Source organism: Electrophorus electricus, chromosome 3 (genome assembly GCF_041902795.1).
Source record: "Electrophorus electricus isolate QZ-2024a chromosome 3, ASM4190279v1, whole genome shotgun sequence".
NCBI classification, from domain to species: Eukaryota; Metazoa; Chordata; class Actinopteri; order Gymnotiformes; family Gymnotidae; genus Electrophorus; species Electrophorus electricus.
The window spans coordinates 26,043,469-26,169,490 of record NC_137499.1 but is presented as its reverse complement, the minus strand read 5'-3'; the positions used below and the strand labels follow the sequence as shown (position 1 = coordinate 26,169,490).

The 126,022-nt window shown below is 45.3% G+C and overlaps 7 protein-coding genes across 9 annotated transcripts; 5 read left to right on the top strand and 2 right to left on the bottom strand.

Annotated features, from left to right (window-relative positions):
* The first annotated feature begins 47,468 nt into the window (after nt 1-47,468).
* cpxm1b (carboxypeptidase X (M14 family), member 1b) lies at nt 47,469-62,748 on the top strand. Its single transcript, XM_027026903.3, has 13 exons — nt 47,469-47,961; nt 52,602-52,711; nt 53,298-53,437; nt 53,695-53,779; nt 54,273-54,423; nt 54,719-54,804; nt 56,068-56,191; nt 59,657-59,853; nt 60,118-60,297; nt 60,625-60,919; nt 61,418-61,557; nt 61,852-61,954; nt 62,056-62,748. The coding sequence occupies exons 1-13, from the start codon at nt 47,601-47,603 to the stop codon at nt 62,373-62,375; spliced, it is 2,292 nt and encodes a 763-aa protein (XP_026882704.2). The 5' UTR covers nt 47,469-47,600; the 3' UTR covers nt 62,376-62,748.
* A 2,192-nt stretch (nt 62,749-64,940) lies between these two features.
* On the top strand, nt 64,941-71,094 carry cox18 (cytochrome c oxidase assembly factor COX18). Of its 3 annotated transcripts, XR_014122706.1 has the most exons (8): nt 64,941-65,142; nt 66,080-66,494; nt 67,836-67,936; nt 68,138-68,409; nt 68,812-68,927; nt 69,229-69,376; nt 69,636-69,743; nt 70,710-70,728. XR_014122706.1 is itself a non-coding variant. In XM_081710829.1 (7 exons), exons 1-7 carry the CDS (start codon nt 65,138-65,140, stop codon nt 70,875-70,877), a joined length of 1,185 nt encoding a protein of 394 aa, XP_081566955.1. In that variant the 5' UTR covers nt 64,973-65,137; the 3' UTR covers nt 70,878-71,094. The 3 variants fall into 3 exon arrangements, 2 of the variants coding, with proteins under 2 accessions (XP_081566955.1, XP_026882707.2); XM_081710829.1 differs by lacking the exon at nt 69,229-69,376 and having other exon boundaries at nt 64,973-65,142; nt 70,710-71,094; XM_027026906.3 differs by lacking the exon at nt 69,229-69,376 and having other exon boundaries at nt 64,974-65,142; nt 68,138-68,304; nt 70,710-71,094.
* Nucleotides 70,755-78,806, top strand: igfbp7 (insulin-like growth factor binding protein 7). The gene is made up of 6 exons (XM_081710830.1): nt 70,755-70,864; nt 71,376-71,878; nt 73,364-73,473; nt 75,244-75,351; nt 76,091-76,217; nt 77,062-78,806. The coding sequence occupies exons 1-6, from the start codon at nt 70,857-70,859 to the stop codon at nt 77,082-77,084; spliced, it is 879 nt and encodes a 292-aa protein (XP_081566956.1). The 5' UTR covers nt 70,755-70,856; the 3' UTR covers nt 77,085-78,806.
* Nucleotides 78,807-79,395: 589 nt separating this feature from the next.
* On the bottom strand, nt 79,396-90,327 carry polr2b (RNA polymerase II subunit B). The gene is made up of 25 exons (XM_027026905.3): nt 90,203-90,327; nt 89,779-89,851; nt 89,542-89,692; nt 89,242-89,354; nt 88,793-89,012; nt 88,430-88,588; nt 88,007-88,171; nt 87,533-87,729; nt 87,197-87,316; nt 86,805-86,991; nt 86,453-86,596; nt 86,080-86,219; nt 85,658-85,769; nt 85,093-85,247; nt 84,548-84,746; nt 84,270-84,438; nt 83,674-83,770; nt 83,392-83,486; nt 82,693-82,943; nt 82,232-82,321; nt 80,860-80,967; nt 80,649-80,762; nt 80,320-80,480; nt 79,838-80,033; nt 79,396-79,705 (listed from the first exon to the last, which is right to left on the bottom strand). The coding sequence occupies exons 1-25, from the start codon at nt 90,219-90,221 to the stop codon at nt 79,616-79,618; spliced, it is 3,525 nt and encodes a 1,174-aa protein (XP_026882706.1). The 5' UTR covers nt 90,222-90,327; the 3' UTR covers nt 79,396-79,615.
* Nucleotides 90,328-90,560: 233 nt separating this feature from the next.
* noa1 (nitric oxide associated 1) lies at nt 90,561-94,514 on the top strand. The gene is made up of 7 exons (XM_027026900.3): nt 90,561-91,881; nt 92,079-92,243; nt 92,446-92,654; nt 92,741-92,872; nt 93,145-93,261; nt 93,545-93,662; nt 94,066-94,514. The coding sequence occupies exons 1-7, from the start codon at nt 90,654-90,656 to the stop codon at nt 94,281-94,283; spliced, it is 2,187 nt and encodes a 728-aa protein (XP_026882701.3). The 5' UTR covers nt 90,561-90,653; the 3' UTR covers nt 94,284-94,514.
* Nucleotides 94,515-94,567: 53 nt separating this feature from the next.
* On the bottom strand, nt 94,568-102,797 carry rest (RE1-silencing transcription factor). Its single transcript, XM_027026899.3, has 4 exons — nt 102,677-102,797; nt 99,245-100,218; nt 98,857-98,940; nt 94,568-98,435 (listed from the first exon to the last, which is right to left on the bottom strand). Exons 2-4 carry the CDS (start codon nt 100,206-100,208, stop codon nt 96,283-96,285), a joined length of 3,201 nt encoding a protein of 1,066 aa, XP_026882700.2. The 5' UTR covers nt 100,209-100,218; nt 102,677-102,797; the 3' UTR covers nt 94,568-96,282.
* A 2,338-nt stretch (nt 102,798-105,135) lies between these two features.
* On the top strand, nt 105,136-119,473 carry b4galt1l (DP-Gal:betaGlcNAc beta 1,4- galactosyltransferase, polypeptide 1, like). The gene is made up of 6 exons (XM_027026901.3): nt 105,136-106,362; nt 107,211-107,446; nt 111,907-112,094; nt 115,320-115,442; nt 116,109-116,213; nt 117,407-119,473. Exons 1-6 carry the CDS (start codon nt 106,089-106,091, stop codon nt 117,540-117,542), a joined length of 1,062 nt encoding a protein of 353 aa, XP_026882702.1. The 5' UTR covers nt 105,136-106,088; the 3' UTR covers nt 117,543-119,473.
* Nucleotides 119,474-126,022: the final 6,549 nt, after the last annotated feature.

Genomic DNA, 126,022 nt, shown 5'->3' with positions numbered 1-126,022 from the left:
ATATTGTTCTGCTAGAGACACTGCGCAGCATGCAGATCACACTCAGGGCGCTCGGCAGGGAGGGGTCAGCTGAAACGCAGCCCAAAAAAGAGCCCTGTGAGTGGTCTCTCTCCAGCAGGGAGGGCCATAGTCTGTCAGCAAAATAGGAGCGGTGCATGCCGCTCTAATGCTCTCCCAGAGGGGGTGGGGGTGGGGTTTGGGGGGGGGGGGATCGGGCTGTCGGCATGACCAGCGTTATGACAGAGAGCCGGAAATCCTGCGCTTCCTGTATGACACAGTCTCCATTTCCTGCCCCGGGGCCTATTTCTCACCCACTGGGAGAGGCTAGGGTAAGGGGGGTGCCGTATGGAAAACATTGCCGGTGCACTAAAGGAGCTAAAACAACATCCTGGAGCAGGAGGCTCCTGGGCCCCTGTGGCCCCTGTGGCCCCTGGTCCCCACGGGCTGGCAGGGTCGAGAGGGCAGGGGCAAGCAGCCATCGAAACCCACGTTAGCAACAGTACAGTGTGAGACCAGAGGCAGCTATCATTTCTGACAGCTCTTGTAGCCTTTCTGCAAACAGGTGAACACACGAAGGACAGGCGGGGCGTCCACTTTAGGGCAGGGAGTCATCGAGGAGCGGACGAGCATGTTCCAGGTACAGCGTTCCCGGGGGAGACTGCAGCCCTGCACGGTGCTAATGTCATCGCCGAACTACCGCGCCGTTCCCCGGGAGCAAACTGGGACAGAGTAGACATGCTGCAGGGCCCACAAATGACATTCCCATCTAGCCCGTTTGATTGCGACTGTGTCAGCTGCAGACGCAGGTTTCACCGTGGATCACGACAGCTTTGTTCCCATCTCCTCCGCTGCTACCTCTCCCTCTAGCCCCCTCTCTGTAAGGAGCTTTGAGGAGGAATAATCCATTTTGATGCTGTCTTGTTGTATCAGTCAGGGGGTCGAGTCTCAGGGGGCGCTCATGATCATTAATATCCCCTCCGTGAAGTCCCTGCTCCTGGGCACAGTAATAAGAGTGTCCTCCTCGATAAAAGCACACACTTGACTGTGTATTTCTGCATGCCCAACATTAGCAGAGGTTAATCTATATAAATACTGCTACACTTAATGCTTGTACACGCAGTTACTAAGAATAACGCGTTATTAGCCCCGTAACATTCCCCTGTAATAACACTGGCTGGCCGTCAATCACTGGCACAATTAAATTGTTTAATGAATAAATTTACATTGATAATTGCGTGACTGTAGGAAACATCTGGTTCCAGCCGTTTTAATGGCGTGGCGCACGTCAGACCCCCATATGGAATGTTAAAGGCAATGCTGTTTTGATGCCAACTAAACGAAAAGTATCACTCGGATTAATTTGGCCTGTTTGACGGCGAGGAAATCACTTAGTAAGAGTGATTCTGGCGTGGCACGAACGCCGAGTGGCTAATTGCTTGAGGAGAAGCCCGCTTCTTTTTGCTCTTCCTGCGACTGTTCGACTCCAGAAACTAACAGCTCTTTTCCTCGCTGAATACTGAATAGTGCAAAGACGTCAGGATTTCCCGACAGCGCCAAATGACATGCAAATTGGGCTTGCTGATGCTATCGCATCTGCCCGAGCTGTTCCTTAAAACTCTTTATGCTCTGTTTTTTACAATTAAAATGAACAATCGCCACTCCATTGCTAATTTCTTCTGCATGAACGTGAAGCAGTGCCAAGACATACATTTCAAACTGTTGGGTTAAGGGCAGTGCTGGGTTTTAATCATACTGGAGGAGCAGGAGAAATCAGCATCATTACCGCAAGCAGAATCTTCTCCCGACAAATTTCCGAGAACTACACAACATAGTAATTTACTTCGCATTTATGAATATTCATATGTCGGAGGAGTGATTTTAACCAAAACTTCTGTTTTAGTCGGGTTTTTTTTCTACCTCTCTCTCTTTCCATCTCTCTAAGAACTATCGCTTTTGGTTTTCATCGACTGCGAATGTGTTTGAGAGCAAAACCATCCAAGGACAACGCAGACTTATGTTTCTGCAAACACAGAGGGTTTTCAGCAAGTTTTCATGGTCATAACAGAGTGTTGCTGGACATTCATAATTCATTCTGAAGAGCTAGATTGCCTAAATCCATGACACACAAATCTTTACACCTGTCAAAAAAAATACAGCTTATATGAGAAGACCTGACTATACACACCAAAAGATTCAAAACACAGACTTCCTGATAATGGCGGAAGATGACCTTGAAGTATGAGCTTTGAATAAGGACCATTACAGACATGATATCTATTTGGTATTAAGACATTATTTATAAATATTCAATAGTATGTCTATAAAACATGTCAGCCATTGTTTAAAACCTTTTAATTGTAAAATACAACTATAAAATATTTTAATAGTGAATTTTTTTTGTTTTTATTTTCTGGAAAAGAAGAAAACAAAAAATGAATTGATTTTTATTTGTGACTTTATTCACATGTCTGAGCACATTAAATACACACACACACACACACACACACACACATATATATATATATATATATATATATATATATATATATATATATAGATATAGATATAGATATAGATATAGATATATATATATATAAACTTATGTATACATGCATTTACTGCTTTGTGAGTAGTGTTCTCACGACTGCCCTTGGAGCGTGGCACTGGGCAGCCTGGTGTCGTGCAGAGCCTAGAGACTGGTGACACATGCCTCCTCATGGGAGTTCGGTCAGAGAAAAAAAACAACCCCCCCGCCCCCACCGCAATGGAGTGCGTGCCGAAAATACAAACACAGTGTGGTCATAATAACGAGAGAACTCTTGTTTGTGAGGTGATTAAGACAGGGAGATGGAGGGAGATGGAGGGAGAGAGAGAGAGAGAGAGAGAGAGAGAGAGAGAGAGAGAGAGATGAGAATGAATACAAACCTTGCCCCACTATCATACACATAACTGTGTCCTTTGAAAGCAGGCTCTGTGCTGAGGCTGGGTGGGTGGAGGTCGGGAGGTGGTGTGTGTGGGGAGCAGGCTGGGCTGGGCTGGGCTGGGCTGGGCTGGGCTGGGGAGGCTCACAGATGTGCAGCGTGCAGTTTGTTGGCACATGCTTGCGTGCTTTGTGCCAGCATCCTGGAACGCGTGTCTGCGGGGAACGTTTTCTGCACACTGCTCGCTCAAAGCTGCATTGTAGCTTTCTTGGGCTGAGCGGCGACGCAGGGTAGCGATGCCCCGCTCCGTTGCCCTGTGTTCTGCCCAGGATCTCCAGGGGAGAACTATGCGCTCGCCTTCTTAATGCAAAAGAGGCCTTCTGTTTGGCGGAATCGGGACGGAGAGCGTGAGTCAGGGCTGGCGTGTCAGTCCGTGTTTGCATCAGCAGATTTCCCAAGATCCGACCCGTGCCCTCGGACCTTTGCCCCTGACCCCTAACGTTGCAAGAGCGGGCTGTTCCTTTTCCGTAACGTACGCCTATCGCGGCTGTGAATGATGAGAAGCGATCAGCGCGTGAGATCCTCAGCCATAGTTTTGATCACAAAGCCGAAGCCGCTCCCCCTGGAAAACCCGCCTCCCCCCAAGGACAGTCTCAGGCTGCCTTCTCAACGGAGATAATTCCCATGACGGAGTGAACGAAATCGGGATGGAAGGCATCAGAGGAAAAACTCTTCTGGCTCCAAGAGAGAAGGGAAAGGGCAATAAAAAAGGGAGGTTTGGTGGGTTAAGAAGTATTATTGGAATTGGAGAGGGGGCTTTTCCCAAACACACAGAAGGCTGGGTGCCAGGATCAGGGAGCGGCAGGAATGCGCCTGTTATTTTAGCGTAGGCTGCAGAGAGAGAGAGAGAGAGAAACACTCATCTGGCTAGCATCCACTGAACCCACACATTCTCCTCTGGGTCTCTACAAACTCTCTCTCTCATTTACACACACACACACATACACACAGATAACCCACGCTCAGACACACCTCAATAGTCCTGGCCCAGCCTCGCTCCAACACCTCCACTAAAACAACACACAGACTCAATCAATATAGTCATTTAACACTCTCTACTCATGTTCATCTACTTCAGTTTACCTTCTGATGTGTACCAGATGTCTAGATCTATATAGATTGATCAGCAGATACATATCAATGTTATATGAACAAGTGTATCAGCACCATATCGCATCACCATATCATACCGTATATCACAGACCATTTATAATATTATCGAAAACTAACTCAGATAACGTTAACCACAAATATTTTAAAGCCATAATTGGAAGTCAGTGCAACTGGTTGTCACTTTTGTTAAATCCTTGTTTACGTGTCCTTTTCTTTAATAAAGACCAAAAAATATGTTTTTAAATCAGTCTTGAGTGATGGGCGGAGTCAGCAGTTTTGTATTTGGAAGCTCCGCCTTGGCACCTGACATCACAAGAGCTGACGTGTCCTTGGCTGGAACTAGCCTCATTTGCATAAATTAACAAGGAGAAAGGTGAGATCCGAATATCATGCACCTGCACAGAATCCGTCATTGACGCATTTTAATTTCAGACTGTGCCTGAGTGTGCCTGAGTGTGTTTTCTGTTCTGAGTGTGTCTGGGTGTGTTTTCTGTTCTAAGCGTGCCTGAGTGTGTTTTCTGTTCTGAGCGTGTCTGAGTGTGTTTTCTGTTCTGAGCATGACTGAGTGTGTTTTCTGTTCTGAGCGTGCCTAAGTGTGTTTTATGTTCTGATCAAGCCGTGAGTGTGTTTTCTGTTCTGAGCGTGCCTGAGTGTGTTTTCTGTTCTGAACGTGCCCGAGTGTGTTTTCTGTTCTGAGTATGCCTTAGTGTGTATTCTGTTCTGAGCGTGCCTGAGTGTGTTTTCTGTTCTGAGTGTGCCTAGGTTTGTTTTCTGTTCTGAGCATGTGTGTGTGTTTTCTGTTCTGAATGTGCCTGAGTGTGTTTTCTGTTCTGAGTGTACCTGAGTGTGTTTTCTGTTCTGAGCGTGCCCGAATGTGTTTTCTGTTCTGAGTGTGCCCGAGTGTGTTTTCTGTTCTGAGTGTGCCTGAATGTGTATTCTGTTCTGAGTGTGCCTGGGTGTGTTTTCTGTTCTGAGTATGCCTTAGTGTGTATTCTGTTCTGAGCGTGCCTGAGTGTGTTTTCTGTTCTGAGTGTGCCTGAGTGTATTTTCTGTTCTGAGTGTGTTTTCTGTTCTGAGTGTGCCTAGGTGTGTTTTCTGTTCTGAGCATGTGAGTGTGTTTTCTGTTCTGAGTGTGCCTGAGTGTATTTTTTGTTCTGAGTGTGTTTTCTGTTCTGAGCGTACCTGAGTTTGTTTTCTCTTCTTCAAATATTGTGTGTTTATTTTCATGACAGATTAAGGCCAATAAATGCGAATAATCCCATCACTTGTGTTTCAAATTGCAAAATTATTTGAGAAGACAACATGCTATTTCTAAGCCTTGAAAGGCTTATTGTTAGGTGGGAGCAACACTGAGATTTATTGTCCGATCCCTCAGATATCAGTGAGCATACTCTCATTTTGTGCCAGGACGCGAACTGCATGCTTGCGTACTAAATAAACGTGTCATCCACCGCGACAGACAGAGCGTGGCATTTTCGCTCGGCTCTGTCTGTTAATACAGGAATATAGCAAATTCCGTAAGACAATCCGGAGGAGGGCTGTCAGTCAAATGGATTTGGATGCTACCGATAGGTCGGAAAGCAATAATTTACACAGAATCAAGAAACAGTGGAGATCCGACAAAGGCTGCGAGTTTTAGCGCCGCTTGGCCGAGACGCGGCCTTGGCAAGAACAGCGCGTCTTTGCGCCGGCAGAGGCGGCGGCAGCTGAGCAACGGAAGCACGACAGGAGGAAGCGGAGCAAGCTGTCTTCCCCTCTACCGCAAGCGCTTTTTTTTCGCACCCGGCGAATGCAGAGCGGCTCGCCGGCCCGTTAATCTGTTTGCACATTTGCGGCGCTAACAATGTGTTGACAACACGCTGACATCACACAGATGTCAGACGCATCTGCCTCCTTCGCCCGCTGAATATTAATGGGAGAGAATAAGCGCGGGCGCTCCATCTCCTCGCATTCACGCCAAGACGCTCCCTCTTTTCGCCTCTGTCAGTGCTGTATATTTCCTTTCTCGTTCTTTGCCCCGTTCCGTTTCTTTCGTTTTCTGCCCCGGGTCTTTCAGTCTTTATTTTTCAGTTACTATCTGCGCTCCTGCGGTCAGGTTGTGCCGTTGTTGGAAGCGTCGGCGCTTCTTAACCTTTGAGCCGCCATAACTGACATAGTCGGATCGCAGAGCGGTTACATTAACAGATTCTTGTCGATCTCGGAGGACCGAGCTACTTCCTCTCCATCCCACACAAGGCCTCATCTTTAAACTGCCAGTGCGAAACCCCCACATGCTTGTTCAGGTCGTGATAGTTCTTGAAAATATATGAGCGGATATTTGTAGACCGCAGTCCGCCCAGCCATTACAAAGCGTTTGTTTCCCGCTGCTAATATCTCTCTCAGGCGTTTTGGCTCGTTATACAGGGTCGTGTCACCAGTGCTTTCCTCTGCTAGTAACTGCTGTCAAAAACATCTCTGTTCTTACCGAAAGGTCTGCCAGGTTGTGGGAGAAACCCAGAAATCTGGCAATAATGCTTTCATGTAGTTCTGACTAGTACTGTTCATGCTCACACCGTTTAGGGAACAAGCGGCTAAACCACCGGAGCAGTACAATCCCATATTCATGGATATGCATGAATAGTGGATGCAATACAACACATTGTATTGCATCCACTGTTAAGTGGATTCTCACGTCTTCCTAGGTAGCACGCCCAAGTACTCAGGGTTTATACTAAACTGCTTAATTTTTTTACAGAGATAAACCACATGAAAATGAAAGTGTTATTAATGCTTTGGCAATGCGGATCTAAAAATATAGCACAAATATCAAAACAGGAGAAAAAAACCCATCAGGTTTAAATATTTCTTTTCACACATCACCTTTAGCTACTGCATAAAATTTGGTGTGAGTATACACCTTTTTTATGATTATAATAAATATCCCATGCCAAATCATAATTCAGTAACATTGGCTGAAATAACATTAGCATGACCAGCTATTTTAAACTTGTATTATTTTGTTTAGGTACCGATTCAGTCTGGCCATTGAGTGATTTACAGTTTCATAAGGTGGTCTAGATCATCCATTCATTCCATGAACATTACTCCATTTATAATTGATCTAATCCTGGCTGTTAACACATGGGCCTATCTTCCAGGTGCTGTTTGAGCTTAGCACTGAATTAAGTAGTACTTTTAACAGAGCCCAAAGCTCCCAGTGAGATACTAGTGATATTACCACTATAAGAACGTTATCTAAGATCTATGGGGATATACCCTGCTGTGCTGTTGGAGGAGCTGATTGGTCAGTCACCAAGCCCTGTCCCTGCCCCTCTGTCCCTGGCACTAGGGTTTAATCCACCCAAAACGGCCGCCTCTCCCTCCCTAGAGCATGGTGGGCTCCAGACGGAGAGCTCTCACAACTCGAGCGTGTTACCCCGGTTGTGGCATTAGGCGTAAAGCGGGGGAGATAATTGCCCTAATCAAGAGAGGTTAATTAGGCCGTCTGTGTCAGCAAGAGCGCAGGAGTGCTATCAAAGCAGCGCCGCTGGCATGGCGGGGGTGACACGGGCTTCACCTCTTTTGCAATTAGGGGTGTCGGTGCCGAGGCGATGATGCTGGGTTAAATATGCACACTGGGTGCCGTGGCGACAGCACTGCGAGTGGGAGGAGCTCCTGGGAGGAAGAGGGAGGAAAGGCAATGAGTCATGTGACTGCCAGATAGAACCACTGGTTGTTCGGGATGCTAGAAAGCCAAGGGGGGGTCGGAGAGGAAGGCTGTTCCATTTTGCCAAAGCACAAACCATTCCATACAGTGGCGATGCCTGGAAACCACAGCCTGCTTCCAAGTGGCAAATGCTCCCAAATAATGATGAGAGACAGACCTGTGTGGGCCACACACACACACACACACACACACACACCTTGCACGAAGACACGCTGCCCCTTCATTCCGTTACTTTACGAGGGTGGCGCGCCATCGAGAGCAGGCGTGAATGCAAAAAGTAAATCCCCGCTAATCCACATCTCAGGGAGTATTCAGGAAGGACGTGGAGTGTGCGCTGCGGCTGATGGTGAGCAATGTGTGGAGGAGAGGAACTGGGGTCCTCCCAGGCCCCCCGGTGGAGGCAGGCTGCCATCACAAACACTCACTTGGTGAATGGCTCTCCAGGAACACACACACCGTCACACTCGGCTGGGGCTGCGCTATTTCACCATGATTCATCGTAATCTTAAATAAAAATCTGAGGAAATCTCCATCCAAGCACTGCAATCCGTGGGAGACGCGTCTCAGCAATAACTCATCCAGTCTTACATGACCAATCACGCTTCAGTCTTCATTTCAAAGCACTCTGCAAAATAGGGAGGGGATTTGGGGGGGGGCGGATACCATGCCTGAGCATGAAACTACAGGTATGGAGGAAGGTAATCTGGTTCGGTGGGTTTGTATAGAAGGTGGGGAGATAAAGGATTATGGACAGAACAAATTAAAGCTCGGTCTGTGACTTTGGAGAAGGGTGTCTTACTAATTGAAGCCTGCTCTTCAGAAGTTCGGTTTTAGCTGCTAATTTGAATACTGGCTAGGACACGATATGCTGACCTGGCTCCAGGGGGCGCCAGGGAGTCGCAGGGAACAGCACATGTGTGCCCTTCCCCTTGGCTGCAGCTGATATGCCTTTGTGCAAGCCGACTCGGTGGTTAAGATGAGCCAGGCCGTGCCGTCCCAGTACGGTGGCTGTGCCGATGTACTGAACTGCCCTGTGGTCTTCTGTCTGTGATTAACCAGAGGTTCCAACTACCGGAATAAAAACAGAGGAGTGTCAGCAGGATCTGGCACAGTGCTGTGTTCTTAGCTGAGCATGTGCTTCGGCTGTGAACATCGACTCATGATGATAAAGAGGATTTTTTTTAAAGGTCCAGTAATTCTGACTCAGGTTAACAATGTCATACTAGTTTCAGTTTTCAAATGTTTGCTTGTTTCTTTTTAGCCTAAAAAACATTCATATTATTGGTCCCTAAAGGCAATAGACTCATGTAAGTCAAACTCTGGTCTGTGAAGTTTTTTTCTTGTCTACCCCAACAGTTCTGTGGTCTCTCCCAGAAAGAAGGGTGGTCACATCACAAAGGTCACTTTGGACCTACCTGCCCCACCACAAATGATCAATTGTTAATTGAGATTACCAGGATAATTCAGTGTCCTACCAGGTGTGAGTACCAGGTGTGAGTTCCTGGTTGTTGTCTTATGGTGGACGATCTTGCTTGTATGTGGTGACTTTTGATTGGTCAGTGGTGGCAGAATCTGTTCTTAATCAAGATAAGACTGAAGGAATTCTAACCTGTGTGTGTGTGTGGGGGGGGGGGGGGGGTCTCTCTCCATTGGCCTGACTATCACGGTGTCCCTCTGTCATAACTGGAACCATCAGTCACTGGTCCTAAGAAGTGCCTTGATATTAGAGATTTTTCAATCAAAACTGAAAAACTACCTACTTGATCTAGCTCTGAGTGAGTGTTAAGACTCTGTTTTAGCTCTGAAGTACAATACTGCACTGCTGTCTTTTTGAAAATCATTTTCATTCTAGTCTTTACTTGATTTTATGCACTTCATACTTTTATATTTGATTTTTATTTATTTCAATGTAACCTTTAGACATAAATTATCTTTATTTTTTTAATTATAGTATTTTTATGTCTTTATTTATAAAGCACACTGAATTGCTTTGTGTACGAAATGTGCTCTCTCTCTCTCGCTCTCGCTCTCTCTCTCTCTCTCTCTCTCTCTCTCTCTCTCTCTCTCTCTCTCTCTCTCTCTCTCTGTGTGTGTGTGTGTGTGTGTGTGTTTCAGGTAACATTCAGTTTGTAGATTCCTTGTTGTACTTCTGTTATTTACAATATAATTTTTATAACCTCATTATAATCGTCTATCCATTTGTAATGTAATTTACTTGAACTCATGTAAAGTTTAGCTTTTAGAAACTATCAGAGTGAATTGTCTAAGAGACAGTTAGTGTTATAGCAGTTGTTTTCTTTAATAGAGTTTTAAAGATTATTTATTTTATAGAGTTCGCTGTAAAGTATGCATTCTCTGCATCTAGGGTAAACCTTAAATTATAGTTTAGCTGGACGTTAAACCTTCCCAAGAAGACGATTACGCGATAAGGATCTTGCGATAAGTTGGTTACGCATTCCCATCATTTTCAGTGGTTCTACAACATGACGTGGTCCCCCCAACCTAATTTGTAATTATAATTTGTTGTCAGATACGTTTATTGAGGTCTACACGCCTTTGCCTTCACGGCGTCCGGTGATGGTTGTCAGCATACAGTACAGCACTCAAATTTCATTTTTGAAAATGGTGAAACTGATAAATCTGCAGGAAGAATGAACTGTCCCTTTTTTCTGCCCATTGCCCCTTCTCGGTGCACGACGTCAATAAATCATGTCAGCGGTGACCGCAAAAATAAATGTGAATTATGCAGACGCTGTTTTTTCTTAACTTCTCTTTGTTCTCCTCAATCGTCTTACGCTGTTGAACCCGGGAGGCGTTTCAAATTAAACAACACGTTTTCCAGCGCGTAAGAGAGACAACGTGCCACGGTCGGCCTGTGCTTTGTTATGAACGTGAAATGATCAGCCCTGCGTCTCCGAGTCCTCGCGGGACCGGCGCGCGGAATCGAAGGAAAAGGGGAGATAAAAGCGCCCCGGGTGATTCCGCGCGCCCCCCGGGACGGTCGGGCGGGGGAGAAAATACGGCGCGGTGACAACCGTCGCCGCTCTGACCGCCAGCGAAATGCGGGACGCTCCAAATATGGTTTCTTTCTGTCTTTTGAAGAAAAACAAAGAGTGAGACGGAGTTTAATAAGATGCTACACACGGTCTGGAAAAATTAAAGTCCGTTCTGGCAGATAGTCACCAGCAGCGGAATGTACCGGGTTTGGTGCTATTCATATTTTTATGATTTGGAACTCGGTTAAACGTATAAATCTCGGATTTAATCTAGAACCTAGTTCATATCTGATAATGATTTTCAAACGAGAATCCAATGCAACAGTTAAATGTGGTCCTCTCTTTGGCCCCTAATTAAAAAATACATATAGGCTTCAGTTTAGTCCCAGATTAGCACTTTTTAGTCCTTCATCTCCAACCACAAAACCACTAAGTGATAGCATGTGTAAACAGGAAGATAAATGAGTTATTTAAAGTACACACAGTAGAATAGTAACCCATTAAAACAAGCTCCATCCTAATGCACATGCATGTATGTTCAAGCCTCTTCAGCTAAGATGCTGTCAGACAGGCAAAGGAAGGCCTGCGTTCAGATACACAATAGTGCGTTTGTGTCTGAACAGTGGGTCTGAACTGCCTGAGTGCTGAAGTAATTACTACCTCTAGCCCCCGGCTCTTTCCAGAGTGTGTGTTCAGACTTTGTTCAACTCCCTCACCGTCTGCGGTGTGTGTGTGTGTGTCAGTAGTTACATGTTCTCACCTCGCTCAGACTCTTCACCTACACTGGCAGAGTTCTTGTGAATCTGATACCTGACAGAGACTCGTTAAAACAAAGAGAACTGAGAGAGTGATGCTGTAAAATGGATCTGAATCACAACAGTGTCTGTGTGACTAAGGACACACATCTACATACGTTACACAACAGCGTCTGTGTGACTAAGGACACGCATCTACATACGTTACACAACAGCGTCTGTGTGACTAAGGACACGCATCTACATACGTTACACAACAGCGTCTGTGTGACTAAGGACACGCATCTACATACGTTACACAAGAAAACACATTTTGGATTGATATAGAAAATGATTTTCTAGTCAGGACAGATTTATACTGTGTGTGTGTGTGTGTGGCTCTGGAGACTACTGCATATTATGCAAAAAAAAATCGAAGCAGGCATTTTCTTTTTGTTAAAAAAAGCATTCACAATATTATGAAGATATGCTCACTTGATATGAATCCCTTGAATAATATTCTGCAACACCAACTAGGAAAAACTTTTTTTTACTTTTACCATAAAAGGATAAACAGCACTGGGGGGGGGGGGGGTAATCAAAGGGGAAAAGATGAAGACAACAGTGTGTGTTCGCCAAGTCCAGTTCCCTCCTCCACCAGCCAATTTCCCCATCATGCACCACACTACAGAGCCGCTCTCGGGGGCTCCTGATAGAGCCAATGTGGAGCGTCTCTTAATTTGTCCCCTTCTGCCTCCTACAGAGCTGCACTCTGATTGTCCTAGTAGAGCATCCACTCGGGTCTGCATCTAGACGTCTCTGATGCAGCGTCTGCTGTATTCACCCTGTGCAGCATCTACCATTCAGGAGATCATCTTCCTAAATGATAATAAAAAAAAGAGTCCAAGGTAGAATCAAAGTTTGAACTGCGCAAGGGGGCTTCAGATAGAGTGTCTGCTACAGCCTTTTTTCTTTACTACTTAAACATTCAGTCAAAAACAGTAAATGCTCCAGAGCTATTGGGCATCATATAACAAGCTATAGTACTTATGGAAAAAGAAGCAACGTAGCAAACAAGCATAAATAACATCCAAGATTAGAGAACAGCGTAAATAAGCCAAATATAAAAGCGTCTAGATAGATTTAAGACGCCGTAGCAGCTAGTGGGCTTTAAGGACATTTCAGATTTCAAGTTAAGTTCCTCTGCCAGTTGCGCCAAGTTGCAACACTGAAATGGCACACCAAAGTGGCCTCTGGAGTGCTGACTGTGAATAAGAGCATCTATTCAAGTAATTTTCATCCAGTGGCTTCTTCACCCCAGAGCCTCTGCAACCAATCGGAGGCCAGTTCGAGCTCATCACATAGCTACGGTGAGTTATAGCCCAGCTATGGACAACAGCGCATTTCCTGGGTTCATGCAAATGACAAAAACATGCTCTCCCCTCATCCACCCCCTCCCCACACAGACCCCCACCCACACTACTTTGGGGATTTTGAAGAGGACCCCGACTCTCCGTATGAATCTAATTTTTTGGCAGGGACCTGTGGAAAAATGTCAGCTGGTAGAAAAAAGATCTCTGGACTCAGGAAGTTCATCATGTTTAATGACAGACTTAGAATGAGCAGTTAGGGGATGTCATGCAGGTTTGCACCCCCATTAAAAAGTGGGATATGGCTCTGGTGCTGTTTCCTCTCAATGGTATGGAACAGCTAAAACAACAGTATTGTAGGGTGGGGGGGTTCCAAGTGTAGTCACAGCGAGACGAGTGTTTACAACCACAAATTAACCAGTCAGTGGATCATGGGAAAATGATTTTTCATCTTTAATTTAGCACATCCAGACATTTCCTTCTAATTTCATCCCAAAATGACTCCACAAGTTTGGTAGTCAGACTAGAACAGAGTAGTACGCTGTGAACCTTCTCAGAGTACTGCTCCAGATTCAGTCTTGGTGTTTCACTTCCTACCGAATACAGTTCCTCAGACTGGAGGGACCGCTTCCTAAATCACAACCTTCTCTCGCAACCACCTGAGGAAATAGGCCAGTTTTCCTGGGGGAACCTACCCTAAATGGTGGCCCCCCACCACAGTTTGGCTGAAGCTTCCATTTGTTTTAGTTCACACCTGTTGGCCAGACCAATCATGACGAAGGTCTTGTGTCTGCATCAACACGCACACTAAATAAACTGTACTAGACACACTAGTAAATCACACACATCAGTCCAGCCTGTCGGAGCTGAGAATTTTCTCATAACAAAAGGCAGGAGGGAAGGAGCCCCAGTGTCCATTCCGGCCAGCTCACAGGCACCGCAACGGCATAAAAGCGTATGTCTCGCGTCGGCTTGGGCGGCCTAAGAAGCATCTCACGGGCCCAGGCAACTGTGAGAAAAGCAAAGCGCATGTGGGATGCTGGCTTTATCCACTTAAAATGTGCAAGTGCTGCGGATCTCATCCGTGGGCTCCATGTGGAAGACATTCATCTGCATATAATCTATCTGGAGTTTGAACGCGGAGGCGGCAGGAAGACCTGAAATGGATCTGGCGTCTCACCGACAAGGGCTAAAGATAATGTATTTGAGTTGAGAAATGTGTGCATTTGAGATTAAGAGCTTTTCTTTTCATTATAAATCAAACAACTATTCATTTGTTTTTTCTCTCTCTCTCTCTCTCTCTCTCTCTGTCTGTCTGTCTCTCTCTCTCTCTCTTGCTCTCTTGCTGCCTTTTTACCTCCCACAGACACACAGGCTGGAGAACATGTAAAGAGACTTCAGTTTTAGTGTTTAGCCAGCAGAGGTTGCTGTATTGCTCCGTGTGGCGGACATTCATTCACACAAGCTCGCATACACATGCACACACGTGCACACACACTCTTGCACACATGCATGCACCCACCCTCATTCACACATACGTGCACACACACACACACTCAAATTAGTTCTCATGGCACACACACGCACACACACAGATACAAATTAGTTCTTATGGTGCATATGAACACACACACGCGCACACACACACACACACACACACACACACACACACACACACACACACACACACACACACACACACACACACATATTGTTGGCTCAGTCCAGAACCCTGCCCAAAAGGATAAAAGCCATGTGAAGTTAGCGCCAAAGCCCGAGTGCAGACTACGCTGATGCTCTGCTAGTGCCCGAGCCAGGGCCCATTACGCCATAGCAGGAACAATACGAGAGGCTAACGACCTGTGAAAAGACTGAGTCGCTGCATTTGGTGCTAATAACCCAACACGGGCCCAACCCCTGCAGGCACCAAACACCACTTCGCTTCTTAAGACGGAGACGAACGGTGCTTGTCATGGTTTTCTGTATGTCCTACCCCTGGGGGCGTTCGCGTGCAAGCCAGAACCCGCGCTCAACCCGAGCGGAATGGATTGGATTTCGTTTCCTCCACAACACTCGAGTGTCATCTGTTGATTTGGGAACTGTTGATTCGACAGCATAAGCGACTCGAGTCTCTTCGGGCTGGCGGATGTGACACGCACCGCTGGGGCGTTTGCAAACTGGCTGGGGGAGGGGTGGGGGTGGGGGGGGTTAGGGGGTGGAGAGAGAGAGAGACAAGGGCAGAGCTGCGCCTTTCCGAGCAAAGCCGCCAGGATGTGTCCACGTTCCGAGCGCCGTCAGCGACGACTCCCGTTCACAACGCCAACGAAGTTGCCTCTCCTGCTGTCTCCCCCTCCATTACCAGGATGTTATGGCTGGCCAGGTGGCTGGCAGGTCCTGACGGATTCCAAAAGGCCCGGCCGTGGCCCTGCCGATTGGATGGAGACTCGGGGGAGGCTCAGGGAGATGCAGATGCAGCAGCAGGGTGGAAACGTTGAACATTTGGCACCTCTGACACACCCCCTTACCTGCCCCTCAATGCCATGACACAAGGCCCCCAAAAGCACAGACCCCAGCAATACGCTTTTTACTATGCCATAACACAGCTGCACAAACTCCCTTTTTATTTCCATGCTTGCGTCTGTTATCTCTTTGTTTTGGTGATCTTTTTTGGATCAGATGGAATTTTACTGGGTGTTACAGTCATAGCAGACCTGGGTCATTTTACTGAATACGTGCTGGGATGTTTCTCACAGCACAATCCATGTTGCTTCACTAGTACACACACCAGTCACTGTGTTATGTCACATTCTCATTGATCCCATTCAACAAAAAGTCTAAATTTGCTAACTGTCATATAGAATAATACTCACATGAGCAGCTAAAAAAAACCAACCCAAAAAACAAAATGAATTAGTGCTTTGATCAAGGATGTAGTATGTTGACATATTGGTGCACGCAAACCAATGTCACTCCTCACATTTATGTAAAGCACACTGCTTTTGATCTGTCAAAATGTTTATCACACCAACATGAAATCTAGTTTTCAAAAATAATACACCTAATCCCGAACTGCTGCTGACAATGGATCTCTGAACAGCTGCATTGTGACTACCCAGAGAGGAGCTGCAGTCAGGGTCCTGAACAGAGTACTGAACATCCAGGGAACTGAACAGCCAGAGTACTGAACAATAAAAGTCCTGAACATCAAGAGCACTGAACATCCAGGGCGCTGAACTCATGATATTTATCCAAAAAACAAAACGGGACAGATGTGCGTGATGTGTCTCTCTCTCTCTCCCACCCCCGGCTGCTCTAAACTTCTCGCAGGGTCACCACCTGCTCGAACGGCTTCCCGGTCGCGTCCCCTCTGATCCCCCACCGTTCGAAGGAGAAGGAGAAGGGGCGAATGGTGCCCGTGGAAGACAGTGCTGCGCCGATCGTATCAATTAATACCAATAAAGACCTTAAGTGACAACACGGAGAGGCATTAGGCCCGACAACTAGTCACAGTTTCGTTCCAGCGAGGAGCCAGCTGCCCGCCGCCAGCCCCGAGGAGCGTGCAGGGAGCCGGCTGGGAGCCGGTGGTTCCGCGCCGGCGGGCCGCAGGGCTGGGGAGCGTGAGGGGGCGGTGGGGGGGTGGCGGCGGGGGAAGAGGAGGATGGCGGGCGTGGGCCGGCCCGGCTCCCCGCGCGAGTGCAGTATTAATGAGGCGACAGCTCGGCCCTGCTTCCGTATTCATTAGGCATCTGGGCCAGCAGATGTGAAGTGCCGCCTCAAGACGAATAAAAAATGACTTCCCATCTGGACTCCCTAAACTGGAAAAGACAAGAGCGGGCGGGCGGGCGGGCGGGACTCTCTGTGCTCCGCTCATTCCACTCTTTCCCTCTTGTGTTCTGTGTCTTTTAACGGCTAGACCTTGGAAGTAGCGCCGTAGTGAAAAGTTGTGTGGAGTGATCAGGTTCCGAAGTGAGACTGAAAGCCTTGAGGCAATATGGACCTGGGTTTAAAGTATGCTCTATAGACCTGGGTTTAAAGTATGCAATATAGACCTGGGTTTAAAGTATGCTCTATAGACCTGGGTTTAAAGTATGCAATATAGACCTGGGTTTAAAGTATGCTCTATAGACCTGGGTTTAAAGTATGCAATATAGACCTGGGTTTAAAGTATGCAATATAGACCTGGGTTTAAAGTATGCTCTATAGACCTGGGTTTAAAGTATGCAATATAGACCTGGGTTTAAAGTATGCTCTATAGACCTGGGTTTAAAGTATGCAATATAGACCTGGGTTTAAAGTATGCTCTATAGACCTGGGTTTAAAGTCTGCAATATAGACCTGGGTTTAAAGTATGTAATATGGACCTGGGTTTAAAGTATGCAATATAGACCTGGGTTTAAAGTATGCTCTATAGACCTGGGTTTAAAATATGCTTTACCATTCCATTCAAAATACAATCCAAAGCCAATCCCAAGTTTTTTTTTATGTACATTTAACATTATGTACAGCTCTTTCCAGGCAAAAAACTGCAACCTCAAACTTTAAATTTTAAAGAAGAAGAGGACAAAATGGAGAAAGACATATTAGTGAGGTTGCTGTCACATCCTACCCAAGTTCTCAAAGCCTTGCGACACCAGAACGCATCGATATCCTCTGTCAAAAATGCGGAAAACGTCATAAAACACGGCATCGGCGATGCAGACAGATGGAAGGAACTAAACTGTTTGCTCTACCCACCACATATTCGCGCTCCAAATTACATTGTAAAAAAAGTCACATGCAAAGCCCTTCAAACGATGATGCACAAACTGAAATGGCAGCGTGTGTTTCCCACACTCTCAGCTCTGGTCACCCCGGGGACTGCTGAGATGCTGTTCGGGGTCTACGAGTCTGGATCTTTCACCTGTACCTGAACTTTCTGTTTTACTGCGTCAGATCTTTTTTTTGCGTCCTGAAACTGGACGATTTTAATGTAGTTCAGATAACAGTTTAATTAGTGTAAAATATGTGCTTTTCACACCATTAGAAATTGAAATGGAGGTGCGAATTTCCTCTGAAGCAGAGCAAATGAGACTTTGGCTGATGTGGATTATGGTTCTCTTGCCTCTCTCTCATTGGCCTTTTTCCTTTTTTAATAGGGGCTTCAATTAAAAGGCTCATTTCCTTTCATCTGCTTCCTGTGTCATTCCATCGGCACATGCTTGAACTTCCCGGCTCTGCTCTCTGCTCCTGGCGGGACTCTGCAGAACAGTGAAGGTCAGTAGCAGACTGAATCTAACTGCTGCTCTCCACACACACACACACACACACACACACACACACACACACACACACACACACACACACACACACACACACACACACACACACACACGCATGTGACCGTGTTCCCTCACCCCAGCCTGGGCTCGATGATAAGGGTCATTAGCAGTGGTGAAACCACAGACCGTATTGCAGTGAGCGATAGAGCTCCAGAACCTCAACCTTGTGGGTCACCTAGTTCCAGTATCCAGTTCGATCGGACGGTCAAGTGCATTTGGCAAAAACAAATGGCACACTTAACACAGTAGCAGACCCTGTAACCACTATTATAAAAAGAATAAAAAGGGAATACCTTTTAATTTTTTGGCACAGGGTCACATTGGTGCCATTACTGTGTTCTGCATTTATCATCCACACGTCCCCACGAGGTTCAGTTAAACCATGTCCGGTGAGCGCCACACAAAAGAGACCGTGTTGGAGCCAGTAAAAACAGTCATTGCGGCTGATAACACAGTATGTGGGTTGGAGGGTGGGGTGGGTTGAGAGGGGTGGGCGCTCCATGCTACCGGGTCGGCAGGGCTGCACGGAGCTGATCAGGGCCGCATGTCACGGTTGGAGGGAGGGACAGTTGGCGTGCCATGGCTGGCATCATTGCACATCTCGCGGGTGATGCCCGACTCCCCCCGCCCCAGCTCTCTCGGGTGGGCAGCTCCACCTCGCCCTCCGTAGATGAAGAGTGATGAAGTGTCAGATCAGCTGGAGTCTGTGGACCCACGCCGGCCAGTGTGGCGACGTCGCAGCCGCTCTGGGCCGAGAGCCGCGCTGCCAGAAGCAAGCAGCAGAGGAGGCGTGAGAGCTGACTCAGCACGTGCGTCTGCGGCGATGACGCAAATCTAGTGGATTAAGAAAGAACCTGAAGTGGACTGGAAGTGGAGATACTAAAAACAAATAACTTCCGGTGTTGTAGTTAAAAATCAGATTGTTTGTATTTCATTAATAAGACTAAAAGCAGTTTAAATCAAAGATTAATAAAGCAGAACCCCCCCACCCCAACCATCTATTAATCTTGGTCTACATTACACTGTCAGCAAAAATGATTCACCGAAAATCCCTAATAATCTACAGTCATAGCACACCCCAGTCAGTGTAGCGGAAGGCAGTTCATGGGCTGTGCTGGACACAAGAAGGACACGAACGTGTCTATGACATTACGCATGAACAAACACAGCTCAGCACTGTACTCACAAAGCAAACATGCACAGATCTGAGATCAGGGTGTTACCCTGGTCACACCGTTTATTGGCTATAAAGACTGATCCTGTGCCTGCACCCCTGATTGGGGGAGGGTTAATGAATGCCAGATGAACCAGATGAATACCTGATCAGCAGTCGCCGAAGAAAAATAGACTTCAATATAGCTGTGTTGACAAGCGCACCTCCCTTGGTATGCGCACTAAGATATCACCCATCAAACAGCAGGAGCTGGATAATCCAGAATCATAAACTGTTGAAATGTAAAACTTTGGAGAGAGAGAGAGAGAGAGAGAGAGAGAGAGAGAGAGAGAGAGAGAGAGAGAGACCCTTTCACCAGGAACATCTGGACATCCCGGCCACTCCAGATAGAGACAGGCACCATTTTGAGGAAATGAAAGCTGTCACATCTTTTATACGGCTGCACACTCATTACAGACAGAGAGGGCGCGCGCAGCAGTAATTGTTTTAATTTATTTGTTTATGAGAGAAGACAGAGGGGACGGGCACATGGCACTCGCCTTTTTTATTGAGAACATATGGAACGCATTTATCACCATTTGCAGCGATCGGCCTAAATGATTTTATTAACTAATTTGTAACTTTACACTTTTTTAATCAAACACATGCTGTGCGCCGTAATGTTTTGCTAATGCTCGCGGGCTTTGTAAAGGGAGCGCGCGCAGCCAAAGGGAAATAAAACGCGAAGCGAAAGTAAAAAATGAAATGAGAACGCGGAGAACCAGCGCGAGAGAACGAAGCGGTGAAGCCCGGGGGGGGGGGGGGGGGGGGAGGAGGAGAGAGAGAGAGAGAGAGAGAGAGAGAGAGAGAGAGAGAGAGAGAGAGAGAGAGAGAGAGAAAGTCGCGTTGGCTTGCAGACATTAGCGTCTGATATTGTAATATATGGCCGTGATGATGAAGATTATTACAGTGTTCTGCATGGAATGGGGAGGCACAGGGGGCCCAGAGGTATTTAGGGTGTCAGAGAGCGGGGTTGTTTACCTAAAGTAAGTGAAGCGACACGGGCGCACTGGAAAAAAAGAACAAAAAAAAAACAAAACGCAGGCATTGTTTTGAGTTAGAGCGCGTTACCGGGTACCGGGTAGATGTCTCGTTGCTGTGGTAACACGTGTCCCACCGGGAACAGCTGCTACTGTAGTAAGTTATGTTGGGAGTTGAAGTAATGTTATTTAGTAGTATGCTTGGAGGGGGTACGAGTCGATGTTGTTTGCAGGTCCTGGTATGAGCAGTGAGACCGCGCGGCAAAGCCTCTGTAACAACACTGCTCTTAAAGCGCATGGGAAAACACGGGAAACCAGCACAGGACTTAACGCCTTGTCCATCTTTACGATAACCGTGAGTAAGTCTGTCCTGGACAACTTGTTCAAAAAGTGACACTGGGCCAGTTTACTTGTGCAGGATCTGCGTTCAAACGTTTATGCTAAGAACGGTTAGAATCAGCTGCACATTGCAGAATGTGATCTGTCTCCCTAATTTGTATGGAACAATAGCAGATACTTGGGAGCTCGAGAAGACTAAGAAAACAAAGAATTACCAAAGTTTTCAATATCTCTTAGGCTAGGCTATGCGTTACAATTCATTTGAGTATACTCACACTAATTGCCAGGGCAACTAATAAGTCTTGGCTAGTTATCTGGCAATTTCAGGCTCGTATAAAATCAGCCTACATGGTACAGAGGCTGACACGTGCCACAACCTCTCTCATTAATAAAACATACTGGAACTTGCTCATGTCCGCTTGTGTATTGCCCACGCGATTCCGCCAGCAGCTCCATTAAGGGGGCGGCGGAGCCGTCATAGCGATACGTGTAGCCCCAAAGTGCCTGGCGTTCAGAACAGTGATACCGCAACGCGCTGGGTTAGGGAGGGGAGCCCAAACAGTGTCGGTACCGATGATGTCACCCATCGTACATATAGAAGCTTGACCAAGACCGACAGAAACGACTCTGACTCACTTTGTTCAACAATTAAGGCCAGGAGGCGTGCACAAAAGAGACAGAGAGGGAGAGAGACGGGCGCACCCTTGCGCGCATGTTGCTGCCGGTGCCGACGTAATTGAGCTCCATTTGTAGACCGACAGCTGGACAGAATTCACTATTGCAATTTGGACGCAAGACAACGGCAAAGGAGCCACATGTTCTATTAAAATATGATGATGTGTGGCCCTCCCGAGGTCCGCCTCGCTCCCCGGGCCGTTTGAAGTCCTCGTCTTTAGGGTCCTAATGGGAAGTGCTCGCGCATGTCAGTCTGTGAGCGGCGGCGCATCGCGGGCGCGATAAGTAACGCGCCGTGGCAGTTGGCACCCTTTAGCAGCCGCTGGGTGGGATTTGATGTACTTGTTTGTGGCCAGATGTCGCTGGAACGGAGAGAATGTCACCGACTTCTTTACTCTGGAGCTGACACAGATGACAGCGCGCGCACAGCAACAGAGGTGGCGGAGACGGATTTTAGAAACGAGGCCTTGCAGAGAATATCTAATAGGGCAAAGTGCACTTCGCAAAGTTAATTCATCTCTGGCAGACAAAAAGTGCTTCCTAAACTTGAGAATGTAGTCTCCCTGGGTATCACTACAGACCCTTTTTGTAATTAAAATGGCAAACCGTTTAGAAAGGCAAACTTTAAAATGTCCAGTACATCAGAACTTTGTATAATAGTGCTAATAATATATCTCTGGAAAGATGTGCTGTTCCGAGATTTTGTTTGTACTTGTCCTTTGCATAATAACCAATCGAAGTGACCCTGTCTGAATATCCACGTTATCTTGTGTGTTCATTTTATTTGAGGAAAAAAGATGCAATAAGTACAACTTCTGATCATTATGACTGCGATAATCAACATCATGGTGATGGCGACAACCATCATAATCATAATCATCATCGCCATCATCGTTGAAGACGGCCTCGTCTCCTCCGTAGCTGCTGCAGTGAGATTATGGGAATAAGAAGCTTTTGGGTGATGGGCGGATCTGTGTCCCAGGCGTCCGGTGCGGATACGGTTTCCAGGGCGACACCTGGCCGCGGTGTTGTGATGAGAGAGTCCATGTGTTAATTAAAGCCCCATCTGTGAGGAGGAGTCCGTCTTCACACACACACACACACACACCCACACACAAATACATGCGCGCACAAACATACACATACACCAGGGACCGAGAGCATACAAAACACTCCTCACACATACAATGCCTCTCACACGCTTTCAGTTTACCGACCATGCTGTGAGAACACAATGATGAAGAACCAAATCCTCTGTGTACCTGCCATTAAAAATAACGAGGCATACAAACAGCATGAGTGATAGAGATCCCTCTGTTTGTTTTCACATCACTGTTAAATGTGAGAACTTGTGGTCACCAGACGAAAGCACCACTGACCTGATGATAAACAAAGAACAGCGTAGACTCCCAAACACTGAATTTCCTTTCCTGACACACCGTATACACACTTGTATTTCACATAAGCACAAAATGAGAAATTACTTTCTGAGTGCTTTCACACGACTTGCAAAACTGTGGAAATACCATTTTTGACAAAATCGTGAACACGTATTTCCTGTATGGCGGCATGGCAGGGATGAAGCGGGGGCCGCGTCCGAGTGTCCTGCCAGGATGTGCCGGCTTGCGAGGTGATTGGAGTGCGTGCCGTAACCAACGGGGCCGCATCCAAGAATGGCGACAGGGAGATTTTAAAGCTTTCCCGACACGCTCTTGGACCAGGCCTCGCAAACTGTCAGCCCCGCATTACAGAGAAAGAGTTACGCTTCCGAACATATGACAGGCCATTTGGTCCAAGTTGATTGTGCAATCAAATCTAATTAGATGAGAGAGAACTGGTATAGTGCCAACGCCGGGTAATATGGCGATTTTTCAGTCGTTTTACAACGAAAAGCTTCCTAGATGCATGTGACTAAAAGTCACCATATGGTATTAGGTGATGTATTCTTCCTTCCTATATCAGACAAAACCCCCCCCACAATACCACCACCATTTCTCTCGGAATATGAACAGAATGTGTTTTAAGAAAGATCAACCTCCTCACAATGAGAAAAACTTTATATGGTGGTTAGTGTTGTGGAGCAGGGTGTCGGTCTCTGAGCCTGGGTCGGCCATGCTGTGACCTCTGCAGGGGGGGGGCAGTCCAGCTCTCCTGTCGTTCCCACCATCTGCTTCCCATTACAGGCCACACCACCTCCAGTCCCCATCCTGGTTTTTTTTTAAATGGATCTATTAATCGCTTTTCATATGGTACACATTGGAGAGGCCACAGGAGCAGTTGCCATGGCTCCTGCTCCTCTGGGGTTGGGGCAGGGGTCGAGACAGGTGTCTACCTCGCGCTGGGCCCAGATGGAGGTCTGAAATACTTCCTCTCTCTCTCTCTCTCTCTCTCTCTCTCTCTCTCCCTCTCTCTCTGGACTTACAGCCAACTTCCACACTGCTCGAACAGAAGGAGAAGACCCCTGGGAATCACCGTTACAAATCTTTACATTTGGGAGGGGGTCATTCAGGTGTGCAGGTGTGTGTATGGGAAAACCGAAGCAAAGTAGAGACAAGGCGGATGGGGGGGTTGGGTAGAAGGACAGTGAGAGAACAAAATGAGAGAGAGAGCACAGCTCTGCACTAATGAAAAGTTCACATTGCACAATCAGCTTCATCTGCCTTTCAGGGAAGTGTCCCAAATCCAGTTTTAAGCAAACCTAGTGTCATCTATATCAGACAGAGCTGCGTTATGAAAGGGCAGAATGTAGAGAACACAGATATGTCTATTTCAGTACAGAGAATGAAGGCCTCACCTTTGAAAAGTTGCCTCTAGAAAGCCAAATAGAGCTGCCCCCCCCCCCCTTTCTGATTTTAAACAGTGTAGAGCTTGTTTTCCTAATTTAGTTGTCCATCACTGGTAGAGGCAGGCGTGTTTGCTGCTGAGGGAGGGTAGCTTTAATATTATCTCAGGGTCCCCCGGGGGACCGGCGCGGCTAATAGCTGATCCACTCTAATTTGTTTTGCCACACTGCCACTGCGTTTCTGTATCCGTGCTCTTAGTAAATGAGTCAGGGCCATCACTAATATCAAGGAGTCAGAGAACAAAGATGGCCGAAGAAATAAAGCATGCAAGCAGTGTGTTTTGGGTTCCGAGAGGTTAAGGGACTTGTTCACTGACTTGAGGTGTATGTGTGTGTGTGTGTGTGTGTGTGTGTGTGTGTGTGCGTGCGTGCAAGTGTGTGCGTGCGTGCCTGCATGTGTGTGTGTGTGAGAGTGTGAGTGTGTGTGTGTGTGTGAGAGAAAATGTGTGTGTGTGTGTGTGTGTGTGAGTGTGTGTGTGTCTGTGTGAGTGTGTGGGTGTGTATGTGTGTGTGAGTGTGAGAGAAAATGTGTGTGTGTGTGTGTGTGTGAGTGCGTGTGTGTCTGTGTGAGTGTGTGGGTGTGTATGTGTGTGTGTGTATGTGTATGTATGAGTGTTTGTGTGTGTATGTGTGTGTGAGTGTGTGTGTGAGAGAGAGAATGTGTGTGTGTGTGTATGTGTGTGTGTGAGCATGTGTGTGTGTGTGTCTGTGTGTGTGTGTGTGTATGTGTATGTATGTTTGTGTGTGTATGTGTGTGTGTGAGTGTGTGTGTACGTGTATGTATGAGTGTGTGTGTATGTATGTGTATGTGTATGTATGTGTGTATTTATGTATGTGTATGTGTGTGTGTGTGTATGTATGTATGTGTGCGTATTTGTGTGTGTGTGTATGTATGTGCATGTGTGTGTGTGTGTGTGTGTATGTATGTGTATGTGTGTTTGTGTGTGTGTGTGTGTGTATGTATGTGTATGTGTGTATTTATGTATGTGTATGTGTGTGTGTGTATGTATGTATGTGTGTATTTGTGTGTGTGTGTGTATGTATGTATGTATGTATGTGTATGTGTGTGTGTGTGTGTGTGTATGTATGTGTGTGTGTATGTATATGTGTATGTATGTGTGTGTATGTGTGTGTATGTATGTGTGTGTGTATTTGTGTGTGTGTGTATGTATGTATGTGTATGTGTGTGTGTGTGTGTGTGTGTGTATGTATGTGTGTGTGTCTGTATGTGTATGTGTGTATGTATGTATATGTATGTGTGTATGTATGTGTGTATGTATGTATGTGTGTGTGTGTGTGTGTGTGTATGAGTGTGTATAAGTATGTATGAGTGTGTGTAGGTGTGTATGTGTGTGTATGTGTATGTGTATGTATGAGTGTGTGTGTGTATGAGTGTGTATGTGTATGTGTATGTATGAGTGTGTGTGTGTGTGTTGATCTTTTCCTTTTTGCCCTACTCATCCCCTCTTCACCCGTCGTGATTCTCTGCCTTCTGGAGTTCTCAGCAGCCCATACAGATGCACCGAGCAAGTTCCTATATTTTCTTCGTTCCTGATTATTAATAAACAGATTTTTGTTTTTAGTATTAAACATGCCATTGCGTCCCGTGTTGATGTTGCGACCTTTGAACAAGTCGGGGCGTAGCGCCTGAGACAGAAACCTCCAGTGTTTGATAAGACCTTTGTCTATCTGCACTCTTGAGAATAGCTGGCAACAAAAGAATATGAAGGATGAAGTTATAGTGACGAGAGCGTGAGAGTGTGGCTCAGGGGAGGGGAGGGCTGGAACAGGGAGTGTGGGTGTGCTTGTGTTTGTGAGAAGGGGAGAGAGAGTGAGAGACAGAGAGGGAGAACGATGTTGATGATGGCAGTTCTGCAGGTCCAGACTTGTTCTGTACTTCATTTTCAATGTATCAATTATGTTTGTGTTCAAAATTACATTAGCAAAGAAAGTTTTAAGAGAATTATTTTGCGAACAAAACCATCGTAATTAATTATCGGTGTTGAATACAAAAACGCCCCAAAACCAAACAAGAAGCTGCAGCAGGCTGTTTGAGGTCTGACCGCTCTAGCCGCTGTTCAGAGAGCTTCGTCTGCCTGCAGATGAACGGAGGGCAGAGGTCGCGACCCTGATTAGCATTCAGCTCAGCCCGGCCTCGGGGGGGCGGAGCCTGGGAGCTCCGCGATGACTGTAGACCGTTGCCTCCTCTCTGTCTCCTCCAGCTACATGAACAAATGCCCCGCCCACTCCTCCAAACGGCAGATAAATAAATAAATACAATTTTATTTATTTATTTAGAATGAGGCAGAGGCACATTCACCTTATGCACATACGCACACACACACACACACACACACACACACACACACACACACACACACACACACACACACACACACACACACACAAATACACAAAGTCATCTAGAAGTGCTGTCGGCACACGCAGAGAAGCAATATTTCCATGGTACTGCTATGCAAATGAAGTGGTTTCTCTTCTTACTCTGTTTGTCTGTTTGTCTCTCTTCCTCCATCCCTCCCTCTCCATGTTTTCCAAAAAAATGATGACCCCTGATAATTATTAGTGAGTGAGAGACCAAAGTGGAGAGAGCTATTGTTCCTGGACTGGTTTGTGCATTAAACATAGACATGCGAGCACATTTTGTGTGTGTGTGTGTGTTCGTGTGGGTGTGGGTGAGTGTGTGTGGGTGTGGGTGTGTGTGTGTGGGTGAGTGTGTGTGGGATGATGATGTGGATGGTGGATATTAGCGTGTGTGTGTCGGGGGGGGGTGAGAGAGAGAGAGAGCTACAATTGGCTCACTCATGTAGTCTACGTTATTGTGGCTCGATTATATACAGGCAATATACAGTTGCTGCTGTAACCACACGCCACACCATTTTAAGTGTGCGCGCTAATGTCAGCCACACTCAAATCCAGCACTCTCTTAGAGATCTAGCACTCTCTGGGATCTCTGAGAGATCCAGCACTCTCGAACATATCCAGCCCTCTCCAGAGAGATCACTCTCCTGTCCTTTCTGACTAGCAGGACATGTTACAACAAGGCTCACACTGTTTTAACCCTTCATTATTAGCCTGCTAGCGTGCAAGTAAACCAAGTAAATCTACATTGTCCCTCCCAACACTCCAATAACATGCTGAGGTTCAGAGCCACCCCTGTATCACATCCTGTTAGCAGTGTTGAGAAGTACTGAGTAATCCTAAATAACTGACTAAATCAAGGGAACGGATCCTGACACTGCCTCTTGTGTACAAATCATTCCCAGCGTCGATTTGCAGGTAGCGGAATGGCCTGGAGAAACAGATGTACAGCCAGAGGGCCCCGTGCGCAGAAGCGGCGGGTGTGTCGAACACAAGCCAGCGCTTTCCTCCTGGTGAAGCAAGCAACCGCACAGACGCGACGAAGCCGCGTTGCTCACGGCTTTCTTTGGTCCCGCATGGCGTACAGCGGCAGTTGGAACTTGGAGCGGGACTGGCCCAGATTGTGCCAACTTGGGACGGCTGGGAAGGGGCCAGGCCAAGGCACATGGCCCATGCAGTGAGACAGGTTAGAGTGCTCGGCCCAGGTTTCAGGTCACACGCGTGGCTATACAGTGTGGTGGTGGGGTGGGGGGGGGGGGATATTGGCAGGTCTCGGCTGATTGGATGGCAGGATTTAATGGGAGGCAGAAAGGCACCAGGCTGATGACAATGAGGAGTCAGTCTGTAAACTGCGGACCCATCTGCTCTCCTTTAACGACCTTTACATGCCTACTTTAATTAAAGGGGCCCCTTTAATGGCTGTGTGTGTGTGTGTGTGTGTGTGTGTGTGTGTGCGCACGCGCACGCTTGCGTATTTGTGTGTATGTGTATGTGTGCGTGCGTGCGTATTTGTGCATGCGTGCGTGTGCGGGCGCGTGCGTGTGTGTGTGTGTGCGCGCGGGCGCTTCATGCTCACAGCTGGTGGATGATGTCGTTTAATGCCCAGTATCAAATCAATGGCCCAGCCGTGAGCTATAGCAGAGACGTGACAGCGAGACAGTCAGAGAAGAGAGAGAGAAAGAGAGGGAGAGGGAGAGGGAGAGAGAGAGGGGGGAGAAAAGATGAGCGAGAGGGAGAGAAGAGAGCCGAGACAAAAGAACAGAGGTTGGTGAAGACTCAAACTTTCAAGGTTGACGCATCTAAAGCAGGTTGTGGGCAGAGGCCAGACAGCGTGAAATTCAAAAACGCATGCTGATAGGATTCGGTCCCTCTCTCTCTGTGTCTCTCTCTCCTTCTCGCTCTCTTTCTCTCTCTCACTCTCTATCTCTGTCTGTCTCTCGCCCTGGACGCACAGTTCAGATGGGACTAGCCAACAAAATCACATTCAAAATAATTGAGCCCGGGGCCTCAGGTCTACTATCCTCACAGAGAACTTGGCTAAGGTCATTTACATGCTCATTAATAAGAAATGGGATAGACTGGCATGAAATCTGAGGATTGGAGGGTGTGTGTGGGCCCTGCATACACCCCGTTAAACTTCCTACTTCCTGCTTTCTGCTCATGTGGATGTGTGTATGGTTGTCTTGTGGCTGATAAGTTAAAGGTCAAACAGCTTGCAAGGTAATAGGTGGAAGGTCAAACAGCTGGCATGACTGGTGTGGTAAAAGGCCAACCCAGTCAGGCCAGGAAACACGACAAGGGACAATGTGGAATAAAGCAAGGGGCAATGGAACAGTGTGTGTGTGTGTATGCGTGCGTGCGTGTGTAAAAGAGAAAGATTTTTTTGCAGTATTGTTAATTAATGACTGTTAATAATTTATTTTGTAGATAATGTACTTTTGTTATTTTCCTTTATATTTCCCCTTTCTTATGTTAATTTGCTTTGGCAATATTGTACCCCGTTAGATTCATGCCAATAAAGCATTGTTGAATAGAGAGAGAGAATTAATACTTGTGCAGCTTCTCAGATCCTAATAGTAAATGGGAGGGACTAGTAATAGGTCAATAACTACATATATCAGGAGTATAAGGATCTCATTTGCACTCTCGATCTTCCTGCAAATCCTGAAAGAAACCTGGGATTGGATGTTCCAGCCTGTTTGTATTCTGACATCTGGCCTGTGAGAAATCCCAGAAACAGCCAACTAAGTAGCAAAGTCGATCCAGAAACCAAAATCCACCAGACCGATCTTCAAAAAAAACGGCTTCAGGTAAATTCACACGTCTGTCTGAAATTCATGCTGGCATACAAATTTTCTATAGTTTATTTATGGTTTTTAATTGTGTTTTTAATCAGTGTTTTGGGTTCTCTATTTGTTTTAGCAACAATAACGTCTCAAGTGAGAAACTGGACCTTTTAATAGCAAACGCTAGCACTTTGTGGTCTAACAGTATTGTGAATAATCTATGAGCTCAAATACTTCATATAAGCAATTACGCTGCACCTGCAGTGGAAGCTGGCACCAGAGCTCCGCCCTCTCACTTAACGTAATTACACACACATAATCGAATGAGGCACATTGTGCTCTCATTAAAAAGTGTCTGATGGTGGCTACACCCGCTGCACCTTCCTGTCGTTTAATTCAGTCGGACATGCCGGGCAGCCGCTGAAAGAGCCAGCTATTTTTAGAACCAACTTCCAAGCGTTCCCAGCCCCCCGCCCACCAGATTTTCTGGCAAAGGCATGCGATGCGCTCTCCGCACGTTTGATAGGAAAGCATATCTTGAGGAAATTAGAACGGATCCTGTGATCCGGTGGACCAGCGGGTTGAGAAGGAGACCAGTTGTGGCACTCGGAGGGTGCTTGTGGCCAGGGTGGGCTTTAGATGATGGGGTCACCTGTACTTGACCCAGAAATGCGGCTGCGGGCAGGGCGGATGGTCACGTGGTAGTCGCCCTCGACCGAGCATAAGGGACGCTCTCCCTCGAGCGGGTGATTGATGCGCTGGACGCCTGTCAGGGCGTGAGATTACAGAAGCATCGGCCCTCGCCGGGGGACCCTTTCTGGTCCGCGCACAGAAACATCCGGAAGCTTCTGTGCCAGCCCTCCTCACGCGGATACTCCCAACGCCACTCCACCCCCCACCCCCGCCCTGCCGGAATTCCAGACTGCAGGGAAATTAACTGCTGCTCGAGCAGGGAGGTGGGCAAAGTGAACCACTGCCAACTCATCTGAGGTCGTCGGCTTTTTTTTCTTTTTTTGTTTGTGCCGTCCGTGAAATGCAGCCGATTCCCAGCTCCGAGTTTTCGGCTCTCAGTCAAATCCCAGCAGTCTTTATGGATTCTCCAGATCTCATTACAGTCAATGAGCCTAGCAAAGACTCCCAGATCAAAGTGAAAGACTTTTAGTGCTAGTAGAGAGAGGGAAGCAGAGAGAGAGAGAGGGAGAGAGAGAGAGAGCGCCAAATCAAGCAATTAATGTCAAGGAAATTCAAACCAGGAATGGCCTGTAAGTAGGAAGTGGCCAACAAAGTAAAAAAACAAAACAAATAAACACAGCAAAACTCCATCAACAAAAAGAACAGAGTCCTTTTAAATCTGCAGGACCTTCTTTAAACCAGCATCTATTATTCACAGCCACAGCTTACGTCATCCACGTCAGAGTGGGAGATGCCTGCAAGCCATAATGGGCAGATATAAAAGATCTTCAGCAACACGTGCGCCTGACTGGCTAGGGAGGAAGGCCAAGACAGCCTGGCTGGGCAAGCACCTCTCTGGTGCCACATCACCCCATCAGGGCCGACGCGAGGGCTTGGACAGAATGATGAGTCATTGTCCTTCACACTGGTCTCTGGTTTAAAAAGCATGGGCGCAACAAGAGTGAGGAGAGGAGAGGTCAGGTGAGGAGAGGAGAGGAGAGATTTCAATCCCAAGATGGAAACAAAACGTTAAACAGTGAACAGTATTTCACAACTGGAATACTTGATAAGTGTGATGGTCATGTGTAAAATATTTGCTCTCTTGGCTTCGCTGCTGAACAACTGTCAGAGACAAATGTTGTAGCACTCTGTTGTCAAATCCTTGGACATAGAATGAGAATAATTTTTTTTATTCTATGTCAGACAAACAATAAATTAGCTTAAAGAGCTCACTCAGACAGACCTGGTGATTTTTACAAGCCAAAACAAACCAAAGACAGGGTGTGTGAAATACTGGACAATCATTCAAAGTAATAGAGATTTGGCTTTCTGCATCAGGAATGTTTTTTCTTTACCATTTACAATGTCATATCATTTATTGCGTTAAAGGTGTGCGTGTGTGTGCGTGCGTGCGTGCGTGTGTGTGCAGAGGGCTTTATGGTGCAACATAACTGTAACTGGACTGGAGTCTTTTCTCCAGTCTCATTTATGCCATAGTGAACTAGAGGAGTCTGAAGCCGCTCGAACTCAGAGAGCTGAGCTGTGTTTGAGTTTTACACACACGGCTGCCGAGGGCCGAGAAGGTCCCCGGCAGCAGGGCAGGGACACAGCCAGGCTGCGTGCATCGCTCCTGACTCGACCCGCCGTGATAACTCTCTCCCTGCTTTGAAGCAAAACTTCTGCAACTGCATGGCAATGTATACACACACATTCACCACACACGCACACACACTTCACTTCCCCTCCAGGTCTCCATGCTTTGCTCCATCCCCTGGATCCCTCTACCAAAACCCCCACTGCTTCTAACATCTGCTAGGAGGATGAATAAATCAGAGGTCCTCCGCGGCACCGCCTCGCTCCCCTGACTGACACAGGCCCGTCTTAATTGTAGCTGAAAGCCGGCTTTCTCCGCGCTAATTAGCGGATCGCGCTGTTAAATGATTTAAAAAGTCGGGGCTTATACGGGCCTTGCCGATCATCACTTATTCACACACAGCGCGCCATTTTGTGAGAACACGCCGCCCGAGGTAAATTAATTTACTCCAATTAGCAGCCGCTGTCAGCGCGCATCATTGTCTCTACGCCATTTGCGACGTTGGATGGGGGAAAAAAACAGAAACAGGAGTGCGGTTTCTTCAGCTTTGGTCTGATTCGATAGGCGGCGGAGAGGCGCGAGATAAACACTCGGTCCGCGCGCGCCCACTGCCTACCGGCCGGCCGCTCCAGCACGAGACAGGGCGTGTGAAGGAGAATGTATTAAGTACGCTCATCACGCGATACAGAGCGCTAAGTGCCCCGATGTAAATAATATTTTAACAAAACTATTAGGCTTATTTGAATATTGACTACAAAAAACTAACCTTAATTAATTTCCATTAAAAAAATCTATAAAGCCGGCCCGAATAATACATGTTAAAAAATGATTAAGTTACAAAACCAAATAAAGAGTAGTTTCCCATTACGTGAATTCATTTCAACCTATGTGGAGACATAACTCCTGAAAAGCAGAAGAAAAAATTCATTCTTAGGGGCCCAAAGAGAATGTAAACTCTTTTTTAACTTAAGACTAGGATACGAATTTAGATTCTACAACCTACTGTGATAATTTAACAAGTGATACGTAGCACCTCTCTGAAGAGCTAGACGCGCCAGCCATGCAATGCGCAAGCAGCACGGCATTGCTAGTTATACAGCCAAAGCCAAGAATTAATGTTAAACATGAAGTCCCTTACCTCTTATAATAATGCAGATGTAAGATACTAACGAACAAAGGCAGCATACGTACAAATCACTCAATGCTTATGAGCCGACGTTACCTACACTGAAATGTGAGTAATGTTAGATAACTAGCTAGCTGACCACAAGTCATGCATTCATGCTAGTTAACTACGTGACAGCCCAGATGAAGAGGCTGTATCTAGCTACGGCTACAAACACATTCAAGACAGTGCATCCTTACACCCCTTCTTTTAACTTATTAAAAATATATCTTAAGACACAGCCACATGAACTGACATGGGTTTGGCTAACCTACATCTCGTCTCTGTGCCTATTCCAAAGTAACATAGAGTCGGGCTTGTTTGCCCATGTACAGTTCAGTGATGGGGATTCGGCTCAGTCAGTTAGTCAGCAAAAATCTAGGCCAATCAGCAAGCAGGCACAAAAAACCCTGCTCTCCTGCTCTCTCTCTCTCTATCAATTTGTCTTGTCATAGTCTTTTTGTTAAAACTATGACATAAGAGTTAGACTGTTGACATAAGAGTTAGCAACAATTGGAAACTCACATCCTGTGCCTTTCTAGTCCTGATTGCTCCGGTAATTACATGGCCAAAACACTGGAAATGTATTTCTACTGGTATACCCCTATCAGTTTATTAGAGAGGAGACACAAAGACAAAGTGTCTTTCCAGAAGTTTGTCCTGCGAGTAGAGTCCAACAACTCAGTCTTGCTTCAGCTACTGACAAAAACAAGAAGACAGCAGTAGCCTTGACACTGCTGTAAACGCAGTCAGAGCCTGAGCCCTGTGGATACGGCCCACCCTCAGACTGGGGATTTATTAGATATTTCTTTACCACCTTAAGTAGCAGCTGTTAATGTTATAGCAGCAGGCATTCAGCGGCTGGATCTGCTTGCTAATGACCGAGTGCTTTACAGGTAGAGAGAGAGAGAGAGAGAGAGAGAGAGAGAGAGAGAGAGAGAGAGAGAGAATTGAGAACGGGTCAGTTCTATTGCATTCTGCACTCTGAAGAGGAGAGCTGGGAAACTGCTTGGAGCAAAAAGGCTGCACCTCCTCCTCTTCATCCTCCAGATCCAAAGCTGTGACAAAGCTGGTGAGATAGGGAAGCCCTGCGCACCTTCCGAGTGATGTCAGGCTTGAGCCACAGCAAACATACAAATCTGGCCCCAGTGCCTCCCAATTATTCACAGTGTCGGCGCAATGAGTCACATGGACACAGCAATTATTTACATGGCCCTTGGGATCCAGGAAGTGCTACAGGAACCCCACACGTTACGCAGTATAGGAGGCAACTTTGTCTAAACTAAAATAGCATAGCTCTTTTACCCATGGGTTATATATTAAATAGCACAATGCCTTTTGTCCACCACTGTTAGACGTTATGAGTGGTGCCAGCAGTGTGAAATGGGGCGTGGCTACCTTCCATGGTGGCGCTGTCCTCGTTAGACATCACCTGACACACCTGTTGGTGATTTATCAGAAAGTGTAAGGAGTGTGTCTTTGGAGAGCTGTGCTGGCCGATGTGAACTGAGTGAATGAGAACCAGTTATGCTCTGGTTCTCTTGACAAGAAAGCGATAGTTTTATTCAGTGTGTGTGTGTGTGTGTGTGTGTGTGAGAGAGAGAGAAAGAAATGTACACCTGAGGAAGAGCGAATAGAAAGCTAAAAAATAATAATAATAAAAATTGTGTGTAAAGAAAAGTGAAGAAAAAAGAAGAAAAGTAAAAACTAGACAAATTAAAAGAGAGTTTAAGATGAAGCAGAAATGAGACACAGCTCTTCTGGGGTGAGATCTGGGCCTCTCGGCCTCCTGCTGTCTGTAATAGCTTCGGTGGTGGGCCTTAGTGAGTTTAGGTTGAATTCCCTAATTATACTAGTGGGAGCATCTCAGCAGAGTGTCTCCAGTAAAAACCTTTTAGTGAGGTTCCCAAATCCACCTCACTGCATCTGTGCTGAAGTGCAGGTATATACCGAACCTTAAGGAGAGAAACCAACACTGAGTAAACAAGCAGAGAGTAACCCCTGCAGAGCCAGTACAGGCTTTACCTCAATATCAAGCACACTGCCTGGACCATAAGGGGCAGTTCTGCCTAAGGCACTTGTGCTAGAATGTTCCATTAAGACTTTCTACCTTACGCAAATGCCAACCACCTCTCTATGAGGACAAGCATGCTACGTTCTTTCACTCACATACATACATACATACATACATACACACACACGCGATTAACTACTGAACCGAGGTTAAATTACCTCCTGATTCCTCTCTAGCACAGAACATATATTTTAGACCTGGAAACTCAGTCAGTGGCGTTCCACACTGACCCACCACCAACCCCTGAAATCTGTATTAGCATTCCATAAACCTGCCATTGTTGCCGCAGTCCTGGCGTTTCCATCGTAACCCAGGTGCCTCTGGCTTGCAGACGGTTCGGCTGAGCTCATCCCGAGGACGTGGCGGCCAGTACAGCACTGCTTGGCCCGGGCTCCGGGATGCCGGCTCAGCCAAAGCTCTGCGCTGATTAGGGAAATGATGGAGACAGAGATATGACCTCATGTGTGGAAACTGCAGCTGGACAGAGGCTCGGGTTACAGTGAGCGGGAGGACTTGGATGTAAATTAGAGCGACACCAACACCTGGGAGGGAAACGAGGCAAACCAGCCTCAATGGACCAAGGATCCCAGCTGATCGGCCCCGCATAATTTAGCTGATCACATCCATGGAATTTAGGTGGTTACCATTGGGGAATTTAACTGATGGCATTCACAAAATGATCCCTGATCCCTGATACTTCTCCTGAGTGTCTTTGTGGGACAAAGCTCTTGGGAAGCTCGCTCTACAAACCACAAATTCATTCGGACTGATTCCAGTGCTCTCCACAGTGGCAGTGAATTAATAGACTCTACATGAATACTGAAATCTTTGTAAAACAAACATAAGCGTCATTTGTGCAGATGCTAGAAGATTGTAGGGAAGCATTTAAATCTTGTAGCACAGTTGAAGACTGTATAGTGTTTTCTCTGCCCCTAACAATTTACATTTGGTAGCTGACTGTCAAACCCCTCGAGAGCTGCCTCAGGTGTGCTAGAGCAGTCAGAACACTCAGCAGCATAGACCTGCAACTTCAACTGTGAAACCAATCGCCCTGCACAAACATAGTGCCCTACATACATGGAGCTGCTTTGGACGGAGTCCATCACTCACTCCACATGTCAAAGAAGAGGCCCTGCCCAGTCATTCATCCAGAGCTCTCCGAGGTGCTGAAACTCTGCAGCCTACCAGAGAAGGCTGCTGCGCCAATCCCTCAGCCGCCCTGTGCAACACCCTCCGCCCCCTAGCCTGGTACAGAGCAGACCAGTCTACAGGCTTTGGAATAATGTTCATCCATGCTTTTTCCACCTGTGTCCATGTTGAACAAAGGAGAATGACCGAGGCAGAGAGAGAGCGAGAGGGAAAGAGAGAAATAAGAATGCTCTGGGGTGTCTTTGTTTAGATTAATGACTTTTGAAAATGCAGTCAGCAGTGTCCCAGGCTCACGGCTGGAGCCTTCCACTGAGCTCTCTTAAGGGGCCCGTGGGTGTGTGTGTGTGTGTGTGTTGGGGGGGGGGGGGGGTGCACGCATTGAGGGGGTTCGGAGACTGACACTGTCAGCATCATTATGTGACTCGAGTCCCACCATTAAGGCTGCATAGATCTGAGAGGTGTCACCCCCTGAAGCAGAGATTTAGCCAAAAGTCCTCTTTGGCGCAGACAGCGTCCGCGCTGCCCTCTCCCGGGCAGGAGTCTGGAAGCTAATTTCATTAGCCCCCTGCCCAGGAGCAGAATCGACCTGTTAGTAACCTCACAGCGACGGCAGTGGGTGTGCTAGTCAGCGGCATGGACTCTGCCGCCTGCACTAAGACAGGTCCCCACAAGGTCGTGGGGAAAGCGCGGAGACACAAATAAATAAACATCAACTGCAATAAATAAATCACTTAAATGTTTACTACTTGTTTTTGTTTGTATCATTTGAAAAAAAAATCACATTTTCATACAATTTACTAAGAACAATTGTGAATATCAGTGTCTACACAAAATTGACAATGTCCCCAATATAAAAACACAACCAATAAAAAACAATAACATAATGACACATAATGTAACTTTCTTCCTTGTAGATAATCTTAACACCGCTTTAGGTCTATGAGTAAATGAGTGGCACGTGAGATCCATGAGGTACTTCACATTTAATAACATTAACATCAGTGCCAGGCAGACTAGAGGGAATTTTTTTTCTGTAGTCGACCTGTAAAGCAGTAAATGATGTGTGAAGTAATTAAGTAGCCCATTGGCTTTTGAGTCAAGTATTAATTTTACCGACAGAAAAGCATAGTTAATAAACATTTTACATTTCGGTGTGTGCAGTCTTTTATCACTGTTGTGGTTGTGTAGTGGCTCTAAAACACTATGCTCAAGACAAGGACGACACTAAAGTCTCGGGGGTTGTAGGTAGCCTATATTTTTCGCAGTCTCGCTTTATTACCTTTGAGCTCATACTGGGGCAACGCTTATACAGTTTCGGTAATTGCCAGCTCCTAATTTGGGATTTAACGAGTAACACGTTTTAACCTTTTAACAGGTGAGTCAGACGAGCAGAGCGTGTGAAATATCTACCGGTAATGTCAAACCCTCAGTGTAACAACCGTCGTCTGGCCCGCGCGCGCGCTCCCGCGGTCACCGTTTCCACGGACGGATCCGCTCTGATGTTTGCCACATGTCAGGATGGATGTGCTGAAATCCACGCACCGTCGTGCACTCTATAAAACAGTCACTTGGAATTAGGCTGCTCCGTCCCGACACCGGGGTACGTTTATAGTGCTGTAAACTGTGTCTCGTTGTGTGCTGCAACCAGGTTTTGGGAGAATCGAAGGGCACAAGTTCATCGCGCGTGTACATCGTGGGGTCTGCGGTTTTTTGCTAAAGCCTAGACGAAGGGTACCGAGTACGAGTTTGCAGATGGAAGCATTACGAGCAGTCTCCGTGAACGTCTCCTGAAAACACTCGAGATTAAGCGTAGAAAATGAGCGAAGGTATTAGCTTTTGCACAAACCCACTCCACATATGGCTCCGATACGAGTTCTCACCATTCTAATGGTCGCCCGTGCAGAGCGGCTGTCTCTCGCACCTTTACGGTAAACGGCATATCCAGAGCAGCTGGGCCGCAGTGTGAAGATTAATAAACCCAACGTGAAAGCCATTGCGCGCTAGCTCTTGACCATGCCAACTCCACGGAGGACCATAATGGTTTTGATATTACTGGGGCCTGTATGAGAGAAACCTTACATTCATTCGTTTAAACAGCAATTTACGTCCCGTGGAGCGGCACTGCAGCATTAGCAGAGAGATGCGAGGGGATGTATCTCGCTGTCAGTAGCCTATAATAGGGTCACTGACACCGGGTTCCGGTTAGCTCGCTTGATTAAAACCTCTTGATTGAGCACAATTACAGTATGCGTCCGTAGGCTTAGCTTGGGGAGCAGCCTTATTGCTTCTAAAATGCCCAGCAGTAGACGCTTTAACTGTTGCTACACTCTACCCGTCTATATTAACATTTAACTGACTAGACTGTCGTAGATAAAATGAAAAAGAGATAAAATAGATAATATCTGAAAGGATATTTAATGTGTTTTATCTGTTATGTGCTGTAAAACACTTTGTGAAATAAATCATTTAAAGGTTTTTTGTTGTCACGGAGAACTTTTTGAATGAAGCCTAAGTGGCTACTTGGAAGTCTCCCAAAATCAAAATGTGGATTCACATCTGAGCAGGTACGAAAAGACCACCAGCTGCTGAATATTCACGAGCGCCTGTGTTCTCCAAGAGTCTGCGAGTTTAAACAGTTTGGTGGGGGCGCGTTCAAAGCGCGGGGGTGAAGGCATGCCCGCGGAGAGACAGACGCGCAGACTGCAAGAGAAACAGGTTGCAAGACAAAACTTGAACTACGCGGCTTAATTTTTCAGACGATCGCGTTTTTTTTAAACACCCGCAAAATCACTGAAGCGTCGTGCTTCGAGGCGCCGTCCGCGAGCTTTCGACTCGTCTGTCGTCGCAGGTGAAACTTCCGCGACGCCCTTCGGTGACGATCAGTGCGCAGGCACAGGCTGCAGCCTGCTCGTGAGCTCCGAGATGATATGAGTGCGGCCCACCGCGCCATCTATCACGATGAAACAAATGCAGCTCATTACTGGGGAAATACACCACCGTTCCAGCAAGGGCAATTTTGCCTTCCCCCAAAACGTGGGGGAGTTTTTAATACAGTGGAGTGGAGCGCGTTGTCACCCAGGGACCCACTTCAGTTTCTCATCAATCTGCTTCTACTCTCTCTCTCTCACACACACACACACATACACACCCTATGGACCACAGCAGAGATGAATGCAGGAAACCAACTGTGGAGTAGCAGAGTATCTGAACAACGCACCCCTCACCTCACAAGACAAATGTCCTATTTTATTTAATCAGAAGCAAAATTATATTTAATCTTCCTAAGTCTTATTTCAGAGATAATAAAGTACTTTTAAAAAATCCCTTCAGTTTACATTAATTTTACAGGTGTTGAAGTCAGTTCAGGCTGCAGAGAGGAAGGTGCCACACAGCGAAAAGGCGAGAGTGAAGAGTAATGAGAGTTCTGGACTCCCTCGCTATTAGGCGACGCTGGAACTCGAGCCGCGCCGCTCTGACCCCTGAACTGCTCCTGAACAGCTGTTGCTGTGTTACAGTATCTTTTTCCTTATTATGGAAGGCTGTAGCTACGGTCCAGGTACACTGATTTAGCTTAGCGCCGATCTGCGCCGTGCTCCCTCAGGGGGCTTCGGGATCTGAGCCATCTGGTTAGCGTTCTCACAGTCCGCTTGCCTCAGCTCTAAGGGGGGTGGGGGTGTGGTGGTGCTGGTGGGGGTTACGCGGGTGGGGGGGGTTGGGGACTGTGAGAAAGAGTGTTTGAGAGTGAGGGCTAGAAAAAGAGCACTATCGTGGAGCAAAAAATTCATTATGTATCCATATGGCTGGAAATTTTTTCACCAGGTCACATACACACACACACACACACACACACACACACACAATTTTTGCTGGAAACAAGATGTATGTGGGCTTTGTTAGGAGCCAGAGGAAGGGATTGTTTCCCATTGACAAGGGTTGGCCTCATCCCGGTACTTTTCTCCTCAAACTCATCATAAGTTTCCTATCAGGGCACAGTGGAAACGGCCCAGCAAAAAGAAGGATTACACAGGCCCATAAAAAATGATCTCCATCTGGACAGAAGGAGGTAGGGAGAGTTAGGGAGGGAGAGAGGGAGGGAGGGGAGAGAGGGAGGGGAGGGATAGAGGGAGGGGAAGAGAGAAGGAGGGGTGTGTGAAGGGTTTCTTCCCAAAAAAACATCTGGAGAAGCAATCTGGCATAAATAAGCAGGCAGCCTTTCACTGCCCACCCAATAAATAACAGAGAGAGAGAGAGAGAGAGAGAGACAAAGACTGGGAGCTGGTGACTGGGATTTCTTTATTTTCTTATTAGGAGTCTTAAATCTGCGTGCGTGTTTGGATATTTTCACTTTGTATTTGACATCTCTACATGGCCTCTATGCATATTATATATACACGTGTGAGAGTGTATACATGTACAAAGGACATGAGTGTATGTGTGTGTATGTGTATGTGAATGTACACTGACACTGTGGGTGGGTGGGTGGTGTGTGTGGCGTGGGTGTGTGTGTGGTGTGTGTGTGTGTGTGTGTGTGTGTGTGTGTGTGTGTGTGTGTGATTCCCCATTGCTTTTGTCTGCTGGCTGGCTGTGCCTTTTGGCAGGTACACACTCTCCTCTTGTCCATACAACAAACTACCTTTCTGGATGACTCCACTAGCCAGCATATATGAAGTACACACACACACACACACACACACACACACTGGGCTATATACTCATGTTGCCCATTTCTCTGGGGACTCCCCCCTGCCTCTGCTCTCCACTGGAACTGTTTGTTTCTGTGCTCTGATAGCAGTTCAGGTAAACAGCATATTGCCTGCTCTAGGTTGGCACGCACTCATTTTGTTAATTGTATTTTCTTTGCCAAGCAAAAGGCAAAAAGAGCCTGTTCACTTTTACGTGTTTTGCTTTTTTTGTTTGTTTTTGACAGTTCATCACAGGGAGCGCATATTCTCATATTACATCAGCGGAGTAGCGTGTTGTTTAATGTGCTGCTGGCCACGGCATGGCTGTTAATATTAATTGCCTCTGAATAAATTCCACTTGTTTCAAAACTTTAAATGCGCCAAGCCCATCAACACCTGTGCAAATGTAATGTGTCCTGATTAACAGTCCCCTATGTAGAACAGACGAACATCAGACTAATGCACTCAGCCCGGCTAGCTAAAAACTTTGGTCTGAGCCAAAACAGCCACACTGCTACTGTGGGCTCTTAAAGTGGAGTGTTGCAGGAGTCAGCACAGTTTTTCCGGTGGGTTGTAGGGGGTGTGGGGTGGGTGGGGCTTTGTGTATGCGGGGGGGGGGGGGGGGGGGGGGGTTGAAGCCTGACAGAGGGAGTGACACAGGCAGATGGCACCTACCCAGGTCTGAGGAGCGGCTCGCGGGAGGCCAGGACGGCGGCGGTCTGGGCCCACGAGAGCTGACGAAGGAGCGGCAGGTTTCGCCCCCCCACCCCCCACGTCTCCCTGAGTAGGAGTGCTAATGAGAGAACCGGAGAAAGGGGAGTCAGGGGAGAAGATGGGAGGAGAGAGAGAGAGAGAGAGAGAGAGAGAGAGAGAGAGAGAGCATCACTAACAGTGGCAAATGAACAAAGTGTATATGAACAGGTGTGGAGAGAAAGCTGAGAGACTGGGAAAGAAAGAGAGAAAAACAAAAAGAAAAAAGCGGAGAAGAGACAGACAAGCGTCAAACGGGAAGAAGAAGAAACGGAAAGGTGGCGCACCGACATTCTAGAAGATCGTGAGCTTCAGCTGGGAGGTCCAGGGACCCCAACAAATGAGCATTTTTCACTTTCTGAGGACGGTGTGAATCTACTGCTGAAGCAGATGTGAGGACTACCAGAAAAAAAGTCCTTTCCTTTCTTTGTATTAATACCAAGGTCCATACGTAGACAAGAACCTTTATTCTACATAGAGCTACAACAGAGAAGACTTCCCATTACACGCTGCACCCATAGCCAGGTGTGTGTGTGTCTATGTACCCGCGTGTGTGTGTGTGGCATGCTTGCAGACCATTACACATGCATTATGGGATGAAGAGGGGTGGGGGGTGTCTCAGGAAACGGACGGGGATCATGAATACTTTATAGAACATGAGAGAGACCAAACGGGGGGCACCAGGAGATATCCGAGCCCATCAATATTACAGCACCCCTCCACACGCACCTTCTGTAGAGGGCGAAACGTCTTGGGCTTTTGCCCGATGACTGCACTCGGGAGGATCGGAAGAAGTTATAGAAAGTTTCGAGGCGAGGTTCAACTTTCCTCAGCAAACCATGTCCTTTATCTGACCGGCAAATGGGAGGTTTACTTAACACAGCACAGAAACGCAATAAAACTCTACAGCTAGAAATGTTGATTATTTGTGTTGCTGCTGTTGTTGTTTATCAACAACATATATATAATATTATGTCAGAATTAAATATTACTATGCTTTATTGTAATTGTTACTATAATTAATAATTATTATTTTTAGAATTAAATATCATTAGTTTTGTACTACGTTTATCGTTTCCCAATCAGAATTTAAGGCTCCAAACCCTTCTTTCATTGCTAACCTTTGTTTACTTTAACACAGAAATTAGACAATCTTTTAAAAATGAATTATTAACTAATCGACTAAAAATTGCCTTCTATCATCCCCATAATGTTAATTATAACAAAACCACAATTTCACCCAGCACTTCATGAGGATGCTTTATTAGACCAACATTAATATGAGAATTGTTGCTGGAAGATGAAATGAATTAAGGGCTTTTTGGGGCTTTGGAAAATTGTGCGGTTCGCTCACTTGTATCACATCGGAGGTAAATATCTTCAGCTGGGCTGCAGCTTTGTGTTGGGCTGGTTTAACTCGCACTCTTCAAATTCATCCAAACGACTGTCTTATTGACGCTCTCGTGACTGTTAGAGGTCAATAATTCATCAGTGAAGCGTAACAACGCTGCTCGACTTTGCAGTGGTGGTAAGGATTAATATTAATATCTCTGGAGTCCTATTGGGTCGAAACAGCACACTGCACTAATGAGCAGAACAAACTTCCAAAAAAGACAGAAAGAAATACAACATGGATATTTTGAAGATGCATTCATTGCACCTTTAAAAAAAATGGCATGTTGAAGGGATATTTCATCAGAGGTTCATTTCAGCTACTGTGGGAGCTATGTTGTTGCTTGGGGAGGTGGGGTGTTCACCGTGCTACCTGCCCAGGGTCCTGCAGTTTTTCTGGGAGGGAGGGGGCGGCTCTTAGGGAAGGTCAGAGTGGCAAGGCTGTTAGATCACTGTGGACCAATAAGTGATCTGCTCGGAAAACCCTCCATCCTGCTGACGGGGACGATGCATTCTCATATAACACACACACACACACACACACACACACACACACACACACACACACACACACACACACACACATATACCAGGAACCACCAACAATCCTGCATCCACTCAATATACGAAATGAAAGTGTGTGCTACTGCTTTGGCATTAAGATATAGGACTATAGGAAATGTACTTGTGCACTCAAAATATTTAAAAAATTTTTTTATCTCTCTCTCTCATGCACACACACATGCACACACCTTCTCTCTCTGTCTTCCCTATGCTTCTCTTTGTAACAGGTTCGAGTGGGGCCCCTCACCTGGCTTAGATGAACAGAAGTTACCCAGCAGGGTGTGCAGGTAGCCTGGGTCTGGCCTGAGCCTACAGCCCTCACAGCTCATTAAAGAAGACTCATGCTGTTCACTCTCATACCAGCACTGCTGGGTCACCCACTACTGCCACACACACACACACACATGCCTGCACACACACATGATCATATGCACACATGCATACACTCATGTACACAGACAAATATACACACGTGTGCACAGAAATATACACATATGCACAGACATGCACACACATGTAAACAGACAAATATGCACATACAAACATGCAAACAAAAATATACATAGAAATATATATACACACATGCACATGTGGATACACACATGCACAGACACACACTAATCCACATATACACACATACTAGCTAATACACACACACATGCATGTATACACACACACACATACACACACATGCATGTGCACACACCCACACGCACACATACACTCACACACACGCATGTACCCAAACAAATATACACATACATGTACACACCTATGCACCGACATATACACACATGTGAACACACAAATATACACATGCACACACGTAAACATATACACAGAAACATAAGCACACACATATGTAGATACACGCACGCACATACAAATATACATGCATATGTACACATATGCACACACAAACCCCCACACACATGCTAGCTAACACACACACAGACACACACACACACACACACAGCCATACACACATCCACATATACACGTACAGACACACATGGCTATTTAGACCCTGGTGAGTGAACATGGCATCAGAACAGAGAGGAGCAGAGCAGATCTGGAGAAGTGCCAAACATGCCTCACCACAAGAAAAATAAGATGTACAGCGATGAAATGATTTACCTTGCAGATTTATAATGCTCTGCTTTAACTATATTCTCAATCACGTTTAAATATCTATAACTACAGTGGTAAATGTAAGATAAACATTTATGATACTTTTTTGTAGTTACACCAATACATACCACATTCTAGGTTGAAATGACATTTTTTCCCAGTGGACAAAAATATAACATCGTGCTGTATTATTTATTTTTTTTGAGAGAGAGAGAGAGAGAGAGAGAGAGAGAGAGAGAGAGAGAGAGAGAGAGAGAGAGAGAGAGAGAGAAATATTTTTTTCTAGATTGATGACACACTGATGATCCGTCTGCTCATGTAAACAGCAAGATTCTTTTACAGTGTGACAATAAAAGCATGAATTTGTCTTTAATAGCATCTTATTTGTCTTTAATAGCAAATTATAATTAACTGTGGAATTTATGCGACCGCTCGCTAGAGGACCCGGGACCCGGGGCCGGACGGAGCAATAACGGCGGGCAAGTTTTCTGCACGTTGCATTGTGGACGAGCGAAACCTTCATCTCCTGACTGGCATTCGGCCAGTGAGCTAACACACGAGTGATGGAACAAAGCTTCGTATTGAAGCAAAAACTGCGCATGATACGTGACACAGAACCTTACACACTCATTTCTACTTCTGCTACCTATAGAATAGAGAACCCGTGCGTTATGTGTGCTAGATCCTAGAACAAAAGTTTCTCACCAAAGTCCGGAGCATTTCTTTGCCAACGCTAATGCTTATTTAACATATTAATATAGTACACTTTCTTTCATCAATAAGAGCAGGCACTTTCGGTTGCTCTGTTTTCTGGAGAAGCCTCTGAGAACATTGCATCTTCCCAGTCTCGTCCGTGTCTCTCCCACAGGCACCACGGGGTGTCTGAGGGTTTACCACTACTGCCACGTCAGAAGGCCGAGACAGACAGCTCCGAGTTAATTTAATCCGTCCCGGATTTGCTGCTGCTCTTAGCTAAACTCGTTGTTAGGGAGCCTTTGTGAAATCTGCGACTTAACCGTGTAATCAGACAGATATAAGACAGTAAAATGAAATAAGTGTGCGGTAAGGGCTTGTACCTGCGCGTCCATGGTTTTGGCGCTTTCTCAGCAGACCTGAACTGGAGGGTAATTCAAACGAGAACCTCCCTCTGCGGCTGATTTGAAAGCTACATACAAAGCTTTATTAGCAGCTGTTTGTTCGCAAGAATATTTCTCTCATCTAAACTTCAAGGTGCAACAATAACATCAATTCATATGCATACCCCGCGTCGGATAAATTCGGGGCAATGAGAAAGAACAAACAAACAATAACAAAACTTGGACAACGTTATTAACAAGTGTTACGTAGCAAAAAGACAGAAAGCGACAGACAAACCAATAACTGGCAGCATACAAAAGGATTAAAGGCCTTTTAAATTTTTTAGAATTCGTTTATATTTCCCCTTAAAAAAAAGTCCATTAAAAAAAAATGCAAAAATGCAATGTGAGGCATGTCAGAGTCAGGGACAGTATCTCTGTTACTATAGTAGTGCAGAAGATAACATAAACATTTAAATCATTCTGCAACTACCTGTTAAAAAGCTAACATTTAAAATGGCTGGATTATTGTTTTAATCTTGTTGGTGGGTTGTTTTTTTTTTGTTTTTTTTTTATAACACAAGCGCTAGTTTCCGTATAGTTTAGTTATATACTAGACAGCCACTTTATTCCAAACACCTGCTGAGCTCCAGCACTCACTGCCTAATTCATTACAGTACACATTATAGGTGCTTTCATAGCTGCACGACTACAGACTGTAGTCCATCTGTTAGTCATTTTCTGACCCCAGAAACACTACTGGTGGGATATTATTCGTCTGGAAAACGATCGCTGACGTGGTAGGCCCACGGTAATGGGTGCGGAGCTGGTACACAGTTTTTTAGACACTGTGTACCAGTGTCTGAGGTTTTGTTCTTTCCCCCCAAACATTACTGTCACTGCTGGGTTGAGAGTAGCCCACTCGCCAAAATTTTAAGCCAACAGCGATCCTGTGGTAAGAAACTATATGTTGGCGAAAGGAGAGAGTGTGGCTATCACAAAACGTGAATGGCGACAGGTGGGCTTGAACTAGCGCGCATAAATTCACTGTGGCATTATGCGCATGCTCAGTATCAAAAGTATTGGTTAAAAGCGGGGTTTTGTTGTTGTTTTGTCTAATGTAACTTTGGCACACAAACGTCACTGTTTTAAATATCGTAGGTTAATAAATATAGAGCTTTGGCGCCATCTAGTGTCCACATTTTCTTTAGCCTACCCTGGATCTGGACTCAAAAGAATTATTACACTGCTGTTCAGCAAATCTTGTATTCACCAAAGTCCAAAGTGGTCATCATAACGAAAGCATACGAGCAGCCTATAGCAAATCAACAAAGCACTGCAGATACACATTTGTACATCAAACACGCCCACTACATGATCTTAGATGTTTGCATTTGTTAAGCCACCCCAGGTCATATCTACTGACTGAGAATATTCCTCCGTAGCAGGGTGAAACAACGAGATAAGGTGGAAATACATTGCCGAGATGTCCAATGAAATATTCGCCACCGCTAGGTGCTGCTCTACTCAAACCAAAAACGGGGAAAGGCGCGCAATTTTCAACTGTAGCGTAAAAAGTGCAGATTTGTCTGTGAGAGCTGGCAGCGTGGAGTGGAACCGCTCCTAAGTCTATTCACAGATGGATGGTGTTACACACTTTGCCTAAGAGATGCATTTCTCATCAGTGAGAGAGAGAGAGAGAGAGAGAGAAAAAAAAAATTGTACGTGATACACAAATAATTTCCAATGAACATGCAAGTGTAAGCATTCTGTACTCTCTCTATTACAAGTTATGTTGCCACGTAATCGCCTTGCAAACTCTGGCGCCTAGTTTTGCAACATTACGGGGTTAATGCGACTGATTAGGTCCGAAAGTAGCTTTGAAGACAAATTCTGCAGAACTGTCCGGCAGGCTAAACATGGCATCGTTTCAGCAGCTTATATGTCTTGCGACTTTATTCGTTGAAATGAAATTTGAAACGACTGCTATTAACAAACTGATTTCAACTGTGCCATATGATTTTACATCTAATCTAACATCCGCTGCAACGTTCCGTGCAAGATCGACTCCACCGACTACGCGCACTTCCAGTAACAAGGACAGAAAAGTCGCTCCAACAAAGATTGCCCTTTTCTCGACGACTGCAAAGCCAACGAAGAGAGCTACCACGAAAGCCACGCCGGTCATCTTCAAAGCTGAAGACCTTAATGAGAAAATTGATAAACATTTAGAAAGATGGATATGGAGTAAAGTAGAAGACAACGAACCGCCTAAATTAGGTAAAAACTGTCAAATTCACAACGAGTTACCAACGAAATATTTTATTTACATAAAAAGTATATCACATTTCCATATCATGCATGCGCCTCTTGGGCAGGGGAGGTTTTTCTTTTGGCAGTCTTTCGGGTTTATTTGTAAAATGCCGTTCTTTCTATTTATCTTTGGTTATATAAAAAAATGTATTAAGTGCAAATATGTGCATTCACGTATTCACTGAACCTGAGAGGAAGCTTAGTGAGCTGTGTGCTTGCATAATTCTGGTCTTATTCAAACATGACGTCAGGTCGCCTCTTCCCGTATTTAACGCCAGCTGGGTCAGAGTAACCTGCCTATCTGGATTCTGAAAAGGGGCCATCTGACGACTGCAAGGGCTGTAAATGCGGAGGAGGGGCCCAGAAATGAGCTCGAGCAGCTGGGGGCAAACAGTTCCCTGCGCGTACAGTTATAATACTATCGAGTGTGTGTGTGAGTGAGGTATAAGATTTACTAGCAAAAACAATTATGGAAATATTTTGTCCAGAATACCTAACTGAGAGGACAGCTAAGGCCTCTGTGTGTGTGTGTGTGTGTGTGTGTGTGTGTGTGTGTGTGTGTGTGTGTGTGCGTGTGTGTGTGCATGTGTACAGTACAGGAAGCTCTCACGCTGTGTCTCAGTCACAGTAACTGGGTCATGTAAACATTGGTTCCAGATGCATAATAAGTCTGTGCTGACTCAGTGCAGGCCCTTACTGCCTCACCCAGCCGTCACCTCCGTATAACAGACCACGGCATCATGTGACACTGATCAGGTATTTGGTCTGGAATACCTAAGGCATAAGACACAATACAGAAGTGGAGCAGTAAATGCTGGCTTGGCAGGACGTGTCTGTGGGGGATGTTACTTGGATGGTTTCAGTTACAGTGAGGAAAGAATATGAAACCTCTTTATTTAATGTTTGATATTGTTTTATGTATCCCTTTAACAGGTGACAGAATTGTATTTTGTTTATACATTTCGTAACTGTCATTAAGTTTTGGGACACCAGAAACACTTCTCATAACAAGCCTTTTCTTTCATTTTGCATTGTATATGTATATGTGTGTATGCTTTGATGTGAACTGCTGAATGGGTGCGCATACACACACGCACGTGCACACACACGCACGCACGCACACACACACACACACACACACACACCTATTCCCTCTCTGATGCGGTGTGGTATCTCTCACACACACACACACACGCACATACACACACTCACACGCACACACACGTGCGCACACACACACGTGCGCACACACACGCACGCATGCACACACACACACACACACACATACACACACACACACACACACACACACCTATTCCCTCTCTGATGCGGTGTGGTATCTCACACACACACACGCGCACACACACACGCACACTCACACACTCACACGCACACACACGCACACACAGGCGCGCACACGCACACGTGCGCACACACGCACGTGTGCGCGCACGCACACACACACACACACACACCTATTCCCTCTCTGATGCGGTGTGGTATCTCACACACACACACACACACAAACACACGCGCACACACACACGTACGCACGCGCGCGTACACGCACACACACACATACACACACACACACCTATTCCCTCTCTGATGTGGTGTGGTATCTCACTCACACACACACGCACACACACACACATACACACACACACACACCTATTCCCTCTCTGATGCGGTGTGGTATCTCACACACACACACACGCACACACACACACATACGCACACACCTATTCCCTCTCTGATGCGGTGTGGTACCTCTCCTTTCCCTGCATCTTGCTCTCATGGCCAGAGGGGGTCGGATCCCCTTTTCCAGTATGTCCTTCATGACTTCCCTCTATGTACCCCCTCACTCTCTCTCTCTCCACTGTTTCTTCATTGTGCACTTTTAATTCCTCTCTGCTGTTTGCCTCTTGCAACACACTGCCCTTTGCAAGTCCCATCACTTTTTCTCAATCTCCCCCTGTCTGTTCTCTCTCTCTCTTTCTCTCTCACTCACACAAACACACCATTCCCCTCCCAGTCCCTTTGGGAGATTTCCTCCGAGAGTGCCCCTGGGCCTGTACTCGGGGTTTGGAAGGAGCTTAAAGCCGTGTTGTGGTGGGGGACTGGAGGGGTTAAGAGGGGGAGAGGGTCCACCAGAGGAAGACGTCTTCCACGTTAAAACGGAGAAGAAGGGGGAAAGTTGACTTCTGCTCATGTCCCTGAGGCAGCTGCAGGGAGTTCACGTGGTCATGTCTTTTTCTGCACAGTTCGACATTTCAGCTTCAGAAAGGCTCCGGTCCAAACAGCACTTTAAGTGTCAGATTACAGTCTGCATCTGCCCTACCAAACAATAGCTGAGGGAATGTTAGTTTTACTGAACTGGCTTGGTGACTTTTCTTCATAGGAGTGAATACCGTTATGTGGACCTGGTGTCTGGGGCTGTGTGCGTGTGTGTACACGTGTGTGTGCGTGCGTGTGTGTGTGTACTAGATATGGCACACAACTGTCCTGTTTTGTGCAACTTATTGATGCCAAGTTTAGTGTGAAGCGCTGTGTGGGTTACAGAGCTGCTAGGCAGATACTGGAGGGATGAATCAGCTTGGTTATTTGAAGGAAATAGCTAAGAGAACAGTTCACCAATGATAAATGTTAGCAGTCTGCAGAGGTGGGGGTTGGTCGAGGGGGGTGCTAGGACCTTGGAGAATGCTGGCCGCATGGAGACAGGGTAGTGCTTGTGCAGGAGAAGGACTGAACTGAGCTCACACCACATCTGCCTGTCTGCTCTACAGATACAGTAGCGATCAAACCCACTGGGTCGGTCTCTGTAGTCCTTCTCAAAATCACCTCCAGTTTCACCTTCAAAATCACGTCCCCCGCCTGTGGGCTAACTAGTCAGTTCACTGAGGGTGGGCTACTGGGTCCGTTCCCCAAGTGTGGGCTACCTGGGCACGTCCCCTGAATTTGGGCTACCTGGTCATGTCCCCTGAGTGTGGGCTACCTGGTCATGATCCCTGAGTGTGGGCTACCTGGTCATGATCCCTGAGTGTGGGCTACCTGGTCGTGAGCCCTGAGTGTGGGCTACCTGGTCGTGATTCCTGAGTGTGGGCTACCTGGTCGTGATCCCTGAGTGTGGGCTACCTGGTCGTGATCCCTGAGTGTGGGCTACCTGGTCGTGATCCCTGAGTATGGGCTACCTGGTCGTGAGCCCTGAGTGTGGGCTACCTGGTCATGATCCCTGAGTGTGGGCTACCTGGTCATGATCCCTGAGTGTGGGCTACCTGGTCATGATCCCTGAGTGTGCTACCTGATCGTGATCCCTGAGTGTGGGCTACCTGGTCATGATCCCTGAGTGTGGGCTACCTGGTCATGATCCCTGAGTGTGGGCTACCTGGTCATGATCCCTGAGTATGGGCTACCTGATCGTGAGCCCTGAGTGTGGGCTACCTGGTCATGATCCCTGAGTGTGGGCTACCTGGTCATGATCCCTGAGTGTGGGCTACCTGGTCGTGATCCCTGAGTGTGGGCTACCTGGTCGTGATCCCTGAGTGTGGGCTACCTGGTCATGATCCCTGAGTATGGGCTACCTGATCGTGAGCCCTGAGTGTGGGCTACCTGGTCATGATCCCTGAGTATGGGCTACCTGATCGTGAGCCCTGAGTGTGGGCTACCTGGTCATGATCCCTGAGTGTGGGCTACCTGGTCGTGATCCCTGAGTGTGGGCTACCTGGTCATGATCCCTGAGTGTGGGCTACCTGGTCGTGATCCCTGAGTATGGGCTACCTGGTCATGATCCCTGAGTGTGGGCTACCTGGTCATGATCCCTGAGTATGGGCTACCTGATCGTGAGCCCTGAGTGTGGGCTACCTGATCGTGAGCCCTGAGTATGGGCTACCTGGTCGTGATCCCTGAGTGTGGGCTACCTGGTCGTGATCCCTGAGTGTGGGCTACCTGGTCATGATCCCTGAGTGTGGGCTACCTGGTCGTGATCCCTGAGTGTGGGCTACCTGGTCATGATCCCTGAGTGTGGGCTACCTGATCGTGAGCCCTGAGTGTGGGCTACCTGGTCGTGATCCCTGAGTGTGGGCTACCTGGTCATGATCCCTGAGTGTGGGCTACCTGGTCATGATCCCTGAGTGTGGGCTACCTGATCGTGAGCCCTGAGTGTGGGCTACCTGATCGTGAGCCCTGAGTATGGGCTACCTGGTCGTGATCCCTGAGTGTGGGCTACCTGGTCGTGATCCCTGAGTGTGGGCTACCTGGTCGTGATCCCTGAGTGTGGGCTACCTGGTCACTTCCCTTGCCTGCCCAGTCTTCACTGGGGTGCCAGAAGAAGCTTGCATCTCTGTAATTGTCCTGCAAGCGTTTTGAATATGCCTATAATGTGTTTATTGTGTGTATATCTGCACTCCATCTTTTGACCTTTTCTCTCTCTCGTTCACCTTCCATCTAACTGCCTCTGTCTCTCTCTTTTTCCATCCTACCTTCACTGACCCTCACTCTCTGTTTCACCTCATCTTTCCATCCATTTGGTGTAAATGTATGCTGTAAGTTGGTTGAGGTCATGTGTGTAACACATCCTGAGTGGGTGTTTGTGCATGTTCCTGTGTCAGAGTGTCCTCCTTTGGGACTGGAAAGTTTGCGAGTTAGAGACACCCAACTTCAGGCTTCCTCCTACAAGCGCCAGGGCCTGGGACCCCACCGCGGCCGACTCAACATACAGGTAAGATTCACCCAGGTCCTGCCGCGGTCCTCTAACCCTCGTTGCCACCCTGTTGCCCCGCCCACCTCACCCAGCCGCTGCCCCTCCCCACTAACGCCCACCTAGAGTGACACACCAGTATATGTTACATATATGCAGCAGCAATAGTGACTGACAATAATAATAATAATTACTCACTATTACCATCGTAAATGCTCAGTTCTGTGAAAGTACATCACAAAGGTGTTTACAATTTTGGATGCCACTGACTTTTTTTTTCTCCTTTTTTGATTGTGTGATTATTTGAGCTTAATTAAAATATCCTGTTCCTTTCAGCTAACTAATTACTGTTTCTGTGTGTGTATGTGTGTGTGTGCATGAGTGCATGTGTGTGTGTGTGTCTGTGTGTGTATGTGTGTGTGTGTGTGTGTGTGTATCTGTGTGCGTGCGTGTGTGTGTGTGTGTGTGTGTCTGTGTGTGTGTGTCTGTGTGTGTGTGTCTGTGTGTGTGTGTGTGTGTGTGTGTGTATCTGTGTGCGTGCGTGTGTGTGTGTGTGTGTGTGTCTGTGTGTGTGTGTGTGTGTGTCTGTGTGTGTGTGCTCATGCAGTCTGGTATTGAGGATGGGGATATCTATGATGGAGCCTGGTGTGCGCTGTATGAGGACAGAGAGCAGTGGCTGCAGGTGGATGCCATGACAACTACACGCTTTACAGGAGTTATCACACAAGGCCGCAGCTCCATCTGGAGGTAGCCCCCTCCCCCCACACACACACACACACACACCACCACCACACATGACTATGCATATCAATTAATACCACCCTCAAATACACACCATTAAATACATACATATCAATTAATTAATTAACAATCATACACCTATACACTACAATTAGCTGCAAATCTTGCTGTATATCAGATAAAGCCAAATGGGAATGTCTTAAAATAATTTTTAAAACCACAACCAACTGTGTCCTGCAAGTTTGCATGTGTTTCCCTTATAGCTGGAACTGGGTAGAAACCTTCAAGGTACAATTCAGCAATGACTCCCTGAGCTGGATGCCCTGCATGAACGGGACCCAGGAGGCGGTAAGGGTTATTTACTCCCCAGTCCCTGACGGATTGCAGCTTCATTCAGTCGTGATATTAGCCAGATGCTTCTGAAGGTAATCAAACAAGTCCTCAACGTGAGGCTAAAATCACTGCCATCCCTGCCTGTGCCGGAGGCATGTGCTGGACGCTGCTGCTGGCGTTGACTGTTAGCTTTTGCATCCCCCGGTGCTGTTTGATCGCTTTACCTTGGCTAGCCCAGCACCCAGACCTCCCTGCCAGTGCATTTACAGCTAAAGCAGAGGTATCTATTGGCAGTAGCTGGCAGCAGCTGGCAACAGCTGGTGGGGTTAAGTGGCTCTTTTGAAAAGAAAGACCTGCCTGCTGATGCCCACTTAATGCAAGTGTTTGGTAGGGCCATCCTTGGGCACTTGCTAACTGAGAAACCCCTGTGCCAGGGCGACGAACACCATTTGGGTTGGTTGGTGAGAAAGGGGCATCGTTGAGCATCTCTGGTCTTCCTTGCCTGCAGGTGTTTGAGGGCAACCGGGACACTGACAGCCCAGTCCTGGCTGTCCTGCCCGAGTCCACTGTGGCGCGCTACATTCGGATCAACCCGCAGACCTGGTTCAAGAATGGTACCATCTGCCTCCGGGCTGAGGTGCTGGGCTGCCCCCTGTCAGGTACAGTGTGGCAAACACGGGCCCACAGATTCATTCTACATCAGTATCTCTGCCACCATCAATGCATGTATTTAATACTCTAAACTGCAGGGGGTAGCGGGTTGGTCCTCAAAGTATTAGTTGGAATGCAAAAAGTGACTACATAATTAGTAGAGCAAGTATCACAAATAGTGGAAGAAGGATCACTTGTAAAGCTTCCAGTGTTAAGATGGACAATATCCTCAACTGCTTCTGAAATCTTGGACTAAATGTTCGAATTAGTAAAAAATAAATGTTTGCTGTTCACCACCTTTAGACCCAAACATCTACCAGTGGCAAGCGCAGGAGGATACTCGGGACAAACTTGACTTCAGACATCATAACTACAAGGAAATGAGGAAGGTACAGAGTTTTTTGAAGAGTGCCAGAAAGGCTCCAAATTCCAGGTTGATGTGGTACTGTCAACTGATTTTTTTATTAGTTCTCCAACATGACAGAATACATTTGTCAACTGAGACTCCAGTGTGACTGTAGTCTGACTGGGTTGAGAGAGATTGGCTGTGAAACTGGAGGACTGGTCTAGGCACTATGACATTAAGGCCGCTAGCCAGGCAGAGCTGGGTTTTGCAGTGTGCCGTTGTGGCCTGGCTCCAAGTTCTCACACTTGGAGTAGGTGTGTGGGCTGCGGTTTGCCACACTTGCCAAAAGCAAATATTAGTTTGGGCTCTGTATTCTCTCTCATCTGTATACTACTACTAGCCAGGAGGCCACAGGGGTCAAACCTGCCACTGTTGTTATGCAACAGTGGTAACATTCACACACCAAAACACTCATATTCTCTCTGTGCATGCCTTACAGAAATGGGTGTAAAGAAAGAAGTTGGCATTGGGAAAGAACGTACAGAATTTACCACCTGTAAATGTTTTTTTGGTGTAAAAAGTCATGCATTGTTGTTCTCGAAAACTCATAGTGTATTACATTATGCCTATAGTGTTGGACTAAGTTGGAACATCAAACAAGATTGTTCAAGGACAAGCCTTAAAGTTTGTCCAGAAAAGAACCCCAGAGTCAAGTATTAGTCATGCCTCCAGTTGGATATTGGCTTAAAAATAGAAAGCAAGGGGTGTCCAAAGATCTTTTTGGAAACAGATTTAGAGACTTCAAGGTCATACATAGCAGCATTGTGTATGAAGTCCAGAACCATTGAATTAATTGATAGAAAAACTCCACTGGAACTAAAGTCTTCAGGGCAGTTGATCTCCAGGAGCAGGGTTGGAGCTAAACATTACACTCTGTTAGGTCTCCAGGAGCAGTGCTGGAGCTAAACATTACAGATTGGTAGGTCTCCAGGAGCAGGGTTGGAGCTAAACATTACAGACTGGTAGGTCTTCAGGAGCAGTGTTGGAGCTAAACATTACAGACTGGTAGGTCTCTAAGAACAGGGATGTAGCTAAACATTACAGTCTGTTAGGTCCCTAGGAGCAGTGTTGGAGCTAAACATTATGGACTGGTAGGTCTCCAGTGTTGGGGCTAAACTTGACAGGCTGTTTGGAGATAAATTTACCAGGCTGGTACGTTATCAGGATCAGGGTTGGATGCACTTGTAACTCCAAAGGTTTCTCCCCCTCAGATATGGTTCCATTTTCTTGTGTTTCCCTGTTCCAGCTCATGAGATCTGTGAACGAGGCCTGCCCAGACATCACACGTATCTACAGCATTGGAAAGAGCTACATGGGCTTGAAACTATATGTGATGGAGATCTCCGACCAGCCAGGCAAACATGAGTTGGGTGAGAGAGAATCTGATTGAATTAGTGTTCGCAGAACCTGTAAGAATCTCTTGACACAGGTTGCAAATCATATACAATCATTAGAAACACACATGAAGTTGAAGTAGTTCAAGAATTAATTCCCTACTTATTTACAAAAGCATCAGACACATGGGACATCAGACACGACTTTCTAGCCTGTCTAAATCCAACCTTAATTATTCTGTCCATTCAATCTGTTTGACCAGTTCGGCTCCATATATGCCAAGGGTGACTATGGTGCAAAACTGCTGGAGTTAAAGGCCTTTTCCAAGGCATGTCACCAACTCTGCAGCCCAAAACACCTTTTTCAGAGGACACGAGATGCCTGTCACTTTTAGAATCTGCAGACTTTTTAAATTAGATGTTAATTGGAGCCTTATTTGTCATTCCGTTGTCAATTGTCATTTCACTTACTGGTAAACAACATGCAGGAATGTTAGCATGATGCCATTTGAAACAAATATGGGGACTTTTAAACGCATTAGTGTTGTTCGGTTAAGCTTGCACACAGAGTAATCACTATGTAGCAAGTCACACAAATCTCCTGCAACCTGGCAGACACACATCAGACCTTTCTTCTTCAAAATACATTATAACACAAACATTTTACAAGGAAATTCTGAGCCATCAGCCATTGTGTTGTCAAGGGAGATAAATGTGCAGAATGCTGTGTCAAAAGCTGTGTTTTATTAAATATAATCCACTGTGGATGAGTCTGGCATTGACTTCACACCACGATTATTTCACCACATACAACCTTCGCCTTAACATATCCATTTTATAACCCAAATCTGGTTGCACATCCTGTGGTGGTCTATTACTTAAGTTTATAACGTTACGCACGGTGGGCTTTGGATAGAGCAGTGAAGGAACCTTTAGTGTTAAACAAGAGCGGCACGGTTCATACCATTCATCTTTCTGTCTCTCCCGAACTTGCTCCTTTTCCCTCTATCCCTTGCTCTCCCTCTCCTTCGGCAAGCCAGCATTTACTCTGGCCCAACGCGGGGTTGGTTTTGGCCGGGGAGGTGGATGTCAGCTCCTGGGTGAGGGCTGGCACGGGCCAGGGCCGACCGTGCCAGGGCAGAGTTGGCGTGGAGACGGCACAGTGCCGGCCTGGAGCGCCCCGCAGAGAATGGGAATGAGATTGTCCATGTTACATGGTCCCAGCTGTTGAACAGCGGATCAGTTCATAACGTGACCAATGAACTGTACAAACCCAGTTGACAGAGTTTACTGGAGTAGGTGAAGGTTAGAATCATCGTCTGAGGGAGTTATCTCAAGTCCTTAGAGATGTGCTGGCTTTGTGTACACCACAGTTATTTGTAAAACGTATTAATCTAAAGAAAGGCAGATCAAAAGAATCTGACTGTTTGAATGAACTCGAAAAGCTCTTTTTTTACAGCGTGGAAGGCTCGCTTTCCATGTGGTAAACCTGGTTCATCTGAAGATGCTTTCATGTGTATCAAAGACCAAACAGATATATAATTCACAGACTAAAGACATGGAGACATGGGGATTTGCAAGGCTGATTGTCTGTAACCTGTCCAAGATAGTTGGGGATGACACATGCCTTGGCCGCCGCACACTTCAGAAACGAGACGACCGATGCGGAACTCTTGCCTGAAAGCCGTCTTTGGTCTTATCTGCGTAGCTACACTGACAATCCAAGTCGACCTCATTCTGGCTGTCTGGCACACCCTGATTGATAAGCCGTGTTGAAAGCGATTCTCTGTGATAAACAGGAAGCGGAGGCTAGATGACCACACACATCTGCATCTGTGGCGCCGTCTTTCGGATGCGTCATTTGCGTGTGGTTTCCGTGCTCTGTGTGACCCGGGAGTGCACCATGGGGACTCGGGGAGGCCCATGTGCTTCTCATCGCTGCTCATCGACCACACGGCGACCCTGCGGTTGGTGCGAAGGTCAAAGCTCGCTGCGGTGCTGAGCTGGGACTCGCTTCGCCTCGCCTTGCCCTGCGTCGGTTGAATGTGCCCTCTGTTCCTTTCGGGGGGTTGGCAGGGAGCAGGGGTGTGGAAGTACTGGCCCCATGAAGCTCTTTTCAGTCTCAGGACAAGCAGCCCAAGTCTGGTACTCTCCAGGCCAAATCAATAATTCAGCCAGACACGCTCAGGCACGCGCAGGCTCAGTCAATATCTCCTTCTTTCAGTCTCATGCATTTCCTCGCTTGGCTGACTAAGCCGTATGGTGCTGCCATTTGGAAAAGCTGGGAGAGGGTGTCATGTTGAAACACGTCCCTTTAATGTCAAGATACGGATGCGCTGCTAAAATCAAAACTTGCTAATGAAGCTTGCTGCACGTTTAGCCAGAGCACCATCCATGCAAAAAGGAGCTACAGAAATTGTAGCCTTACACAGCCGATATCAAATACTTTCTGGAGGTCGGTGACACTTTGGACTTTGACATCAAGAGTTCTAGTGGTGCCCAGGGGCTAAATCGGGATCACAAAATATACTGTTGTTGGTAGAAGGAGGTTAAAGCTCTTTGAGGTTTGGTATGTAGTGAGACATGAGTATGATTTCACACTACCTATTAGTCTGACTAGTGGTCTGTTCATAGGTTAAAAATAGGGTATAGGCAAATAATTCTAGACTTAGATTTTTTCTATGTTTCTATGTATCTTAGTTTTTTAAAATTTATCTTCAGGCAAATAATCTTATTTCAAGCATTTTTTAACATTCATATTTTCCATTTTCCCCAAGGATTAGATTTTTCTTTATAGTTCAGCCAGGCCATTTTAGGGAAGGTGCCAAATTTCAGACCCCTCTGCTAGTGCCAACCCAAAATGAGGAGGCACAGAGTTGGATGTCAGAGAGAGAGGCACCAAGGTCATGTTTCATAACACAGGCTCTCCTCCGTTCCCCTACCGTAATAAACCAGTTAGCTGTGCATCTGGAACCAACCCCATAGAGAGGTCGCTTTGGGTAACTGAGCACTGAAACTATAAATTACAATGCCTCGAAATTATAAAGTACCAAGTACTGAAACTGTAAAGTACTGAGTACAGAAGCTATAGAGTACTGAGCACTGAAACTAAAGTACTGAGTACTGAAAGTGAAGTACTGAGCACTATAACTACAGAGTAAGAGCTAAAGCAGTGCAGCTGCTGAAGTTCTGAAACATGCACTCTGACAGAAGTGATGTTTAGCATTAAAATTAAGTAACTTTACAGTTGGCTTCCAAATACATTCGATACATTGGATCATGATGCGGTAGCCTTTAGGCCAAATTTGGTCTGTGAAGCATTTGTGATTGGTCTGTGAAGCATTTGTTTTACATCTAATTATCAATCACCGCCAGTCAGTGTAGTCAGCTGAGTCCACTGGCACTTAAGGTTTGCACCCCCCACCCCCCAATTTATATTTAGCATAAAAGCAAACCAAAGTCTTCCTTCATGTTCTAAAGATACACTGGCTCCCCCTGCAGGCGAACCGGAGTTCCGCTACGTGGCCGGTATGCACGGCAACGAGGTCTTGGGCCGAGAGCTGCTGCTCAACCTGATGCAGTACATCTGTCAGGAGTACAGACGCGGCAACCAGCGCGTGGTTCGGCTGGTGAAAGAGACCCGCATCCACCTCCTGCCCTCCATGAACCCGGACGGCTACGAGATGGCTTACAAGAAGGTACTGCAGCAGGAGGCAGAGCCGTATCCTTTCCCACAATGCCGCTGCTGTTGTTTTGCGTGACTTCGGCATGTTGTTACATACAAACATGCAGGTAAGGATTAAGCATAATGTCCTTACTGAACCTGATGTGTGGTGGGTTACTTCATTACTTCTGAAATATGGGTGGCAATATCACAATATTAAAACACTGAAAGAGAAGACATGTTGGGAAGTTCATGTTCGGAGTGTGAGTGGATAAGTGTATGCTGAACCCTCCCCCAGGGTTCGGAGTTGGCCAGCTGGGGCATGGGCCGCTTCAGCTATGAAGGCTTCGATATGAACAACAACTTCGCCGACTTGAACTCGGTGATGTGGAATGCCATGGAGCTGGAGACAGACAAGTCCAAGCTCATCAACCATTACATCCCTATCCCTGAGCAATACACATCAGAGGAAGCCTTGGTGAGCACTGAACTGACAGACTGACTATGAACTATCTATGTAACACTATGAATGCGCCTTAGCGCACACTTCTGCTGTAGTGTTGTATTTTATTTTTAAATGAAATGCTTGTAAGAACTGTAGCAGATAAATTTTGCATTATTTGCGGATTGAAGATCACTTCAAACCTGGAAGCATGAAACTGGTCCTATGGAAAACACTCAGGAATCGGGCGTGTAATAAAATGACCCGTATCCTCTTTCTATTATAAGCAATCTTGCAGTATTAACCTACTGATGTGTGTGTGCTTCTTATTGATTGATTATTTCTTAAATCGATTGATGGTAGGTGGCTCCTGAGACGCGGGTGGTCATCAGCTGGATGCAGGCCATCCCCTTCGTGCTCAGTGCCAACCTCCATGGGGGGGAGCTGGTGGTCACATACCCCTTCGATATGACACGGGACTGGGCCCCAAAGGACCACACCCCCACTCCAGACGACAGCTTCTTCCGCTGGCTGGCCACCGTTTACGCCAGCACCAACCACGTCATGTCCAACCCCGACCGCCGGCCGTGCCACAACAAGGACTTCGTGCGGCACAATAACATCATCAATGGCGCCAACTGGCACACGGTGCCTGGAAGTGGGTACCACTCCAAGCATGGCAGGGAATCAAAAAGCACAAGGCAGGGAAAGTAGCTGGACGTATGGGTTGGCAAGTTAAAGGTACAGTGAGCAATCTCGCTTAGCTGATGCGAACTATTTTGAAAGCCAACAGCTTCCCATCAGAGTTCCCTTGGGCGTGCACAAAAAAGTGCCTTGATTGTTCTATTTTGGCCAAAGATTTCAAAAAGTGCCTGAGTTTACATTGCTGACATTAACTTTGGGTCCAAATTAATGTAGCACTGAGCTAAGCTGTGCAGTTTGACTGTGGGTTTAGAACGATGCTTGCGTTACCTGAAGCACTTGGTTCTGCTTCATCTTCCACTTTGAGCCAGATTAGAGCACAGCAGCATTCATTCACAATCAGCCTTATCTACACAACTTTATTATGTGATTCGTTTAATAATAAAAACTGTATTACGTCCGTGTAAACACATTCAGACCTTTGGTCTGCTTTCTGTCCACGCTCCTCTCGCAGGCATGAATGACTTCAGCTATCTGCACACCAACTGCTTCGAGGTAACCGTCGAGCTGTCGTGCGACAAGTTCCCACACGCCAGCGAGCTGCCCATCGAGTGGGAGAGCAACAGAGAGTCTCTGCTGACCTACATGGAGCAGGTAATGTTCCTATCGGCCACAGATCAAACCTCTCACCGCCTGAAGCAGCACTCCAAAACATTTGGGCTGTCTGGACGCCCTGATGGTTTCCGCCTCAGACTCCTAATACTCAGTACTGACCTACAGTATAAAAGATTCCAAATGTGAAATACTGGACTAAATTAAACACTTGCAGAGGCTATGGTATCAGCGTTTCTGAGATCAGTTCCTGACATTGATGACGATGACTTGAGGGAGCTTGCAGTGCAGGTAACACTAGAGAAGTGACAACACTCTCCTCTCTGTCTGTCCCAGGTGCACCGCGGGATCAAAGGGGTCATACAAGACAAAGACAGCGGAGCCGGAATCGCAGATGCTGTCATTAAGGTGGAAGACATCGACCACCACATCAGATCCGGTGAGAGTAGCACTGCTACCGATCCCCTTCCGAGATCTCCACCCTCAGACACGCCTTCTCTCTGACGTCTCCACCCTTCTGTCCCCCTCCTCCACCCACAGCCTCCAGCGGGGACTATTGGAGGCTGCTGAACCCCGGTGAGTATGACGTGACAGTGGAGGCGGAGGGCTACTACCTGGCCACGCGCTCCTGCAGGGTGGAGTACGAGCTCTACCCCACCATCTGCGACTTCCTCCTGGAAAAGACCCGCAAGCAGAGGCTACGGGAGCACTTGGCCAAGGGCGGCAAGATCCCCAAAGATCTGCAGCTCCGCCTGCGCCAGCTACGCCTGCGCAAGCTCCGCACCACCACCAAGGCCCTCAACCGGCAGCGGGCCGCCCGGCTCCACCTTAAACTGCGACCTGTTGTGCGGGCTCAATGACAGGACTTGACTCGATGACAGCACTACCCTCTGCAAGGTGTTACTTACAGGGTGTGTGTTCTGGAGAGAGATCAGGAAAAGACCAGGACTCTCTTTGGCTCAGAGTCCAAGACGAGGTTGTTTAAAGGTTGAGTAAGGGATTATTGGGTTTGTAGATTGTATTTTGTACTTTTGGGAATAAATGTGTGCAATTAAGGTTCACTGCTGTTCAACCCCTGTTTACTTTGTTCAGTCATATGAACATTTCTGACTATGTACTTTGACATTTCTCTCAGTCTCACACACAGGATACAAGACTTTCAACTAATGTTCATTATTTCAGGCTGGAACTGATGTTTTGTAAAACAGATACAATAAAATTGGATCTCTCAAAGCCTAAGTGCGCATTATTCCCATATGATGTACTGAATATTATAAAATTGTAAAATATTTCAAATAACCACACTGTGTATAATTATTAGGTAAGTTGTATTTTCTGAGGCTTCATTTTATTATTGAACACCTACAGTGCTCTTGGTCAGTCTAAAATGTTAATAAACCTCAAACCTGAATATTTAAGAATGTAAAAGTGAGGTTTTGGCTTTCTTAGGAGAATATCTGTGTGCATAATTATTGGGCAACTATTAGTCTGCAGAATTATTATGCAACTAAATGAAAAATTATAATATTCCCATCTCACTTGTTTATTTTCATCTATTAAAGTGAGAAAACAAACAACTGTACTGTTTTCCTTCACTGTAAGTTCACAAGTTCTCACTAGGGTTTAGGTCAGCTGAGGAAATTATTCTTTCATTTTTAAGGCCTTCACTGGCTTGCAGTGGAGTACTTCAGTGCATGTGATGTAGCATTGTCCTACATAAAAATTATGATCTTCTTGAAAGATGAAGACTTTTTCCTGTACCACTGCTTGAAGAAAAAAACTGGCAGTAGGTTTGAGAGTTTTGAGTCCACCTTCAACCTGAAAAGGTCCAAATAGCTCATCTTTAATAATACCAGCCCACAGCAGTACCCCACCTCCACCGTGCTGGCATCTGACTCAAAATGGAGCTCTGTGCCTGTTACTGATCCAGCCACGGGCCCATCCATCTGTCTGGTCCGACAAGAGTCACTCTCCTCTTATCAGTCCATAACACCTTTGAAAAATCTGTCTTCAGATATTTCTTGGCCCAGTCTTGCCATTTCACCTTATGTGTCTTGTTCAGTGGTGGTCAGGTTTCAGCCTTCCATACCTTGGCCATGTCTCTGAGTACTGAACACCTTGTACTTCTGGGCACTCCAGGTAGGTTGTAGTTCTGGAATATGACAGCACTGGAGGATAATGGGTTCCTGGCATCTTCGTTTGATTCTCAAATCTCTGGCAGTTAATTTGCGTCTATTTTTTCAACACATTTCTTGCGACCCTGTTTACTGTTTGCAACAAAACGTTTGATGGTTCTGTGATCACGCCCCAATAGCTTAGCAATTTTAAGAGCGCTGCATCCCTCTGAAAGATGTTTTACAATTTTAGACTTTTCAGAGTCAGTTAAATCTCTTTTTTGGCGCATTTTGCCTGAGGAAAAGAAGCTGCCTTATAATCACGCTCACCTTGATATAGAGTGTTGATCTCCTTAGGCCACACCCTCCCACATTACACATCATCTGATATGCTTAAATCCAATGCGCATTTGAGTTTATACAGCTTGGAGTTGGAAAATATGCATAAAAGTGATGATATGGTCAATTCTCTCAGTGTAGAATGTAACAAAGTATCATAAAGGAAACATTTTAGTGGGGTGGCACTCCTAACACAATACCTGCCTGTATTTGTTTAGAAACTACATATGAAATAATGTTAAGTAAACTAAAACTACATGTCACTGTATAAATGGATAAACGGAGAGCCTTTCTTTTATTAACTGAATGAAGCACTACCAAGTTCATTCCTAATACTGCATGCGTGTGTCTTTCCTAAATCAACACTTCTGATTCAGCTCTGAATTTGATAGTTATAGCCCACTGTATGCACCAGAAAATACACTGGAACCATAAAAGGCAGAGGGGTCTGCAAAACTGCCCGCATTCGAGCCGTTCACCCAGAGAAGCGACGTGTGAAACAAGGACACAGTTTCGAAGCACCACTCCTAGAATAGTACACTTACCTGAAAGCTAATAGCGCCCCCTTGTGGAGAATCATTAGCCAGCTGAATGTGTATGTGTATGAGTGACTGAGTTACATAGCCATGTCTATAAACGGTTTCATATCCACCCAGTATCAAAATGCACCATGCTGTCCCCGTGTTTACCTGTTCAATCATGAACTTTCCTGGCCAAGTGTGCATCACAGCAACCTTATACACATATATAAATATAGGAACAGCGTGGTGAGATGGTTTGAAGTTTTGATTGAGGTTCACCTTGCGAACTGAATTTCTCATCCAGCAGATGACGCTGTGCTTATTTCTTTCCGTTCGTAATATTTCTACTTACGAACAAAAACAAGTGAACCTATTTTGTGGGCATGAAGAGGGACATATTGATACCAAAACTCTGAATCCAAAATTAAGAACCAGACAATTTTATCATGGTTGTGTTACAAAGATTGTCACAAAAATGTCGACGCACACGTCATATGTATGCGTCAACAATGCAAAGCATGTTAAGAGATGCCATTCTCAGGGTAAATGTTAGCTAGCTTGTGGTTAACAGTAAATTAATTGTTCTTTAATGGTTGATGTATTCATCAGAGAATATGTTGGTATTTCGTCCTCTTTAAAATCTGGAATATGAGGTGAGGCTTCTGGTGTCTTTATGTAGTTATAAGCTATCTAGCTAACGCTAGGTTAGCTAGCTAGTTAGTGTAGCTAGCTTCTTTTCTAACTTAACTGACCTGATGTGTTTTTCATGTCAAATATTAACGAGTGTAGCGCTGTATGATATTTCTCTCTCTCTCTCTCTCGCTCTCTCTCTCTCTGAGAGAGAGAGAGAGCTAGCTAGCTAACTAGCTGTCTGTCTCTGAAGATCATTTTCTTTTAAAAGGGCGGGCACTGCAAACACAACGATTGCCGGCTTTTGTCACAGATTCAGTTTTACAGATAAACTGAACTTCAAACTGCAGTTATCAATTAAGTATTCTAAAAAATGAATGAGTAAAAACTGCTTTACTACTTTACTAGTATTAATGCAGGACAGATGCATCAGTTATGTGTAAGAGATGGACAGTGCAGCAAATATCAGAGATTTTATTGACTATCCCCAGTCGCCAGTATGCTGTATCAGTTTGCTAGCTATTTCACACAGCATGGTTTTGATGCAAGGGGGACATTTGAACTAGCTATTTATTTACAAAAAAAACAACTATACTATTTTTAATTCCTTTTCAAAAGTTAAGCCACTGTTTCACTCTTGTTAGAATAAGAAGTATATAGGCATATAAGGCAGTGATTAAAAAACTCACCATGAACCCCATCTCATCTAATCACTAACACGAGGTCATAGTTATAGGTGATGGACTCCATATTTTGTATATGTAAGATGTAGTACAGTGCTGCACGCAAAGTGTAATCAATGCCATATAGGACATTTATGCGCTTCGTGTCCTTCAGTAAACGTAACTCACTGCATCTCTCCACCCAGCAATTTAAAAGCAGAATACACTTTGCACTTTACAATCAACAATCTTAAGATGTCATTTAGTCTTGGCGCTGAATCCGTGTGCTCTCTCTCAGACTCCTTACCATGACATGGCTGAGACTCCCTTGCCCTTTGACCTCCCGCTGCCTGCTGTCACATTGCCATGGCAACCAGGCGATGGGAAAACCTTGGAGCAGAGGTGTCTCTCGAAGGGCGTCGACCATGACCTGCAGAGCTCTCCCTACATGCCCGCTGGGCTCCAGGCTGGGGTCCCCATTGGCCATGCTGCCCCTGAAGCTTCAGCCCTGCAGGGCTTTGAGCTCAGCACGGCCCGGTTGGTATGAGAGTGTGGCGGACTCCGCCCCCGTGCACCTAACCGAGCAGCTCCTCGTCTCTGCCCAGCAGCTGACGGGGCTTCCCTGGTGGGCCAGCATCCTGTGCACCACGCTGGCACTGCGCACCACCATCACCCTGCCCCTTGCCGTCTACCAGACCCTCATCATTGCAAAGGTCTCGTTTCATACTGGGTGGAGGGTGGGGGTGGTACCAAGAGAACCATTGGCCTGCAGCGATTCCTCTGATGTTCAAATGGTCCTGCAGTTTCATTATCAGAGACATGTGTGTTAGATCAGTACAGGGATTAAACCTTTAGTGTCTGATAACAAGGATGACATTACCTTATGTACAAAATGCTATAACTTACAATCATATTTCTAGATTTCACAACAATCATAAGTATATAAAAATATTATTGGGTGAGCATGAACATAGTTAAAGGTAACCCTGCTTTCTTTTAGAAAAGTATTTACACTGATGCTAGTATTGAAAAGGCCAATATTGCGATAGCAACTATGAAACATTATTTTGTGCAACAGCATTTGTAAAGCTGCTTGGACCTGTACTCTTTGACGAGTGCAGAACGTCTCAGTAAATGGAGCTTAGATGTTTAGAGTACAGGCTTCAGTGTCACGAGGCAGTGTTGGACCACACCCCAAACAAGCTGCAGACAGTGAGCAAAGATGCATCTGTGCATTCTCGAAACTGTTTGCTCAAATAAAGCAGAAATATGCCAGGAATGTCACCAGGGTCTTTTTCTCCAAAGTTGAATTCCTGTTGCGTGAGAACAGTAGCTTCAGCGACTAAGCCTGCTGTTTATAAAATGTCTTAGGTTACTGGCACTGATCTAGAATCAGGGTTTGTTTGGGGTTTTTTAGGCCTAATCAGTATATGAAGGGACGTAGTTGTAGGTAAGTATTCGGACAGTGCCTCAGAAAAGGAGAGCTGATGTGAATCCTCAGTGTTTCATTTGACACTAAAACTGATCCTAGACCTGCATTACTGCCGCACTTTATGAATCCTGATCCCAGCTTCTAAACGCTTAGCAGCAACACAATAAATCTGGGACATAAACGTAGAAAGCAGAGTTCATAAAACACTGGTCCTTCCTTTTGCCTGTTGGGTTTTGCTCTTTCATGTGTTGAACGATATTTGATCCGTGCTCCTGAGAAAAGTCCACTCCTAGGTTCCCACTCGTCTTCATCCTTTGTCCCGGATAAATCTTTCTGTTTTCGCACCCATAAATTGCCCACCCACACACTCCCAGAGGCCTAGACTCCGCCTCCTTTTCTGTCCCTGCGGCAGAGCCTGCGTTAATATTTCTGTTTGTTTTCACCCTCCAACACTGGCTGGCCTTCAAAAATACATCGACACGCCTTCTCTGAGGGAGATTCATGACCTGGGATCAGTTTTTCTCCTTGCAGTCTCAAGTGATTGAGCTTAAACACACCTAGGGCGCTGCTCCTAGGTCAGTGGCGGGAGACGGTGACGGGATCCTCTCTTGCTCTCAGCCAGGTTGAAGCCCTGCAGAAAGAGATTGCGGAGATAGCCAAGCAGCTAAGCTACGAGATCTCGGTGCGAGCCAAAGAGAAGCACTGGTCTGAGAAAACCTGCAGGTGAGAACCCCCAGCAACGCACTACACCTTACATTCAGCCAAGACTCCGTATGACTTCAGTTTTGGAACCGATTAAACCATTTTGACGCTAAATATCATGGTAAATCAGCACACAGCACAACCAGGAGCACAGCCAATGAATGTCTTTGTCTTTTGGGGTTGATCCCTCACACATGCTCATCACTGCCTCGGTACGCACAGGTACCATTTCAGGAAGAACCTGCAGCGGGTCGTGTCCGAGTTGTACATCCGGGACAACTGCCACCCGTTTAAGACCAGCCTGCTCATCTGGGTGCAGCTGCCCATGTGGGTGGGTGTGTCTCTCGCCCTGCGCAACCTCAGTGTCGGAGTGGAACACATTCCTGGCGGTAACCCATCCTTACCCCCACAACACCAGAAACGCTTAAGAACGGGCTCGCATTCCCTAGCCACCTTTCTGCCCTCAGCAGGCCAGGATATGCTAGCTCCAGGCGGTGGGTTTGAAAATACCGTTATATAGTTTTAGAAATGCAATGTCAATATTCATGGAGAGGAAAACTTGCCTTTAAACAAAAAACTTGCATTTTAATAAACAAACAAAACACACTAAAATGTGTAGATGAAAGATAGGAATAGGAGTAGGAGCGAAGCGAAGATGTTTGTCGTTGCTTTGTGCAGTGGCATGTTATAGAGAGTGGAAGATTTTCACAGAAAGTGTGTTGACAGATTAGAAAACCAGGAGCACCTGGACAAGCAGACCAATAGAGGCTTCACACATTTTTCACATGTGAAAAGACTGCCTTTGCCAAAGCAGAGCGCACCTCGTCTGAACTGGAAACAAACCGAAAAATGAACCAGCAGCTTTGTTGTGTAAAAACCCTCGCTGGCTTTCACAGGCTTGCTGGAGCAGCTGGCAGCAGGGGGCACTCTGTGGTTTCCAGACCTCACACTCCCAGACTCCACCTGGGTCATTCCTGTATCTCTGGGCCTTGTTAATCTGCTCATCACTGAGGTAAGGACCCCTCCCCAGCTGATCTCAAATAAGCCCAGAGCGTTGACTAGTATTTGTAGTGCAATACTAAGGGCCTGCCACCATGCAGAGGTTAGTTTCTACCCTCGTCTCACACTGCCGATCCACTTCATCAGGGCTAGGGTCAGGTGTGCTGGAGCTACATATGGGATGAAATAGTGCTCCAGCAGCCCCCCTGCCACACACACACACAAACACAAAACAAAACCTTCCCACGCTCACTCTCCAAGGACACCAGTGATCTCAAAATTCATTTTGTCTTTTTTTTTTTTTTTTTTTCCAGATTTCTTATTATGATTAAGAAGTCTGGGTCCTTATCAGAAAAACTAAGACCACACTGAATACCATCAACCCCAGATGAAATCAAATGTACTAATAACTTTTCTAAAACTGAATGAAACCCAGATCTACACCAGAGTGTTTTTGCAATGGTAAATCACATTTGTAACATATACAGAGATAAAGCCTAGGGCTAACATCTCAGTTAAATTCACATTACAGTTTGATTCCTATTCCCTCAGCTCCAGGGTGCTTAAACACCCCCTGTAGCACATTAGTCAGCTTATATTTAATACTGACATTAAGAACAAATATTGTAATTTGATTACTTTTTTGCCTGATTTCTTGAGTTTGTTGTGAAACTGTCTCAAGTCTTGCTTGTCTCAAGTTTGATTCATGTTTGTTCGACAGATATTTGCCCTGAGGCAGCTAGAGTCTTCCAAGTTCCAGAAGTACATGACCAACTTCATTAGGGCAATCTCGGTGGTGATGGTCCCTTTAGCTGCCACTGTTCCCTCTGTAAGTACCCCAAGTGTGCGGGAGAGAGACTTTATGGTTACTTGACTCAAAGACTATAAGGGTCTGAGTTGCACTTCACCTCCAATTCTGTAAATAAAACTAAAGGGTCTCCATGTTTACGACAGACTTCCCTCACTGAAGATCCTAAATGGGCGGGGGTGGGGTGGTGGTGGTTGTGACCTGATTTTAAGACGTAGGAGTCTTTGTGTGTTTTTTATATAACTTTTATCTTTAAACATAGACTAATAATAATATATACTTATTTATCTCTTCTTCAAAAATTCAAGTCATGTTGTGTTATATTACTGGTTTGATAAGGTGTTTAAAACATTATTCGGTTGGCTGGTCCCAAAAATGAGGTCTTTATTTTTTAGATTTCATGACATTATAGTATTGTGGTTTTGTTTTTCTCATTTATTGTGTCATCATAAATCTGAACTGTAAACCATTTGACCAGATTATTCTAAGATCTATGGCTGTCTGTCACTCTCCTTGTCTCAGTGATTAGCCTTGTGTACCTGTCTTCCTCTCTTGGGTCTCTTACACTGCTCTGGGGGGTTTGACCTCTGCTGAGCAGAGAAGCATGTTGTGACGTGAAGTGCACACAGGTCAGGCACGTGTGCCGTGCTCCTCCACGTTGCTATTCACTTCATTTGTTTAACCAGCATGGAAGATACAACACTATAATAGATCTGAATACCGGGAGAGATTTCAGTGGCAATCGAGGTCCCAGCACGCACGCACGCATGCGCACACACACACAACACACAGCTGCATCTGATTGCTGGATTACGACTCTCTGGGCAGCTCTCTCTTAAAGTGAGCAAGTACCGTGATTGTATGCAATCTTGTGCGTGCACTGTTTTATCTCCTGCGAAGGTTAAACTATATCAGTAAAATTTGAAATTCTATCTCTTTTCCTCACTTCCCCTCCCCCTTCAACGTCTCTCTTTTTTTTCTAACTAGTCCATGGCGTTGTACTGGCTGTGCTCCAGCTGTGTTGGCCTGGGACATAACCTTCTCCTGCGGTCGCCGCGATTCCGTGCTCTCTGCCGGATCCCACTGACGCGTTCAGATTCAGCCACACCATACAGGGACATTGCAACGGCCCTCATGACCAAGTACATCAAATGAAAGCCTGAGAAAAGCATCACACTTGGAGTCTCTTCCTGAAAAGGCTTCCGCATTCTGTAGCATGTTTCCCCTACATCACTCAGTTGCCAATGCAAAGACTTTAATACTGAAAACACTCTGTTGCTGAGGACTCTTCATGTATTAAATTATTTATAAGGGGCGAGTAACCCAGTCAAGTTAAACTATGCACAGAAGTAAACTGTTCAACACCCCCTCACTGATGTTGGTTTCCTCATGAATTTTTGTTTGTCAGTTTGTATGTGGAAAGAAAGTGGATGAGTAACATAAACTCACTAAACAGTAGTTTCTGATACAAAGGTTAAGATACAAAGTCTGCAAGGAATATATCTGCCTAATTTCTAAAAGAATTTGCCTAGATTTTACAGTCTTAAGAAACTTATCCAGTTTGCTTGCTATGTTTTTTGTGAAGGAGCCTTTTAAATGTTTACTTGGATGACAACTACAGGCGCAGCAGTGTGATTTTTTTTTCTTTCTCAGGGCGGGGTTAAGTTTCGTCCTCTCGTTCCAGAAGGACACGCTCGCCCCAGAACCGCGGGGCACCGGGGCTGGGACGGTAATGCGCTTGAGCATGTTTTGGACTTTAGTTTTCGGGGTGACGCTGCCCTTTGCCGCCGCTGCGGGCCGCGTTCCCCGCACCTGCGGCACGTGCGACGCAAGCTCGTGCGCCCCGCTGCCAGCCGACGGCTGTGCGTCCGGCACGGTTCCCGACGCGTGCGGTTGCTGCTCGGTCTGCGCCGCGGGCGCCGGTGAGCCGTGCGGCGGGCGCGGCTCCGCGGCCCAGCGGTGCGCGCCTGGCCTGGAGTGCGTAAAGGGGAAGAAGAGCAAACGCGGCGTGTGCTCCTGCAAGAGCGACTACGAAGTGTGTGGTAGCGACGGCGTGACCTACAAGACCGGCTGCGACCTGAAAGCCGCCAGTCTGAGAGCGGAGAGTGAGAGGAAGCCCGCGATTCAAGTTCAGAACAAGGGCAAATGTATGCAAGGTGAGGAGGTGTTTCTGCGTGACCTTATTGCAAATTAGCATCTTTATGAGTAGAACTTGTTGAATTTTACTTCAACTAATCCTTTAAATCATGAATAGCTGGTGGGAGCGATGAACTGTGCCAGGTACGCGCGCGCTTTTGTGCAAATGAAGCCTGTTTAAATGGAACACCAAAGCTGATCGGTTTCCGAAGTCTCGTTGTGCAGTTTATGAATTTACTAATCCGATTTTGAATATCGAAGATAGTTCACACCGTTCATTCTGTATTGAATTAAAGCAAGGGATTTTTCTATTTACGTAAATGAACTGAGCTATATTTTTTACGTGTCCCTCTCGTTATGGCTTTAAAAATTCATTCATTTATTTATAAATTGAGTTAGATCTGTCCTGTGACGCCTGTTTCCGAGCCGAACCTGTAGACCGGCAGAAATATCTCCACAGGAAAGGTGAAAAGGTAGACGTCCCAGTTATACTGACACATACACACACATCTGGTACCCTCAGATTCCCCCCCATCCCCCCATTCCAATAGAATAGGCTGCAGGCCACTGTTCACCCAGGGTGAGACCCGTTTCACAGCCCTGAACCGACTTGTCTGAAATTCCAGCCTTGCAGTGGGATTTGCATTGGTGTATGAGAGCAGGGCTCTGATCAAATAGGCGTGTCTTGCCTGCCAAAACAAAGACTTGTGTTGTGGGTAAAGTGAAGATGGAGTTCTTCAGACTAGTGGACATTCGTACACTTAGACCTGCGAGCCGACCTGGAATTAACGCTCTGTGAAAGACAACACCTATCTGGTAGAGAGTCCCCCCCCCCCTCTCTCTCCTAATAAGACCATATCCTGCAGGCTTACGCTTGGGCTGCATTCACCGCAGGTAGCACATGACCTGGGCTGTGCGGGGCGTTTGTTTTTCGCTTTCTTCGATGTCAACTCATATGCACGTTAGGCTTGTTATTTACTTTACATTCCATGTGGTGAAAACAGGGGTAGCAACAAGGAATTTGAAAGCACTTAAGTTATACATTCCACAAACGTTCAGTCATGCCCAGTCAGAGTAAAAGACTGTAATGTTTAATGTTGCACGTGGTAATAGATTAAAACTAATTTGTAACAATGTTGCATGAGGGCTGTGAATCAGAGCTGACCATCTGTGGAATTCCCTCCAGACAAACTTTGTGGATTTGTCTTTTTAAAAGGCCATAAAGCATGAGATGTCTGTGATGTCTTTAATCGTAGTCTGTCACTCAGTTTTATGGACAATCCCTGCCCATTGCCTTTCTGTTTCCCTCTCTCTCTCTCTCTCTCTCTCTCTCTCTCTCTCTCTCTCTCTCTCTCTCTCTCTCTCTCCCCCTCTCTCTGTCTCCCCCCTGCCCCGCTCCCACCTGTCAGCCTGCTCTTCAACATCCCTTCCAGCTGAGAGAACCTATCGATCACTGAGCAGAGATCACTAAAGTCACTGAGTCATGCCCCTCTCTCCTTGCCCAGCGCCCGTCATCGTGACCGCTCCCAAAGAGGTGTGGAACGTGACCGGCTCCCAGGTCTACCTCGGCTGCGAGGTCATCGGAATCCCCACGCCCGTGCTCACCTGGAGGAAGGTGCGTTTGTGAGTTACTCCCCACTGAACCTGTGGGCTGACATGGCCGTCACGCGCCATACGAACACTCCTCAACTTTAGTTGAAGTTCTAGACACCTCTGGTCTTTGACATCCAGCCTGTCACATTCCAGCCTATTCCAGTCTTTTTTCCAAAGCCTCATTTTCTGTTCTGTTGCCCTAAGATCCTGTGACGTGTAACCATTGTGCGCGGTCACTTTTCATGGCACAGATAAAGTCACCCTGTTCATGTTGAATGTCCACTGGTAGGCTTTGCAGTGCAAGCCTAAACTGGCCATGATGGCTTTACATTCTTTTAGAATCCTCTACAATTGACCATTATCCCAGTTGGAAAACTGAGGAATGAGTCACCGGGGTGTGTGGATGTCTGTGTGCGTGTACATTGTAGCACGGGCTGTGTGAAAGGATGCGTGCCGCTATGAATAACACCGCAGCAAAAACAATAGCGCCGGAAACAAGGGAGGGATTTGGTAGAACTTTATCAGTCATGGAATCTGCTTGGAGGATGTCAAGCCTCTGAGCAGACATCCTCGGCAGAAATCATTGCGCTGTTGAAGTCAAAGCATTTACAAGCCTCTGCCATCTAAAAACTCCGATAACACCAGAGGTTGATGATCCCATCTTCAATGCTCACCAGTCAGTCTGTTTTTGTTCTGTGTCTACTCCCGCATGATAATCTGCGCTGATTCCCAGTTCTGCACGAGATGGTTCTTTGCACTGCATGGTGCCAGATGAACGCTTTAGTGCAGTAGGGGAATTTGAGAAAAATGTCCAAGCTGTAGAATGAACCCCCTCTGAAGAGTCATGTGATTATTTTAGTTATAGCCGCAAGGACGACGAGTACGCTGACCCTCGCATTCTTCCAGGAAACCCCCATATGAAGCATAGAGAGAGAGAGAGAGAGAGAGAGAGAGAGAACCCAAGCAAATTGGATGGAAGGTCATATATATGGAAAGCAAGTATATGAAAGGGAATGAGGAAGACTTTGAGGATAGCCTTGGAGATAAATCTGTTATTCTCTGTAGACTTTACGCAATTTTTGAGGTTTAGGACTAGAGTAGCAGCATGAAATATTGTCCAGAGATGCTGCTTCAGTCACTGGCTCTTTTAGAAACAAATCCAGTCCTCTAGATGGCCTTTTTTATTAATACAGCTCAAGCAGCTTTGTGCGCTAATGTCTGAGGATCCTGCAGACACACTGATCGAATTAAGATGGATTTACCAAAGTCACGCACCTTGCTGTGAGAGTTTTCTCACTGCAGAGTTTGACTTGACTGGTAATCGGTGTATTTGAATTACCTCATATTCAAATCACTTTCCATTTTAGCATTTTCTCCCTCTCCAAAACCATTTGTTTGGTGCTAAATGCTTCAGTAGGTTTGAGGCAACTTGTGAAGGTTGCAGATATTCTCATCTGCGTCCTCGTTCAGATTCAGATTCATACCACACTTGAGATTTGTACCGAATATGAGCTTCACACTGAAGATGCCAGCACAAATCTCTCAACAACAGCCACTGTAGAGTTAAAAACTTATGATATGAATCAAGCTTGCAAGACTGCAGCAGAACCAACATGTCATTGGATTTGGGAAAAAAAACAAAACTCACTGGAGGTGTTTAGGAAACATTAATCGAGCTGCCAGTTTACTCATTTTCAGCCAGAACAGTTGACCGGCGCCCCCTGAGGGCTGAGTAGATCAGCGCGGCGGTGAGTGGCGGCAGCACTGACACATCTGTGATTTATCTGTGTAGGTGAGCGGTGATGAACCGACGACGCTGTTTTTGCCTGGCGACCGCGACAACATGGCCATCCAGACTCGCGGAGGCCCCGAGAAGCATGAGGTCACAGGTTGGGTGCTGGTAAGCTCCACTTACTCAGGCAAACCTGCTGTCTGGTGCTGATATCATACCTGGTTGTGAACCATGGGCAACATGCACTTAGTTATTCACAATGGACGTGTGTGTGTGTGTGTGTGTGAGAGAGACAGACAGACAGACTGTCTGTCACAGACACACACACACACAGAGTAATTTCAGGAATGCTCACGTGTTAGTTTAGTGTGGGTATTTGTTTTCACACTCTTGGGCGAGGGAAATGGATTAAGACACATTGGAACCTGGATGCCAAGCACCGCATAGCAGATCTGTGCAAAAAAAAGAAAGTGCAGCAAAAAAATCCAGACTGTATATATACAGTTTCCCAGCAACACGCAGAGAAACCACAAAGGGTACGTTCGATTGGGAGTTCTTGGGTTGATGCATTCAAATTAGTGTTGTATTGTTTTGAGGAATTCAAATTAGTCCTTACCGTTTCTTTTATTCACTTTCCCTTTACTTTCAGTTGTGCTGAAAAAGTGTCGGACCAGTAAATTTAACTTCTGAATGAACTACCTGTCACTACTAAATCCAAGGACCTCAGTTACATTTGAAGTCCAGATTCGAGCACCCCTGACTGAGGCTGCCGATGTCGGGTGTTCAGTGCATTACGATCAGCCGTCGCTCATTATCCATTCAGCATGAAAATTGGTTGCTGACTCCAGATCAGCCTCCAAGACAGGAGGTGTGAACTGAAGGTGACGATGTGGGGCGTGTGTTTCAGATCTCACCGCTCACGAAGGGCGAAGCAGGCCTATATGAATGCCACGCCAGCAACAGCCTGGGAGAGGCGTCAGCCGTGGGCGCCATCCACGTGGTGGACTCCATCTCTGACATCCCCTCCAAGAAGGGTGAGTGGTTGCCATTTTTCCCAGTTATGCATACGTTCCTTATGGACCCACGGATATTGCTGTCAGGCCACTGAACGCACTTAGAAAGGTGCAGTTCCTGACTGTTAAAGCGAAGTCCTAACAACAGAAAACATAAAGCCATGTCTCAGGGTCTTGATGGACCCTCTTAGGATATGATTGTCACACGGTTAGGGATACACACTGATGTTTCCAAGGGAACCCAGATGATGTCACTTACCTCTCTCCCAAAAGATGGCTCACGTCTTTTTGGCATGCTTGAAGGAAAGTGAACTGCTGTTTTCTCCTCTGGACAGCTGGAGTTCCCCTGTGATGGGGCTTTAAATATCTTGAACCCCATCACCCAAATAAATGACTAAATAAACAACCCAGTTGAATTAGCAATGCCTGAGGCTTCAGCGTCGGTGCTGGCCCAAGATTGGCCACCTTGAGTGTAATCCACTGTGACAGGGGAGGTAAAATGCACTTCAGGTAAGATGGTCTCTCTTTGGCACATGGGGTAGAACTGACTTTAACATTCTTAAAACATCTCTGTGATGTTTGTTACGAACAGGCTTGTTATATTAAGACTCCCTAGACAGCGTTAGCTCAATAATACTGTGTTGGTCAACCGGTTCGTAACAACCGCACGTGTAATTGTGTGCCGGTTTATATGGGTGAACTCACTTGACTCTCCTCTGTCAACAGTTCTCAATACCCCCTCCAATTCTCCCATAATCCACAGTGTGTGCACAGTGCATTGTGGTTTTAGTCAGCATTGGTTATACTGTCAGTATAATCAATCTGTGAGACTGACCATTAATCTTTCCTCTGTGTATGTGTGCAGTGGTCAAGGAAGATGAGCTGTAAGGTGTGTGGGTGTACCCTGACGGATTCTTCTGCAGGATCAGACACCAACTACACACGGCTGTATGACTACACACCCTGTAATATGTACACACGTACGAGCAAGCACAAACACACACACTACAAAGATGTATACCGCATAGCACTGCATAGCAGGGTCACTATATATTGGCATACAATCACACTTTACACAGTGCACAACAGAATTAACACTCATAAATCTGCTTCAGATTGCTCCACACACACACACACACACACACACACACACACACACACACTGTGGGCCAGCTATATAGCTGCGTAATGCCATCAACACACAGGCGCATAAGAGTTTTACTCAATGGGTGTTTGCGTGACCTGTCCAAAACCTGACCCAAACTTTTCTATCAACTTTATCCTTCCCAGGGAACATCTACAGCACTAATCTTATTCTACAGCACTAATCAGAATGTTCTACCAAAGATGCGCAAGACACGCACACAAACACCTCCACATCAACACATCAGAGCATTTAGGGTCAATGTGCAACATCTCCATGTAATCACACGTGGGCACAGCAAACATGCATCTCACCCCTCTATCATGGCCTTCCCAGCCTCTGTTAAGACAATGTTTTTAGTTTTATTTGTCTCCCTTCACACACTTCACATATTGGTTCACTTTCAGAGGTCATGCTCACATAGCTGAGGAACGCCAGGGACATGTTGTCAAGTAGAAAGTGTTTTAGATGCAAGTTGGGTCACGCAGACATACATACACATGAAACACCAGGCACTTAATCTACCTTCACAGCATGCACTTCCTCTTTGTTTTTATATTGCTAAAGTATTGGTGATTTGAGTATTGGTGCTATATTTGGAATCTGGCATGTAAAAAAACAGGACTTTTATTTGGATTAGTGTTTAAAAGGGTTGCAGGGATATGCATTTACTCGGCAGGCGATGCAAAAAGTTATATAGGAAAGTACGAAGCAAATATCGTAAAGTGTTTCCTCACTTATGATGACATCCTCAAGTCCCAAGATGCTAAAAGCCAACCTTAAACAATCACACACACGCACACCACGTCACATATTCATATACTTAAGCCAACATGTGCGAACTGTTAACTATCTCAGAATGACAAATTTGGTCTTGGGTGCCATGACTTTACCCCTTGTTTGGTGTTTGTGGTGTTGTGTTGGCAGTGCTGGTGGACCCACATTATATGTTTTTTTTTTAAACAGCCATAACAATTTATGTAATAATATTTAAAATATGTTGCCCTTATTTCGATTACAAACAATCTAGACAGCATATATGGTTATTTGCCATTTACCCCTGCTGGATACGTTTTATTAATTGCTATTCATTTTGTGATAAAATGATTTTTCTAAAATTAAAAAAACTAAATGTGTGGAATAAATCATGTTTATCTTGAATAAATAACAATACATTTTGATCATTAGTAACTATTTAAAACAGCTCAGACCCAAACAACGCACAAGGCTGAAATTCGTAGCTTTTGAATTGTCTTTCTCTTTAGATACCCAACGTATCATTATGAATAACTCATGCAGTACCCCCTTTTGTAGATAAGAACACGTTCAAGCCCCCCCAAAACACCCTGACCATACAGGTCTTTTGCTTCATTCACTCCCCACTTTGGGAACCACTGAACTAATGTATTTCTACAAGTTATGCATGTTCACTAAAGAACAAAGAAATAAAAAGGTTATGGAAGTTGTTTGGTTTATTGACACCGATGCCGTTATTCTCTGCTCCACTACGGCCCCCAGACTTCTCTGCATTAGCACGCCGGTTTCCTCATAAAGGGTCCGCTTACCTGAGGCTTGATACGCCAGCATTAATTCAGAACAGCCCTGCTGGAAGCTATCTGGGATTGGAGCTCCAAATCCTTGTTAAGTAAGCCGTCTTTGGATAAGGGCACGTAGGCAAGGCCTCTTGAAGGATGCGAATCTCTCAAGTCACACTTGTGTAAACAGGACCTTTCTGCGCTGGAAGCAAAAACCTTCAGCGTGAGAGCAGGCCTGGATTTTTCAGTGACCCCATTTCAGCTGACCAGCGTGTGATCCCCAATTACTTCAGGCTAGAGGCTCTGAACCTTTCAGTGGCTCTCCTGTCCAATGCTATTCTGTTTTTTTTTTCCCAGGGGAGCTGGGAAGACTAGGAAGTACCAAATTATAACAGGAAAATGTTAGAGACATGACTTGTTAATTAACAATAGGTGAAAGGTTAATGAGAAAAAAGAACGATGCATTCACATCATTTAACGCACCATGCAGAGCTACAGACTGAATAAACTCAAACACTGGTTAAAAAGAAAATGATTTATTTACTTCTACATTTTACAAAAAAAACCAAAAAACCCCAAAACAACAAAAAACAGATAATGGCTTCCAAAACACCACCATTACAAAACCACTTTAACCAGCAGAAGGACAGACAAAGCCTGTCCAAAGCGCGCGTGCCAGTTCCATTCATAAACAGCGAGCCTGGCTCCTCCAGTTTCCCATGATGCACAGGTGCGGGTGTTCATGTGGTCATCATGCGGGGGGCGATGCTCATAGACATTAACTCTTGAAACAGAAGCTTGCAGGCGTACGGCAGTCGGACCAGCGAGATCTGAAACGCACACAACCAGGGACGTGGGTCAGACTCCCACACAACACTCATACAGGTGATCCTTCATGCGTTTTTAGTCCTTTGGACAGCCAACACTGACTAAACTCCAACCATCCAAGCCCCGCCTCTCACCTGGGTCTTGTTGCGGCAGCCCCTGCACTCGTAGGTGTGCGTGCGTGTGTTGGCGATGGCCATCAGGCCGCACAGGTTGCATACGTGCACCTGGTAGGGGTCGGAGGCCTCGAACAGACGCTCGCGCAGGAACTGAGCTGCGCCGTGAGCAATCTGGCAGTCACGCTCCATCTCTCCAAAACGCAGGCCGCCGTCGCTGGGAGCCAAACGCAGTCACGCACACACAGAATTGAGAGACTGAGTTGAAGTGACATGAGACTCATTGCTACAAAAATCAGAATCCATAAGCAGCTGCACTATGACTTAATTGTGACCCCCTTAGTCCCATCCTCAGACCACGGAAGCTCCACCCGGCAGATTCTCCTCCCGCTCTCCACCCAAGAGTCGGATGACTGCACATTTGGACGCAAACGTCCTAATTTCAGTAGTTCGGCCCCACGCTTTTGTGGAGTGTGAAGGTTTGATGGGCATCGGATTCTCACCGTGATCGGCCCTCCATGGGCTGTCTGTTGAGGATCTGCACAGGCCCGCGCGCCCGAGAGTGGATCTTATCATCCACCATGTGCTTGAGCCGCTGGTAGTAAGTGGGTCCGATGAAAATCTGCGAGGTGAGCTTGCGTCCCGTAAATCCGTTGTACAACACCTTTGAGAGAGAGTGTCATTTGTAATACATCAGCCTAAGTAACAGAATCTAGAGTTGGAGCTGATCGATGCTAGGTACTAGTTTAAAAGGTAATATATGTGAGAGAGAGCGCGCAAGTGTGAGAGCGAGTGTGTGTTTGTGTGTGTGTGTACATGCTGGATTCCTCACCTCGTTCCCCCTCAGATGGTAGCCATACTCGGAGAGCAGGTTGGAGACCTTCTGCACGTTCACGGCATCGTTGAACGGTGTGGCATCTCCGATCTCCCCTTTGTTGGCAGACACCTGGCAGGAGCCAGAAAGAACCACGGTCAGAGTCGTGTGCGTGTGAAGTAAACGCATGAACGAGTGAACTGGGTCAGGCGTGCGAGAGCACGAGTACCTTCCCCTGTAGGCACTCGATCAAGTGGCCGACTGTCATTCTGGAGGGGATGGCATGAGGGTTGATGATGATGTCCGGGGTGATGCCCTCACACGTGAATGGCATGTCCTGCGGATATGCACAAAAGGCGCAGTTTAGACAAAAGGTCCAGACAGGAAGCAAAACAAAGCTGGACAGCATTTGGTACTTCCCCAACAGATACAAACAGCAGCAGTGCAGTAAAAAGTAGGTAATAAAACAGCCCCGTTAATAAACTATTCTTGAGACGACGGCGATTATGGCAGCTGCACTGGGGTTTTAAACGGATCTGACGAGAGAACCGTGTCTGTTCACGAAACGCGTCTCGAAAGCAGAGGTTCATACCCACATCGGTCCAAACAAAGCTGCAAACATCCGCAGCGGCCTCGGACGGGGGCCGCAGACAATCTCCAAACAGAGCGGACAGGACATTAAGGCTATGTTCACACAGCAGGTAAATGTGGCCCAAATCAGGTCTATTCCTGCGCATGTGGCACAGAGTTGTCATTTGGATAGCAGTGTAAACATAAAAAAAAAAAAAAAAAAAAATCAATTCCGATTTGGGCCACTTTCACGTGGTACGGACATCCATTAATTTCCTAATATGCTGCAATGTGGCTCCGTCTGAACAGCCAGACCCAGAATTCCTGTGACTTTTACGTCAGTCCATCTCGTCATCGGTCATACTTTCGTGCCTCCGGGATGGAGGAGACAACAGTGAGCGAGACTCACAAAGATTTCAGCGGCAGGCTAGCTGGGCAACATTTGAATGTGTGCTCCATTTTACGGCTGTTGCCTATAGAAACTAATCACCTTAAGGAACAAGATTGGGAGATTGTGTGAAGTGATCAACATGGCCATTAACTTCAGGCTGGCGGCTGTTACCACTGACTTCATTTTTGATTGTGGCACATGGAGCTCTGTTCTACTGCACATGTGGGTGAGTTCACACTGATGTCAGATACAGGTCACATTGATGCTGCCACACACACACACACACACACACACACACACACACACACACACACACACGAACGATTTGGGCCAGTTTTACTTGCTGTGTGAACATTAGACAACTCAGTCACTTCCCTTCAAGTAACTAGTAGGTATTTGCTTCACTCTTCTTGCAAAGAAAAATAAATTTCAGACCTAAACTTTAGTGTTTAAAAAAAAAAAAGGGTTCTGATTTAAGCAAGACTGATATTTAAGTATTTGACTGCAAGCCAGTAGTTACTCTACATGCCTAAATCCCATAAAACGTGTTATATCTTTGTAAATGCAGCGATAGTAACACCACCACACCACGGCTTTAATAAATGACTTTTAGTAATGACAGAGGGCATGGCATCCTCACCTCCTGCCTGTACTGAATTCCACACGTTCCCTTCTGTCCGTGACGACTGGCGAACTTGTCTCCGATCTGAGGGATCCGAACAGAGCGCACCTGCACAGAGAAAAACGCACGGGTTCACGAACTTTGGCCACACCCCAAGGGGAGAAGCGGGGTCAGGGGTCACAGCCTCCCCACAGGCCAATACATCTGTCAGAGGTTAACGCACGGTCAGCCGTGAGGCTCACCAATGAAGAGAGATTTATCACAAACACGAGGCCTCTTGGAAACATCCTTTTACTGCAAAGTGCAAGAAGGAACATCACTTTCATTCGGTGTTTGGACAGTGAATTTGGAAGCATTTCCAAACAGGCCAGTTGAGGAAACATCACTCGATTTTTGGCGATTTTGGCGCAACTCTGTGGTAAACAGAAACCCTTCCCTCTCCTGATTGGACGCCCCGTAAGCCCCCTCCCCCTCCGCACCCGGATCTTGCAGAACTTGTAGCCCTCCTGGTTTATGGTGACCATGACTTGGTCCACGATGCCGGTCTCGCTGGTCCGGAGGAAGGTGCTGCAGTCTCTCTTGGTGTAGCGGCGGTTGGTGCTGTCCAGCTCATCGTCGTTCTCAGGCAGGGTGACCGTCTTCCCGATGATGACGTCCTCGCCGGACACGCGCACGCCCGGCGCGATCAGCCCATCGTCATCCAGCTTGTCGTAGATAGCATGCCGCATGCCTGGGGGCCAGAGAGAGCGCGCGCAAGGGCGAGAGAGACGCGCAAGCACAGAGTGAGAGAATGAGTGAGACGGACAACAGAGAGAGACAGGCACAGGGGGAGCATGAGAGGTTTGTTGTCCAGCAGTTATAAGAAAAGAAAATGTAACTAGAAGGCGGATTGCTCGTGCTATGAAGACAGTACAGGTCAGTGTGCCGGGAGTGAGTAGGCGGGTGGGGCCTACCTTACTCAGTCCACTGCATCACGGACGCTTAGATGCTCAAAATTAACGAGCACATTAACGAAACCAGCATGAACGGCCGACACAGACACAGCTGACCTGCACTTCCACGATGCTCCGGCATCCGTTTTACACATATTAGCGCGACCTGGGCTGATTTACCTGAAGGTCATTGTTCCTGTTCGCAACACCAAAGCTGCAGTGAGGTATAACGAACGGACCACTCACCTTGGCACTCCTCACGTCTGGGCTTCTCAAAGTTCTCCTCCTGGTCAAAGCCCTTTTTTGACTCCTGCTCCTTGTAGGACCGGTAGAACACAGACCTGAGAAAACATTAAGCCAGACACCGTCAAGCCAAGCACGCCCTCTCACAACAAAATCATTGTTTTAACGTACACGTACATATTTTTCCAATGAAACGACAGGGGTACAGGTTACACAGAACGCTTTGAAGCTTCTGACTGAGGGCTTTGCTACTTTGGCAGCGGTTGGGGAGGGAGGCGGGGCTACCTAAAGAAGCCCCGGTCGACAGCCGAGCGGTTCATGATCACCGAGTCCTCCTGGTTGTAGCCCGTGTACGATGCAATGGCCACGATGGAGTTGATGCCTGCAGTGCAAATCCCATGCAACATTCAATCACCAGAAAACGAAGAAACATTCCTCTACCAAACACACACACCGCAAGCACATTCCTTCCTCTAAGCATTTTTTTTAACCAAAGGCGCGCGCACACACACACACACACACACACACACACACACACACACACACACACACACCTGCTGCAAGCCCCATTTGTGAACACTTCAGCTTGACATCCCCTCCAGCTGTTCTGTGGCTTTACAGCACAGATAAACTGTTTGTTCATGACATAAACAGCCTGAATAACACGTTCCCTATATGAAGTTGTAGGACGACACCAGTTCAAGTTTGGCCGTGCTGCCAGAGTAGGCTCAAACACTTCTAATAACGCCTCCAATCAGATCGGGCAGGAGCAGTGCCCGCTAGCTTATCCAACACACTCTACTGCTACTTGAAACATTCTGCTTTGAAGACGTCACTGTAAAACCTGACAGGGGCTTTCAGCGCTCTGCCTGTAGCGTCACCTGCTGGAAGCTCTCGGAAGCGCAGGTACTCCATGGAGCGTGTGGTGACCAGAGGCTTTTGTGGGTAGTAGAGCACGTGGGCCAGGGTGTCCATGCGAACGTGGAAGTTGGTGATGTAGACGCCCATGGCCTGCTTGCCCATGGCGGACTGGTAGGTGTTCCTGGGGGACTGTGAGGGGAGAACACAGAACTCACACACCCTCGTGGCAGGGCCCTGACACTCGTTCTGTGTGTGTGTGTGTGTGTGTGTGTGTGTGTGTGTGTGTGTGTGTGTGTACCTGGTTGTGATCGGGAAAGGGTATGATGGATGCACAAACTCCCAGGATCATGGACGGGTGGATCTCGCAGTGAGTGTAGGTGGAGCAGTAGGCCACGCCCTTCTCCTGGAGGTCATCAGGGGTCATGGCCAGCATAACTGTCTCCTCCTCCAATGTGTCGATATATTCCACCACTCCACTTGCCACCAAGTCCTGCCAACTACACACAAACATGAAAAATTGCAGAAGCACAATCTCTCAAATAAAATTTATGTTGTCAATTTGTTTTGCACCCCCTTATTTTGTAATGTTTATTATTTTGAACTACACACAGCTTAATCTTCCATACACATTCACTGGAAGAGATCACGTCATTTCATGTCTGTGTTCCTGTAGTAGTTGTACTCTCTCTTTGAGCTGTTCGATGTGTGTGTACCTGTAGTTGTTGTGCTCCCTCTCTTTCAGCTGGTCTGTCTGTGTGTGTGTGTGTGTGTGTGTGTGTGTGTACCTGTAGTTGTTGTACTCCCTCTTTCAGCTGGTCTGTCTGTGTGTGTGTGTGTGTGTACCTGTAGTTGTTGTACTCTCTCTCTTTCAGCTGGTCGATGTGGCGTCTCTTCAGCAGTAGCTTCTGTTTCTCCACGATGAGCAGTGGCCGGCAGATCCTGCCAGCATCTGTGTAAATCCGGATCTCTCGCTCCCGGATGTCCCGGATCATAGATACCTAAGACAGACAGAGAGAGAGAGATAGAGATAGAGAAGAAAAAGATGGTAACCTGTGTTCTACTGGGCCAAATGCCCATGCAGGAACAAAGCATCACTCACTGTATCTCTGGAAGCAATTACATTAACAGTCCAGGTGTGCACTCTCAAATCAGTCCAAAAATCCTTTATTTCTTTTCTATTAGCCTGAAACCGCAACTATTACAACAAGACCATCTCAATTTATTACCAGAGTATTTGCTGGAAACATTAGCTCTAGGTTTAATGAAAACCAACCATGTCCAAATTAAATGCAGTCTCTCCCAAATCAGCCATGTTTTATACAAGCAATTAAGTAGTAGTAAATACATAAATAATAAGACAATATTTCCAGCGTTCAAAGGACGGTAGTGCAAACCGTTCATCTCCCACCTCAGACACGATGATGTCCATCTGTCTTCTGAGCTTCCTGAGTGTGTTCATCAGCTGCTCGGGGTCCTTGTGAATACCCACCCAGCAGCCGTTCACAAAGATCTTAGTCGCACTACAGGACAGAGAGGATCACAGACACAGAGTCAGACATTAGCTAGCCACACAGTGCTTGCCAACACACTTCAGCAATGGCACAGAAAGTGGAGATAAGACCTCGAGCTACTTAACCTTCAAGTTCTGTCTGTTCTTTATACTTAATATATAATACAAACCAATAACAGTAGTTCCACACAGCACAATATAACCTCAGATTTTCAGATCCCCCCAGTTCAAGGCTACTTCTGCAGTGAATCACACTGACAGCATGCCTTATTGGCTCTTTCTATGTCTCTAATGAAGTGCAGGACAGCGCAGGCACTGACTCTGCAATGGCTGCAGGTGAGATCTCCTCCAGGTTCTCCATGCTCCACTCCTCCAAGAACTCCAGGATAGGGGATGGCTGGGAGCCCACAGAGATGTACGCCATCAGTGCCAGGTTCTTCACCAGGCCTACGGCGTGGCCCTGTCACACACACACACACACACACACACACACACACACTTTATCTATATTCCCACTTTCAGAGAATCACTGAACCACTCAAGTACACGCTTTTGGAAGAGGAGGCGTTGTTTTAAAGTAACTCCACCCACAACACGACCGAATTGCCAACAACAATGCCAGGCTACAGGGAGCCGGCCACACCCCCTTAGCCGTGTAATTACAGGTGCGGGGGAGGGAGGGCCCTGGCCTACCTCGGGTGTCTCTGCTGGGCACACCATCCCCCACAGCGTGTTGTGCAGCTGCCGGGGCTTGGCCAGCTTGCCGTCTCGGCCGATGGGCGAGTTGACGCGGCGCAGGTGCGACAGTGTGGAGGCGAACGTCAGCCTGTTCAGCACCTGCACACACCAACGGAGGACTGAGCCAATCACGGTAACACAGGAAACAAAACAAACACAAAAAGCAAACAAAAACAAACAAAAAACCCCAGTCACACTCTAAACCAGCCTCCAACACAAGTGAGGCAGACCATCGAGCTGAAATGGAACAAAACCCCTGGCCGGGTCTGACCGATGACGTCCTGGAAGAGTCCACGGCGTGCTGTACCTGCGACACTCCGGCTCGGGCCTGGTGGGCCTTCTTGACATCGCCCCAGTTGCCCGTGGCCAGCGAGTACTTGAGGCCGTCCGAGATGATGCGGGTCTTGATGGCCAGCTCCAGGTTGAAGTCCTTGCCACGGTCGATGAACTTCTGTGCATAGATCCGGATCTCCTTCAGCAGGTTCTTGAACATTCTGCAAGGGCACATGGAAAGGTTCTCTGCCCGTCACGTGGGCCCGACCTGGCCGCTATCCAGGCTAACTGCACTGTTGTGCTTCCCGCTTTTTAAAAAGAGTGACGATGAAAGAGCGACTATGATATCCCATTCTGTCACATTGTTTTGTAAAAAATCCCCCCCCCCGCCAAGTTAACCCTGAGTGAAAGATCCACTGTTCTCACCCTCGGAAGAGGAATGCCAAGAGAGGTCCCGCCAGGTCCAGCCTTTTGTTGCCGTAGTGATCTCTGTCGTCCAGCTCCCTTCGGCCAAGGGCCGCAAGCAGGAGTCTGTGCACCATATAACTACAAGGAAGACAAATATGCACGTTCCTGTTTTCAAATCTTCGCTTCAAATCAGAAGTAAGCAAGGACTCTTCTCATGTCCAAACCAAACCATTAGAGCACTGATTAGCCAAACATATGAAAAGCTGGACGTAGGCCTTTGAAAGAGTTGCCTTTCTACAAAAAAACAACAACAACAACAACAAAAACAAAAACAAACAAACAAAAAAACCTCACCCTAAAAAGTAGGCTTTCTTGGTCTCGCAGAAGTCGGAGACGCCCACGTGGGGCAGGACCTCTTTCTGCAGCACCTCCTTGGCATACTTGATCCTCCTCTCCTTGGTGACGCCGGGCTTGGCTCCTCTGGAGCCAATGAAGTTCAGAGCCACGTTCTGCTCTTGGATTACAAAGGCCTCGTCTAGAGACGGCTTCACCTATGCAGCGGAGAGAGAAGGAACAGTGTGTGTGTGTGTGTGTGTGTGTGTGTGTGTGTGTGTGTGAGTGAGTGAGTGAGTGAGTGAGTGAGTGAGTGAGTGAGTGAGTGAGTGAGTGAGAGAGAGAGAGAGAGAGAGAGAGCGCGCAAGCATCAACAGTGCTAAATTCACAATCCTGTGATATGAACATACCCATCTCAACTAGGAGTGCCTTTTACTAGGACAGAACTGGTTTGATTCTAAACTGCTTTTATGCAGATAAAAGGTAGGAAGGTACCATCTCCATCATCTCTGGGTCATCAAAGTCATAGATGATGTGCTCCAGGATGTCCCTGTCGGACACAAAGCCCAGGGCTCTGAACACAATGATGATGGGCACTTCCTGTCTGATGTATGGTAGGGTGGAGACAATCCTCTGACCAATAGCACTCTTCTTTACTCCCTGCAAACGGTAAGCCAGACTCCCTCACCAGAGCACACTCCAAAATTTTCAAAAGGAACAATTAAAGAACATGTAATAAGTCACAGGGAAATTTTTCCACAACGTTTCACATTAACTTAAATGATGAATTATTCAATTATGCCGCAACAGGCTTAAGGTCCGTTCGAAATGTTTCTGAATATGATTAATCAGGTAAACATGAGCAGGGATCAAAGGTAAAGAAATAATTTACTATTCAGGAGAAGACAGTTGTCTTACCTGTCCCCCTCTGGCCATCATGCTGACCCAGATTGAGCTGGTGGGTCTGGATGAATTCTCAAGGCAGGACCTGCACTCTGCCGTGTACGCATATTTCGAGTCTTTCTTAGCAAACACATAGACTGTATTGGTGGCCATTTTCTCCTGAGCAATGAGAACCTGCAAATGCACACCGGCCTGAGTCACGATATGCTGAGGTGTTATAGTGAGTATTTCAAAAATACAGGGTTATGTACGTTCAAGGATAAAACAAAAGATTGATAAATCAAAAGATTCTTTCTGCATATGCTGAAATGAAAACCCAAGGTGCGCATAAATGAACAACCAACAAAAAAAAAAACCCCAAACAGGATAAATTCTGACCTTCTCGGAGCCATTGATGATAAAGTAGCCGCCTGGGTCCAGCGGACACTCATTCAGCTCACACAGATCACGGTCCGTCAGCCCGCTGAGCAAACAGTAGGTGGAGCGGAGCATGATGGGTATCTTGCCGATGAAGGTTTTCTGGTGCTGTGTCTGAAGCTGCTCCTCTCCCTCCTTTATGATGGTCTTGGTAATGTCCACATACAAAGGAGCCGAGTAGCTAAACGACCAAACCATTTGCGTGTTAGTGCCCATCCCCATTTTCTAGAGATCCAACCTCCCGCACAACTCATCACCTCTGCATTTAGCCTCAGCACATCTCTACAGTTTGCTTAATCGCTAATGACAAAACTGTTCCTTCCTCCATATGTCAGTGCACTTGACAGAAAGACTGGGGAAAAACATGAGTGAGCAGACGTAGGTCAGGTTGCCATGGCAGCAGCACTCACGTGAGGTTGCGTAGTCGAGCCTCGTTGGGCATCATGGGAGAGGGAGCTCCATCTCTTTCCCAGTGGGTGGGCTTGGACAGGTAGATCTGCTCAAACTTCAGCAAGTACCGTGGCTTGCAAGGCAAAAGCAAGGAATTTTCAAAACTACCAAAAAAGTGCATTTTTGCATTTTAAACATCTTTTAAAACTGACAGCAAAATAAATAAACTAGCAACATTTACGTTCTGCACAGGAAGCGGCAAGCTCCCCAGAGAACAACAGATGGTGATGGTATAGAAGAGCGTTCGCGCTGAAGCGTACCGGTTCCTCCACCTCACCGGAGGTGTGCTGAGCCTCAGCCTGCAGATCTATGGGTGGAGCATCCTCCACAATCCTCTGAACGGACATCTGAATGAATTCATCAAATGAGTCCAGCTGCTGTCGTACCAGGCCTTTCTCATCGAAGTAGGAGCTGGACAACAGGCGGCACCAGTCTCAGGTCATTGTTACTGTTGGGCATTGACAGGTGACTAAATGCAAAAATGACAATCGCATTACCTGATTACAATCCAACAGGCTTCCTGCCAAAGGTCAGGTGTAATCTCATCATCGTCTTCATCGTACTGGATGTCTGCAGTAAAAATGAAATCATTTAATAAGGTCTACTTCTCCTGTATTGTGTGGTTTAGGAGTGAACATCACAAATACATTTCCAATTCAAAAACAACAAATCCGATTGGTTACGATGCTAAAACCGGTAATGTGAACTGAAGACCATTCAAAAAGTTACACATAAGCAATTTAGATAAAGAGATCAATAAATCCCAAAGCTAGTTGTATATGAAACGTAGCTAGGTTAGCTAGTCTGCTAATTACGTTGTATTAACGCAATATTAATCCCGGTAACCATTCGAGTCTATTCGAGTACAAGAAATCAAAGAAATATTAAATCCCGGTAACCATTGCAATGCATCATGCATACCTTCATCCTGATCATACATTGTGTTTGATTTTGTCTTTGCTTACGATAACACTGAAAAGAAAAACTGAGTTCAATACATTCCGCTACAACGCGCGTATGAGCTCTACTTTAGTAGACCGTACGGATACATGGCGACGATATTCAACGTCACTTCCTACATTTGAAACATTATCCGACGTATGGATGAAATAATATACCACAACAATTGTACAGTGATTTAAACAAAGTCACAATGTTTTCAGTTTTAAACAAAACATTTCCTAGTTTATCTAATAGGAGTATTCTACTAAACAGTTCTCCAACATGTTTCAACAATCAAGCATCTACTTCCTGTTACGTATTTTTTAGTAGACAAATCTCTGCGCCCTAGTTAACGTGTGTTCGTAAGTTTTTCAAGGTAATAATAATTCATTAAAATAGCAATATTCTGCATATTGTAATTATTGTGGCGATGTTTAAGTTATTACAAGTTTCAATATCCAAGTTTCCTTCTTGTAAATACTCGAAACATGTCTCACTGTCGAGACAGTTGTATGGAGGGGGACATTTGTGTGAAGGGTCGTTTTATTGTGTCTCACCGTGGAGAGGCGACAGTCGGCACGGTCCATTCAGCAGGACAGCAAACGTAAAGTTTTACAGCACTGACGGAAAAGCTGCAGCTAGGCTCCGGGGTGAAGCACTTTCACAGATGCACTCCTCGGTGGAACCAGACAAAGACGAAGAATTTGTTTTTCTCGATTTATGTGAATCTGTGGAGGACGATGCCGAGCACGTTCCCGAGCTGATGCATGCAGCAGAGTCCATGAAGGTGACAGACAGACCGACAAAAATGACGGAAATGGAACTGCGGCACAAAGATTTGGAATTACACCGTCGGTCTTTACAAGCTGTTACAGTTGAGCCGGCGGACAGAGAGTCCTGCATTGAGTTCCACGACGTAGGATTTCCTCTTAAAAGTGTAGAATCTTCGAAAAAGAAGAAGGCTAAGAAGCAACAGAACGTTTACGGAACTCCAGACGCAACGGTGCCTGTCAGTCAGACATGCTGCTCCGGCTGTGGTGCACTGATGCACTGTAGTGCACCAGAGGTCCCTGGCTACCTGCCTAGTGAGAAGTATACACAACTGATGGAGGAAGGCACACTAAATGCGGCAATATGCCAACGGTGCTTCCTGCTGATACACCACCAGAAGGCCCTGAATGTAACAATGTCAAAAGAAGAATACAGGAAGGTTGTCAGCAGGATTAAGCCGGAGAAGGCACTTGTGCTGCTTATTGTGGATCTCCTCGACATTCCGGACTCCATCGTCTCTGACCTACCACAGCTTGTAGGCAAAAACAAACGCATTGTGATTTTGGGGAACAAAGTGGATTTGCTGCCTGCAGACACAGAGAATTACTTGCAGCGGATCAAACGACAGCTGGCGCAGTATTGTACCGATGCGGGTATCCCCACCAGTGACCACAAAGACATTCATCTCATTAGTGCTAAAACAGGATACGGCATTGAGAACCTGATCACGAGCCTGCAGACCTCCTGGAAGTACAAGGGTGATGTGTATCTGGTTGGTACTGCCAATGCTGGCAAGTCCACTCTGTTTAACACCCTGCTTGAATCTGATTACTGCAAGTCGAGGGCGTCAGATGTGATCCACAAAGCCACAATATCTCCATGGCCAGGTAAGGCATCACCACCATGTTTATATTGAATTATTCTACTCTTGAACCACAGGATGAATTATGTCTCATGCATCCATCCAACTAAATACGTGGCTGAAGTATTCGTCTGCAGTCTTGGACAGTATCCCATGCACTTGGCAAAAGCTGTAGGTGTCCCTAACCAAACACATACCTTATTTATTCTGTTGTTCATGAAGGAACGACATTGAACTTGCTGAAGTTTCCCATCATCAACCCGACGGCACACCGGCTGCTGAGACGGGCGGAACGCCTACGTCAGGCAGCTCTACAGACAGAGGAGGACCTACATCCAGATGAGCTCAAGAGGATCCAGCAGTTCCGTCGTCAAGGATACCTAGTCGGTGGGTTGGGAAAGGTTTATGCGATGTGTGGGATGTTGGATTCTATTTCTATGATGCATCAGGCAATGGAGACTTTATCGAAAAACCTCTGGTTTGGGCATAATGGTCTCATCTGTCATTACTGTGCACTTGATAAGTGTTGGTTTGAGTGCATACAACTCTTGATTTGATGCACCAGTGAATATTCTGGTCTTTGTTGTAGGCCGTGTCGGGAGGACCTTCCGAGTACAGCAGCCTTCCAGGAAAGACATAGAGTTCGATGCTGACAGTCTCAGTTTTGGAGTGGACATGAAGGATGACCACACTGGGAACTTAAGCCATGAGCCCGCTGTGCAGATGGAGCTTTCCTACAATGAAATCAAAGATGCCCACTGGTTCTACGATACCCCAGGCATCATGAAAGAGCGTGATGTGAGTCTCTGAAACAGTAGTGGAGGTGAATCTCAATTTTTGTTGAAGTGAGGGAAAATGATTTTTTTTTGGCTATCCTTTCCAAGATTCTTAGCCTGCTGACCGAACAGGAAGTGAAGACAGTGGTGCCTACGCATGCCATCATCCCTAGGACATTTGTACTGAAGCCTGGAATGGTGTTATTCCTGGGGGCTTTGGCACGTATAGATTACTTGGAGGTAAGTTTTCATTATTCATTATTTTTAAATAAGCTATGTGCTGTACATTTACATTTTTAAATTCTCGTTAACATCGTTTTAATAATTTGAATGCAAACCAGAAGTGTCATTAACTAATTAACAAGCAGACATGGAAAAAGCGTAGTGCTAACATGTAGCGAACATGTGCTGAAGGTGTATGTTGTATTGTAAACACCATCAGATTGAGGAAACAAATCCCCATTACTTCTAAGGTCTTATGTGCAGCTCTGTCTGTCTTCTACCTTGACCAGGGGGATCACCTGTGCTGGTTTACCATCATCGCTTCTTCCCGAATCCCAGTTCATATCACTAGTTTGGAGAAAGCTGATAGCACCTACCAGAAGCATGCTGGCCATACGCTACTTGCTGTGAGTTACAGCTGGAATTGTATTCAGATTCCTCACAGTTAACCAAGGGCAACTGCTGATCGAGGTCCAGGCTTTGTATTTTGTACATTCATAAACAAAGTAACAGAAATGGATACTTTACTTCGTTCATGTGTAAACACCTTTGTCATTACTGAAATAACACGTAGATTAAAAGATCTTTGAATTAATTGTAATTCAGTTTCAGATTAATTTTGTAGTTCAATTTCAGATGTACACTTATTACAACTACAACTGTTTTCAAGCCTTGCCATTTCCTCTACAGGTGCCCATGGGTGGAGAAGAACGCATGAAAGTGTTTCCCCCGCTCGTACCCCAAGACCTCGAGCTCCAGGGCCGCGGTCTCAACACAGCGGTGACGGACATCAAACTCTCCGCAGCAGGTAATTCAGTATACAGCTAATGTGCTGCGTCTTCTGCCTCAGCGACTTTCAAACTGCAGGTGTAAAATAAAATGCTTCCCACAAAGTGAGTGCCCATCACTAGTATATTGACATGTTTAATGTTAAAGATAATGCATTATATAGAGCCTCTCAGAATCTATGGACACTTTAAAATCCACACGATGCTTTTACAGCCGGTCAACACACTGATATAATGATACAATTATTTTAAAAATAAGTAAAATAAAATATTTATTATATATACTTTATTAAATATGATGCTGTCAAAAAGTCTTGTCTGGTGTACCTGGCCAAACCAAACTGAAGTACTCGGCTGAGATTAGTTGACTGCCTGCGCAGCTAAATGAAAACTTCAAAAAGATATTCTACGTTACCCCCTCAGGTTGGGTTGCCGTGGCGGCAGCAGAAGGCGAGCGTGTCATGCTGCGGGTACATGCCCCGGAGGAGGCCGGGCTGCATCTGCGGGACCCGCCTCTGCTCCCGCAAATCGTCAACATGAAGGGGAATCGAGTCCGCAAGAGCCCCGCTTACAAAAGCAGGAAGCCACCGGCACTGTTCGACGCGAGTCTGTCCGCGCGAGGTGAGAGGAAGAGGAGATGAGTGCATGCAGCTCCCTGGGCCAAGCTCCGTAACCAGTGCACAGACATCACGAGCATGGCCCAAAGGTTAACAAGACTGCTGATAAATTTTATAAGTGTGTTGGTCCTTATGAGACAGGTGTGAATGACCGCTGTACATGTTGAATGTAAATCTTTCACTTCCCTGCCACTGATGGTGTTGGTAGCCATGTAACTACAGTTCAATTGTAAATATATATAAAACCATAATCTATTGTAAGATTATTTTCTGTTATTAGTAACATTATGACTAAAGTTTTAACAAAATTGTGGGGGTACAGTTTTTATTGAAATATTGGTTGTTTACATACATAACGCTAAGACACCAACAATTCTTTGAAAGATCTAAATTTCAATTGAACACATTTCAACTGATATAGTATTACTACCCGTGTATACTAAATTGGCAACAGCACACTTACATGATTACATGGCATCTGTAAAATAAAATGTTATTTCAGTTGCGATTCTTATACCTATAGAAAGGGAAAATAAGTGAATGTGTACCAAGAAATGAAAACGCATTTACAGTAAAAGTATCCAACAGTCTAAAAATGCATTGTCTACCAATGACTGGCACATACATGCTAGGGGGAACTGTAGTTCTTACTTTGGTTTAATATCCAATACACAATATTGCACTGAACTCGCTAAAGGTGTCATTTTTCTCTTATTTTAAAGAATATGGCAGATATCAATTGATACACCGATTGAAAATAAGGCCATATATAACCGAATACATTTCAAATACAGATTATACAGATGACATCAGCTTTGGAATAGCAAAAATTTCAATTCATATAATTCTGGTCTGCAGTAGTATAGTCTGCAATATTTCACAATTTGATTCGCTTTTTAGGAACAGTAACAGGAGGAAAAAGGCTTAAAATGTTCGTGAAAAATGAATGCACACTATAAAAAAAAAAGTTGGAAAAAAAGATTGTCAGAGGCATCACAGAAAGAAGACAAAAATTAATTGAGTAATATGTACAGTCTCAGTAAAATGGGCAAGAGGAGTATGAAATTCTTTGGACTAAAAATAGAAGACTAGTGAAAAAGTAAAAAAAAAAAAAAAAAAAGTTCAAGCACTGACGAAGCGCAGTGGAGATCAAATGCCAACTGGAAATGCCCCATTTCAGCTGGTTTCTAATTCTTTTGGTTATTCCTCATACATTTATATAGCTGGCTAGCTACTGCACCAAATTAAAAAAACATATGCATAAGTTCTACTTAGTTAAAATGCAGTACTGTGTAAGAACATGTAGAATGTCAATAGCAAAAACACCCTGCTGGCTGTCGAGTGTCCTTCAAACTGAAATGTATGGTGACGCCGACAGTTCTCGTCCATGCACACAAATGTGAATGTGCCCTCTCCTTCTTGCCGTCGCTCTGTTTCCCCCTCCCTCTTTCTCTCTCTCCACTGGAGAGGAGCAGGATAAAAGGCGTGAGAGCTGTGCTCTGTGCTATTCAGACGCTTCGCCTTTGTTACTTTTGAGCAATGCAATAATGGAGGGGGGAGCTCTTTTCTTTAAAGGATCACCACATCAGGGTACTACCGAGAGATGAAGTCAGTCCTTGATCATTTTGGAAGCTACACAAGCACAAAGATATGGATAATTACATCAACGTTGTTCTAATCATTGCATGCCATATATGGCACAGGTCTGTGATTACTATATAAACAAATGAGGAAAACTGAGGTGATGGTACAGAGGTGAGCACCTGAAACAGTAGCAGTTAATCCAGGAAATGGTTTTAGTAGTACATGACGAGTCATTATGTTCTGTGTAAATTTAATTATAAATCAGTTTTAAAGTGTTCCAACATCCACGTGACAGCTGAAATTTTATAAACATTTATATCATAATACTCCTTATTTCAGAAGAGAACCACACACCAAAAAAGTGCATATAAACTGCTTTAAACCAGGCAAAGTAAAAAAAAAAAGTCAGCGTTAAAAGTGACCGTATGAACTCCACTCATTACTTGTCCCGCTGCATTGCTGTTTCCAGGTAATACACGTTAACCAGGTGGCGGTGTAGGTGACGCCTGTAGTCCATCTCCAGCGGGAACGTGCGGTCACAGAACACACACGTGTGACTGAGCAGCTGGGTCGGAGATGGAAGCTCCTCTGTGGGGGTTTCCGGAAGCTTTTCCGTGGCGGCTGGCAGCCCGTTGAGGCCAGAGTCGTAGCTCCCCTCCGAGGCACAGTCGCTGATGTCACTTCCTCCGTCAGGGCTGTGAATGCCCTCGTCGTCCTCACCGTCTGCCGGTTTGGGACGTGTTGGCTCTGGGAACTCCAGGGACGTGTTCTTGGGTGGCGGCTCCTGGATGAACCCCGGTTCTCTCTCACTCACAGTGGGGGACACGATCTCCTCGCTCCCGCTGTCCTCCTCCGGGGTCTCCTGGTCTTTACTGTCCCCATTGCACTGATCTTTTTCCTTTGTGCTTCCAGGTTCCTCCTCCTCTTCAGCCAGCTTCACTGAAGTACTCTGCATGGTCTCTGTTATTTGGGGTCCCTCCTCCACTAGGCTTTGATCTGTGGGAGTGCCCTCTGTTGGACAGGTGTGCGGGGCGCTCTCCTCCTGCTGTTGTGTTAATGTAATCTTTTCTGCAGTAGACTTCTCCAGGCACTGTGGCACGGTCTTCACCTGGTCCTGCTGTAAGGTATGGGTTTTAGGTACCTGCTCAGGCCCTGAAGAAGGCAACACTTTTCCCTGCAAGGGGTTTGGCATCTGACCCACCGCATCGCTCTCCACACTTGCGCTGGGAATCTTGGGTTCCCCCACGCTCATCTCTGCCTTGCTCGCACTCCTCCTGCTCTGCCTGGCTTTGCCCTTCGAAACCTTGCCGTCGGTGCGCACGGGGGCGGCGGGCTCAGCCATTGCGGCACTCAGCGATGGCCTCTCCACCACCTTCTCTTTCTTGCGCCTGACCTTCTCCGAACGGCCGTCCTGCACGGTGGAACCCCTCTGCGGCGACGCATTGTCCTCCACTTTGCGCTTTGCCGTCTTCGTCTTGGCTTCCTTGCACGTCTCGCCGTGGGTCTGTGAGTCTTCCTCTCTGGGGTCGGCCTTCGCAGCTCTCGCTGGCTTCTTGCCCTGTTTCCTGGGTGGAGCTTTCTTGGGGCCAGCATCCCTGCTGATCTCCGTCTCTCTCTCTCCATCCTCCTTCTCCACCCGTGGTCTGTTCTCTCTCTCCGGCCTCCCCCTCTCTCTCCTCTCCTCCGCCTCTTCTCGCCGTCTCTGCTCGACTCCTCTTGTCTCCTTCTGTGGCTGGCTATTCTCCTGCCCTCCCTCCAGGTCCACGCTTTGCTCCACTTCTGCAGCAGGCTGGTCCTTCTCGCTGTTGGCCTTGGCCACCCTCTCTTTTTTTGACCGGCTCCTGGCAGCTTTCTCCATGGATTTTGGGGTCTTTTCCGCTTTTTTTGGGTCTTTGTCCCTTTTCCCATCCGGATTGTCAACGCAGCATGCGGCTGCTCTCTCCGTGGGGTCAGATTTCTCTGCCACTCTGCCTCTCACCTTCCTGCTGCTTGTTTCTCTGCCTTCATTTTTCTGCCCAGCCCTCTTCTCTGCCTTCTTCTCACATGCGTGGAGGCTCGCCTTGCTGGCTTTCTCTCTTCCGGGCAGGTCCACTGTTCTCCTGGTGGGCTCTGTGCCAGTGGTGTGTGCTGAGCCCGGTTTCCCACTCTTCCTGATGGACAGGTTGATGGGTCCTGAGCATGAGTCAGCCTCCTCTGCTGTCGTCTTTGATTCCCCCTGCTGCTCATGCGTCGCCTCGGCCTGCTTCCCTCCCGGAGGGGCAGCAGCCTCATCCCCGTCCGCCTTCTTGACCCTCAGCCTGACCTTTGACACGTCCATGGAGATGTCCGAACAGCCAGGGTGGCGGGACTTGATGTGGTATTGCAGGTTACACTTCTTCGACGCGGCGTACTTGCACACAGGGCACAGGAACTGGCGTGGGTTGACGTGGAGCTCCACATGCTTCTTGAAGTTGCTGCGGTCGGCCGTCTTGTACTGGCAGTAGGGACAGCTCAGCGGCTTGGGCCCATTGTGAACTTGCCGAGCGTGGCGGGTCACCTCGTGCTGATTGGCTGCCAGGTAGCTGCAGCTGTCGCACTTGAAAGGCCGCTCACCTGTTTAAGAGATATGTGAAAGTCATGGGGTCAGTGTAAAACTATCCACCTCATCTTCCTCCTGCTAATCACAAAACTGCAAAACACCAGCCTCATGCAGAAAAATGTATTAAAGGCAAATTAGGTCTCATCTCAGTAAAGAACAGAAAGCACTCCAAGACTCTAAACACAAACGCTTTACCATTTTATCCAAAGCCATCTGGCTCCATGGTGTGCAACAAAAGAGAAAAAGGTGTTGGGATCAAATTAAGGTAGGTGGTAACAGCCAAGTTAAGCACAAAATGCTTTTACAAAAACATTTTCACTAGTTATAGTGTATTATCATCAATTACATATTAGAAGCACAAGTGCAGAACATCGAGTAACTAGCCAATACATAACAGTGAGAGTTTTGGGTGACACATAAAACTTTGAAACTCACCAGAGTGTGTTCTCATGTGTCTTGTGAGATGAGTCTTCTGTGAGCTTGAATAGTCACAGTAAAGGCACTGGAAAGGACGTTCACCTAAAACAAAAGATAGGCAATGTAACGACCATTATCAGACTGGAAACTCTTAAAACAAACTTTCATTGTTCACTCTACTGTAATTCACTACATTCAAGTGGGTGACCATCACCACACCTTAACCAGGTTAAGGCTCTATATTACACATTCCCACATCAGATTAGTATTTGTACTTTAAATTTTAACAATAATATGCACAACCACATAACATGTTTAGCATTAGATAACCTTAGAATATAATAAAAAATTGTCAAGGACCCTCACAATAAAGCTCAAAGCATATGTAGTAAAGGGGTCTACACACCAGTGTGGGTACGAATGTGCTGTATGTAGTTATTCTTCCTGTCAGAGAAATAAGAGCACTGGTTGCAGGTGAAGAGCTTGCTGGGAAAATGGTTCCTCAGGTGCTTCTTCCAGTGGTACTGGCTGACAGTGGAGTAGGGGCAGATGGTGCACTTGAACACCCTCTGATCATCCCCTTCGTTCTTGTGGTGCCGGAGGTGAGCCATGTAATGGTCGTAGCGGTTGGTGTTGTAGCCGCAGCGCTCACACCGGATGACACCCTTGGTGCAGGCCCCGTTCTCGGGTCCCTGCTGCTGAGTGGAGCCGCCGGGCTCGGCCTCGTCGTCGGAGTCCCCTGCGCCGTTGACAACAATCAGTTTCTTGGCACTGTGGACACGGATGTGGTGGATGAACTCCTCCTCGCAGGCTGCCTGGTACTGGCACGGCTTGCAGTAGAATGGCTTCTTCTTCTTTTTGGGAGGCTCTGCGGCGGGTGTAGGTGCAGGAGTGGCCTCCACCACCTGGCTGTGCTTGCGCTTGCCAAGGCCGGCGTGCTCGACCGGAGGGCTTGGGCTGGCCGGCTTGGAGAGGTCCTCTGCCCTCATCTCCTCCCCAGACCCCTCCACCCTTTCGACGATGTGCACAGCTGGCCTGGGCTCCGCCCGGCTGAGGGCATCTCCCTCATGGTACGGGCTCTCCGGCGAATCAGAATTGTCATAGCTGTAGCGGATCACGTTCTCATCCTCGCTGTCGGAGTAGCTGCTGCAGCCAACGTTCTTCAACTCCACCATCTGCTTCTCTTCCACGACGCAGTCACCCGGGGCGGCCTCCGACGTCAGGGCCACGTTGGCCAGCATAACCAGCTGAGGCGCTGGCAAGTCTGTGCGGGGAAGCTCGGGTAGCTCGTGGCTCTCATCGGGCAGTGGAATGCCCCGAGAGGGCACGAACATGCCTGAGCCCAGCGCAAACACTGTCTGAGCAGCCATGCTCAATCAGCTGGGGGAGGGAGAGAACACACACACACTGGGGTCATTCTTGAGTTTAACACAAATGACAAGCTTTCAAGAGGACTGGGCAGGTTCCTTGATCCAACAATGCAGATTAAGTTAACAAACAAGTGATCAAGCCATCAGTGCACTAAATAAGGTATGTCAAACACACATTGAACTCTACAGTGCTGTTGCCCACCCAAACTAAAACTCCTGACCAAACTAGGGCTTTGCTTAACTTACTTCATGAATTATTAAACATAGTTGCAACAGGCCACATCTCCAGGTGCAGGGAGCCCTGCACTGAACTATTGGTCCAGAAGTTGTAATTTCATTGCTGTACCAAGATTTTCTTAATAGTCTTAAATTAAATAGGATGACAAAGGTCACAATATATGCAAATTAACTCTTAAAAACACTCCGAATTATGCTTGCAGGTATAGACAAAACTTAATCCCTACACCATGTTTGCTACACATGCTTGAGATCACAGGACGATCAAGTTTCAAATGCATTAATGATGACAGCATTTTGATTGGAAACAGCCATGTCTAAAGCCCTCTAGAAGACTGAACTGTTTCTGTTTTAACAGATCAGCTGACTGCAACAAGGCCGCACTGATCATGAGACTTGTAAAAGAGTACCTCATTTAATCAACCATCATTCACTTCAAAAATGAGGAACACCAACACCACAAGAAGGGGGAAGGGTGGAACGATTCATTTAAATGGTGCAGGAGCTAAGACTAAGTTCAAAAAGCATTAGAAAAGTCATTTTAAAAAAATCAGAAAATTGCCTGGAATTATTCATCACCGAGGCACATCAATCACTATTACTATCACTTGTTTCTGTAAAATAATTTTTCAAAACTTCCTCCCTTGATTCATGCCTTTCAAATTTGTAAACCTGCTACAGAAATAAAGGTAAAAAAAATAATTAAGAAAAAGAAAAATGACTGCCAGATTGTGACTGTTATAACAGCTAGACCCAAGTGCTATTCAGGGAGCATTCTAACCCAGTTTCTTAAAATATACACCACAGCTGTCAAAACAACACCCCCCCCCCCAAAAAAAAAACCCCTTAAGAACACTGTTTACTCCTAAAATGGTTGTGAGTGCATAAACTAAGTAGTAGACTAATTTCATATAATACTCCATATAAAAGGTCAAGTTGGGGGTAGCGTCCTATGGGATTTGTAACAGTAGTTTAGGGGCTGTATGGACATGTTCTCATGAGTCATGATGATTCATTTTGCCAAGCGTTATCTTTTTTTCTTCCTAAATTAGGTCTAGGGCTTCAGTATGAATTTATCTGTAACAGAGCATTGGTATCCCACAAGGGTAATGGAAAGTTTTAAGGACGGCTAGTGAAATTTTTTTAAGTTCAAATTAGCATTCATAGTTGAATTATTTAAACAAAGCAGGCTTCATCTCGTAAAGCGTAGCAAAGCACGTCTCATAAGAGCATAACTCAACAAGGCCGCCTCCGCGTTTGCATGCACAGAAACTCGAGTTCGGCCATTTTACAGCACCAGCCACTATCGCTGTTCAACACTGAGAGCGCTCAATTATTGAGATTTGTTAAACGAGGTCAACATACTCAAGGCTTGAAATGTTGTTTCCTAGCTATCCAGGATAGCTAGTTCTCCTAAACAAACTTCCTATAAAGTGTCAGCAAGCGCAAGTAATCAAAAACTTATTCCATTGAAAAACACAGACCTTGTTGGACAGCTCCCAGGTTAAGTAAAAAAGCATTCATGCAACCATCAAAAAACACAACTAAGAACAACTACTTTTGCCAACATTTAATGGAGTTTATGGATATTTGTCTTTAACATGAATTTGGCTGCGTCACAAGCCAGTCCCGAAAACTTTCTATACGCCGAGCCAATGCACAGAAATGTGAGAAAAAATCGATCTCTCAAAAATGTTTGAAATAACTTCCGGGCAGTAAAAGTTAAAAACTACCCGACAACACGTAGGAAATCGATAATCTACGATAAAAGTGTTCGCTAGCCGGCGAGAAAGGTCGCTGTCCAGCTTGAATACACACATCTATCCACCCTCGTCGTCCACTTAGCCAACTTAGCCGAAGTTGCTGGCCGTCGTCGCTAAGCTAGCAACAAGTTACCTCAGTAACTCTCGCAACTTATCCGGAAGATGGACGCACTATTTCGCTCGATAACCGCAAAGAACAGAATTGCCCAACAAAGTTATAACTTCTTATAGAATGTTATAACTTCTTGTATGTTTTTTTTTTCACACCAACACTTTTAGTCAACATGCTGCTGCCGTGTGTTAGCCGTGGTCCTGATCCCCGTGCTGAAATGCGTAAGAGAATCAGCCCTGGACAGCGCCTCAACCCCCTTTCTGCCTCCATTTTTACAACAGTTCATTTAGTTGGTTTGACGTACAAAAGTCGAATTTACACCGTAAAACATCTCGGGCATCAGAACAGTAACTTACCCTCTGTGTTCGTTCGGCGTTTAGCGGTGTTTCGTAAAGATTTTCGATGTTATTTTCCAAACTTCTTGTTCAGGGAAGTACAAGTCTCACACATTCCAACACATCGCTGTGCTCGTGGGGCTGTCTGACGTCAGCGCGCGTGCGTTTCTGGACAGGGCTGCCTGTTGTTCGCGCTCTGAAAGTTTACTATTGTGTTTACATAGAGCTTTAATGCAACACGGGACAGACTATTATAGACGTAAACACAAAACGTTATTTGTTCGGGAAAAGATGTACTTACATTTTGTGTTTTTGAAAGGAACTTTAGTCCTAATTGGTTGTAATTGTTCTGACAATTTTATATGGGCCTACGTTTAAATATGTTTAACTGAACCTACAGTTATTAAAACATAAAAAAAATGCATAAATAAAGATGATATTTACAATTACACTTCATCTAGAGAAGTGAACATATAGTATAATGTTAATTTAATTTTCAAATAAAACCAACCTGATATTTTTGTGAAATTAATTCAAAATTAAAAATACTTTTTTTCTAAGCAAATAATCAAATATTTAAAAAACAGTACAAGTGACAACTGACAACTAGCGTAAAATCAGCCCAGGCTAAACTGTCCTTGTTCAGCTCATGTGCTATGGACTGCTTATTTATCGTGTGTAGTTTGCTATATCACTTTAAATAGAGAAATGTTCACAGCACAGAAAAAGAAAATCCTTATGCATAAACTATTGATTAAACGCAGGTCAAATCTGCAGAGAACCATCTCTACATTTGGCAACACTCTTTATAAGTAACGATACTGGGGTGAGCTGTTGCAAGTGAACTTTGCTATCAGATGGAGAGAAAAAAAATACTGGGACATGTTCATGACGTGTCTCATAAATATTTTTAGCCTTTCTTATTCTTATGGACTGAATAAATGAATAAGACAGATTTGATCATAGATTAGACATGTGATAACTATGATTAAGACTAGTTATGTCAGATTATACTTCCCCTTTATGCCCGTGAAACTTCTAGCCTGCTATTTACAGAAGGACGCTTCATTTCCTAACATCGGTCGACATGTGCTCACTGTCCTGCAAAGTTTCAGAGAAATGCTGAAAATTGTAACAGTTTTCCATAATCAGCTGTACGGTTTTGATTATGTCACAGGGGTTATATATTTCAGGTAGACTATAGAATACTAGTGTATAAAGTACAATTTTTTTCCTAGCCGCCAGGAGTCAAATGCCGATGTTTGTTGCTAGCCAAGCACTCAGCTAATATGCTGAAAGCTATTTTACTACTCCATCATAAAGCTTCGTGCTTTCTAATCTTTACTGCTGTAGTTGTTAGAGAGAGAAATCATTATAATCATTGTTGTATGGTCTGCAAGGCTACGAATATTTATCATCAAAAACTTTATAACTTTAACATTGATTTTAGTCATGTGCTTTTATTTCTTCCTTATTTTATTATTTTCTCGTTTTAATAATGTAATGAATTATATTCGTTCTTTTGTTACCTTTTTTATTTTTAAAACTTATTGTTACTAAAGTTAATGTTAATTTGACATCCAAAGTGTTTAGTACTAAGAATAACGATCAGTCAGACATAAAAATGAAGTGAATAATTTAACTTGGAATGACTTTTTGTGTCAAAAAATAGGGTATAGTATATTTATATTATAGTATATAGGTTATAATTTAAAGAGCTGTTCTACCATTTGTGACCACTAAGTGGCGTTCGAACCCTGTTCACAAACTAAATTTCCCAGTCCCACATCACTGCAGCTCTTATTTAAAACAGAATAGAGCCTTCTTCTCATATATAATAATAAATACATATTTTCCCCTCTCTGCGTCGTTGGACCACGGAAAGTGGCAAACCTTCTTTAAAACAGCACTTATGGCATTTCATATCACAAGTTGTATTGTTATTTTTGTAATCTATATACTGTTTACGCTTAATATGTACATAAATAAAACAACAACTACACACCATAAGGAAACAGATCACAAAATGCCTTTGGAAACTACTTTACATTGGCAATAAACTGCATCAAAATAAATTATCAGATGAGTTAGCAGAGCAACAGGAAATGAGAAAGTACATCAGTATTAGTAGCCTAAGAAACTAAGAAAGTTTGTGCGGGGCGATGGATGGATGGGTGAGGGCGGCGGCGGCGGCTGTACCGTGAAGTTGAAATCTATCAAAATAAAAGTCACACTGCTAGTAATTTCGAGAAGCACGTGTCAGACATTCAGGATAAATGTATAAATCTACAGACATACTGCAGAAACATTACTAAAGTTTAGTAAGATCATAATGTAATTTATAGGTGGACTGCATAAATGTCATCTTATTATTAACAGTGTACTGCTCCAATATCATTTACCACAATGCTAACATTTCACCACACTTCACGAATGGCGATGATCTCTTATTGTAGTACGATTCATTGCACTGAGGGGCGTAATCAGTCTGACAAGAAGACATGAGCCACCGGCCATACTACGTGTGAAATTGCCTGACAACTGTATTTGGATGTTATCGTGCACACAAAGTTCTTTTTTCCCTAAAGCTGGATACCGGGAAGTCATCTAAACGAAGTTGGAAAATCGTACCTAAGGGGGACTTGGTCCGAAGGAAACTTCAAAAGTTATCAGCAGAAGTCATCTAGTGCCAGCTAGCCAACTGTCGCTGCCTGTAACGTAATGTAATTTAACGTAGCCACTACCTAGGGCAGTTAGTTAACTAGCTAAGCTAGTGTGGCTGTAACGCACCTTAGTGTTAACTGGCTAGCTAGTGTTAGCTGTCTCGGAGTGTCTCGTCATGTCAAATCTGATCCGACTCGCTAATTTGTAAGTTGCTTAATTTTACCAAGCAGCTAGATAACTGGAAAACCCCCCAACTCAGGCTATGATCATGGACCTTAATATTTCAGGAAACGCTGTAATATTACTTAGTATTAATTTTGTAGCTTTAGTGGCTTAGCTTAAATAACTAGTTAGCAGACCTAGCTAGCTAATAGATAAAGAAGGCAGTAGTTAATAAAATAGGTTATCGGGCTAGCTAATTTAACTAGTTACTGAAAGGATAAGACAGTTTTTTTTTTTTTTTTGTTTTGTTGCTCAGCGTGTTCTGCTAGCTATCTGGCTACCAGTTTATAACGTTATTGCCATATATATACCAAGATAGATCTTCTAACTTTCCGCTAGCAATTATGGTGATAGGAAACTGAACAACTTGTAGGTAAATAACTCGCTGTGCGACTAGCTATCTATCTAACAAGTATCCTTTTGATCTAAACGCATTATCTATCTTATTTAGCTAAATAATATATAACTCGTGAGGTTTTTTTTTAACGAAACAAACACGTTGATTACCTAGTCCGCTAGCTAAATCAAACTCTTTATTATATTAAAAATGCGCGATTCAAATGTGAATTTTAACTTTCTTCATAGGACGTGCACGTTGGTTGTTCTCCTGTGCTTTCTTCACATCTCTGTTACTGTAGTTTATTATGTTAGATCATTGGACTTAAGGCGAACATTTGTACAAAACCAGCATTCGCGGCAAAACCAAATAAAACAAAAACTCGTCAGACAAGCCACCGAAGAGCCAAAGTCCATATTTTTTACAAATAGTACTGTGATAACGAAAAAACTTGAAAAATGCCCCGATCCATCGCCTATACTTGGTAAGAACCCTTAAGATATTTTTAAAAACACTTGGTCTTTATTTGTTGTGCATTAGAAACAGAGCTTTGTGGGAACCTTCTGAACAGTTTACAGTATAATGTATAAAAAGTAGTCCCTTTGTCTGAAAGTGGCATTTTATTTTTTCCAGCAATTTGGATTTTATCTTTGAACTCCCATTGTAGAGCTAATGCTTTGGTTACTGTAAACAGGAGTTAGAATATAGGTTTAGAATATAGGTGTCTAGGTTGGACTCCAGAACAGAACCTATGTAAGGGTTGTAAGGAAAGTAATTGTCCCTGGATTTCATTGATTCCGTGAATTTTATTGATTTACTGCGGGAGTATAAACATATGCTTAAACTCTTTGATGCACTATATGAATTTTCATTTTAACACATCAGTCAAATTTTTCAAATCTGTACAGGTCAGAGTGGAAAACTAACATGTGAACACCCCTTAGCAAGTTGGTTGATCCTGTGTCATAGCCCATGACTGAATCAGCAGAGTCTCCGACTAATAAAATCACATGCCTGCAACTTGTTGACGTCTTCAGTCTTTTGTTCCCCCGATGTAATTAGAAAATGTCTGACAAAGGCTACGTCTAGTGTGAAATTACACCTTTGGGTTTCAAATGCTGGTAAGAGGGCCAAGAAGGTGATAATGCATCCAAAATGCAGAGTGAAAACTTGGTTATATATTTGCGTTCACATCTTTCTATGTAATTTGGGATCTTTTGTGACTGTTGCCGAAATGTAAACATGATTCTTGAAAACCATGCCTGTGACCTGTGTTGCATTGATTAAATAGCCTAACCCAAGCTTGTTGTTGTGCTCTCTGTGCTGCTCCAGTGGGCCCACTCCATATAGAGTTTTCCACCCCAGTCAACCTGGAGCAGGTTATAGACCAGAATCCAAACCTGCAGGACGGAGGGCGGTACAAGCCCCGAGGCTGCATCGCCCAACAGAAAGTAGCCATCATTATCCCCTTCCGCAATAGGGACGAGCACCTCAAGTTCTGGTTGTTCTACCTGCACCCGATCCTGCAAAGGCAGCAGCTTGACTACGGGGTCTACGTCATCAATCAGGTCAGTCCCTCTTCACGGCCCCGCGTTCTGTCTGCCATCTGCGGGTGCTCTCGGCCCAAGCTGTCATTCTCGTTGTGGATTAGAAACAGTTGCCCTTTGCCCCCAGTTGATTGCACGTGTGTATGTACGTGTGCAGGCTACTGTTGCATGTGGCTCTGAAGAAGAGCAGAGAGCAATGGATTTGACTGACCCAGAAAGTCTATGTGTTAAACTGCCCAGAGTTTTAAGCCTGATTCTTACAGGCATGTCCTTTTTAAAAACGTCTGCAAAAAAAAAGAACATATGATCTTCAGATTTTTCTAGTTGTTTTGAAACTCTATTCACACAAACACTGATAAGGGAAATCTGCTCTCACCACTTTAGGCAGGCCTCCTTTGAAGCGTCATATTTGCGTATGCACGTGTTTACCTAACCATGTTTAACCTGTCCGGATACCCAATGAAACCAAGTGATTAAAATGGAGACTTTCGCAGACCACTAAAGCTCTGAACAGATCAAATGACCAAAAATAGCAATTTCCTTAGATGTGTAATCTTTTCATGCCATATTACACATTTATTGTCATTTTTACTTCCCCGCATGTAGAGTTCTGTGTTTTCTATGTTAATGTTCCCCTTTGTCATGCGGAATGCAAACAGTTCCTTAACCAGGCATGCTGGGACTTGCAGGCATGGAGGGGCTTCCTTATTTCTCGATTGCAGTCTGAATGTTCTACTATGCAATGGCTATAACTGGGAACAACCTTATGCATTAAGAGCAAACAAGGTTTTTCAGATGAAATCTCAGTTAAGATTCTCACACAAATATTTCTCATGCTTTGCTCCATTGTAAATGGTTACTGGGTTGATCTGGGTAGGGTTTGAACTGCTACAATAGGAGTGTCAGTATGCATGTCTTAGGGCTTTGTCCAGTATCCATGTTACTCTGTTGTGCAAATGAATTGTAATTCAGAAGTGTGCATAGTTCTTCTTTCACTGCTGACATAACAAATGGCCCTTTTTTTTACCTAAAATGCCTAAAATGTATGTATGGTGAAAGGCAGTAGGCTACTCAAGACAGTTTAGGAAAAAAAGACTGAAATTATACTCCAAAAAAGTATCCATTTCTTTGGGTCTACATCCTTTGGGTAAACTGTGTTATGATGACAATTCACTGAGGGATGTCAGAGTGCTTTGTTACGGACACACCACAGTGCTGCTGGTCCAGCTGACTGCACTGTCTGTCCTGTGATGGTTGGTGGAATGTACTGCATTGATGGCTGATCTTGACTGAGCTAAAGTCACAATGAATATAGGACATAAACACTGGCAAGAGTCAGGTTGAGTTTTGAGTGGCAGTCCTGCACCTGTTGGACAGGACAGGGCTATAGTAGCTATAGTACCAGTTCATTAGCAATACTCAGTGCTCCCATCATGTGCACAAACATTTGTGCCTGTTTTAGTAGCTAGAACAGCAAAGAGTCTGTTCCTGACTAGTGCTTTGACTACTTCCTTTCAATTTGCAAAAGGATCAGGATAGGCTAGAAAAACCTTTTTTTTTTTCTTTTTTTTTTAAATGCAAACCTAGCCTGCAGCTCTTTATAATGGAGTAAAGGAAATAATGTTAAACTGTACCATTACCCATTGGCAAGTCTTTAATATATCAAAATAGGAAAGAGTCTAGAGATTGTTGTAGACGTATGTTGTTAAGTCATAGAAATGTGAGATGTGATGCTCATGTCCACAGTAAAGCTCCAACTAAGTGTAACACAATAGCCTAGTCCTAGATTGCACTTGAGACAGTTTGAGACAACAGGCCTTGTCAGTTAGATTGGATGTACCATCACCAACTCTTAAATATTTCAGTGTCAACATTACACTGAAGGCCAAAACGGAGAAATGGCTTAATCCTAAAAACAACTGGCAACCAAATGTTACAAACTGCCTTTGCTTGTGTGCTTGCTTTAGGCTGAAGGTCTGGGTTGTCATGACTGCTAGCCTGTACTGCATTTTCTCTGCCTCCTGGGGTGAGCTGTTAGAAGTTGCTTGGGAATTTGCCCAAATAAGGGGAAAAACGCGAGGGCAGTACCTCTTCATCCTGTTTTACACTTTACTCTCCACTAGTTGCTTTTCCACATTTCCTTTATTCTAAATTACACCCTTAATGGGGTTTCTGCTCCAGTCTAGGAGTAGGTTTAAACCAGAGAGCTGGCTCCTTGTAGCCCTCGACGAGACTCGGGTACCAACTGTGGCCTCTCCAAGTGCTGTTGGGTGATCAACCCTTTTTCTTTCTTCTCTAAATGTTGTCTTTACATACTGCTCTGCTCACTCTGCTCTCTAATTTTGTCTTTCGCTCTCTTTGCTACCCCTCTTTTCCTCTTTAAATTTCCACCCTCCCCTCCCCAATCTCTCCCTCCCGACCTACCTTCCTGTTCCTGACCAAACTGCCAGTATTTTGCATGTCCGATGGCTTGCACCCGGCTCTCTAACAGTGGGGGATAAAGGGAGAACGTCTCCTTGCTCTTTCTCTGGCCATTCACGGGCTGCTTCAAAGGCTGCATCTCGCTGCTGGTAATGTTGGCCTCTTAGTTTTTTTTTCATCTCTCTCTCTCTCTCTCTCTCTCGTGCTCTCTTTCTCTCTCTGTCTTTCTATTTATCTAGTTCTCTTTCTTTGTTTCAAGAGCTCTTTTCGAGTGTACAAAGTAGTGCCAAAAAACTCTTGTAAAACATCCATAAGATGATTATGCTCGTATGTATGTATTTATGTATGTATGTATTAATTCATCATTATTATTATTATTATTATTATTATTATTATTATTTGAACCTTATTGGATTCCCAATTCTAAGAAAATCAAATGGACAGTGTGTATACCATCCAGCTCTTCCTAACTTTCAGAGATTTGCGTCCTCAGATCAAGAATTCCTTCTTCAATTTCTTTCGTCATCTTAGTAAGCATCAGGTGGGTGGATCATGGAAGGATGCTCCACAGCAAAAGAATTAAGGCCGGTGATATCTGAGACTTGGGGCATTAAGTCCATTTAAGAGCTCTGTCCACGTACATTAAGCAATCTGCAGCAAGAAGATTTGGTCATCCTCTGTGAATCCCCTTCTGAAAGCACAGCTCCATGCCTTTGGGGGAGGACCATGGATTTTATTTCCCCCTTGTGTTATATAATGCCTTTTTGTGCCATCTGCTTGGCATCCAGAGAGATAAAGAAGGGCCTGGGGCCGCCAGACTATCAGCCAGAGTCATCTCCGAATGCTGCCATTGCACTCGCCAACATCAAGAAACACTGGACTTCCGAGAGCAGGGCTCACGGAGCACCCTAGAGACCAAAGTACTGGGAGAATCTTTAAAGCACTAAGGACCTTAATGAGAACCTGAGATGACTCTGTGCAGACTCTGCGCGCTAGTCCCAGGGCAGGGGACACTGCCATTCATCAAAGACAATCTTGGTAGTTGCTGTAAAAGACCTGAATTTCTTTAGACCAGAACTGAACTCATAGAAGAACCTCATACACCTGTTGCTACTTTTGAACCCTAAAGCCCTGTTCTCTTTACTGATGAAACGGATGTAAGACAGAGTAAACAAACAAACAAACAAACCAAAAAACCCAACTGAGCAGCGAAAATAAGTTTCAGTGGTTAACATATTCTGTTTTTATCTCCATAAACCATTAACTTGAAATTAATTGACTTGCATAACTGGATCTATTGAGAGCAGAGTCCCAGAATTATCATTAATAAAGAATCTGAGTTGTGTGGCTTAGGGTAAGGGATCAATTCCTCTACCCACCTTTATCCTGGTCTACTGTAACAGTCACTACAGATGATAATCCTTTGTGTTCAGACTAGGACAGAAGTGGGGTGTTTGGCTGTGAGTGAAATCACACACTGAAATGTAATTTTATTATATGCCATTTTATTTTATTAATTTTATTTGACCAGTTTAAACCAGACTCATTCTTCCATTGTAATGGTCTGTCACATTTATGACAGACCATTTACGTTTGCCATATTCACAGCATAGTTAAAATGCATCATGTCTTACATCACCAAGAAGCCTCCAAACTACCTCAGACCCTTTTTAGCCATGTAATTGTTTGAAAGATGTAATTGTTTGAAGCCATGTAATTGTTTCGAGATCAGGCCATTGTTTCGCCATATCAGTTTACACCCTTGTTGCATTTCATTTCATCTCATTTAATCCCTCCTTATTGTTCTGCATTGCAACCCAGTGTTTCAGCAGTCCTGGTAATTTCCAATGTGAGTGCATCATAACACTGTTTTGTTTGCGTAGTTTCATTTGCAAAGTCAAGGCCACTTCTCACGAAATTCCTTTAAAGAGTGAGTAGACACAGGGGCCTGTTTTCTTGGTAAACATGGCTCCTGGCAGTGGAATGCTGTTCCTGTGCACGTCTGATAAGTGTTGTCTCCACTCCCCTCCATCTCCACCACCCCCACCCCCCGATGGCAGTATGGCGATGAAACATTCAACCGGGCGAAGCTCCTGAATGTGGGCTACGCCGAGGCCCTGAAGGAGTATGATTTCGAGTGCTTTGTCTTCAGTGACGTCGACCTCATCCCCATGGATGACCGCAACACCTACAAGTGCTTCAGCCAGCCGAGGCACCTGTCCGTGTCCATGGACAAGTTTGGCTTCAGGTAACCCACCCTTGTGTTTACGCAGGTGTTTTTATTAAGGAAGTGGTGAATAATGACCATACAGAGCTATCCTGATGTGAACAATAAGTATTCTTCCGCACAAGTATGTGCAAACAGGTTGGGTCACTCTCTTTAAAAAAAAAACTTTATCCCTTATTTTACTGTATACACTTCCTAGAAAGTATTCTCTCTCTCGCTCTCTCTCCCTCTCTGGCTCTTGTTCTCGCGCGCACACACACACACACACACACACACACACACACACACACACATAGTGTGGCCTGCAGGGCTTCATGGTGGTTCTTGCATGCCCCAGCTGCACCTGTATTTTTCCATTATGTTCACACATGAGCTGTGTCACAGGTGGCCAATCCCCTCCCCTCCCCCAGAGCCTTGTTTGCACTGAGGTGGCGACTGTTTCTCCTCCACCGTCAACAAGGGCCTGATGGAATTATTAACCCTGTTCTAGGATGTGCAGAGATGTTTTAGCTGGGGCAGGATGAGTTTGAGAGCCTGTGATTGGTTAAGGCTTTTATCAGTCCCCAGTCAGAAATGCTGATGCTGAAGTGGTAAATCCGGCCCAGTATCTTTCTCTGGCCCCTAGTGGTTAGTCACAACGCATGCATGTTTATACCTGGCAACCACCATGTATCAACCAAACACTTAATAACAACAATAATAATGAAAAATTAAATGTATAGTGTGCTTTTCTTAAACTCAGTGTTCTACAAACAATGAAAGCATAAAATTGCATATAATAAATAAAATAAAATATCATACTTCGATTAAATTAAAGAGATAAGTAAGTAACATTTTAAAATAATCTTAAAGATATATGGTTCAGATATTGAGCAAAGTGGATCAGTTCTGCTGGCAGGTCAAACAACAGGTTAGATGTTGGTATATTGCTAATTTGACCTTGGTTATTTCCAGGGTTGGATGGGTGTCAGCAATATCCGCTACAGAGTCTGGTGTTGGTAACACTTTACACTTGTACAACTAAGTCTGATGACGACTTTGGTTTGGTAAATACCTCAGGTGTTCTTTCAGTTACAGAAACCTAGGAGTCAGAAAAACATATGACATCTTTCTCAGAACCCATGAACTCTACAGTCAAAACATGGCTTTTACATCCAGTCAAAATGCCAGTACTATTCTCATCAGGATCTATTACTTAACAAAATCTTTTTTTGTCTTTGCTATTGGCACCTACTCGATATTGTGACTACTAGAAAAGATGGTGAATTACACGTCTTATTAAAAAAAATTATAAAGTACTTGTAACCAGCACACTATGGTGTTAAAATTGTAAAAGTCAAAATGTTTATATGCCAACTCTGATGACTAGTGTTATTGCTTTAAACACAGACTTGTTCTGCTCTCAGTTGATAAACACCTTTAATGTCCTCAGCACCTTATAATGCCCTCAACTTAAAACATTAACTTTGGAACATGCATTCATACAGTGTAATACTGATCAACTAGAACAATACAATACTTAAAGAGGCCAATAAGGAACAATATGGACTACCAGATCATGTTGATGTTGGTCTGTGCGGTCTTATTTTTTACGTTAATGAAAAATTGAAGTTCTTTCAGGAACTATTTTGCTAAACACGGTATTTTTAGTAGAATGTGTATATGTGACTAAATATGTGCCTAATCAGAGAGAACATGATTAATTGTGATATACATAGTTAATCACAGAAAGGTTTGTGAAGTAATAATAGCAGGCCACTGTGGTAGAAAGTCCTTTTACAGCAAGACCTTTATTGTGTCTTTGTCTGTGAATAACTGTTGTCAGTGGCACTGTTCTTTCTGCAGTATTTCAAAAGCATCTGGTTGTAATTTTCCAGAATTACCCACCACAGGGAGGTCTGGAGAAAGACGTCAGGAACTTTCTCACGAATAATTTCTGTTCTCATTAATTGCAAACAAGGACATGCAATTGCTGAGCATGATGCCTGCCAAGTAGTTTGACTTATCTATTTAAATACTGAAGAGGCTATAGAGCTAACACACATGTAACAGTGCTGTGTGTTTGTGTGTCTGTGCATGTGTACACATGAATGAAAGCCAGTTAAACCATTGCTTCCTTCCCCACCACATTGGATTACCTATCTTGAATAAATACATGCATATACTTTCTTTTACTCTCTCACTTTAATGAGTATATTTCACTGGACTTTATTTAGCCCATTTTGGTGTTTTACTGTTACTTTGCATAGTTTATTGGCATGATAAAATACAGCATTTTAAAAATGATCAATTGATGTTTAATGCAGTAATAAGCACTTTGCTTTGAATGATTGTTCACTTCAGCTGAAAGTGTGAGAGTCGCCTGGAGACACCATGTGGCACTTTGCCCATGATATGGTATGTTACATATAGTTGTTTTTTAAATGCATTCTTACTATGCAAGACTTTGACAGTTCGACACTAAAGGGAGAACATCAAGCTGAAGCTTACATAAATGTCACCTTTTTTTCCTTTGGTCCAAGCTTTTGAGACATCTGCGATTGATGTTTATTGAGCTTATGTTCTTTTCACAGCGGGTCACGCCTCCCCGTTCTTACAAACAACTCGCTGCCTTTATCAGTTCTGTGTAGCATGGCCTGACACTTCCTACCTCGTTTTCAGCTAGCAGTGAATCATGACTTCCTCTCTGTGTATTGTGCCATGGCAGCTGCCTCCGCCTGCAGCTGTGCCGGAGCGCATGGGTCCTCGGCCTCCTCTAAGCAACACTGAGTTTTTTCCGCTTCCTCCAAGGCAGCAGAGGAGGTCGGACTGCAGGCCCCGCAGCTTCCGGATCAGCCACTAAGGATCAGGCGGAGTTCAAGCATGTTGATTGATCAGTTTTTTTTAAACTCACCTGTGAGAGTAGGTTGAGCGAGGTGCTCATGGGCTCAATTGCCAGGGAGCACCCATACTTGCGTGCTACTAAATATATTGGTCCCTCTGGATAAGAGCTTCAGAGAAATTCTGCAAAACATCTCATGAGAGAAGACCTGCTGGATTTCAGGAAGGAATTAACAGAACCAACAGATCACTGATGAATGCTCTTTCCCACATTACAAAAACTTGTGGCACAAGTGGTGCAGGTTTTAAAATGTTCCAAAATGTGTAAAAACTCCTCATTAACCACAACAGCTAACTGCTTTGCACCTCCAGTGAACAGTCTGACTCCTGCCACACCCACAGTAAGACTCTATCCTGTTGTTGCAGGTTGCCATATAACCAGTATTTTGGTGGCGTGTCTTCCATGAGCAAGGAGCAGTTCCTGAAGATCAATGGCTTTCCTAACAACTACTGGGGCTGGGGCGGAGAGGACGACGATATCTACAACAGGTTGAAGAACTTGCAGCATAATTAAGGGACATCTGTACCTTCACTTGAGTAAACAAAATGACCTACTACATACTGTAGTCAGTGTACTACACGCAGTATATACTGGTGCATAGTGATTTGGGGCACAGTCTGTACTACCAGAGTTAAAATTCTGCTTTGATTTCTTAAGGACAGTTTCACTGTTTCATTATTGTATCAATCAAATTGGTTATGGTGTAGAAATGTTTTATTTGTGTGAGCATTGTGCTGTTTGTTAAAGAGGGCCAAAAGTGGCCTCTCACTCATACACAACAGAACATTCATGTTGTTTACATGGTCTTCAGCCAATCAGAAGGTCTCGTTTCCACCCTATTTGTTTTCATTCACATGCCGTAAGCTTCCAGCTGGACTTCTTCACTAGTGGAAGTCAGGTCCAGGTTAAGCTGAAAGTTTATCAGGAAAACTTGGTTACTTTAGTGAATGTTTCTGCGCTGACAAAAGGCCAGAAGTCAGTGGTGTTTACAGTGAGCTCCCAGCTGCCTTGGCGATACCCATGCAGCTTATCGCTGTCAGTTACAATTTATTAATTAATTCATCAATTACAGTTAATCAGCCTTGTGTTTTATCTGCGTGCACAGAGCAGGACTGCGTGTCCCAAAATGAAACCCTTGTTGGATGTTTACACAGGCTGGCCTCCAAGGGGATGTCCATATCGAGACCCAGCGGGGCAATTGGGAAATGCAGGATGATTCGCCATGAGCGGGACAAAAAGAACGACCCAAATCCCCAGAGGTATGCCACCCCGCACTTTGCCCAACCTGCAACCCCGGCACCCTTCGTCTCCCACTATCCACTGGCTCTGACATCCAATAATCACTAAGCGTTTTCTTACTAAGCCCCGCCCCCAACACCCTTCCCATACTACCCCATCTCCTCCTTTGCTTTTTAAAGAAGGCACTGGGACTTGGAGGTTATACATGCTCAGATAATAAATCACTTTAAATAGAGCTTAATGTTAGAGATTAGAGTCATACAGATGTAGTTATCACTTATTGGCTAGCATGTACTGTAGTTCCTGAATGCTGCTTAACATTTTTAATTTAGGGTTTCTAGTCATTGTCAGACGAAGAAATGATGTCACCTCATTTCTAGAACATTAAAATCTCTGCTGAGTTGAAAATAAAAATCTAGGAATAAAAATCAGTAGAAACAGGTTTCTACAGTTCTACCTTTTAGATGTGTGGTTAGTATATCTATTGTCATGCAGTCATTTATGTCTCCTCAAGCTCCATCCATCCAAGGTGCCACTTATGTCTGTGTATGACTGTTGACGATCTGCACAAATGACATAAACATGTTCATAAGCATTGCAGTTTGGCAGTCAATGCGGATGTCTATAATGGAAAGACAAACTGGAAATATCTGTTATCGTGTGGAATGGATGTAGGACTCCTATAGCAGTGTGCCCTGCTCAGAGTGTACTGTTGGGGCTTAATGGAGAACCTTAGAAATAAAAATATAATATATAAATATCAAGTTCCCAGTTTCACTGCTGTTTTAAACATGCTGTTGCAGTCGTGCAGAGGGAGCAATCTCCCTCTCCACACCACCCTCAGGGTTATCTCACCCACATCATGTAGTTAAGTACATGGTGTATAATTACGTGTTTGTGTGTGTTTGTGTGTGTGTGTGTGTGTGTGTGTATGTGTGTGTGAGATATAAGGGGCAGACATTGTGTCCAAATGGCCCAAAATGCACTTCATCTTGACTTAACCTCCATTCAGAACCACACAAACATCACAGAGGCTCTTGTTGATTTACTATACCCTTATACCCTTTGTAGTGTTTTAGCACCACAATTGTTGTGTGTCAAGTGCGTATTTTAGGGGCATTGTTAAAACAACCAAACAAACAAGGGCAAAGATAGGGTTTCCTTTGGTTCCCCTAAGTACCACCAATGTTAAGTACGTCATTTCTTCTCTCAGGTTTGACCGGATAGCTCACACCAGGGAGACCATGCACAAAGATGGCATCAACTCCTTATCCTACAAAGTAGTGAACGTGGAGAAGAACCAGCTGTTCACCAAGATCACAGTGAACCTTGGCAAAGCGCCACGTTGATGCTCATAAACTAGAATGGGGAGAAGAGGGGGAAAAAACTGCTCACCACAGAGACTGAATGCAGTAACCGAATGATGTGCCTTGGCATCTTAATTCATTTTAAGTCTTTTTTTTTTTTCCATCACATACTTTTATTTTTTCAAGGTGAATTATATTTTTAAAGACATTTTTAAAAATAGTACTTTAAAAATTCTTGCCGTCTTTGCACAATTGACGATGAACCAATACTGGGAGGATGTATGATTCTTTTGCGGTGGAGAGTTCTGAATATGCAGAATCTAGAGGGCAGAGGGTATGTGTATGTGTGTGTATGTGTGTATATATGTGTATGTGTCTGTGTGTGCATCCCTTCGTGCATGCACACTTGTTTTCTCACAAACAAACCCGCTCTTTACGGGCTACAAATCTTCCCACCGTTTGCCTTAGAGGCTGCTGTTAAGGAAAGAGTGTCTTTTAAATCAGTCGTCTGACAGAGTTGGTGCATCACTTCTCACCCATTGTGAGATGTTTGAGGAGTGTAAGCTGTGGTGTGTGTCCTTTTTAGAGCACTGCGTTAAACCTGTCTTGTTTAGAGACTTCCTTGAGTACCTGGAAATGGAATGCTGACTGTTCGCATAGGGGTTTGGTGATGGACTTGAGATGGAATGGACTCTCCTTGCCATTGTGCGTTGACTCGTTCCAAGTTATGCGATACCGAGGCATATGCATTAGCACCAGGGCTGTGCTCAGTGGTATACCTTCTAAATGGTGTGTTCAGAACCTAAAATTAGGTCGTTCACCACCAACCCTGTCACACCTTACCTCTTTTTTTTTTTTTTTTTGGCATTTGAATGTATATGCCTGCTTTTGTTCCAATGGCTTTTCACTCAGCCAAGAAGTAGTATTTCTTACACTTCTACTAGAAAACCAAAGCAATGTGGTCTAAAGCCTTTTCCCACACACAGTTATGCCTTGTCTTTGGTTAAATGGACTTTAAGGGAAAATCCATGTTTTGTTTTTTTTTATACTGGAATAGGCAGTTTCTATATACCAGACAGTTCCTGTACTTTATAAGGCTTGACAACATCTTTTATGTATCATGTTGTCTGACTTGTAAGAAAGCACATATGCATAATATAGTGGGGGAACAAAGCCATTGAAATTTTGACTGGATTGGGTTTGTCACTGATTTAAATGTCATTATCTTGTACATGCTGGTTTGTATTCAAATGGCCTTCCAAACCTTTTTTTATTTGTAGGTTTTTGTTGGTTTTTTGATCCTGCTCTTCAACCAAATCCCCATTTTGCTGATTGCAGACAAGTCCCCCTCAGCTGATAAGAGTACCCATTGAGGCTGAACTCTTCAAGATGGAGCCTGTGTTCCAGTACACAATTTACAGAATATTTAAGTGGTACAACCAAGTGCAAGATTTTTTTTTTTTTCCTAGTCCTTTTGTGTTTTCCAAATCTTTTTTCCTTCTTTCTTTATTGAAAGACTTCCAAAATGTGATGACTTAATTTGCATTTTTGCCACCCTCTCCTGCTTTTCCACTGCTTTGCATGGCCAGTTTCCTTAAAATGCCTGTTGCTCCACACCTTGCACAGAAACAAAAAAATCAAACAAGCCTTGTGTTTCAACACACACTGGTTTTGTATCTATTTGGCCTTTGATCAGACAGCCAGCGCATAATTTGTTTCAGGGTGTTGTCTTTTTTTTTCCTTCTTGTGTTGCAAAGATGTCTGTCAGATGTCTGTATGGCTTTAATTATCGTTGACACCAATCAGCTGGGTACATTTGTGCTTCCTTCTTCCACAGACACAGAGATGCTAGATTTTCATTCGTTTCTCTTTCTAAGTTTTGATTTTCAAAGCCTGTTCCTGTCATATTGTAATGCTGAAGATGAAATCAGATTATGATTTTAAATAATTAAATTTCTTTTTGATTTAATTTATCTCTGATCCCAGCTCTGTTAGGAGTCCATGTTTTATTTTCATGATGTTTTGTTTCAGAAGAAATAGCTATGATTTTCAGCTGCTACACACTTTGCTGTGGTAAATATGGGTACTTTTTGGTCCTCAGATTATTGCAAAATCTAAATGGGAGACATATTTTAATGGACATTGTGTTTCCTCCATGGGCTTTTCTAATTAAATATGGACACGGTTTCTATCAAGCCAACCTGCTTGAAATCCCAGGTGTCTTTAGGAATGCATACAGGTTGAAAATCTGGTCTGAACTGGTTTTGTCAGGAGTTCAGTCACAACACAACACACTCAAAATTGATATAAATTATGCTCTCTAATCAGTGTAAATGTGGCATTCAAAGTGGTGTAATGGGATAATTTCCTTAGGTGGATCATTAAATTTGCTATTTTGAAGTTTGTTACAAATCTTAAGATGAATGAAATAATGCTTCTGTCTACAGGTATTCTAGAACATTCGTTACACTTCAATTGACTGACATCTTTATAGTTTCTAGTTATCATCTTACACATAATGAATAAGACAACAAGCTTTCCTGATCAGTTAAATCATTGAATTACCTGGAACTGCATAATGATTCTTATTTTTAGTAATGGTTCACAGATAACAAAACTTGCATAACCTCATTTGAGGTACAGTTACCCCCCCTTGTCCAGAGCCTAGGGGTTTCTCAGTGAACCCTATCATGAATAGATAAATATTCTCCCAGCCTTCCTGCCCCGACACAAGCAACAAATACGGATTTGTTCTGTAGTACAACTGGTGTGTAAATATCATTGATGTTTGCGTGATCCTGTATGACTGAAGCTGATGTCATGACTAAACTATGTGTCGTAAGCGTGGCAGAGGGTTTACCTTAGAAGTGTCAATATTTGAGCAGGGCCATGCATTGTTTCTCAAACTCTTTGCAGGTGGCAACAAAGGTTACAGAATGCCAACTCCTGGACTGCCTTCATGTACAGCAGAGAAATGTATACGTGGCTTTGGTGTAACTGTTAAATCAGATTGAGAGTCTCCAGCATTTACATGAGTGCTACTGAAGCTAAGAAAAGAGTTGTTTTGTCTCACAAATATACACATCCTACTTGGGAATCCCCCTTTTTCCTGATCAGCAGGACTTTATCTCCACCTGGTTAAAATCAGGCTTCTAGCCTGGGCAGGTTTGAGTTGGACTTCAGTGTTTTCGGTTCCAAAATGACCCATCCAGGGCCTGTATTTCCAGCTGGGTTTCTCACTTTTTAAAAAGAGACTGATCTAAAAGCAGTTTCCTGCTTTCCTCACTCGGCGTTGCGCGATAATTAGACATCGGTCCAGACGCAGCATTCCACGGTCTCATTTTTTTCCCCCCAACTTTAACCCCTTGGCTTTGTGTAAAACCTAATCTGGGGTCAAGTATTGATGTAAATACTGCATACAAAGCAGAGTCGAGTTGTAGATCCGCACTATGAGGCACCAGTGTAGGGACACTAGAGAAATGTAAAAGCAAGTTTGGTGTGGACTCAAATGTTTCACAGCAGACTTGACTGTTAATCCAGCAAGGGAGTTTCTTGTATTTATGATTTCTATTGAAACTGAGATGAAGGCATTTCTTTTATGGCTAAGACAGGATCCTGCAGCTCGTTGCTGCCTTCATAAAAGCAAACTAGCTTGTGTATGGTTTAAATATCTGACCTACTTCAGGCTATCAGGCTATGTGTGTTCCAACACTGGTTACTTATCATGGGCTTAATTGATCTTTCTTGATGACCTACATTATGATGACCTACATGTCTAGGCTATTTTCCATTGTTATTGCCCTCTGACTAAGCCCCTGGCCTGTCCGTAGATTTTATTTTTACCTTGTAAGTGGCAGAGAAGACGACAGAAGTCCTAGAGATGATGACCTAGAGATTATATCTAAGTCTGGAAAATTATTCAATTTCTGAGTGAGTTATAGAAACCACGGTTCACATTGTGTTTGAATTTTCAATTATTTAGTCATATCTTCCATTCAAAGAAATATTCTAGAAATATTCCCATATGTCATGTGTGGTGGTCTGTTCACAAACATGCCACTTTCTGGGGTACAGAAAGGTACCTTCAATAGTTTCCCCAATGTAATTGTTTTAACTGCATATTAACTTGGCGAGAATGTTAAAAGTCAACAAGAAGCCACTCCTGACTTCATGAAGGTGTCTACCACATAAAAAGCTAACACAGTGAGGTGATTTTGCACTTGCTTAGCAGCACAGTGACCTCTAATACTTCCTGTAGGAAGCAGGTCAACTAGGCAGCCAAAATCCGGAAGCTTTAGAGGCCCAAATGGCTGTAGTCTCGTTTGGGAACATGGAGTAAACAATGGAATATAGAGAACAAAGGCAAATCTGGACTCTCAAGTTCATGACTGAGGTTGTACGGAAGCCTTAGGGCACCAAATGTTTTCTGTTTTATGAAATATATGTATATAATATAATATTGAATTGCTTATTCTGAGTGTTGAAAGAGCAGGGTTGGAGACAATTCTTCCATCTTGAAGTACTGGCCCAGCTATATTGTGTTTTTTTGCAACCCACGTGTAAATGGATTCTGTTATATATGACTACAGCAGAGTGGCACAGAACACAATTTGTGTGATCAGAGTATCCTGTAACAGGACTTGTCAGTCATTCTTATGGAAGCAAGATGTAACAGTTTGGTGCGCTGTCATCTCTGAGAATCCGCTGTCAGTCTGAAGCCCTTCTCTGGTCACCTGGCTAGCTAGTTTGGCTGCGGCAATCTGTACTCCTGCTGTTCTCAGCACAGCTGTGGGCCCAGCAGCTCAGAGAGGATCCACCCGACTCGTAAAGACTAACGGGATGTCGGAGGAAAGCCAGTTTACTGCGAGACATCTGTTTGTGTTTTTTCCAGCTTTGAGACCGGCCCAAGAAGGTCTTTTAATATGTGTTACATGTGTTTTTATTTTTTTTGTTTTTATTTTTTTTTTAGTTGTAATGTCCATCTCTATTTTGTCATTTTTATGTTTTGTGTTTTTAATTAAGTAATTAATTAATTAATTTTTACTGTTTTGTTCATTTTAATTTGTTTTTAGCCTATCCAAAGTGTTTATCACTTTATCCAATAAACACTTTGGATAGGCTACACTATATAATAAATGTGTATTATATAACCGTAACAATAATATAAATGATATAGTCTGTGGATTGGATAGATACATGGGTTGATTTGGCAAGCAGAAGGGAATAGAAAAGAGTCTGGCGTGGAGTTTGCAAGGCGGAGGAGGAGGAACAGGACAACTCCAAGGTCTCATAGGCTCTGAGGACTGCGGGCAGGCAATGTTCCAGTAAGAGATGGGTCTGTAGGCATGGAAAGGACGACAGTGCGTCTCCAAAGTTCCAGGAAAGGGGAAGATCGTAGAATGAGCTCAGCTCTTACTGAAACTGCAACCTCACTAGCCTGCTGCACATTTCCATGCATCACAAACATTCACAGAATCAGCAGCAGAACATGACCTAAGCAGTAGGTTATATGGTTGGCATTAAATTGCATGGTACTAAATGACACATCAAACAGAGATTATCCCCTCAAACAACATTTGTTTAGGCTACGCCTCGGACAAATCTGAGTTGGCAGAGAGATCCTTTTATGTTTCAAGTTTCTCATGGTAATGTTTATCGGTTCTCCTGGAAACGGTGGTAGTTTTCATTGCCCTGGCTCATAGTACTCCCATGATCATCAAAGTCAGATTTTTTTTCTTCTTCTCACTTTAGGATAAGGATTTAGGATTTCCTAAATTTAAACAATTCAATAATTCCAATGTGCTGCCTCAAGCTTGCTAGCTAACAGTTATTTTAATCAGTAGAGATCTTATCTTTCACCTTAAACACCTTACATTTAGTAGCAACTACAGTACGTTAGTAGTTATTTTCCCTCTTCAGGTGTGGGCTTGCTTTAATCACCTGAACACCTTGAGGCTGAAGTTTGTTTAGCAATATGTGTATAGCACTACAAAGCATTTGCAGCTGCTGCTGTTTTGTGGTTTTATACGTGAAGTCTCTTAAATTCAAATGAGGTCTCAAGGACCTGGATCAGGTTTTGCCCATGTCTCTTTGATGAATGAGAGTGGGAAATCATTTCACATATATGGCAAGCCAATCTGAAATCGGTGCACTTATTTCCGCGCCTGCAGATGTTTATACGACCAGATGGCTTCCTGTCATAAAATGAAGTCAATTACTCTTCCTTCAGGGGAATAGATGGATGTAAAGTGGCCAGAAAATCTTGAAAGAGAGAGAGGTACTGAGACTGGAAATGACACTGCAAATCCTTTTCAGTTTTCTACTTGATTCGGGGTCGACGTGTGATGCTGATCCATGCGGAGTAAGTAAAGCTGACCTGGAATATTTATGGCGTGTGCATCAGTGGCACAGAAGCCGTGTCGCTGCTCTTTCCACGTCACTGAAGCTTCTGAAGGGCTTTCCTTCTCTTCTGCTGGCGAGCTTAGTTAGCGCTCGACTCCCACAGGGGCTGTTTTCCTTGGCAGCTGGCACATGAGCTGCAACCTCGGAGATGTTCTACAGCCAAGGTCCCTCAAGGCACGTGAGCGCACGCTCATGGCATAAGCAGTCAGACGGTGAAGAGAGAGTGAGGGGAGAGATGACGCTCGCTCGGTCCAGGACAGAGTGACGGATCTGATTTATCTTTTGCCTTTTCCATTCTTATGAATTTGATTGCACATGATTCTAGATTCTTGACTGTGAAATCAATGATCTAAGTTGGGAAGGTTGCCCCCCCCCCCCCCCCCCGGACTGCGTCTGAAAACTACCAGCGTGTTAAAGAGGGCACTCAAGATGCCTTGGCACTCTGAGAGGAACAGACCAGAAGCTTGCAGCAGGTATCCTGACCTATGACCTCTGACCTCCTGTGGAATAAGCATCAGGAGGTCCAGTGAGACCAGAGCGACATGTCCACCTTAGTTCCACCGCCTGAACTTAGCCAAGTGTTCCAGAAGCATTAGAGTTAACATTGTCCTCGTTGCTTCCGTCCACTGCAGTGCAGAGCCATAGCGTCTGTATAATGAGAGCGGGCTTACGGTGACTCGTGCCTAACAGCCTTGCCATGCTTTTTGGGACAGAGAGGGAAGCCATAGGGATGTGTGCTGTAAAGCTGAAATATGGGTTTACAACCAACGTGAACCTTGAACTCATTGTTCGGTTCCACTGCACTATAAGTCATTCAATTTGCTGTATGTTTGGAGAGCTCTGGCAGTTATGTAAACCCCTCGACTGGTTCAGGCAAGACCATGCCCACTGGCACCATTATCTCCTCTGTCTCTTTGCTGTGTTAATTTCTTTCTGTCTAAACCAATTGGGAGGCAGTGGGTCACAATCCCAATTCGCAGTGGTGCTCTTAAAGGAGCACCAGGTACTGGCTTTACCCCAATGCCTGTTTACCCCAAAACTGAAGGAAACACTAATCGAAGCCCTCATTACAGTGCAATACCACAATGGTTCCTAGCCAACACAACAACGTTTCCCAGTAAGTCCACATTACAGCTATGTAATGAGGTTCTGAAGTCTATGTGCCCTGTGAGATGGAGTAGAACAGAAATGCAGTCTTGCATGCAAGAATCCAATGGTTTAGACCCTGGCACAGGTAGTCCTAAGAATGGAATTTAAAACTTAAAAATGCTGCTTTTTGCTCCTGTGGAAATGCATGTAGAATAATAACTATATGTAGACAATGGGCTTGATGGTTAAGTTTTTAAATATTCCAGGATGATATCAAAACCAGATCAGTTTACAGTGGTACTTCTCTTTATCTCTCTCCTACGCTCATAGCACAGACACCGACGCTTCAACCACATGAAGATATAAACCTCTGTCTCTGTCTTTGACCCAACTTCCAGCGCAGCATTACCTAAGGTCAAATCACAGGCTGACATCATGACACCAGTTGACCATCTGGGGGCGCACTACACAACATTCTGCGAGATATGTTGTGAATCTTTGAGACAGAGATGGGTTTTACGTAGCAGACGTGCTAATGTACCGTTAACACGCCATCGAATGCATGTGTGTCTGAAGCTTACAGCACTTCCAAAGTGTTGAACCTGCTATTTGGTTTTGCTTGCTTATAAAACAGAATTCAGAAGATCTGGTGGAAACTGATGGTAACCAATAGCTGCTAGTCATGTCATGTTAGCGCACCTGCAGGTGTGTCTCTGTAATGCAAAACTTGGTTGTTGACCTGCAACAAGGCAAACTAAGAACGGCAAGGCAAAATAAAATCAAATCACTTTTATTGTCACATTATTACACGGCTTACCTGCGCTATATTAGCGATGTCCACGGTGTATATAATGCGAGGAAGACGTGGCTTGTCTACAGAACGATATGCATAGGGCATACAGCGGACTGGCTTTTACAAAGCTTTTATTACAGGTGTAAAGAACTCCCGTGCTTAATGACTCATAGTTCAGCTTCACTGTTTTAGAGTCAAGCATTTAATTCACAGAGATGTTCAGGTTTGGATAAGGAGC

What these genes read in the sequence shown, in the direction of transcription:
- cpxm1b (XM_027026903.3), top strand. Translation starts at nt 47,601, where the DNA reads ATGGCATCGTTTCAGCAGCTTATATGTCTTGCGACTTTATTCGTTGAA. An exon ending in GCCAGGCAAACATGAGTTGG is followed by an intron (nt 56,192 to 59,656) that starts GTGAGAGAGAAT and finishes CTCCCCCTGCAG; the next exon opens with GCGAACCGGAGTTCCGCTAC. An exon ending in ACGAGATGGCTTACAAGAAG is followed by an intron (nt 59,854 to 60,117) that starts GTACTGCAGCAG and finishes ACCCTCCCCCAG; the next exon opens with GGTTCGGAGTTGGCCAGCTG.
- cox18 (XM_081710829.1), top strand. An exon ending in AGACCCTCATCATTGCAAAG is followed by an intron (nt 66,495 to 67,835) that starts GTCTCGTTTCAT and finishes GCTCTCAGCCAG; the next exon opens with GTTGAAGCCCTGCAGAAAGA. An exon ending in GGATATGCTAGCTCCAGGCG is followed by an intron (nt 68,410 to 68,811) that starts GTGGGTTTGAAA and finishes TGGCTTTCACAG; the next exon opens with GCTTGCTGGAGCAGCTGGCA.
- igfbp7 (XM_081710830.1), top strand. An exon ending in CAAGGGCAAATGTATGCAAG is followed by an intron (nt 71,879 to 73,363) that starts GTGAGGAGGTGT and finishes CTCCTTGCCCAG; the next exon opens with CGCCCGTCATCGTGACCGCT. An exon ending in AGGTCACAGGTTGGGTGCTG is followed by an intron (nt 75,352 to 76,090) that starts GTAAGCTCCACT and finishes CGTGTGTTTCAG; the next exon opens with ATCTCACCGCTCACGAAGGG.
- polr2b (XM_027026905.3), bottom strand. An exon ending in CAGACGTGAGGAGTGCCAAG is followed by an intron (nt 82,944 to 83,391) that starts GTGAGTGGTCCG and finishes TCTGGCCCCCAG; the next exon opens with GCATGCGGCATGCTATCTAC. An exon ending in ACAAGTTCTGCAAGATCCGG is followed by an intron (nt 82,322 to 82,692) that starts GTGCGGAGGGGG and finishes TTCTCTGTGCAG; the next exon opens with GTGCGCTCTGTTCGGATCCC.
- noa1 (XM_027026900.3), top strand. Translation starts at nt 90,654, where the DNA reads ATGTTTAAGTTATTACAAGTTTCAATATCCAAGTTTCCTTCTTGTAAA. An exon ending in CACAATATCTCCATGGCCAG is followed by an intron (nt 91,882 to 92,078) that starts GTAAGGCATCAC and finishes TTGTTCATGAAG; the next exon opens with GAACGACATTGAACTTGCTG. An exon ending in TCGTCAAGGATACCTAGTCG is followed by an intron (nt 92,244 to 92,445) that starts GTGGGTTGGGAA and finishes TCTTTGTTGTAG; the next exon opens with GCCGTGTCGGGAGGACCTTC.
- rest (XM_027026899.3), bottom strand. Translation starts at nt 100,208, where the DNA reads ATGGCTGCTCAGACAGTGTTTGCGCTGGGCTCAGGCATGTTCGTGCCC. An exon ending in GCACATTCGTACCCACACTG is followed by an intron (nt 98,941 to 99,244) that starts GTGTGTAGACCC and finishes CTTTTGTTTTAG; the next exon opens with GTGAACGTCCTTTCCAGTGC. An exon ending in ACACATGAGAACACACTCTG is followed by an intron (nt 98,436 to 98,856) that starts GTGAGTTTCAAA and finishes TCTCTTAAACAG; the next exon opens with GTGAGCGGCCTTTCAAGTGC.
- b4galt1l (XM_027026901.3), top strand. Translation starts at nt 106,089, where the DNA reads ATGCGCGATTCAAATGTGAATTTTAACTTTCTTCATAGGACGTGCACG. An exon ending in CGATCCATCGCCTATACTTG is followed by an intron (nt 106,363 to 107,210) that starts GTAAGAACCCTT and finishes GTGCTGCTCCAG; the next exon opens with TGGGCCCACTCCATATAGAG. An exon ending in GACGACGATATCTACAACAG is followed by an intron (nt 115,443 to 116,108) that starts GTTGAAGAACTT and finishes ATGTTTACACAG; the next exon opens with GCTGGCCTCCAAGGGGATGT.